The 131320-nt window shown below is 31.4% G+C and overlaps 9 protein-coding genes across 10 annotated transcripts; 2 read left to right on the forward strand and 7 right to left on the reverse strand.

Moving 5' to 3' along the window:
- Positions 1-1121: 1121 nt before the first annotated feature.
- On the reverse strand, positions 1122-8996 carry LOC148285655 (pancreatic lipase-related protein 2-like). The gene is made up of 6 exons (XM_088239400.1): positions 8878-8996; positions 7482-7638; positions 7114-7262; positions 6330-6575; positions 4249-4588; positions 1122-1213 (listed from the first exon to the last, which is right to left on the reverse strand). Exons 1-6 carry the CDS (start codon positions 8918-8920, stop codon positions 1147-1149), a joined length of 1002 nt encoding a protein of 333 aa, XP_088095526.1. The 5' UTR covers positions 8921-8996; the 3' UTR covers positions 1122-1146.
- A 4500-nt stretch (positions 8997-13496) lies between these two features.
- Positions 13497-26403, reverse strand: LOC148285656 (phospholipase A1 member A-like). 2 transcript variants are annotated; one of them, XM_088239513.1, is made up of 7 exons: positions 26227-26403; positions 24574-24697; positions 21380-21522; positions 19418-19663; positions 17935-18050; positions 16393-16610; positions 13497-13591 (listed from the first exon to the last, which is right to left on the reverse strand). In XM_088239513.1, exons 1-7 carry the CDS (start codon positions 26276-26278, stop codon positions 13537-13539), a joined length of 954 nt encoding a protein of 317 aa, XP_088095639.1. In that variant the 5' UTR covers positions 26279-26403; the 3' UTR covers positions 13497-13536. The 2 variants fall into 2 exon arrangements, with proteins under 2 accessions (XP_088095639.1, XP_088095699.1); XM_088239573.1 differs by having other exon boundaries at positions 24574-24693; positions 26227-26311.
- Positions 26404-27678: 1275 nt separating this feature from the next.
- LOC148285657 (pancreatic lipase-related protein 2-like) lies at positions 27679-34452 on the reverse strand. The gene is made up of 6 exons (XM_088239679.1): positions 34294-34452; positions 33574-33733; positions 31531-31679; positions 30408-30650; positions 29429-29765; positions 27679-28050 (listed from the first exon to the last, which is right to left on the reverse strand). Exons 1-6 carry the CDS (start codon positions 34346-34348, stop codon positions 27996-27998), a joined length of 999 nt encoding a protein of 332 aa, XP_088095805.1. The 5' UTR covers positions 34349-34452; the 3' UTR covers positions 27679-27995.
- A 6836-nt stretch (positions 34453-41288) lies between these two features.
- On the forward strand, positions 41289-49967 carry LOC148285658 (pancreatic lipase-related protein 2-like). The gene is made up of 6 exons (XM_088239790.1): positions 41289-41343; positions 43310-43463; positions 44212-44360; positions 44627-44872; positions 47032-47374; positions 49835-49967. Exons 1-6 carry the CDS (start codon positions 41298-41300, stop codon positions 49884-49886), a joined length of 990 nt encoding a protein of 329 aa, XP_088095916.1. The 5' UTR covers positions 41289-41297; the 3' UTR covers positions 49887-49967.
- A 3673-nt stretch (positions 49968-53640) lies between these two features.
- LOC148285659 (pancreatic triacylglycerol lipase-like) lies at positions 53641-58977 on the reverse strand. The gene is made up of 5 exons (XM_088242230.1): positions 58946-58977; positions 58439-58587; positions 55757-56002; positions 54219-54555; positions 53641-53789 (listed from the first exon to the last, which is right to left on the reverse strand). The coding sequence occupies exons 1-5, from the start codon at positions 58975-58977 to the stop codon at positions 53735-53737; spliced, it is 819 nt and encodes a 272-aa protein (XP_088098356.1). The 3' UTR covers positions 53641-53734.
- A 5554-nt stretch (positions 58978-64531) lies between these two features.
- Positions 64532-74473, forward strand: LOC148285660 (pancreatic lipase-related protein 2-like). Its single transcript, XM_088242314.1, has 6 exons — positions 64532-64619; positions 69447-69603; positions 70414-70562; positions 71923-72168; positions 72967-73309; positions 74238-74473. The coding sequence occupies exons 1-6, from the start codon at positions 64532-64534 to the stop codon at positions 74299-74301; spliced, it is 1047 nt and encodes a 348-aa protein (XP_088098440.1). The 3' UTR covers positions 74302-74473.
- A 1427-nt stretch (positions 74474-75900) lies between these two features.
- Positions 75901-79876, reverse strand: LOC148285661 (pancreatic triacylglycerol lipase-like). The gene is made up of 6 exons (XM_088239900.1): positions 79806-79876; positions 79572-79716; positions 78779-78927; positions 77849-78094; positions 76901-77237; positions 75901-76054 (listed from the first exon to the last, which is right to left on the reverse strand). Exons 1-6 carry the CDS (start codon positions 79858-79860, stop codon positions 76000-76002), a joined length of 987 nt encoding a protein of 328 aa, XP_088096026.1. The 5' UTR covers positions 79861-79876; the 3' UTR covers positions 75901-75999.
- Positions 79877-85343: 5467 nt separating this feature from the next.
- LOC148285662 (pancreatic lipase-related protein 2-like) lies at positions 85344-92077 on the reverse strand. Its single transcript, XM_088240008.1, has 6 exons — positions 92002-92077; positions 90602-90758; positions 89556-89704; positions 88216-88461; positions 87309-87645; positions 85344-85518 (listed from the first exon to the last, which is right to left on the reverse strand). Exons 1-6 carry the CDS (start codon positions 92054-92056, stop codon positions 85464-85466), a joined length of 999 nt encoding a protein of 332 aa, XP_088096134.1. The 5' UTR covers positions 92057-92077; the 3' UTR covers positions 85344-85463.
- A 14763-nt stretch (positions 92078-106840) lies between these two features.
- On the reverse strand, positions 106841-118007 carry LOC148285663 (apolipoprotein D-like). The gene is made up of 5 exons (XM_088240112.1): positions 117885-118007; positions 115696-115820; positions 113164-113297; positions 110696-110874; positions 106841-107054 (listed from the first exon to the last, which is right to left on the reverse strand). The coding sequence occupies exons 2-5, from the start codon at positions 115813-115815 to the stop codon at positions 106915-106917; spliced, it is 573 nt and encodes a 190-aa protein (XP_088096238.1). The 5' UTR covers positions 115816-115820; positions 117885-118007; the 3' UTR covers positions 106841-106914.
- Positions 118008-131320: the final 13313 nt, after the last annotated feature.

Raw genomic sequence — 131320 nt, forward strand, 5'->3', positions numbered from 1 at the left:
TTGAAGGCTTGTTGGGCTCAATATTATTTCAATACTCACATTTTTGCACGTTGATGCTAGATGTTTTGTTGGACTTAAAGATAAAAAAATACGTGCGAAATGCATTAAAAGATGCCGTATGAATATTTTATTTTGAGGTTAAGTTTCTTTAAAACAGTTGATGAAATACGATTTTAAAGACATTTTTTTAGTATAATATATTTTTTAAATTATTTATTTTTTTACAAACATTTTTCAAATCAAATAAAGAATATTTTAAAAAATATTCTTGATTTGAAGCATTTTTTTTATTTGTAGAAATATGAAGTATAAATTTATTAAAAAACCGGAGTATATCATTATAGCACTGTTTTTCTTCCAGTGACATCTTGAGGTTAAAACTAAAAACGAAGTGAGAAATAAAATCGGTTGAGTTTTTTTGGTGTGGACAGCGAAACGTCGATTTTGATGATTTAGTTAGGCATAATCAGTCCAACGTGCAGTTGTCTTTTTGGCACAGTATCGGGGAGGCATTTGCGAGAGAGTGACTGAAAAACAATGTTCAAATACATATTCATAAAAATTTCCAGACTCCGCATTCCCAGAGACATGCAGCTCCTTTGTCGAAGTTTAAATTACCCACATTAATTTTACAGATTCTTTTGACGAGAGTTCCACAAATATCGATCACTTTATTATATGGTACCCCTGAGAGTCTCCTATTTTTCTAGTCTCTCGTTTCTAGTCAAGTCTCAAAACGATCTCCATTTTTTTTCCACATCGTGATCAAATAGTCAGTGCATTTGCCTACTGTGCGAGGGATTCGGGTTCAATTCCTTACATGTTTGATATGAAATGTTTACTTAAAAATATGAATTTTACCTCAAACCTGCGAATGCAAAAACCGCTACAATACGAGACGGACATATTTCCACTAGATTTCCTTATAAAAAAAATAACCAGAGAGTAGGCGTCGAGCCTAAAATCCTCGTGGTGCAGAAGTCTGGTTCTCTTTCACACGCAAAACTATATTCTATATCCGCCCGGGCATAGAAAAATAACATTAGAATATTGATAAAAAGTTTTATTTTTTTAATATATACATATGATCGTTTATGATAGGAAAATATATTGCGTTTTAATTTGTTTTCATTTTTAGTAATATGATTAGTACGAATCTCCTCCTTGGTGATACGGTGGCTGTGCATTGGTTGTAAGTGCAAAAATTCCCAGTCTGAAATCATAAAAACATTATCTATAATACACAGCCTATAGTCAAATAGCTAGCGCGTTTGCCAATCATCCATGAGATAGCAGTATCCGGGAAGTATTGACAACTGAATCTAGCAACAGATTCCTTCACTGTCGTACAGGGAAACTATCAAGTGTTTACATAAGCCGTGTCCGTTTTTTCAAAATTTTAAAATACGATCAAATTGTAAAAGTCAAAATAAATAAATTAATTAATAAAAGTTTTACGTTATTCGAAAGAACGATTTCTGCTTGACAAGATATTGTATTTGCTTATGTAAATTCTTTGAAAGAGTGCATCGTCGACACCCCTACTGTTCAAAGCTGCTCGCAGTATTTGCGCAGTGTACGTTGAAGATTATCGTGATTATTTTATTATTATTCGTTATAGGCAGGCAGCCTTTGCTTATGCGCCTATATTTCGTGTACTGCTTTTAGTCTGCGTTCTTCCTCCTTAAAAAAAGCATTCAAATGGTTTTTGAACAGATTGACCGAAATGGAATGGACAACTAGGCTTCGCAATTTATTCCAGTCTGAAACTACCCTGCTGGAAAGGAAGTTTTTCTTGGGATTGAGATGGAATTGGGGACAAAAGAGCTTTTCCTATGACCCCATAAATTTGTGTTGGGATTTAATTGATACATTTCATGCAGGGGGCAGTCATATTAGTTATTGAGTATCTTATGGGTTTCTATCAAGTCCCCTCTCTTCCGTCATTCTTCCAATGATGCAAGTCCAAGCGGTATTAATTTACCGTGGTGAGGCATCCTTTTGAGTAATTTGGGGATTTTTGTAGCACATCTTTGAACTTTTTCCAGTAGCTCGATGTCTTTGTTAAATAAGAGAAAATGTATGAATTATTGACCTATATGTTGTAAAATAACGAAGGAGAATACTTTATTGACTAATTTATTTGATTTTTTGTGTCCTCTTATTCTCTTTATTTGAAAAAAAACGAACACAACTTATGTTTACACCTTTGAGTAATAACCCTGAATAATAAATAGAGTTGCCCATATGGAAGAAAATGATTTGATGATTATTGACCATGAAGTTAACTACAGATTACAGAAAAACAACGGGCTGTAGGAACTTGGGTTGAGAATAACAAGCGCTAACCGAAACCGTCTGTTGCACGTCTGTTGTTAAACTAAAAACCAAACTAAAACGAAACCTACAATTTGGAACGCTTTTTTTTCATGCATTAGAGCTTAAGGGCTTCTCTAGAGAATTATTCCTCTGATCTTTACACCCAATAAAATAAGATGGTGGTACCGACCATGTGTATTTGGTGACCATACTGCAAAAAGAAGTACCAGAAAACTTTGAATTTTTATACATTTTCTTTTTTATGCAGTTGGATTGTAAATAAATATTAAATTTGAGCTTTGTTAGTACTTTAAAAAATTAATAGTGAATATAGGGAACAGAAGAAAAAACACTAGACTTTATAAATAGTTTTGGAAAACTCTCAAATCTGCTAGGCAGACTTGTACGATTATTCTTAAGTAATCAAGCAAAACTAAATGATTCTGCATTTTTTTTAAGACAAAAAAAAAATCAAACAGATAATGGCCTATTTTAAATATATTGTACAAATCAACACAGTCCGGCAAAATAAACATTGGATGGACAACTTATAGTAATCTATATACACAATATAACAGAATATTTTCTTTTCTCTTTCTTATATTACACAAAAATATCAAACCTGTCTATTTATTAAAGAAGCAAAAATTCATAAGCATTTCTTGTTTACCCACAAACAGGCCATGCCTTTGTACGAATTTTTCGTTTACTATTTTTACTGTTAATATGTATTTCATTGCTATGTAATTATTCTTTGTTTTTTTTAATTCTCTGTTTTACCTCTAATGTGTATTGAAAAATATATATATATTAACTTTTAGCTCTAACGGCTCCTGCAATGGTAGCCGGAGCGTCAGAACGAATCCAACCTACAAAGAATCACCCATCAACTATTATATATGTTCGATGAGAGTAAACGTAAAAATGTACGCACCAATTTATCTAACTTGTTTATTTCTTAAGTACATACTTATGAAATAATTAAGTTTTTATTTAAAAATCAATCCACCCTGATTTTATCATGTCGTGTGGATTTGTATGATTGTTGTAAAATCGGCCATATAAATAACTGTGCCCCAGAGGCAGACGGATGCAAATCCTAATGTCAAATGTTTAAAAAAAGCCTAACGAATCTACTTTCTCTAAGCGATTTCTAATAATGTATAGCATTCATTTGTATTTTCAGTATCTAAATACATTGGTTCTTTCATTATAAGACTTAAATTTCGTCCAAATCAACGAACGATTTCATAAACTGGATACGAAAATTGATTCATCAAATTTTGGATTTGCATCCGTCTGCCTCTGAGGTACAAATAATATGTAGCCAGCAATATATTGAGTTTGTCCCAATTTTTGTGGACAAGGACTGGATTCAACTCCGTGGGGAGCTGTGAATATTTACATATTACAACAGAGATGAAGAACATTTTAGAGAAAGAAAAATAGAAGTCTAGGCATGTACAGGGCTTATGACCTGTAATTGGCTGGTTTAAGTGGCCACTTTACACACTGTGTAAAATTCACCATTCTGCTCATGTTTAAACATCCATATTTCTTTAATTCTTCCATCTGTTGATTTAAGTGAAGTACAAGAGCTGAAACCTTTTTTGTGCGGGTGAGATTTATCTCATTAAATTATTTCATACTAGGCAACGTATGCATAATTATTTTTTCAATTTCTATACTTCTTTATAGACCAGGTGGATTTATCAACAACATTTTGAGTTTGTCAATGACAAGTCATAAGCCTTGTAGATGTCTAGACTTTTATATCACGTTCTCTAAAATGTTCTTCATCTCTGTTGTAAAATTCTAATAATATGTAGTTTCAAGTCTGCAGTATCTAAATAATATTTTAGACACAAGCTTTAGAGATTTTTTGGAAAGTTTGTTTTACAGTAATTTGTATATTATAGTAATTATTACTCAGGTTTGATCGTTGATCCTCCAAGGTACAGTTTTTCAGTTCCAGTGCAGTTTGATACTCCTTCGAGAGCTTCAGCCGACGTCATGCACTGGACCCCCATGAAGCCTTTGTGGTCAATGGATGCTGCCATATAGTCTGTAGACCTGGTGTGGGAACACTGAATGTCTACTCCACATCCTGGCATGCTTTTACCACCATTCACGTAGAAGTCATTGTGGCCTGCCGGATCTATCATTCCGAGCAAGCCAGAGTTAGTGTGGATGACCTCCACATACTTGGCATCAGTTTTGCGGATGCGCTGGCTGGTAGATGACCAGGACGGGTGAGCTGGATCCATTGCTGAAAATAATACCATAATATCTTTTGTAAACCATGCATGTACCTTTAAGATATATATTTTTTTTAAATTCTAAAATCAGTTGCTCTGTAGAATAAATTTAAAAGACGTATTAACTCTATATCACTATTGCAAAAAAACATGTACTGTGTAATACTTCATGCTTTGATGCCGAAAATGCCCTGATTGTCAAACCAATCATCAAAAGGGTCGAGAGTTTCAATTACCTGGAAGTATATGTTACCGAAAATGTCAGCTTTTAAAAAGAACTGAGAGTGCGGCTAGGAATAACAGGCGCCACATTCATCAGTATGAAGGCTGTCTAGAGATCGGATATTAACTCAGTGAAAACCAAATGCCACTTGTATAACGCCTGTATAACACCTATTCTCCGCAATGGATGCGAACCGTGGTACCTCACCAGGGCCCAAAACAGCAAAATACTGAGTTTTGAAAATAGGTGTCTCAGAAGAATCTTAGGTGTGCGGTAATTTGAGTTTGTGCGAAACAAAGTAATAAGAGAACGGTCGCAGCAAACTCCGGTGACGATAGTCAGTAAGCGGAGGCGATGCCGTTGGCTTGGCCATGTACTGCGGACGTCTCCTGAGAGCCTTAAATTCGCATGCCTAATTATTTTACGGTTATCGACGTCCTGGACGTCAACTAATGACTATTCGTCGGTAATTCATGTCAGAACTACAGAACGCGAACCTGACCCGGAGGCGGACACGGAATGATGATGATGGTTTAGGGTATGAGGTTCTTTTTAATTTCTTTTTTCTTATTTTTATCAATAAATCTATTAAAACCAACAAAAAAAGTCTTTATTTGCATACACATGAACATCATCATCATTCCCTTTCCGCACCTAATGGTTCATAGGGCACTACATTGGTAAAACAATCGCAGCGTATCTTGATATTTTTTTGTTACATGAAGGTAAGATTATCAGTCTTACGCTTCGGGTCCTAGGACTTTGAAATACTTTAGTGTGAAAACGCCCTTTTAAATGAACTTTTCGTATCAACTATGTCGGGAATCGAACCCGAGACCTCTTGCATGGTTTGCAAACGCTTTGACCATTACACTACGAGGCACATGTACAGAGCGTTTAAATGTTTTACAAGGCTTATTAGCCAATGTTAATGTATAAGTGTAACGAAGTAATGGTTTATACAATTTTTTCTTGAGAAAACACGCACATTTAAATGATTTACATGATAAGGAATTGCTACGTTCACATAAGCAATTTTTTAAAAATATTTTCATCAACTCTTAAGTTCATTAGGTTTTTATTAATACGCAATGCTCTTATATTTTAAAATGAAACAAATAAATTTGCAGGTATTATAAAATAATAAATATTAAGTCTCAGAGTAATAATGCGCCAAGCTATAGAAGAGCCCAAACCATTGGCCACGGTTCTAATACGTCACGATTCATGTATATTTGTTCCCGTCCATTCAAATTTGTTTAGAACATTATCACAAATCTTGAAGTCACATCTGTCAAGGCCAAACATGTTGCGTTTTTCTAGCGATGTATTTTTTTAAAAAAAAAATTTTTATTTATGTGTGAAATCATTTCTCCAAAATATCCGCATTGATTTTGCAAACACAATTAATTAATCTAAATCCATTTAAAATATTTTTATCGTTATTCGTAGAACGTGATATTTCCCAATTATAGAGGATCATAAACGAACTAATTTCGTACAAAACTGTTTCAATATTATCTACCTACCAGTTACATATTCGACTAATCCTTTGGTGCAAGATCTTGCAGCTATCCCGACAAATTGTCCTCCGAGGCTATGACCGATAAGGTGGAGATCTGAAAAGCTGACTCCGAGAGTGTTCAACCAATCGATGAATCCTCCCAAACTTTTGGCACCAGCGATAACATTTTTAACAGCTTGGACGTATCCCACATTTGCTCCAATACCCCAGTCAACAGTTATCATGTTGACATCCATGACTTTGAGGAAAGCTGAAATACATTTCAATACATTTAATCAAAACCTTGGTATTATTTTTATCCCTAAATATGATTAGAAGAACTATTACAAATAAAAGAACAAATGTGTTTTAGTAATATCCTGTCAATTTTACTAGTAAACATAATATGTTTGCAAGAACAACGTTTTATCCCAATAAATGTAATTTTACAGGAAGCGACTTTTAAATATTGAAAAAATATATATTTTACCTAAACGCATATTTTTTTTACCATTGATTTTATTTGATGATAAAGGAATTAATTTAAAATCCATGGTAAAAACATCCGTTTAGGATTCAAACTTTTTTAAAAGTTCCTTCGCATAAAATAGCATTCGAGAAAAAACGTTGTTCTTGCAGAAGCCACATTGTGTTAATTTTTGGATTTCATCTACTTTCGTTAAAATATGGTACATTTTTTTTATGAATAAAAAAAAAAAAAAATTGTACACAACCAAGGAGAGTAAAATCATTTTTAAGATTTTCTAAATTTGGTAGTCATTTTTACATAAAAACAAATCACTCCGTACCATCTCGAATCTTTGTATTGGATCCAGATGTGCCGTCAGCAACCCATCCATGAACTGTGATCTTCACAGGTTTTGTAGAGTCAAAATTTGACCGTTCAATACTGTCAATATCTCCTTTTTTTATAATTTGTCCTTCAGTAGGATTTTTTCTAAAATTATTAAAAAAAACAAATGAACATACTTCTTTTTGAACTAGTATACTGCCAATCTTAGAAATTTGAGAATAAATTCCTTTAAAAAACGATAAATGGAGAAATCGATATATGTATGACAGGGTTAATTATGGTATGATAATTCAATCTTTAAAAACTCAAATAAGGCAGGTAAAGTGGTTTCAAATATTCAATTTTGGAAGCTTTCAAACATACCTTGTATGTAAAATATACACAATATCTTCCTCTGGTTCAAACCTAACGATTGGAAGAGAGTCATCTAAAAGGTCCACATAGTTCATAACACCGTTTTCATCTGGTATCCACACATATCTTGGTTCCATTGTACCAAGAGGCAGTATACTTGCAGACACTAAAGAAAAGGTCATGTTTATTATATTCTAACAAATATTTTTTTCATCATCATTGCCGAACGAGAAAAGCTGCCCGAAGGATTTCTCTGTTATGGTTTCTCTGTTGGCATCTTTGTGCTGAAAGAAAGTAATCTAGAAAATCATAATATGCACTTCATTTGATTGAAAAAAGAATGTGAATTCTTTACTGATGGATTAAACTGATTGGACATGATCTATTCGCCGAAACGATTATATGAAATATGAAGGCCTCCAAATTTTGTTTGGAAGCCACCAGATCCGTTTATCAGATATGACCTGTAACAGGGCCACGGATAGTAGCGAGAAGTACTATTCGCTAATCATAAGGAGAGGGAGAGTAACAATACCATTGGAAGTGTTCAGAAGACTGATTAAGATATCCGCAGCAGCACGAAGGGGAATCAACAATATTAAAAACAAATAAATTGTCATTAAATTTACCATGACTTGTTGAAAACTGCGAGTCGAGAGATTAGGGATTTAAAGAAGATTTAAAGCGCTGACGGATTGAAGTAAAAAAAGAAAAGTTACCCTCACTAAAAGGGAAGATTCCCATTGCGATTGCAAAGCATCAAGAAAACGCATTTAAAGTTTTAAAAAAATATATTCGATTGACACATTCCTTAAGTTGGGAGTAGAAGAACGCCACTTATACCAGAAGAACGCTTTTTCTTTGAGTAGAAATTTACGGATCATTGCTGGACCTCCAGATTCAACGGAAACAAGCCCCTTTAGAACCGGGAGTGCATCCGTCGAGCATTTCTTATATGCTCTAGTAAGAGCTAAAAGTGGTTGTCTTTGTCCGCTTTAAACAATTCGCCTAAAATACTGCAATTCATCTCGATTCCGTTCCGATTCTCATTCCGACTCGATTTTCCTTTTCAGGATTTTTAACTGAGAATAGCCATCGAGTTGAAAAGACTTGTCCAGGATTTTAGTATTTTCTATTTGTCCGGCCGTATTTAAGGACTTATTCAATTGATTTATTTGCAATACTCTACTTTAAACCATTTTTTCGTTGTACAAAGTGCGTTCCAAACGCCATCTGTTGATATTTTTTTGGGGTGAATAGACTTTTTGACCTTTTCAAATATTTAAAACATCAATCCTCATTAAAAGTATTGACACATTTTTCAAGTTTATATTGTCTTCCGTTTTATGGTAAAACTTTTTTTTATTGATTATAAATTCCAAAAAAGATTATCATATTTCCATACCTGTTAAAGCCATCAAAAGCGAAAGAAAAACGATACCCTTCATTTCGTTCCGTAAATAGTTATTAAAGGTGTTAATTTATATCCTGCACTGTTTGAATTATTGTTTTGAACTGTAGAAATAACAGTAAGTTTCAATAGATATTTTCTTATCAGTTAAATACTGAAGATCAATCATTTGAAAATTAATTACTGTGATAACAAAGTAAAAATATTTAATAAACAAATTAATTTGTTATATAAGTCAATGTATTGTGGAAAATATATTCACTCAGCTCATTCTTTGAACATTTCAGTGACGGGTAATCAACTTCGTAAATCATAGCACCATCCGTTATGGAAAATTATGAGGAACATATTTTATTAAATATTCAATTAAAGTACCTATCAATTAAAATATTTAATAACATATCAAAAAAGATTCCCCTTTCTTTTTTAATGATGCTTTTTAGATTATTTATTAACAGGAGTTAAACATGTATATCGTTGTTTTTATGCAAACTCTTCCTAAAATTGACTTTGTTTTCTAGGTTTTAATGTAATACCAAGTTTTAAGATATAAAAATACATCAATCCTGCTAGAAATTTAACCCAGACCTCGAGTGTTGGAAACAAACACGTTATATTTAATTAATGAAAAATTCATACAATTTACTAAATAATTTATATCAAATTAAAATACATTTTGCATGATATTGTTTTCATTTACTTATTAGCAATAGACACCATAATCTTAGATAATGTTTTCACTATTTGTGTTTTTTTAATTTTTTAATTTATTTGATTATTTTTAAAAAATTAAAAGAACTTTTTAAAATTTTTTTTTGTATTTTTATTAGGCTGCAAAAAATTGCTAGTGGCAATGAGTCCACTTTTTAACCATATATATCTTTGTTTTATTTGGTATTTATACTGTGGCAACAATACTTCGACTTCGAAGGGTAAAAATGCAGTCATAAAAAGCTTAACACTCTAGGCAATAAGTACTAAGACGTTGGTGACTTATTGCATGTGAAGTTTAGTACATACAAGGCGGGCCTTCTCCTGTGTTTCATAGGTAAGAGAAGCTAGTTTTAGATAAAATTTTTGTTATCATTTAGTATTATTCAAAATTGTTTCAATTTCTTTACTATTTACCTAAGTGGTAGTTTCAAATAATAATATTTGTATTTTTTTATGGTTTAGTGTAATTTGAAATCAATAAAGTGTCCTTATTAATATGTATTGTTTTATTTGTTTTTTTTACATGTTCAAAATATTTATAAAACCAATCTTTTTATCCGTATTTCAATAACTGAAAACACGATTTTTATATTGTTTATCTTTTATAAATTACTGTTTAGTGTTGTATTTATTTGTTTTAAATGTTTTATATTACCAATAATTCTACTTACGTGTGTATAAAATATTGTATTAGAAACTTATGGCACTAAGTGCCGTTTATTTATATTAAATAAAATAAAATAAAATTATCAGTCAGCAAAACAAAAAGTCTTAGAATATGAAGACAACTTTTAAGGAGTGAGTTGACTTTAAATAACGAGCCAGTGCATCATATCATTAGTTACAGATACCTGGAAGTAGATATCTAAAGTCATAGCGATTTGTACACTGAAGTCCGAGAGCATCAACTGTGTCGAGAAGAATGTAATCTGGATAAACAACACGAAAACCCGCTTTTATCAGACATGTAATACTGTTACGCCTGAAATATGTAATCTTAATAATACCTATACGGATGATACGTGTATCTTCAATGATTACTCGTGACGGCAAATGTTTTATCAAATATTTTTTTAAACCTGTGATTAAACAAAAGATAATGTGTAATTCCTTAATTTTCATCTTGAATTATGATAGGTACTCAAATCGTTTATATTTGGTTCGATGCAAAGTTGTTAACACATTAAAAGTTTATGGTCAATAAATTAAAAAGAATCCATATATACATGGTCTCGGTCGTCGTAGATAAAAGCCTACCTTTTTGCATACAAAAATATACATGTTCGTTTTTTTATTTATTATTTATTTATTGAAATCATCAGTCATGCACATAACTATACAGTTATAATATAAAAGATACTTAATACTAGACTAAAAATATTTCAAAGTAATAATCAACTTAAGGAATAGAAAAAAACTTGATTTACTTGTATTTCATTTTTTCAACTTTTATTTTTTTGATCTATTTTAGATGTTTTAAATTTTCATGTAAAAATTATTATATTGTGTTACCAAAATATGTAAAGAAAAAAATTCCTGCAAAAAAAACTGCTTTTCCAGTTTGGCGGGAATCAAATAATTGTTCAAAGGAATGCTTAAGTCAAATTTTCAATAAAATTTAAAAAAAAAACTATTTTAACGAAGCTGTCAACGTTATTTTAAATAGAAATGCTTTTTTGAGTACTTCATTTTCCTGTGCTTCTACAAATTAAATTGATTGACCATCAGGCAAATGAGCAGATAACAAAATAACTGAATGTTAATGGTCATAAATAGGATTATCTAAAACTTTTCACGCAGCTTCAGAAACATATTGACAATATAAGAACTGACTAATTCTATCGAATCCAACGACTCTGTTTTCTTCACCAGTATTACCGTCATGTTTCAATTCAATTCTAGCTTTATGTGTGCATTGTATTTTTTACTAAGGTTTGTATTTTATTTCACAACATATTCATTGTTAATATGTTATCCACGAACTGTGTGGTTTTTGTGATGAATTCTTCCTTCGTTTATACTCTGGATATTCTGTAGAATTACTATCTGTTTCATCTTTAAATGGTTTAGGAAAAATTTTCGAACACTTTCCATTCACCATGCATGAGATTTTGCATTCAAATTTCCACACGGACCATGGACGGGTTGTCAAATCCAAGTTGCGTCAAATGTTGCTATTAGTAGATAAAACATATTCTTTGTTGTGCGTAAATAACAGATTTGTCGCCTTACCAATCAATACTAGTATATCTTGCTGAAAATTTCATTAACCTTTCTGAACATGGTCGTTCGCTTCGCTCTTCTCAGGAGAAAACATTTTCCATTTCTTGACCTAGCACATCATTTTTCAGCTATTTTTTATTCCGTTTAAGCTACTTAACTTTGGAATGAGCTACCTCTTCCTATGAAAAACGCACTTTCTTTAACCACCTTCGAGAAATGCCTGAAACGTTACTTTATTTCCTCAGAATCCTGAACTGTGATAAAGCGTATTCTTTAAATATATATTTTGATCCCTTTTCTTTTCTTGGTTCCTTGTTATCTCTCCTTCCACACTCATTATCTGATTCCACATTCCGCATCCTTTCATATATATTACATAATGTACTTCTCAGCCTCATCTCTCAATAAAAAACAGCTGTTATTTTTAATTAATTAGGTTGATTTTTATGTTTATATTTTTGTTTTTTAATTTAAATATTTGCGTTCTTATGATTAACCCAAATATTTCATTTTGAGGGCCATTGTTCAATGAGTTGTAAATAATTCACTATAAGAAAATGGGAATAAATTTGGGGTAGAGTGGGATTCGAACCACAGAACTTTGAGCCATGAGTCCGAGACACTAGGCCACGATATCACAACCCGATTTAAGTTTGTTAGTACAAACTTTAGTTCTCTTTTTCTCTTTTTCTCTCTGTTTTCTGGTTGGCTAAAAGATATTGCTTTTAGCAATAAGTCCAATAAAGTATTTATGCTTTGTACTTGAAGTTTTAAAATAAAATAAATAAACAATAATATAAGTATTGATGTTTGTACCTGTGAGATGAATTAAAAAATTTATTTGGTAACATTTATCGACAGCTATTTTCGATAAACAAACATTTGAACTAATAAAATATGTATTTGGGAAAATAAGGATAAGAGTAGATTGAATGCTGTTAAAATGCGATATATCAAATGAATATGTAATTTATTTTATTTTATTGTAAATGTCTTAGTGGACTTTTACATTATGAAAAATATACTTGAGTAGGTTTTTAAACTGATGCTGGTACTTTAAACTATCTCGTATAAAAAAATGTACTAATGTATTTAATATACTTACTTTGATCAATCTATACGATCACTCGATATAGTATAAAAAACACATTCCTTACCATAATTTTAAAATTATTTATGTTTTATTAAACAATTTAACTAAACAATTTGCTGAACAACTGTCACGTCATTTAACACATTTTAAACAGTATTTTTATTACCAAATACCTCCTATGGTGCAAGAAGCACTGCATCCGTACAGCAATCGCAGCGTTTCTCGATCACGGAGTCAATCTTCAGATGCCAGTCATAAGATTTATTAACAAGTTTTTAATTCTTTTTTATTGAATTACCCTGCCTCGTGGTCTAGTTTTCAGTGCATTTGCCAGCCATCGTCCATTACGTTTCAATAAAAAATTCCAATAGAAAACGAATGACACTTTAGCATTTGCTAACCATTAAATGTATTTTATGTTTCGAGTTCAGATTTTTAAAAAAATGACACAATTCAATTAAAAACAAGGTTTTTTTATTACTGGATTAAATCTTAGTAAGTTTAGAATAAACAAGTAACAATTTGTAAAAATATACAAACAAATTATTATTAACGATCTAAATAGAAGTAATAGTAAAAATGACTGCAGTTTGCCTATCCAAATTTTGTTTCAAATTATTGTTTTATCCTTTCCAGTATGGAGACTTGCTGTTGGTTAGAAGGTGGAAAACTCCGACGCTGAAATAAAATTTGAAAAAAGTTTCAATCGTTGCTTTGTAAATAAATCAGAGATCACAATAAATGTTATAACTATGTCCACTGATAGCAAAAACTGTAAGCTTATACGTAAAAACTAAACTATTGTTGTATCATGTTCATACGAGGGATGTGTAAAAAATAAGGTTCTCAATTTTTTTCAGGTTTAAGGCATTTTTTTATTTGAACTGAAAAATACGTTATTGGAAAGATTTCTTAACTATTTTTCGACATAATAACCTGATTTTTCAACGCATTTTTGTTGACGACTTTATCCATTTTTGAAATCTAGCTTTAAAGAAGTCCGCCGCCAGTCCGTGGAGGAATTTGGTAACCGTCCTGTTTGTTGAGTTTATGACTCGAGGGACCACAATAAATTCGGAAAATTATTGCGAGACCTTGAAAAAACTCAGAAGAGCCGTCCAAAATCGCCGGAGAGGAAGACTGACGAAAGGCGTTAGACTGCACCACGACAATGCGCGCCCGCACGTCTCTCGCCAAACCAAGGATTTAATCAAAAAAATTGGCTTGGATCTCATTGAACAGGCTCTCTACAGCCCTGATCTTGCACCGAGTGACTTTTACTTGTTTCCAAAATTAAAACAACACTTGGGTGGACAACGTTTCGAGACTGATGAGGGAGTGCAGGAAGCGGTCATCAAATTCCTCCACGGACTGGCGGCGGACTTCTTTGAAGCTGGATTCCTAAAGTGGATTAGTCATCAACAAAAATACGTTTAAAAATCTGGTAGTTAAGTGAAAAAATAGTTAAGAAATTAAGCTTTTCAATGATGTATTTTTCAGTTCAAATAAAAAATGCCTTAAACCCGAAAAAAAATTGAGAACCTTATTTTTTATACAACTTTCGTACAATTATAATCAATATACACTATGCTTGAAAAAAAAACGGATTACGAGGACACATTTCTATTAGAGAAGGATATGAATAAGGAAGAACATAGTTGAGACAAATTATGTAGGTATTTTCAGTAGTATTAAACTGCATTTTAATTTCATCGCTGATAAGGGATTCTTACAGCCAAAATTATGCCATGTGTACGTTTAAGTGTGGCAAACAAAATAAAATAGACAGCGTAATAGCTGAAAGTTCAAGGTTATTAAAAATGGACTGCGACACAAAAGAACCGCGCATATTATGAATTACAGAACAACAAGTAAATGCTAATTTTTTTAACAAAACTCTTGTCAGCGGTGAGGCTCATTTTCATATTGATGGCTTCGTTAATCTTCAAATTGTCGCGTTTGGGGTTAAAAAAATTCACGAGTGACTATTGAGAAACAAATGCATCGACAAAGTGTCACTGTTGAGGGATTTTAGGCTGAAGGCATCATCGGACCATTATTTTACAAAAATCGGGCTAGTCAGGCAATAACAGTTAATGGTGTTCGCTATCGCGACATGATAATCCAGTTGTTGTGCCTAAATTGCAAAATATGGATGTGAATGACATGTGATTTCAACAAGACGGTACCAGATACCAAACAAACGGAGAATGAAGTCAATTACTGCATGATTTATTTCCTGGTCGTTTAATTTCCCGTTTTGGTGATCGGAATTGTGGGCTTAGATTACGCAATTTAACGCTGCACCGTTGGATTTTTTTTTTAGAATTTTTCGGGTTGTAAAATTTACGTCAACGAGCCCACGACCATGTCGTAAATTGAACGCTGTTTCAACAAAATTCAGCCACAATTATGAAAAATGGTCATGGAAAATTTCGACAAAAAAGTGCGTATGTCCCAGCAAGGACAAAGAGGCTATTTATTAGATATACTATTGCGCTAAACTGTATACTTTATGAATCAATAAGAGATTTTACAATTTTCAATTGAAAATCAGTGTTTTCTATCAAAATGACTTTTTGCGTGAATTTTAGATCACTTAAAAACAAGACCGACGAATCGCTAGTCCAAAACAAGAGTGAGATATCTCTGAAGAACATATTCTGAGCTAATTGAACTTTGAGGTGTTCGAAGAGTCTGCTGAATTAAATTATTTGAAGTAAATTATGAATACTATATTTTCACAAAGGTCAACTGTCTAATATCGATGTTTTATTATTCGAAAACATTCATTCATTTAATTTATTAACATATCTGCACGTGTATCTCTTTTGTAGACTAGCTAATACACGAAAAAATTGGTACTTCCTATACAGTCCAGCATAAAAAAATACGATTATTACACCTAGTTTCTCGGTGTAGTCAACTTTTTATTTATTAAATTTGTTGCAACAGAGAGGGAATACATTTTTGAGAAGGGTAATATGGCAGTCTAGGCATTTACAGGGCTTATGACCTGTCATTGGTTAGTTTAAGTGGCCACTTTACACACTGTGTAACATTCACCATTCTGCCTATGTTTGAACATCCACATTTCCTCAACCCTTTCATCTGTTTAATTTTGTGAAGTAAAAGAGCTAAAACCTTTAGCATGCGGGTGAGATTCATCCGGCTGAACCAATTCATACTAGGCAACGCCAATTTTTTATACTTCTTCTTTTACCAGATAGTTAATTCAACAATGTTTTAAATAGGTCCAAATGCTTGCAAAGAGGAAAGTGAATACATTGTTGAGAAGGGGAATATGGAAGTCTAAGCATTTACATGGCTTATGACCTCTCATTGGGTGGTTTAAGTGGCCACTTTACACTAGCCAGTCTGCGAGCATTTAGACATACTCAAAACATTGTTATTATTTATTCTTCGCGTCCACTGTTTCTATCGTTGTTGAACTCTTAAATATTAGCCCTGAAACTTACGCAGGCTTTGGCTTTGCTCCTCCCATGTGCAATTTGCTCAACTTGGAACACGTGTTTGACATTGCTTCACCCACAGACTTGCACTGGTTAGCCATAAATCCAGTGTGGTCAAGGGAATCTGCGAAGAACTTGTAGGAGCGAGAGTGAGAGCAAGCGAAGTTGATCAAGCATCCTGGTTGGTAGGTTCCTTCGTTGGGATAGAAGTCGTTGTGGCCAACCTAAAAACATAGGATTCATGCAACGTTTTACATCTCAGATCCTGTTTACTGCATAAAGCTGTTTACTACATAAAGCAGGGACGAGTTTGAGTTTGAGTATCGTCTATTGTCTTGTTAACCTTAATAATAAGTTAAGGAATGCTATCTTTGTTTTGTTTTTTTTTATTTTTTATATTTTACTTTTTGTGCTGTTACATGTTCACTTAATTGCCATACTTACTAGTTCTTTGCTTAATGTATTATTATTACGTTTTTTAAAATTATTTTTTTATTATTAACTTTTCAAAATCATTCTTGTTGTTGAAATTCCATTTGTCGATGCGTTTTGAAGCTGCAAGACTTTTTGTGATGTTAACTATAATATTATTTTTATCATATTATGTAAATGTTATCAACTATCAAATATCTTAATTTAGTAAATGGGGTCTAGAATTTCAACCGTCCATGCGCTCAGTAGCAGCAAGACTTGTTGTTATCTAACTTCCAATTTTATAAATTTGCTTTTTATTTCATTTTTAAAATATCACTTAAACTCTAAACTTCATTGTCAAATAAAAATTTTAAAAATAAAAATGTAAATAGGGGCTAGATTTCTTATTGTCCATGCGCTCTGTAGCTGCAAGACGTTCTGTTATCTAGCTCATATATATGATAATTGGAGACGAGGAACTAGAATCCCAACCGTCCATGCGCTCTGTAGCTGCAAGACGCGTTGGGATATTTATTTATTGTACAGCGCTCTTGAGGTGATTTTCACAAAAATGGCGCTATATAAATTATCGAAACATTTTTATTATTATTATTACATACTTCTATATCTTCTGTCAATTTTTTAAAAACTTGTCGTTTTTAAGATTCAAAATTAAATAAAATGTCGACATTATTGTGAATACTTCACGTATGCACGTAAAATGATTATTCAAACCAGCTCATTCCAGTTATAAACTCTTACTTTGTTATTTCTAAGATTCAGTGCACTAAAGTTTCATTCATTACATTACTTTTTTTTATTAAAATAAAGGTACTCTCAATTACATTACAGATATATTGTTAGTTACAAGATTTACCAAGACAATTTGGAGGTTAATAGCATTGGGTAACAAGGGTACGTTTAAAATAATAATTAAAGTATTTATTCATTATACGAATATGTTACGCGTTTTAGTAGCTAACATGCCGTTAGCTCTTTTTGTACCCTGTCCCATTAGAATTATGCTTTAAATATTACATCGATGTAATATTAAAAACCGAGAGTTATGAAGGAATATAAAGTTTCTCTGGGAAAATCAAAGATCTTAGAATAAATGTAGTAAAATTATCATACCGGATCAACTAATCCAAGTTCTCCAGAGTTAGAATGGATAATTTCTACGTATTCTGCATCGGAAGGTCTGATTCGGTTACTGTTGGCATCGAATAATGGGTTGGCGGGATCAAAACCTTTAAATTTAATTATAATTATTTTTAAAACTAATGTGAATTAATAAATAATTTTTAGGGTTTATTTTTTACACTTTTCCTTTTGAATGTATTTCAAGACCAGTTATCATACAAGCTCTTGGGATATTTACTCGACAAAGTCAGCTATTTTCAATGAAAATACAAGTAAGCAAATACGTTTTTAAATTTATATTTTCATATTTTATTAATTTTTTATCAGGAGTTCTTTACTTTGCATTAGAGAAATCGCAACGTTATAGAACAATTATTAAAAGTATTGTGAAATTTCATTTGTTTTTTAGTTTAATTTTAACCTTAAGGTTTAAACCCAGAAAAAAAAGTTTTTTAACAATCGCTAAAAAAATTTTTATGTACTTATACAAATTTAACAATTAGACCTATAAAGGTAAAAAAATATAGAAACACTCTAATTCTTAATTTTTGTAGCAGTGAAGAGTCACAGTGAAAGCACTTCTTTCGTGTACAGTGGCTAGTGACGTGAACTCACGAATCAAAGGTATAGGGCTCAAACCCCACTCTGCCCCAACTTAATTCCATTTTCTAAAAATGAGATATTTATTACTCTTTGTAAATGGTCCCCAAAATTAAAATATTTCTGATTATTATAAGGACGTAAATATTTATTTTTATTTAAAAAAAAAACTCTTCTTTTTTTTGGCCTTTTCACACGAGTTGAGAAAATTGAATGAAGGGTTGTTCTCACAAAGACGAACAAACTAGTTTTAAGGTTTATTTAACGAGCGGCAATTTTTTTTTTATCTTAAATTATTCCGACAAAAAATTAATACCGTCTCCAAATTGGACCATACTGATTGAGGGGAGATACGGAATCATCGTTTAACACTTTGAGGACCGGCGAATACACATAGAATTTACCCTGTGCCCGGTCCATTTTTGTGAAATTTCATGCTTTGTGAAGGGTTTCTTAAACGTGTCATAATTATGAAAATACTAGATTAAATCAATTCTTACTTCTCATATTTATTTGGGACATTTTAATAAGTCATTTTTGAATGATAGTTTTGCCAACATTGGCCTTTATGGAGAGCCACATTGCAATGTTCGCATACAGCGTCTCATTCCTTTTTTGTGCTTTGTACCCGGAGCTGTGTAAACACGTGATTATAATAACCACGCGTTGTGTCCCGGTCCCGTGTTTTCACGTAGTTTACCAGCAGCCAAAAATTACTAATAAAATTCACTAGATGTCAATAAAATGCACTTTTTTGAACAGCTGGTAAATCACGTGTTTACACGGCTCCGGGATACAAAGTGTTAATAAAGCTTTTTTGGATGGGTATGAAAATATTATAAATATAAATGGCTTTTTATAAAATCATAAATACCAGTAATGTAAGGAACTTTTCCATGCTTGATGCTTCTTCCCGCGATACCAGCTGCGTGGGCTCCCAGACTGTGGCCCATGACATGGAAGCTTGTGAGAGGAACTCCCAAATCCACAAGCCAGTCCACTAACTTGGCCACAAATCCCGCGGTCTTGGGAACATTCTCTACTGCAGTACCATATAAACCAGTTCCACCTACACTCCAGTCTACGAAGATCACGTTTACGTCGAGTGCCTTTAGGAAAGCTGGAAAAATAAATTTTATGATTGTCTCGAAATGTTAATAAAAAATTGGGTTAATAAAATTGAAAAATATTTCAATTAGATGCACTAGAGTTAATTTGTTTAGTTGATTATGAAAATAGTTTAGTAAAATTTCAATAGATATGAAAAACCGCTTTGAGAAAAGATTTTCAAAAAAAAGGTTTGGTAAAGAAAAAAACGTATTCGATTAAGTGAAGAAAAATAACTTTCATAATTATAAAAATAGAAATCTTTGACTTACAATATATTTTTTTTGTATCATCTTCTAATAAATTAATATTTTTAAAATTGAAAGTAAAGCCATAAAAAGAAAGTACTCTTAACATTTACGTCGTTTGGAGTTTAGTTCCATTATTTGGTCGCCACGTGAGACTCGATACTCTTTGATGGTAGAGAGAGTGCAGAAAAAAAATCTGCGCTATCTGTATCTAAAAGAGTGTGATCCTTGGCTCTTCCCAAACTTTTTACTGGGGATGCTAGGCTATCAGTCATTATGGAGGAGGAGGGACGTTCACTTGGGTGTTCACTTTTTCCAGGTGATCGGTGGTCACATACATAACTCAGAAATTCTGATGGATATAGGTCTGTTCGTACCTGATAACTATCCTCGACAAAGACAGCATCGATTGTTTTACCTACCACGATGCAGAACCAACCTGCCAATGGTTATGCCGGTTGGTAGAGCAATCTTGCTACTTAATCACATCGCCTCGGATGTCGACATATTTCACGACAGTGGGCCTTCCCTCAGGAAAGCATTTTCTTACTTTTTATTTTTCTTTTTACATTTTATTATATTATTTTAATAACATAACTATCTACTGTAATTTGTGATCTATTATTGTTTTTAGAATGAATTGGGTCTTTTTTCTGTAATTTTCTAAATATTTGAATAAATAAATAAAATGAAATGAAATCTAGGTATTTGTAGACTTTATAACTTATTAGCTCTGTAAATGCTTTGACAAATATATTTCACACTGACACTGTGGGTAATCATTCCACTTAAATCAGCCAATGGCAGATCATAGGCCTTTTAAATGCCCAGACTTTCATATTTCACTCTAATAATTGTTTTATCCCTCAGTTGCAATTAATTTTCACCCAAATATTTCGATTTTCTTACCATTTCCTAAAAGTAGTACATAACTTGAACTGGAAAAATGGGAATTGAGTTGTGGCAGAGTGAAGTTTGAACCTCGGATTTGTTAGTGAAACCCTTAATTGGTCTTGTTATTTGTTGTAATTCATTATGTATTGATTAAAACTAAGACTGTTTTGGTTTAAAAAATAAACAAATAAATAAATAAAAAATCTGGATCAGTTCTGACAGAAAGCAAACCGGAAATCTTCCGTTGCTCTCTTATAATTGATTGATTTATATGAACCAGTGACGTTGTTCGAAGTAAGTTTGTTTTTACTTAAATATTTTTTTTTTCGGATGTTTTCAGGAAATTTCGCAGTCCAATTTAATACTCCAATTATTACCGCACGCAGAGAATCATTCATCGTCTCGAATTTCCCGTAGAGCCAAAGTTTCTCATTGACTGTCTCAAGTGAACATTTTACATGGCAAATTATTAGCTCCAAAATATGTCCTTTGATTTACCTGGATAAACTCACAAGAGAATTAAATTCGATAATCGTGTTCAACTTTGAATTTAAAAAAAAAAAAAAATATTTGATATAATCCATTACCAGCTGTCACATCACCATTTATGTCATGATCCAAATTACTGTTCCATCCGTGCATAACGATTTTAACATCTTTTTGCTTATCGAAAGTTCCCAAACTGTTTTCATTTCCATTGACGATAATGTTGGGGTTGGTTGGATTTTTCCTGAAATTATTTAATTGCATTAAATTGGACCTTTGTAGGTTGTAAAAAAAATATTCTATTTTAAAAAGGTACAGCGCTTTCAAATGTTTAATACGGCATTTTAAAGTGATTCTAAATAAAATATGAAACTAATTATTCATAGATGGCTTTTTTGTATTTTTTTATTGAGAAATACAATTTTTACGTTTACTTTCAATGGAAATTTTACAAAACTTGGTTTGCGGAAACTTTACACTATACTGATTGTAACAAATACCATAACAATATAATTAAGGTCTTTTTCACAAAATGGTGTACAAAACAAAAAAGTAAGGTTAATTATTTTTGTTTTGTTCACCATTTTGTGAAGAAAACCGAAATTATATTGCTATGATATTTGTTACAATCAATAAAGTGTGAGGTTTCCACAAACCAAGTTTTGTAAAAATGTCATTTTTCAATAAAAAAATATAAAAGCGCCATCTCTGAATAATTCGTTTCATATTTTCGTTTAGAATCACCTCAAGGTGCCTGCTGGTGAAAAAAGCAAACATACTATTTTTGTTTGTGTACGCGCACTGTTATATTTTCATGATGATTTTCTGTCTCGCACAGATACATAAGGCTATTAAAGGTTTGAATGAACTGTACCTTCATATAAAATAAAGATAAATACGAGTATAAGAAAGTACTCGTACACACAGAACAATTTTATAAATTGCCATTGAGAGAGTTTAGAGATGACACTTCATATAAATCCGAGCTAAAAAGTCATCCTTAAAGAAAAAGGAATGACCAGCGGAGGGGACAAGTATCGTCACGTCATATCACATTGACTTTGACTAGCAAAACAAGTAGTAAAGTAAAAAGCACGGACTACACACATCGGTCTACTGTAAGTTCAATTCAGTATTTTTCCCCCTTCCGCAAACGCGTCACTTTTGTTTATTGTTTCACTATACGCCGGACTAACTGAGCAAGACAGAGACAGGAGATAGCTTACGAATAATAAATACTAGTAACATATTAATAAAACGTGTTTTCACACTAAAATAGCTATTTTAAACAAGTATTGACTAACTTACCGATAAAAGAGTATACTATCGCTTTTCCAGATTGATTTGTGCAGTATCTTAGCGTACATGTGGACATTTCAGTAATTAAGGGGAGAAAAGTATCCGGGAACTGCTCGGTACAGACTAAAGTCCGTGTTATCAGACATATGCAAATTGGCCGCAGGTTGTGGGACCATACTTTGAAAGCTCATGCTTATTCTAGTTATATACCTCAATGATTTTTAATACAATATTTTGAGTTTGTTCAAATTTTTGTAGACAAGGAATGGGTCCATTATTATAAACATATTACAACAAAGATGAAGACAATGACAGGTCGTAAGCCTTTTAGATGCCTAGATTTCCATATTACCTTCTCTAAAATATTCTTAATATTCAAATAAACCATCACGCCGTTTGCCGTCGTGCCACGCAGGCAGAGAGGACAGAACGCCATATCACTCTGTCTTTGCATACATACCTCGCTTCTTCTACATTCATACATCTTCTCATGCACGCACGCCGATTATTCTTCATCTCGGCATGTCTATCTTCAAGTATTTGATGGACTTGATCGTGCCATGAAAGGAGTGCTTCGTTAGACAGCAAAAGAACGGCTAAAAGGATCTACGATGCGAATGTTGATGGATGCAGAAAACGAAGAAGACCGAGAAAAACTATCCACTGTAAAATAATTAAATCTAACAAATTACAACAGGGACGGAGAACATTTAAGAGAAGGGAATATGGAGGTCTAGGTATTTACAGGGCTTATGACCTGTCATTTTGTCATCATTTTTGTGAATTTTAAGAGCTGGAGCTTTATTGTTTTAAAGGTATTTATCTGATAACAAAACAACTTTCCAATGTTCAACAAAAACATTATAGGACAAACAATGCAAACATCGACAATGAGGAATTTCACATTTGCTTTAAATTGGATGCATTTTTTTTTCTTAAACGCGGTAAAAATAAAAACATTTAATTTTATGGCGAAGTTTCTCTAAAAAGCATGAAAAATTTCCAAAAAGTTGCTTGAATTCAAATGAACAACATTAAGATCCTTCAGGTTTCAATACAAACCAAGCAATTATATCGCGGTTATGTGTATATATTACCAGTTTTCGGGTAGCCACTTTTTACAACGTTTTATGTATTTTGACAGCTTCGTGGATCTACTTTTCGATGTCAGAACAACTCACCGACGAAAATTTATGATTTCTAAATAACAAAACATTTAACTCTTAAAAGACTGTGTTAATTAATAACTTTGCGCGCGGTGATGTAACATCGTGTCACCACTAGTAAAAGACGGAATATTTTAAAGTTCAGACATTTGAATGAAAAAAACTGTTTAATAATTCATTTTACATAATTTCTGTGAATAAACATGTAATTTAGTCCTATTGTAGCAAAATAAATACGCCGCTAATGTTACGCGCGTGCATCCCCCATCACTGTCATCAACCGACTGAAGGCTGAATCTGTTTTTGACAACACCCGCCGCAAAACAGCGTTTTTTCTTTTTATGACTTCTATCTTCGTGCTCTCTCTTGTATAAGGTATCTGTATAGATGTGTTGCTGAATCAGCAGACATTCAATCTTATCGTAGCAAGGATAAATATTTTTTGTATTAACATTTAGCATAATTATACAAATTTTTCTTTTCGAATTGGGTGTGAAAATGCCCAATTGAAGATTACAAAAAATACGAATGCATCATTTAAAAAAATAAGAGAGATATATCAAGTCTTGTGTCCTACGTCGACTAGTGTTACATCACAGCCACACAAGAGTTAATAATAATTACGACCATAATGAGATACATTTTATTCTGTCTTAGTTTGATAATCCGTTAAAAAAAAACAGAACTTCCTCATATTTATAATTGCAATAAGTTTTAATTTTTGCACTTATCAGCTTGTCTACATTTACGTAAAATTAATTTTGAATAATGCCTTACAGGTTGGTGATAAATAAATATGTTACAAATATGTTTTTGAGATTTTAAATTACCTTGTGTATAAACAAAGTTTAATGTCCGTTGCCGGTTCGAATCGACTTTGCCTTATTATTTCTTCAGAAGAAACAGAGTGTTCATTGAATTCTCCAAATATCGGTTCTTCATTAAGCAATCTACCTAAAGTAAACATTCAACATGAGAGTTAAAAATCACACTCCTATTTTTAAAAAAAGGCGAAGTCACTAAATTCAATTTTATATAAGGCAGTAAAAAAATGTACATACAAAATGTGTACTTGAAGTACTAATTTTGCGGTTACTTATTATAATAAAATAAATAAAACAACTGAGTTTTTAACCACTTCCTTTTGTTTCGACCGGTCTCAAAGCTATACGGGCTTCTTTATCAAGGTATACTCAACTAATTCATTCTTTTCTATTTTATTCTATCAATATTGTGCTTCGTATGAAACAAATAAATAAAGTATCTTCGTCTTATTAAGATGGGAAGCGTAATTTTTAATTAGATACGCTCAAAACTACACAGGAGTGGACTGAAGAGTTATTTGTTTTTTTTTTTCTTAATATGAATCGCTTTTTCAATTTCTAAGATTTCCAAGTTGTCTAATTTTAATATTTTATTTTTAACATGAAGTACTTTCAATCCAGTGTTTTTATTGAAATTGTGATTATTCTATCAGATGGTTTGCGAATTCAGAAAAAATATTATTTGGATACCTTAAGTGTTTTTTTACTCTATTATTAAAGTTTCCTTTAGGTTTCCCAATGTAGATTAATAAGCAGTTAAAAACAAAGTTGTTTTGTTTATTTTATTATTTATAAAATAGACGAACATTGTTGTTATTAGAACACTCATAAAAGTATGTTCATGTGAGTCCTATTTCAAAATTGGAAACAAAATAAAAATATATAATTTTAAATATAAACGTATTGTTTATATTTCGTGTGTAGGTTCTCCTGCAAGTGTGTTTTTGTGCATTAGATACATATTTTAGTTATACCCATATATGCTATATTAGACAGTGAAATAGGCTTTCTTTCTCCTTTCTACCCTTACTTGTCTAGCTCCTGAAACAACAGTGGTTTTCAGTGGTCCCAATTTTTGCGGGTCTCTGCAGTACCAAAGACCTGAGTTCTTTCCAAAAATCTTCCAAAAATGAATCTATAGAGCTGCAACGTCTTTTATTGCCGTTCACAATTACGGTGATATAAAAAGGAACCTTTTCTTGTTTCAATTCACTGAAATCTATTTTACTACGTATTAGTCTATTTTATACTAACGAAAAATAAGAATTTTCTTTTAAAATAACAGTATTTAACAGATATTTCGTTATAACAGTTTATTATTTTTATTACATATTTAAAATTCTAAAAAATACTGATTTCACGTTTATTCATGATTTTACTGTTTCTCAGGCGGATAGCATCAGATTTTAACATTGACCCGGGACCAGATTTCTTCGAAACCAACACTATTGACTGGTACAGATATCTGTGACAATAAAATCTGGTGGTTGATCAATATACAAATTTAAAAAGTATTCGTTTTGATAACGTACAATAAAAGTAAAAATGCAATTGCTCCAAAAAATGGCAGAAGACAATTTCGTTTTGATAAAATTAGGTTTAAAAACCTCAACCTCTAACTGACAAAACAATTGTTGTAATTTTTAAAAAGTATTTTACCTGCTGTAGTTGCCACTACGAATAATAAAAAAAAACAGATTAGCCTTTCCATTTTAATGAGTAATGTAATTACATACACTACGCTTCAATTGTAATTAGTATCTAAATATTAAATATACTATTTTTATATATTATTGAATACCTTTTTTTATCTTATCATGAAATACAATTTTTAGCATTTCTTTTAGTCGTTATTTGGTTATTATCTCAATCTCGTCAAACATATTAATCCATCCAAAATATAAAAAATACAATCGAATTGAATTGTGATGGAATCATGATCGTTCGATTAAAAAATGATAAAAAAATGTATTAACAACTTAATTTATGGGATAACTAATGATACTACAATATTGACTAGTCATTCAAATATACTAGATAGCATTTTTACTATCCTTACAAATTGATGTGATAATTTTATTTTTTTTATATTAAGGCAATCCATTCTAAGAAGGAGTGATAATAATATTAATAAATAAATCTTTTATTTTAGTCGTAGATTCCGAAGCAGAAGGTCCGAGGTTCAAACCCCGCTCTACCGCAATTTTATTATGACATTATATGAAGCTTTATTTTATTTTTTCAAATTAGTTCATTTTATAATTTTTACCGTTTTTGTCGGCAACTTTGCCTAACTTGCAAGGGTATATACCCCGTTCGCATATTCATAAATACCTGACGGGTTATATATTCGGTATGCTTCGGTATCACTCGGAAATACGTTTCTCTTTAGGGATGTTTCGAAATCACTCGGGCGTTTGTTATAGGACTGTTAAATTTCGTAACGCCACAAAATCGTCCGTGAGTATCTACTGCTGAAGTCACTTAACATAAACATTATCGTATTCATTGCAGCATCTCTGCTACGCCATAAAATGCATTATAAAAGAATTTGGTTTGTTTTAGTTATTACCGGGGCAGATAATGCGTCAGGTATCTCTATTCGACACGTCTGGTATTTACAAGTCAAGTCAAGTCAAGTATTTACGAATACCGTTTAGGCGATAACTATAGACTTTTTTTTTATCCACGGCATGCATCGAACGAGTAAATGTCATGAATGAGAGAAGCATAAGCGATCTCTTCAAATTGACAACACTCTCACTTTTCCACAGTTCCAGCAAAAGGTTGTAAACATATGATGACGCCTTTGTACCAAAACAGTATTGACCACTTATTGGATTTCTATTGGAGATTCTTGTGAGCTCCAAGTAATATTTGTGGAATTTGTAATGACGCAAATTTTTCTTAAAATAGATGCACATCTCAAAATTCATGTTAATATTGTGTATGCAATCATTTCCTTTTTTTTTAAATGATTTCAACTGTTTTTGAAAAAATATATATATTTATAGTTTGTCTACTAAAATAAATGCAATAAAATACAAAAAAGCTATAGATTCATTTTTAATATTTTTTTATTAAGCTTATCAACAAAATATCAAAATAACAGATATTGTAATAAAATAAGTTAACGAAGCCTTAAGTAATAGTACGTACAAAAGCATAGTGAGAAAAACGTCTTTATTTAAAATTAAAATTGATAGGTGACTAAATTTGACCATAAAATACGTTAAACTGCTGCAGTATTTTATAGGCAAATTTTTAATTTAAATTTAAAACTGATGTAAAATAATTTTAATGAAAACTTTTATGATCTCAATAGGCATGAGACGATTTATTTGTTATAGTTTACAACTAAAACGCTAGCAGTAATCAACAATTTCGTAAAAACAAACTACGTGTTTTTAAGATTTTTATATTACTTCCTAGTCCAGGTAAAATGGTGGTTGATTTTTTGTTTCCAGATAGAATACGCCAAGACTGAAAAAGAAAAAAAAAATTATCTTAAGCCAAGCCATATCGAAAATTTTAGAATCCACACTGTATTTATGTGGAATATCATATGTTCACTTCAATGTGAGTGTTATGAACAAAGCCCGGAAAAGTAATATGATTGGTCTTATGCTTCTGATGCCAGTCCAGGAACTAAAAAATAGTAGAGTAAAAAAATATATATTAATTCAATGATATTTCGTTTTGATCTTGCTGGTAGTCTGGTAGCTGGGGTTTCTATCAAATCATTACAAATTAATGATTAACCCAAGCTTTTTTTTAAAAGACATCTTGCTTATTGCACAACGCATACCGCATTTTATGACTTACGTCTCATTGGCAGTGCCCATATGGATAAATTGAAAATTTGTTCGTTGATGATTGAAAAAAACTGCTTAGAGGAGTTCTTTGTCTGTGAGCTTGTGGCCTTGTCATCTAAGTGTAGAAAAATTATAACCTAGAATTACGTTATATGTATGTTCTTTGTTGATTGACACTTTGAACACCGGCCGAATACACATAAAATTTACCCTGTGCCCGGCCCATTTTTGTGAAAGGTGCTCTGTGGGGGGTTTTTTAAACGTGTCATAATTATGAAAATACTTGGTTAAATCAATTGTAACTTCTCATATTTATTTGAAACAATTTAATGAGTCATTTTCGTATGATAGTTTTTCTAATATTGGCCTTTATGGAGAGCCACATTTCAATGTTAGCACATATACTTCAGGGTCTTGCACCTTTTTTTGTGCTTTGTATCTCGGAGCCGTGTAAACACTAGATTATAATAACCACGCGTTGTGTCCCAGCCCCGTGTTTTCACGTAGTTTACCGGCAGCGAAAAAATACTAATAAAAGTCACTAGATATCAATAAAATGCACTTTTTTGAACGGCTTGTAAACCACGCGAAAACACGGGACCGGGACACAACGCGTGATTATATAATCACGTGTTTACACGTCTCTAGGATAAAAAGTGTTTAAAGAAAGAGGGGAGATAATTTCCCCCTAACTGGATAAGAATTGATTGGATTAAATCAGTTCACAAAAATGGTAATATATTTTTTTTTAATCCTTGATATAATTTATGGAGGCCTACAGAGCTGTATATGTGAAATGACCTTTTGAAAGAACACGCACAGTAGAATTGCATTCAGCTCTATTCGGAAAAGATTACAAAATGTATTCAGAAGATTTATTAGAATATTTGCAGCAGCAGAAAAGGGAATTAAAACGTTTTTAAAAAGATGTCCAATTATTTGACCATGACCTGATTAAAATTTTATCGTAAATTAGATTGAGGGGAAAAAAAAAGTCAAATATATTTTTAAGAGATTCATGTTATGAAAATGATCCATTTTCTTACTTTGGTTTCTGCTGACATCCTCCCATGTACATCTTAGTAATATTTGAGCATTTTCCCTCTGACAGCTCTTTGTAATCCTTGCACTGACGAGCCATGAACCCTGGATGGTCCAGGGAATCAGCGTAGTACTCGTAAGCTCTGGAATGGGCACATCCTATACTCAGCAGGCTGCATCCTGGCTGCGAATACCCACCGTTCGGGTAGAAGTCATTATCTCCGACAGGGTACTCCAGCCCCAGATAACCGGCGTTAGTGTGAATCACCTCCACGTAGTCGGCGTCTGTGGATCGAATCCTTTCGGAAGCTCCGCCCCAGAGAGGATTAGCAGGGTCAAAAGCTAAAAAATTACTTCGGGTGATCAAAATATTGAACTTTTAACTGCTTGTTTTGAAAATATATATTTTTTTAAATAAAGCAATTTTAATTATTCCCTGTATGATATTGAGAAGCTTACATCGTCTAATTCGAAGTCAAATCATTTGTCTTGACTATAATTGGATGCAGCTAAAAAAATACCTTATTGATAATTGGAATTTCAAATTATTTTTATATTATAGTCTTATTCTGACAAATCTGAAAATTTTTTTTTTTTACTAAATGGAAGAACGACGAACAAAATAACTTTTTCGGGATAAGATACATTTTAGGTGTTTTGAATTTTTTTCGATTGGAAAAACCATAGGATGGGTCGGCATCAACTTTAGTTCTGGAACTGTATTATAAAAGGGTATTTTAATATTTTGAAAACATAATTTTTAATACATTTTTTGCTGACATCGACACTTTAAAATGTTCAAATGTTCTCATATATTTTTTTTTATCTGTAAAATTATTTTGTGTAATTAAAATCCATATTTTCTAATATTTGATCGTTACAGGTGGTTTGCTTGTTTATTAAAAATACAGGCTTGTATTTCGTAAAGTTTTTTATCATCAAAACAGATTAAGTGGTATCAAATAACAACTTTCTTGTACCAACCTGTTAATATTGGAATTTGAAGAATCGTGTTTCTGGCAGCTATAGCAACAACGTGAGCACCGAGACTATGCCCCATGAGGTGGATGTCTTTAGCTGCAGCTCCCTGCTCAATCAACCAGTCAATTAATGTTGCAATATACTTTCCTACTTTTGGTACATTTCCAACTGCAGTAGTATACAGCCCATTTGATCCTCTTCCCCAGTCAACGCAGATTATATTTACATCTTGGGTGGAAAGAAAAGCTAAAAAAGTCATTTATAAAGCCGTTAAAGATATTTTAGTATTCAAAACTGATGAAATGTGGATTATCATACGCCAAATAGTGATTTGTTACAATAAGTAAAGTTATCACATTTTTTTAACTAAATATATATGTGTTATGTTATACTGTTATCAACTATTGTAATTGGGCATCCGAGTCACTATGATAGACTTTTTTTATTCTGTTTGATGAAAAAATATCAAACTTTGTCATTTGTTGCAACAAAAAGGGAAAACATTTTCAAGGAGGGACTGTAAATTTCTAGGCATTAACACCTCTGACGATCTGTCAATGTCTGGTTTAAGTTAACTTGAAAAATTGTAATATTTTTTAAAATATTTTATCTCCCTATTCCAATGTTGACAACTGACTCTCTAAGGGGTGGAATTCAGCCATGTTTTCAAAAAATATAGTACAAAAAAAATATTATAAATCTTTTTTGATATGTAATGTTCTAACACTTTTATGCACATTTAGTACCAACTTACAAATATTTGACATAATCAACATGTTGTTAGTTGTTCCTAGTTAGTTTTTTATACCGTATTTAGTGAGTTAAATTAAACACTATTCAACTTTATATCTTGCACGTATGCATGTTAATTAAATACACTTTTTTAGTCTAGACACATTCCACTCCATCTAATATCTCATTAATAGGAAACGGGGAATCAATTTTAGGAGTCTGTTTGATCGTATAATTCATCACAGAACTATTTTAGGGCATATTATCCGTCATAGGAAATGCCCGGTCTTCTATATCACCCTCTCTTAAATATTTTCCATATTCGTTGTTATATGTTAATATTTCATGTTTCTCTATGATCATGTTAAAATGCTGTTTACAAAGTATTTTTTACCTTTAACAAGAAGTGTATTTATGTCGCTGTATCCATCACTCCACCAACCGTGGGCTATTATTTTGATTGGTTTTCCAAGTTTAAAGGGGGAAATATCCATTAGTGTACTATCTCCATTTTCAATATAAAAGGGATTATTCGGATTAGACCTTTAGAAAATAAAATAAAATATATTATAATGTACTGTACTCTTATTTGGTCACCTTACTACAATAATAGTATATATAGACCAGAAAGGGTCCAAAGAAAATTCTTTTAATATGTCGACTACCGGTTTAAATTTAACTTTTCTAACTATGCAGTACAATAGAATTAACTCTCTTTAAAATCGAAGAATAATGTTAGACCAGTTATTTTTATACAAATCGATAAATAATAAAATTTATTCCCCTAATTTACTTGAAATACTATTTTTTTTTTTTTTTTATCTAATTTTTTTTCATCTCGACACTTGTAGAAGTGAAATGCATGTTTTACCAGACAGTTTCCTGAGAGATCGCATTTCGAACGCATTTAAAATAATTTCATCTTTGTTTTTCCAATTCACCTTAGTCCCATACAAAGTGTCGGCGCCAGGACTTCATTGTGAACTGCTAATTGTGCCTCCAGCGACTAATATTCACTCCCAAGGTTGATTTTAGTGCAACCTTTATCCTGTTTCCGGCACTCACCCTTCTTTCAGTACCTTTCTCAGTCTTTTCAGCATTAGCAAACATTGTTTCTGTATAATCTCATTCAAGTAATTTAAAATTCAGTCATACTTTCATCCCTTTTAAAAATCATCACGTTGGATTTATCGACATTCATTAACAAATCACACCCCCTGTTTTTTCTCACCAAGAACTGAACTTAGTTATGCAGAAGTCAGCCAGCCATAGAAAAGTGAAACTGAGATAAAAGCACTTTTGTGAAAAGAGTGAATACAATAGTTTTTGCAATGCTTTTTCACTTTGGCAAATTATTAACAATGCATACATCACTTTTTTCGTATAAAATGGTCTCATTAGGTATTTGACCAGTTTTAATGATTTTTAAAGTTTGGCTGACCACATGACCTGTGAAAGCGCTAATTGGTCAAATAAATAAGTGGAAGTGTACCAAGTATTTTTTAAATTAATAACTTATACGGATATATAAGTAATTACATCATTACAATGGAATTCCATCATTGTCAAAACATCAGAATTGTCAATAAATAATTTTAATTAAAAAAACTAATTTTGCAGAAAACAGCCAGCCTAGTTAATCTCTAATGTATGTTGTGTCATAATGAACTAAACATTTTTTTTAATGTTTATGTTTTGCTACTGAATTGTGAAAATCACTTAATTAATTTAGCATCTTGAAAAATAATTGAACTATGGGGCAAAGGAATTTTGGTGATAAAAAAAAATCTGCCTTACCACACGACCTCAAATATTCATTTTGCATAAAACAGCCAGATCTTAAATTCATTGATTCCTTATTCAAACATTGAATGTATCACTTGACATTCTGTATTAAAACATGTTTTTTTTTATTATAGGTATTTTTTAATTAATGGAATTATAAAATTAAAATTCAAATATATTTATCAATTTTTAATTCATTTTAGTGAACTTGATTTCTGGAGGCATTAATTTTCACATCAGAATCTACACCGTAAGATTTTTCTAGTGCTGAGGATATTTTCTGCTAATTGAGCAATGCCGTTTATGTAATGAATATTATTTTCCGAAGGTGATTTTTTCAGTTTTTTTTGTATTAAGTGGCCTGGCTGTTTTTAGCAGAACATAGAATTGACTTTACTGCAACCGATAACACCAATTTATCATATTTTGAAAATTGTCGACAAGCTGCATTTTGCATTACTATGTTCAATTGCAGGTCTTCTTTTTTAGAAGCAAGAAGCACTTATCTATTTTTTTTAATTTGTTCATGATGAAGAATTATTCTCTTTTTACTATGCACGCGTGGAACTAGTCAATAAATTTATTGAACAAATAAATATAAAGACATAAAATCGTGTTTTTTAAAATATTATTAAGTTTTTAATATACAAACCTGGTGAATAGTAAAAAATCAACGTCTTTGACAATGTTAAACCTTGGTTCAATTCTTCGTTCCTCGGTATCGACTAAGTGGATACCGCCTTTACCATCAGGGAAGTAAAAAAATCTCTGCCCTTCTTTATAACTTAAAAGGGGTGGTAAGCTTTCAACAGCTTAAAAGAATCAGACAAAAATGTATATTAAAGATATTTTCATAATATTGTACATCTTAAAAAAGATAGATGGAATTAATTTTCTTCCTAGGTATTTAATTGTCTTTAAAATATAAAGATATTTTAGTGTATGGTAAATGTAAACTAAAATAATTTAAATAGATCACTAAAGTTAAAAACTTTGAATTTAAAGTTCTATCAAAAAGATCAAGAAAAAACATCTAGAAATAAAAGTTAATCGGCAGAATCGATTACTTTGAAAAAATTATCTTTCTATGATGTATCGGTTGTATCTTGACAATATTTTTTTCAGGCCAATTAGTTAAATGTTGTATTTGTAGACATTTTTTACAGCATGTAATAAAAATATTTTTAATCAAATGAGAAGTCCAAAAATAATTTGATGTAATAAGATATTTTTAAATATATATCACAAGGAATATTGCGAAATCTTATCTCTATCGTTTTTAAGAGTTCATTATAAATTTAAACATTTAAATAATAGACGTCATTTGAAAATCAGGTTTAAATTAACTTGATAAAACTTATGATAATGTTACCTGCGATTGTAAAACTAATCGACGATAAAGCGGTAATTATTCCCAGAACCAACATTTTTATTTAATCACACGCAGATTGTTTTTTTTTTATTTTATTGATTTAAAAACACAACTTCCTGAACACTTCTGTCGAACAACTTTGATATGTTTGATGTTTACTAAAAACCTACTGTTTATATTATACCTTTATCTTTAAAACGTATCATAAAATCATTGTTTATCTTTAGTGGACAGTAAATAATGTCAGTAAAAAGCTTTGTTTTCTAAGAATTATTGCGAAATATGAAAAAAAAACCACGAGATAAAATTATTCTTTTAAATATTTTAAAGAAAAAAATACTTTTGCAATAAATTATCATTCTGATTAAAATCTCTAATCCGGTGAATAAACTTCATTATTTTATTTGTATTGTGTCAATCAACTTCTAAATTATTAAGCAAAGAAATTTGTTTTTCAAAATTCAGTCGCATTAAATAAAATTGTACACAAAGCTAATCTGAAATATTGTTTTTGATATATGTCATCTCGTGAAAATACAAAATGATATTATCAATAAAAATCTTATCGATAAAAATAGGTTAGTCGAATAATTTTCTGTGTTGATACTTACATTATACAATCGCATTTTATTATGTTTTTTTTACAAATAAATTCTTGGAATAACAATTTGCTAACTTAAAACTGCGTATCAACTCAGTGGAACCACTCTCTTCATGTAAAGATTCCCGAAACCTATGTAGGCTCCCGAAAACCATTTTAACTCTCGTGTGGCTGTGGTGTAACACGAGTCTACGTAGGATACAAGACTTGATATATCTCTCTTATTTTTCTGAATGTTCAAATGGACATTTTCACACAGGATTTGGAAATTAAAATTTTGTGTAAACATGCAGAATTTTAACATAAAAAATATTTATCCTTGCTATGCGAAGAATAATTGAATGAATGAAAGTGATGCCAATACAACAATAATCTATTTAACCGTATAAGAATGAGTTCGAGCTATTCTGTGGCCAGTGTCTGTGTCAAAGAGACAACAACATCCATACAGCACGATAGATACTTGTACCATGCATAAGACAAGAAAAACATCAGTCGTGTGTGTTTTCTCATTTGTTCAATTGGACGGGTTTTTGCAGTAAGCAGGAGTGCGCGCTAGTTAAATGAATTTGAAAAAATAACAGGTCTAAATTGTATTATTATTTTTATAAGTTATGGAAAAAAAAAAATAACAGTATTTCTCTATGTTATTTTTTTTTTCAAATGACTGAACTTCGGAATATTCTGCCTTTTGCTCGAAGTAACATGACGTTAAAGCACCGCGCCCAAGGCACAGTCATTGGTTTCGCTCATACTAATTTCTCATTATATTTCTTACTCATAAAAAATGGCTTTATAACCAGATTGAAATTACACGATCAGTAGCGAAAACCGTTTAAATTACTTGTATAATCTAGTTAAGATGCCAAAGTTATTACGCAATTCTAAAAAAACAAATTACTTTTAGCGTTCTATGAATAAAAGCCCCAGCCTGGTTACACAAAGTTTTTTATATTTTTTTGGGGTTACTTCTTCCAATATTCTTAAACTATGTATAAACTAACTTAGCCAATTCAGTCTTTCATTTGTTCTACAATCATTTTGCAATCTTACTATTATATAACTTTTAACCGGAATGTGTAAAATGAAAGTGGACACCTAACGAAAGTTTTAGTGTAAGTTAAACTTGGGTTTCATAGGACAGCGGTGCCCGTATTTTAACTAGAGATGCAAGGCGGTAAAATTGCCGCGGTATTTTACGGGAATTTTACCAGATTTTGGTAAAATACGGTATTTTTTGGTAAGAAACGAATTTGTCGTACTTATTTTTATTTTTTAAAGATATTACAAATACGAGTAGCTTTGTTTTAGGACACTTAACATGACTGCAAAAACCATGTTTAGATCCATCAGGTGGTTGTCGAGATTTATTAGAAGTATGGGACGTTCAAGGTCATTCGGTATGTACTTTTTTCACTTTTTTTTATAAAAAGGGTTATTATGTTTTGAAACTTAACAGGATCGGTGGACATAGGGTCCTTGGTAAAATCTTAAGTTTGTGACCTTGAACGACCATCGCTCGTTGCGATTTTGAAAAAATGGTGCTTGAAATCAGTTTTTTGTGTATAATTACGTCCCTGAAAGTTTTGTAGAAAAAAAATATACGAAAGTCTGAGAAAATAATATTTACTTAAAAATCTTACTATTTTTTTTTTGTAGGATCAATACTTTCCATTCACCTCTTCCTTGCCATATTTGAACATCTATATTCCTTCAATTCTTTCATCTGTTGATGTTTGTGAAGTTAAAGAGCTGAAACCTTAATTTATGTGGGTGAGATTCATCTAATTGAATTATTTCACTTACATACTAGGCAACGCCTAAATATTTTTTTTTTCAATTTCTATACTTTTTCATGGACCAGGTAGATTTATCAAAAATATTTTGAGTTTGTCTAAATTTTTGTAGACAAGGACTGAATTTAACTCCCCGGGAGCTGTTAACATTAACATATTACAACTGAGATGACGAACATTTAAGAGAAGGTAAAATAGAAGTCTAGGCATCTACAGGGCTTATGACCTGTCATTGGCTGGTTTAAGTGGCCACTTTACACACTGTGTATCATTCACCATTCTGCCCATATTTGAACATCTATATTTCTTCAATTCTTTCATCTGTTGATGTTTGTGAAGTTAAAGAGCTGAAACCTTCATTTATGCGGGCGAGATTCATCTAATTGAATTTTTTCACCTAATGTTCTTCATATCTGTTATTATATGTTAATGTTAACAGCTCCCCAGGGAGTTGAATCCAGTCCTTGTCTTAAAAAATTTGGACAAACTCAAAATATTGTTGATTAATTTGTTATTATGAGTGCATAAGTAGGTGCGTAGGTGTATTTAAAATTAATACCGTGTTCATTTTCACAAACGGCATTTTAAATCTCGGAAATATTATGTTTGTGCGACATCTGTGAATCACGGAGGAAAACATTTTCATTTGTTGTTTAGAATTTTCCCCAATATACAAAGTGCAATCACGATTTTGTAGCCTTATTTTTTTAAATTTATTATAATCTGGAAATTCAGTAGTTTAAAAAAAATATGTATTTGTTTATAGACTATCAAACTTAGCCAATATATTGTTTTAATTGTGTATCGTATTATCAGCGCTATGATTTTGAAAAGTTTTATAATTGAACGTAGTCACGCAGAAAGCAATCCAGCAGCCAGTCCACAATTTAAAAAAAATAAGAAATTGATAATATCGGATGCAGTAAGCTTAATTATACATTCTGCCTAAAACATCCAGGCTGCATTCATATAAAAAAACTGTAATCACCACCTTCTAAAAATCGTGTGTTGATCACTAAAACGGTATTTCTCAATTTGCGGAAAACACCCACAGCACTAAATAAATCTTGCGGTATAAATGCTAATGGGAAGATTAATGACTCTAAAAATATAGTTCTCTTAGATAAATCAAAGTGAATTTAATTTAATTCATCGTTCGTAGTAAAAAAATACGTTTTATTACAGAATGTCAACTCACACATTCAACGTTTAAATGATGAGTCATTTAATAGATCTGGCTGTTTTCTGCAAAATGTATATTTGAGGTTATGTGATCAGCCGGAATTAAAAAAATCACAAATATTCCTTAAACACATAATGAAATAACTTTAAAATTTTATATAACAAATAAATTCAGTGATTCATTAATAGTAAGTACCCAATTATTAAAAAAATATAATTTATTCAATACATAATGATACAACATACATAATAGCTTTACAAGGGGTGGCTGTCTCCTTAATGCACATCATTGGTTGTGTGGTCAGCCAGATTTAAAAATCATTAAAACTGGTTAAATACATGATATTATTTTTAAAATTTAAAAAAAAAAACGACCGTATGCCTTATTTATCATTTGTTAAAGTAAAAAACATTCCAACGGTTGTGTAGATTCGATTATTCACTCTTTTCAGAAAAGTGCTTTTATCTAAGTTTCTCTTTTCTATGGCTGACAGCTTTCTGCATAACTGCATTTAAATTGCTCCACAAGTGACGTCACGGGTTCTTGTTGCAGAGAAAACTCTCAGTAAAAGCTAATTGGTAGGTTAGTTTTCCGGAAACCGTTGCCGGTTTTTCTCTTTCACAACACTCTATCATTGGTTTATCGTAGTGAACTAAGGACATAACTGAGAGAAGTTCTTTTTTTTTCAAACCTTTTTTGAGAAACTTCGCCGAACAACTAAATGCTCTAAACTTTACCTTGCAAAAACATTTTTTGGATACAATTTACCAAATTGCTGAACTTCCTTATATATATTTTTGAGGATTACATGAGGCTGTTAAAATTTGCAATCCATTAAAAATAATATATAATGATTTGTGCCATCTAGGTTGTGGTATAGCGGGGTCCTAAATAATTTGCAAATTTTCCCGTTAGAGAATCTTTTAATTTTTGTTATTTTGACCTTTTTTTATTAGAGGCTTTTCAGCAGGTGGGGAAAAAAATATGGAAATAAGTTACGAAAAATACTCCATAACATCCAGATTAGTCGAGAAAAAATCTTTCTTGGATTTTTTTCTTGAAACAGCGGGGATCGAATCCGCGACGCCAGTTTCACAGTTGGCCGTTTAACTAGCTGCTCCACGGCGCCTATCGAAACACTCATAGCAACGCCCATTTTTTATTTGTCCCATGAACCTTCTATTTTAAATAAATATATAGATAAACACAATCAATCATATTTGAAACTAAGTGCAACTTGTAATCAGTTTGGTACATTAAGTTATTTTTTAAATATAAAAAATGTATTAATTTACTCCCACAGCAGTAATTACATCAACACTTATTTGACCGTTAAATATAATGTAAATTAATTCATTATTTTTAGTCCTAAGATCATTTTTTCTTTTCTTATGCAGGATGGCCGGAGTAGTGACGTCCTAAGTTAAAATGTAGGTGTTTCATATTGAGGAGTACCTGAATCACCCCCATGTATGTTCCGCGAATTTCCGTTGTTTTTGAGTTGTGAGTTTTTAAACATTTTTGGCTGGATTGGTTGTTATTTTTTTTTCTAATTTCTCGAAGGTTTTTGTCAATTTTTTTTAGTTACTTATTTTCAATGTGTACTTTCACACATTAAATAATCAGCTTCATAACATTAATGGACGCTACAAAAGTTTTGATCTAAAGTGCAGAAGTTAAGTTCGAACGAGTCAGACTTGAACTTTCAACTTAAAATTATAAATCTAAAAAGACCATTCCTTAATTTTACCTATTGTTTACTGCTACCCGTGTCGCCGTTTTATCTCTAACAGTTATTCTTTTCTTAGTTTACAATCTTTCGATCAAGATTATCGTTAGGAATTTTTCACCTTAGTATCTTTGAAAGCTTATATCAGCGAAAAATAGCGTTTTACGTGCAACTTTTTTGGTATTTTTACAAAAACTTACAGACTAGCGCAGTTTTTAAAGTTACTCGAAATTGAGAAAATACCTCTTTAGGTTTTTAATTTTAAGTTGAAAGTTCAAATCTGACTTGTTTGACATTAAATTCTGCATTTTAGGTCAAAACTTTAGTGGTTTCTACTAATATAATGAAGATGATTATTTTATACGTGAAAGTACACATTGAAAAATAAGCAATAAAAAACAAATTTGAAAAAACCTTCAAAAATAAAAATATAAATTAAAAACCAATCCAGTCGAACATTTTCAAAAACTCATTAAAAATCATAACTTGAAAACTAAAGAAAATCGCAGAACATACATGGGGGTGATTCTGATACTTCTCAATATAATCAATCACCTACATTTACCCTTTGGACGTCACTTATTCGGAGACCCTGTATATTCAACATAATATTTTATGTTTTCGATGACAATATAAATCTCAAAAACAATATTGACAGTAAAAATTTTTTTTTTATCTTATTGGTTAGTTTATAAAATTGAGTAGCGAAAGGGTGGGATAAAGAAGATACTGGGCATACGGAAAATCTAAAAACACATAAAACTAATGATAGATGAAATATTTATTTAAAAGGTGTTTTACACAAGTATATTTTAAACCCCATGCACTGGCACTTGAAGTGACTGATCATCTTTCCTTAATGAAATTAAAAAAAATATCAAGATACGCTGCAATTGACGTAACAGTAAAGTGCCTTATGCACCATTCGGTGCGAAAATTGAACGATTATGATGAAGCAAAATACAATAAGTTTTTGATTTTGACAAAGTAATTGATTCTTACAGAATACAATATTTATAAATTGTTTTGATTTTATATCGCCGTACGAGTTTTTAATTTAAAAATTGACGATGAAAAATAAAATATACCAATTTCTCCATACTTGTTTCCAAGCCGGTGTTGTTTGACGATTGGAGATTTTACAAAATAATTCAGTTTACCAGACGACGTGCGACAACAAAGATAGACTGCAATCTTTTACGTCGAAAATTATAGATCCGTGTTTTGTTTTTGTTTTCACAAAGAGAACTGTTTTTACAAAGAGAATAGTTTTGATTTAAGGTAATTTATAAACAAATACGTTTATTTCTATTTTTATATATTTTTAACTTTTTAATCTTTTTTTTTCTATTGAATATGTTCTGTAACTTGAATTATAAAAATAAAACTTTTATTTTATTGGTTGGTTGGAAGAAATTGCCATTTGGCAATAAGCCCGCCAATGTACAAATAACATTATGTACAAAAAGTTAAATAAATAAAAAAACTGTATTTTTTGCGGTAAAGGTAATGTAGTAGATAAATCAAAAACCCTTTTTTTAATAAGCATGTGCCTGCATAGTATAAATTATTTTATAAAAAATACAATATCTACAATTTTCTCGTGAAGGGTTGATCTCTATCGATTTTTAGATTATGATAAAAAACGATATAAAAGAAACTTGTAGCAAATATTTTGTTATTACCGAAGACACAATGAAAAACGTGATTGTTTTGTGTTTTCTTATCGCTGTAACTGTCGGTAAGGACCAATTTTCATTTTAAATACATAATCAATATTAATTAGGTGTGCAATCACGTAGACTGAAAAAAAAAATGCATGTAATATCAACAAAAATATACAGATATCGTTGCATTCTTGAATGGTACATAAAATAAATTTAGGATTTAAATCTCGTAAAAATAATACCCTGCAGGTGAATTGTAAATGTTTATAGACTTAGATTGAAAATCCTTCAAATCACAATGAAAGCAGAGAAAAGTGGACCGCGAAAATGAACGTGGTTACATGGCCAAACGTCAAACGTCAGTGTCAAAGTCAATCCGGGTGGAGTTTGTTTTGCACTTTCCAAGCTTTTCTTTAAATATATATTAGCGCCCATTGTGATTAAGCTACAAACTAAGTACAGTAAATGCAAATCCATTAGCGGGATTCTTGCTTTCATTCCTGTGTGGCTGTGATGTCACACTAGTCTTAATACAATACAAGACTTGATACACCTCTCTTAGTTTTTCTTAATGATGAAGTTGTATTTTTTGTAATATTCAAATGGTCATTTTCACACCGAATTTGGAAACTTTAATTTGTGTTCTGGATTTTAATATCAAAAATATTTATTCTTGCTACGCAAAAAATTAATACAGCAATTAATCTGTATAAAAGAGAGCGCAAAGATAGAATTCATAATAAAGTAGACAAAGACGCTGTTTTGTGGCCGGTGTTTTATGTGAAACATATATTTAGTCGGATATTGACAATGATGGGAACGTCATTATTTTTAATTTATTTTGCTTTAACACTGCTAAGTTATATGTTTTGTTTTATAAATTATGGAAAAGGAATTATGAAACAGAATGCTTCCATGTTTTTTTTTTCAAATGTCTAAACTTTAGAATATTCCGTATTTTTCTTGTGGTAACACTATGTTACATCACCGTGCGCAAATGAATTATTTACCACAGTCTTTTAAGAGTTAAGCATCTTCCGATCAGCCAAAAACAGACGTATAATGTAATTTATACAAATAATGGACGAGTGATCCTTAAACCCACTAATTTGGAATAACCACTTACCGGTTTCATCGCTCTCTTGATATTTGCGTGACCGGTATCATTATTATAAAATTAATTTTATTTATACAAAAAGAGTCGGTCCATATCATCCATGTCATCTATGTGAAAAATTCAAAATTACTCAATTTGTTTCAAATTAGTGATCAAAAACAACGCTTTTTTATTTTAATAAGAACAAAGGACTCATTGGGCGAAATATTTCAAATTTGTAGATTCAAGTATCACTCGTCTATTATTTGTATAATAAATTACCATAAACTGCCTTTCAAAACTTTTACTAAGAAACTTGAATGTTATAGACTAGTTGGACGAAGTTTTAAAGTTGTTTGTATAAGCGGTGATATGATTTTATCAAACCAAAAACACAGTTGAAGCCTACTCCATCAAAACAAACATAAAATAACTGTTTTCAAATCACATAAAAACTATCTTTCGTACGAATAGTTCAGTTTATTTTTTATTGTAAAGGTGTACCCAACCAGAAATTTTAATAATTTTTTTGAAACCAACCGGAAATAATTGATTAAAAAAAAAATGTTTTACAAATTTTATCTTTTAACCCAAGAACTAAGCTCAATTTAAGAGGTAAAAACGATCATAAATATAAACATGCAAAAAATACAAATTTTAAATATTTTTTTGATCGAATGAAACAGACATAAAAACAAACAAAAATATTTGTTTTAACATTGGTTGATTTTAAGACGAGTAAATAATATAATAAAGGTACCATCATAATGCATAACATACTGTTTGTAAAATATTTTTTTGTACATTGGTTTTTTTGTTGTGTTTTTTAACGATTGTAAACTCTCCTTACTAAGCCTTAATTTATATTTTCAATATTTTTAATGACCAACTTTTTCTTAAGCTTTTAGTGGAATATCTTTATATTTAACGTGTACTCTTTTCAGCCTTCTCCCCTCCAAATGGCGAAGAAGACCATCCAAGATATCATTGGATACCTGACGGCAAGGGAGAAATGCACTATGTAGATCTTCTTGCTGAACCTTCGGAGCCATCAAGGTTCAATCCTGATGCTGATATTGTGTATCTTTTGTTTACGAGGTAAAACACTAGTTCTGAACGTAACAACATATTTGAGAATGTATTTTTCTACCACTACGAGACTCCATTAGACGATTTATTAAAATTTAAATAACAATTGAGACATGAATTTAATTTATATTATACACAGTGTTTCAAGGCCAGACTGCGAAACTTCATCGTCATGGTAAAATTTAAAAAAAAGGTAAAAATGAAGGAAATCTTTTATTTCTGGGACAAGCATCCCTTTTACAAACCCTACCCTTCCCCTACAAAAAAATATGAGATTTAAAACGTATTTGACCAATGAAGCCATACGCACCAGACGCGGACACGAAAAGCGGTTGTGTAGGGGAGGGGTTGGGTTTATGGAAAGTATGCTTGTCCAACAAACTAAGAATTTTCTCGATTTTTAATTAAAAAAAAAAAAATGGAAAAACTTTATTTATATCGTGAGGAATGCTCCTTTGAAGTTTCGCGGTCTGGTCCTTAAACACCGTGTTTATCATTAAAATTAAACTGCCCATTAAAAGACTTGATTTTAATATTATTAACTGCATAATTTTCATATGGTTTCTTTTTTTATTTTATTAAAAAAAAATCTTTACAAAATAAGTATAAACAAAAAATAAAATAATTTTGTCCACCAAACTAAGCAATATTTAGTTTTATCTTTTAAATTCATTACCTTTATACTTTTAATAGAAGATATATTTTTAAAAAAAAGAATATGTTGCGGCGTTAAGTTATGCATGTGCATCATTTTTAGGAAAAATCCAACACAAGGGCAAATCATCAAGAGGGGAAATCTTCAAAGTCTCCAAGAATCTAACTTTGATGCTAAAAAACCAGTTAAGTTCACGATCCACGGGTGGACAGAAGACAAGGATTCTGGGACTAATATTGTTATTACTGATGGTAAGAATAAAACATACCAATGGCAAAATTATGGAACAATAATTAATTTCAATCGTAAATTACGTAGTGTGTTATTGATTTGTATCTTTGAAATAAAAAAACCCTTTAATCCAAATATAAAAATATTTTTCATGCACATGGCACATTTTGATGATTTCTAATCTTCAAAAGTTTTATTTTAAGTTTTTTTAAAAACAAGAATTTTAGTCATGTGAACTTGTCAAATGATTACATCTTACAAAACTTGATGTATTGACTGTTTTCAGCATTTTTGAAAGCTATGGATGTGAACATGATCACCGTGGACTGGTCTGCCGGATCTAAAACAGACTACTCAGAAGCAGCCAAGAATGTAGTTACTGCGGGAGCCAGCGTCGCAGGCTTCGTCGACTGGCTCAATACCCAAGGAGTTGCCTTCAGCAACGTCCATCTGGTAGGACACAGTCTCGGTGGGCAGATGGTGGGCGTCGTAGGCAGGTCTTGCAAGAACGGGAAAGCGGAATATATCACATGTGAGTAAATTTAAAATCGATCACACGACTGTGATAGCAACTTTTTTATCACCTTCCTTAATTTGGTGACAAACGCCGCCCTGGGTGGACGTGACGGGAACAGTTTGATCGTTTGTCATATATCCATCTCATCTCAGGCAACTGTTCCTGTGGGATGCTGATACAGTTGGGACTGTGTTTCTTTTCGTTCGGAAAGCACACTTTTGTCCTCCCCTTACAGGGGTGCTATTCGGATCCTCTGCCTCTGATCACTCAGGGAGTTTTTCTTTATACAAGGCCGTTCTCTCACTGTAAATATCCATGTTTTTAATCGTCTTTGTTTTGTAATCTTTTTTGTCGACTTTGTTTGTTTTAATCGTCTTTGTTTGTATTGGTTATGTATACTATTTTACTATGTTTTAAGAAATTATTTTTGTATGTGTTTATTTCTGTAAACTTTTTGTAAAAACATGTATTTTTTAATAAAAAACAACAAAGCATTGAGGGGATCCTGAGGGGTGGGGATGACGTATTGGCCTCTATCCACACATCTTTCTCCTCCCCTTTTAATCTGCATAGAGTTTATATTCCTAAGGAATATTTATAATAATTTTCCTGTATGCAAAGCTGACAAAGAGTCCTTGCTGACTATATAACAGCTGCGGGTGGATGGTGGGGTTAAGAATTCCCTTTAATATCCATCTCATTCTAACGCAATTAAAACCATATTTCACTCTCGTTCCTACTCATACGATACAAATGAATTCACGAAACGAATAAGTTACAGCATAAGGCTACAGATTAACGCAAGTCGATCTCGCTAAGCGAATCCCGTAACATTTCGTCGTGGTCGTATTCGTAAAGTAACGACGGGTGAGCGAAAAATGCGACATTGACTTTCTTTCTTTCTTTGATGAAAATCACATGCGTCGTTGTTCTACGATAATAACGATTTGTTATATATGTATCGGTACATTGAGATATTGGAAGGCCCCTTTCAGATCAAACGTTTTTTCCAGAGTTTCAGTGATGGAAAAGTTAAGGGGGTTATTTGCTTTCTTTTCTGTTTGTCTGTCTTGTGGCTTAGTTGTCAAAGCGTTACAAACGTTTACTTCATGAGATTTCGGGTTTATTTTTCATCGGTATTGACACAAGATATTGTTTTTTTATTGAAGTGTAGTTTTTAGTGACCGACCGAAGCTTCAGTTTCAGTTTCGGCCAATTTCAGCCGCAATTTTCGTTTCGGCCAAAAATTGGCAGACTTATGAATTCGCCTTTGTGTAAAAAAAGATATTAAAATTCACTCTGATATATCAATGCAATGGTCTTTGAATGCTTTATTAAGTTAGTTTCACCCTACAATGCTCAATGTAAATGATCTGCTACATGCCGATAATCGGTGTATAAAAATGATTTCAAACATGTTTATTACTCGGCGACTAGTCTATTATACTGTATTTATGCTATTTATGCTATTATTTATGCCATCATCATCATAATTGGTTTTAAGAAGTTGCTACCGGGGTAAAATTTTTGGAAAAAATTTGAAACAAAAAGCCGCACTTATTCTGTCAAAAGCTTCATTCAAGATTCAGCTAAAGTTCAAAAGGTGATTTATTAGCTTTTTTTAAAAAAGATTTTTTAAGACGGGTACGTCTTGAAACCGGTAGACATAGAAAAGTCGGTTAGTGGTTATATACTAATATTGAATAAAATTTACTTTATATTTTGATTTAATAAGTTTAAATATGTGGTTTAATAAACATTTTCTGTATAGATTCTGCAAAATATAACAAGGATCATTGTCAAAACATCTGCTTTTTTTTCATTGTCAATTTGCTACTGTGTTAGTTGTCGGCCTTGTGGTGTAATGGTCAGCACGTTTGCCTACCAAGTAAGAGGTTTCAGGTTCGATTCCCGACATGGTTGATATGAAATATTTATTTATAAAGGTGTTTTCACAACATAATATTTCATATTCCCTAGACTTGTACCTGAAGTCTAAGACTGATCATCCTATCTTCATGTAATAAAAAATGACCAAGATACGCTGTGATTGGTGTGCTAATCCAGTGCCCTATGCACCCTTTGGTGCGGGAAGGGAATGATAAAAGATAATGATGACCGTGTTAGGTGTCTCAGGGCAGCAGTATTAGTGGGTGATTTTTTTCTGTTTCTAGCATTGGATCCCGCTTTCCCCGGCTGGACATCATCTTCAGCAAGAGTCAGGAAAACTGATGGCAAATACGTCGAGGTTATCCACAGCTGCGTTGGTGTCATGGGAATGGTTGATGCTGTAGGGCACAACGACTTCTACCCCAATAGTGGAACGCCCCCGATGCCAGGGTGTGGTTCCGACGTGTTGTGTTCCCACGAGAGATCGAGGGAGTACTTCGCTAGCTCACTTGACAATCAGAAGTTTGTTGGAAAGCAATGTAAAACAGTGGCTGAAGCAACGGGGGGGGTAGAAAAATGCACAGGAGATAAAACATTATACATGGGAGGATCCAAAATTAAGGCCGAGTAAGTAAAACAATCGTCAGTTTTAATAACGACGGCCTGTGGTGTAGTGGTCAGCGCATAAGCTTACCATGCAAGAGGTATCGGATTCGATTCCCAGCATGGGCGACATGAAACATTCATTTATAAAGGTGTTTTTACACGAGCATATTTCATAGCTGGACTGGCACCTGAAGCGTAAGACTGATCATCTAACCTTAATTTAATAATAAACGAACAATATACGCTGCGATTAGTGTACCAATGCAGTGCCCTATGCACTGTTAGGTGCGGAATGAAAAAAATGTTGAATAATATAGATAATTACAGAGATTTGATAAAAATCTTCTTACTTTTTTAAAGGTATCTCGTGTTACGTAGGGACTATTTTTAAATACATTCATATAAAACAAAGTATAACACTTATTAAAAACATTTCCAGAAGTTACTACAACTCCATTTGGGACTTAAATAATATTTATTAATTTTTTTATACGCCCTATTGGCTTTAACGTTTATTTGTAATTCATTTATGTGCAGCAGTCTAACATAAGTATGAAAATGAGTTGAAAATTTAAAATATCGCAAGAAAGACTAAAAGAAACAATTATAAGTTAAAATAAGGAAATATACCCACACGGGTATATGGGTATATAGAAATATTGAATATATTAAATACATAAATACACGCACAAACATACAACCCTCTCTTATGCATACACACACACACAAACACACATATATATATATATATATATATATATACACATATACATATGAACGTAGTTATGCAAAAACCAGCCAGTCCACAATTTCGAAAAAACGATATATTGGTGTAATCAAGTGCAGTAAGATCAATTTTATGTTCTGCTAAAAACAGTCAGACAGCTTTCATACAAAAAAAAAACTATAAAAATCACCTTATGAAATTAGTGCCGATCACAAATCAGAATTTTTCAATTTGCAGAAAACAATCGCAGGACGAGAAAAATCTTACGGTACTTTAAAATTTATTTACACTGTTCAAATACATAATCAGATTAATAATCAGATTAAATACATAATCAGACATAAACAGATACCAAAAAAATCTAATGTATTAATTGTTAATGATTTGTCAAAGTCAAAAATATTCCAACGGTTGGGTATATATATATATATATAGTTGGATAATTTATATAGCGTCATTTTTGTGAAAATCACCTCAAGGGCGCTGTACAATTAATAAATATCCCAGTACGTCTTGCAGCTACAGAGCGCATGGACGGTTGGGATTCTAGTTCCTCGTTTTCAATTAAGATCTAGATTACAGGACGTCTTGCAGCTACAGAGCGCATAGACAGTTAGAAATTTAGCTCCCATTTACACATTTTAAAAATTGACAAATAAATTTAGTGTATTAATGATACTAAAAAAAAATAAAATAATATGAATAATAAAAAGGAGTAAGATTACAACACGTCTTGCAGCTACTAAGCGCATAGACGATTGGAATTCTAGACGCCATTTATAAAATTTAGGTATTTTTAAGGTATAAGGATAGGTAGATTTGATCATTCACTCTTCTCACGAAGGTGCTATTATCTCAGATTCAATTTCCTATGGCTGGCTGCTTTCTGCATAACTACGTTCATATATAAGTATTTAAGTATTTGACTATAGAGATACATTAAAAAAAAGAAACGTCCATCAGCAGCCTATGCACCCACCACGTGCGACTCTGTGGTGTGGATTTTCGACTGGCGGAATCATTGCCCGTATTTTATTTTGAGAATGCAACCAACAATGCAGTTACCGTCAACGGTCTTCTTTATCGCGAGATGCTAACTAACTTTTCGTGGCCTGCATTGGATGAAATTGATGTTTATGGCATTTGGTTTCAATGATATGGTGCAACCCGCCACACTGCTGCAGAATCAACGCAGTTATTGCAGGCGTAATTTCCACGACGAGTTTTCTGACGGGGGGGAGAAAAGTTTACAGGCGAACAAGATCGTGTGATCTGACACCGATGGACTTTTTTCATCGGGGATTTCTGAAGGAAAAAGTGCATGCAAATATTTCACAGACAATATCGCAGCTCAAAACGGAAATTCGACAATATTGCCGAAATTCGTCCACAATTATGTCAATATGTGGTCGAAAATTTTGTGAAAAGGATGAACGTTTGCCAACAAAGTAAAGGCGAGCAGTTTTCGGATGTTGTGTTCAACACGCAACCTCCGTGTTCATATTTTATATTGAAAAGAAAACACCCTCGAAATTCAACTGCAGTATGCATTTTGATAAAAAAATATAATACAAGCTTTGAGACACCTTTATTTATATTTTTTAAATGGCTGGTATCGCGTTTTGGTAACACCATTTTATAATAATTAATATGCCGTTGAAAACGAAAGTGCATTACGAACTTATATTTTCAAAAATTTGCCGTCTTTTAGAGTTGAATTCGAAGCCATATTTATTGATCTTTTTTTATTTCAGAATGGGCATATTTGCCTTCAAAACAAACGCCGACAAACCATACTATCAATAACCTGGAGCCGCTCAACATTTAAAGTAAAAAACAATAAAACGAAAAAATTTCATTAACAATAAACATTTTCTAACCCAAAAATACTGTTTGTATTGAATTTGTGAGAAACGAAACCCTAAATGCTACAATTATCAAATCCTTTTCTTTTCAAAAATATTATCAAGATTATTTTAATACATATATATTACAACACATATGAAGAACACTTAAAAAGGGAATATAAATGTCTAGGCATCTACATGGCTTATGACTTGTCATTGGTTGGATAAAGTGGCAACTATACACACTGTGTGACATTCACCATTCTGCTTATATTTGAACATATTTATTCCTTTAATTCTACTATATGTTGATGTTTGCGAAGTTAATGTAAGTAAAGTTAGTATTAACGACTTACAAATGAAATATGTGCACATTGTTATCATTAGAGCAGACATAATTATATATTTATATGTGCCTGGTTTCAAGATTCAAAATATTTAAAAAAAAAATAAGAGCTTCAGCTCAACTCAACAGTTTCAACTTATAATGATGTGAGTGATAACATTATCTGATTGAATTATTTTACCTACATATAAGACAACGCCTAAAAATATTTTTTAATTTTTATACTTCTTCTTTGACCACGTGGATTTACTATCAATGTTTTGAATTTGCGCAAATTTTTGTAGACACTTTTTCCCCCTTTAAAAGAGTTTTTTATCTTTGTTGTACAATGTTTATATAAACAACTTACTAGGGAGTTAAATCTATTTCTTATTCACAAAAATTTACACGAATTCAAAACATTGTTGATTTAAAATTAATATTAAAAAGAAATCTTTTGGAACTATTAATTTCAATTAAAAATTAGTCGAGATTGAATAATAAATTGAGAAAATATAGTATCTAATGTGTATGATTATTATTTTATTAGAATTTGACTTTAATTGGACCCTTTTTCACTGTTTTGCAAATCGAATATATTGTATGATTTATTTAAATAAACGCCAATTTTTGGCGCTGAACTCAACTAAAAATAACAAATATAACGTATGTTTTTTTAATGTACTAAAACTGTTTTTTTAATGTACAAATACGAATAAGATTTTGAAAAAGTTGTACGAAAATATTATTCGGTCCAAACAATAATGCAGAAAAATCACACATATTTTTTGCAATTTCTTTTCTAAGAGTGCAATAAAATAAAATAAAAATATCTTCAATATTGCAGTTTTATGTTAGTAATGAAGTCAAACTACCGTGTGTCTAATATTTATTGATTTAATTGTTAGTTTATGTTCAATTTACATATTTAAAAATACGATTTAAAACAAAAAAATATTTATATCTATTAGAAACAAATGAAAATACTACATACTCAATTATTACTTTTTATATAAAAGAATGAATCGTTCTTAAAGTTTGATAAAATTCCAGCAAATATATTTACTTTTTTGGTTATCGGTGTGTTTGTTCCCAAAAGAGTAAATTTTTGGGAATAGATAATAAATGTGCGAATTTGCCTCAGAAATATAAACAAATAAAAAATAAATAATATGCCTCATTGGCCTATTAGGCACATTGAAATAACCGTTGATACATTTGACCAAATCAGGAAAATCAAAAATATTATTTAACACTTTATTCAAAAAACCAGATCAGATTCACTAATTTTATGAAAGTTCTTTTTTTATTTTTTTATTTATTGGGATATCAACAGTTATACGTGTAAAAAAATAAAATATACAGAGAATAAAACCAATGACAGATATACACAGAAATACATTAAATACACGTACAATACATACTAGTGTGTTCGTGTGAGTGTAAGTGTGTGAGAGTGTGGGTGAGTGGGTGTTATATTGGAATGAGGGTGGACATGTGTGTAAATTTTATTGCAGAAGTGTCGAAAACATAAAAATATATACAAAATATTAAGAATTAGAGATAAAATAAAATAAGATAAGATAAAATAAAATAAGACTTTATTATTAAAACTAAGTATAAGACAAAAAAGTAGGTTTTAAGACGCGCATTTTAAATGTTATTTATTACAATCAAATGCATCAATAAGGGGAAAGTTCAAATTATATTCACGAGCAAAACGTATAAGTGGAGAGTTCTGGGCATAGTTCGTACAAACTGCTGGCACATGAAATAGAAAGCTCAACGTGTGACGGGTGCGGTAGCCAGGGACATTTAATGATAAATTCGATATAGGAGCCGGACTACAAAATACACAATAGAAGATTAAAAATACTTTATATTTTCTCTCGGTAAATGCAGTTTAACATTTATAAATCGAAAAAAAATAATGCTGGATTTTTCAATTTTGTTACAAGAGGTAGCAAAGAGAGAAGTTATTTTATTATTCTGCAATTACTTCCAAAACACAAAAATTGCCTGTTTTATGTTTTGGTAAGGTGCCAGAATTTGCACCCATGTGAGGAGGTACTGCCATTATCTTCCGTCTTACTGGCATCAGCTCCCGCCGTCCTGGAAGGCCGTCAATGCTGATCCTTCGGCTTTATTCGGCGGGACTTTGTGACGCGGAATTGACGTGGGAGGAGGCGAGAGCGCTGGCTAGCGATTGGGTATTCTAGAGTGGCATTTTTAAAGCAAAAACACGCGTAGAAAACGCATTTTCAAAGCGTAGTTACGTACTAAATACTCGCTAACAAAGCGATCACTTCGCGCGCACTTCCGTTCAGAATATCAGCCCTAGAGGCCCCTGGTGATGTCCAAATTCTCCACTTAGGAGCGTATGTGGTAAAAAAAAGAATTTTTTCGTTTGCAACATTTTTATAAATATAATTATGTTTGTTTTAGTAGATAAATTTTCTGTTCTCCTAAACTTTAAATAAAAAAACATTAATATCGAAAATTTATGAAAACTAGTATCGCGAACTCCCAGATCTGAGTTCCGAGGTTCAATACTCACACTTCATCTTAATTTGTTTTTTTTTTGTAGTTTTTTATAACTACTCGTATATTACCTATATTGATTCCAAAATTAAAATATTTGGGTAAATCATATGAATGCAAATATTTTTTTTTTTTCAATTTTTTTTTATTTATTTTATTTAATTTTAATGCCCTTGTGGGGTTTTACATTATAAAAAATACATGGGCTTTAAGCTATAAACTACATAGTGATAGCGAGTATAAAATAAATGAATACAAGAATACCAATTCAATGGAAATAAATTGAAATAACAAAAACCATAAAAACAATAAGGACTCGAACACAAAATGGCTAAATGACTCAATAAATTATTTTATTATTTATGAAAATCTTTCATGAAATTTTGATATTATTATTGAAAACATCCAGAGTATATTAGGAAGGGTGTCTCACAGTAAAAATGGCATTGAATTGATAAATATTAATGCACTAATTTGAGTGTATCATAAGCCATTAAATCAGTTTTACGTTTCAAATTAGCACTAGTATTATATTTTATTTAGTATTGTTATTTTCTTTAAATTTCGCATATATTTTTTTCTCATGTATATTTGAAATGATATAAATTCAAATTAGTAAATAAGTATAACAGTGTAAATCACTCTCCAAGCACAAGAGCTAGTCTCTTTTTTGGAAATCTTCAGTTTTAACATTAACTAAATACACAATAGTAGATTGTAATAAAAAAACAAATGTATGATTTTTTAACTTTATTATATAATAATAATTTTAAAAAATAGACCATAGAAATAATGTAAAATTTCATTTTAAAGAAGCAGGAGTGGAATAAATAAATTTCAAAAAGCATTTATTTTATTTATTTTTTTCCTTTCAGAAAACAAAGTCAGGACGTCAACATTAATTTAAGATAGTCATCTGTTGAAATTTAGGAAAGTATCGTTCAGCCTTGGTAATATGGCTTATCCTTATTAGTTTCCAGATAAAAAATGCCAACCCTGTAAAAAAAAACACATGAGTAACAAATGAATATGAAAATTATTGTTATTCTTTGCCTAAATCATAATACCATAATTTTAAATATTTTGATTTTATTTAAATAAAAATATCTTTTTTTTTGCACCACAACAGACCAGAAAGCCTAATGACAGTGGTGAACTACATTACAAAACACCCAGGCCCCGGAAGCCGCTATATTATAATATTATTATTAAATTGTGTGTGATAGACTTTGATGGGAACAATATAATATGTATGTACTTTTATTACCTACATCCACGCAAATGTTTTGCTAGCATGGGATTTTTTTCGGTAAAAGTTTTTATTTATTTTGTAAAAAATACAAAAGGTCCATGTCAAAAAAATTGTAAAAACGCGCCCACAGAAACATCGACACTAAAAATATTGTTTAAAAAATGATTACTTACGCCGGTTTGACCATAGAACCACCCATGTGGAGTGTACTCAAATTCGCACATTTTCCACTTGCCATCTCTTCAAAATCTTTGCATTGGATTGATCTGAATTTAGTATGGTCCATCGAGTCAGCAAAGTATTTCCACGATTTGGCGTGATGGCATCCCATGTCAATGCTAGAACACCCTGGCTGGCTTTCTCCACCATTCGGGTAGAAATCGTTGTGTCCAACTGGATCCTTTAGGCCAGAAAGTCCCCCGTGGGTGTGGATGATCTCCACATACGCTCCATCGGAGGGTCGAATCCTCTTACTGCCACTGGTCCAAAGAGGAAAAGCAGGATCCAAACCTTAAAAAAACTTTAGTTAAATCTTTCAACAACAGCTGACTTATTTTTTATTTAATAAATTATAATGCGTGATCATATTTCACGTCTATTTGCTAGTTAAAACTTAAAGTAACAGCAGACGTCTTCCAAGCCCCTGCCATGTTCTGTTAGTTATTTTAAGCCAGATTCACGTCCTATTGTCAACAGTATTACATTTTCAAGAGTGGACAGCTTTAGTACTGTTAAAACCGACGCATACTATTCCATTTTTCGTTATTTCTTTATCATACTGATTAATGTCTTACTTTCCATTGCTTCCATTACTAAGAGTTGGTTTGATCATGAGCACCTTATAGTTTAAAATCCAAAATACTAGCAGCTAATATTAAAAAAAATATATTTTAAATAAAAACACAGTTTCAAATATATTATTAAATAATTTTTCATTTAAAACTATTGCTAATAATCAAGCAACCGGGTTCAATTGAAGACCAAATGATGTAAAAATAAAACAAGTGATCTAAATACATAAGAGACTAAAAAAGACAAATAATTCAAGTTTGTATATGTAATATGTACTAGTTATATTTAACAAATAGAAATATTTTATTTTTTAATTTATTTCTTAATGATTCGAATAAAATTATCAATAAAACTTCTTGGTTTAGTTTGACTCTTATTTCATTTTAACCAACGAGCGCTTTCGCCTAAGAAGGCATCTACGATACGCATAAGAAGGAAGTAAGCGAAATTTACTTACTAATTACATGCTAGCAACTCTTTCGCTAACCCCAAGAGAGCATTTAGAATCGCACTGCTCTCAGTTTTTAATGTACTAGTAATTAAAGTATTTTATACAGTAATTAACGCATTACATTACCAGTATTCAGAGTATTACATACCCGTTACTAAAGCATGACTTATTTGTAATTAAAGCATAACATACCAGTAATCAAAGTATTACATACCAGGATAAATGTATGAAGTACCAGTAATTAGAGTTTTACGTATGTAAATTAAAGTTACACCAGTATTTAAAGTATTATAATATAACCTTAACTTAAACATTACCTACCAGTAATTAAAGCATTACGTACCGGTTATTAGAGTATTACATACCAGATTTAGTATATTATTAGGTACTAATAATTAGAGTTTTACATACTTTAATTAAAGAGTTACTAAAGTATTACATAGCAATAATAAAACAATAATTACATACCGGTTATATAAGCCACCTTTCCTTTGGTCACCGATCTTCCGGTAATCCCCGCTACGTGCGCACCCAAGCTGTGCCCCACGACATGGGTCTTACTGAGGAGAATTCCTTCAGAAACAAGCCAATCGATAACTTTGCCGAGGAATTCGCCGGTTGGGCCAACATTGGTCACAGCTAACCCATATACACCACTAGCACCTACGCCCCAGTCCACGACGATAACGTTTACATCCAAGACATTGAGGAAACCTAACAAATGAGGAGAATTAATCAATAACAGAAATTGGTAATTGGAAATAAATTTAGTTGTGTCGCAAAACTTTAATGTTTCACGAATGACTTACTTGTGATATGAGAATATTTTAACTAAAATTATTATGAAAATAATACTTTGTTATTAGTGTTACACAATTTTATTATTTTACAAGAACACAACTATAGTTTCGAGAGAGCGATCCTCCCATCGACGGGTGATATAAAACTAATATAGTAAACACAGAATATTGTTCACAATGTCATAGAATTTAAACAAAAAATAATCAAATTAATCAGTGTAACTTAGAGCAGGGGGTTTTTTTCCCCCCTTATCTAAAGTGTTAGCATATGAATGGATAGTTATCTAAAGTACAGATATGAAAACATGATCAACGAGGGACAGGTGGAATTTATTTCTTGAAATTTAGCACAAAAGTGGAAGTTGCAATAATTAAGTCTAAGATTTAATGTGTGGGAAGACATCGCTCGACTGAGAGAGTGTTAACAGACGCGGGTCTAAGAGGGTGAGTGAGGTGAAGGGGGTCGCAAAGGGAACATTGTCAATAAAGGCGAGGGGTGGTTAAATGTGTGATTATTAATTTGGTTGTTCTTAGAATTTAAATTTTTGTGAATTTATATTATTTCTAAATTATTCATATTACTGCCTTTCTTTTTTACTTGGTGCAGGAGTTTTAGGGTCTGATTATGAAATGAGTAGTTACTATATATTATATGATTCACGACAATATTCTGTGTTTACTATATTAGTTTTATATCACCCATCGATGGAAGGAGTGGTCTCCCGAAACTATAGTTGTGTTCTTGTAAAATAATAAAATTGTGTAACACTTATAACAAAGTTTTATTTTTATAATAATTTATAATGAAGTGTTACGAAGTGAATGCCGATTCAATTAAAAATATTATTTTTAACTTTAGTCATTTGTGAATTATTGTTGTAAAAACATGACTTTAATTATGTAGATAACTGCCTCTTAGTATAGCGGTTGCCCCATAAACCTACCATGCCTCAGGTTCTGGGTTCGATTCCTGACATAGTCAAGGTCAAATATTCATTATGAGGGCAGTTCACTGCAATATTTTACTGTCTCTGAACCGTCATCTAAATAGTTAGACTAATCACCTTTTTCATCATCATTATCATCATTCAGTTACCACCCGTATTTCTGACATTAACTGCCTACGAACAGACAGCAGCGGACGTTTAGAACGTCGAGAACCTGATGCCTTGTAAAGTAGGCAAGCGTGGTAAAGGCTCTCAATAGGCTTTCGCAGTATATGGCGCAGACAACGGAAAAGCATCCGCATAAATATATTTATCATCATGTTTGCCTCATAGTATAGTAGTAAGCGAATTTGCATTCCACTCATGAGGTTTTAGTTTTAGTTTCTGGTGCTAGAAGCGTTAAACTGTTAATTTAACCTTCACATTTAGATACGTTGTCATTGTTTAGTAAAAACAGCATTTATCGATATTATTTCTGGCGGATTACCTTTCTTTCCCATTATTCCTTTGACTCATCCTCATGGTACCTAACTCACATCAAGATATAAGAAATTCAAAAATAGAACATTTGGATTTGAAACATTATAAACAAAATGTTGACATTGCTTCACATTGCATAGGAATTTTTGGAACCGTCACGGGTAGTTGTAAAATTTACCACTAATCAATATAATAAATTATTCAAAACTGAAGAACATTCTGATTGCATCAAAGGTAGGTCCTTTTCCATGCTCCTTTCCTTCCTTGAAATATCCCAACCTTTTAAAAAACGGAATGAAACTCGTTTTCTCGCTGCAGTTCACTTTTTGTAAACAGTGATTAGAGCATAGAGGAAATATATAATATCACTTGATTGGAGCACTAAATTAGTACTTTTGTGAATGAATGAATGAATAAATGTGGATGAAATGTCAGATAAGGGAATGAAAATAATAAAGCTACTATTTAATGCTACTACTACTACCATCACGCCCTCTCCCATGAGAGTTGGTAGGGAGAATGGACCGCCACACACGTGTATCCCTGGGTGCATTCCTTTCTTCTTCCACATTAATACATTTGTTAGGTTTTATCAGCTTTTAACATGACCAAACTTTTGTTTACCTGATCATGCCACGTCTTTTTTGATCGTACTGGTCCTACGTTACCTTTCATCATCGCCGATTTTTTTTTTCAAAATACAAATGACACGACCCGCGCTGACGGAAAGTTTGATTAGACGATTTGAATTTTTAATAATTAATCATAAAATAGCATTAATTTTCATCTTCATTGGAAGTTATCTTGTTTCCACGATTTTTCGATGACTTTACACTAAAAAATCTCAATTATAAAAAGAATATTTAAATATCTTTACTTCGTAAATCTTTACCATCGTAAATCCTTATCAAAAAATATCTTACCATCTCTTGTTGTATTGCAGTAAATACCATTACCATTGTCTGTCCACCCATGGGCAATGAAAGCTACGGGTTTTGATTTGTCAAAGTTAGAAGACTGAAGAGATGACGAATCTCCGAATTTTATTATCTCCGATTTTGCAGGATTATTTCTAAAAAAATAAAAAATTCGTAAAATTAATTTCTTAACAATATTTTGAGTGTGTCCAAATTTGTATAGCTATAAACTGGATTCAACCCTCCTGGGAGTTATTTATATTTGTATGTCGTTGCTTTAGTTCGTTTTTGTCCCACAGACCTTTTTCAACGAAGTGAGCTGGAGTTCAAAAAGACCCTTAATTTATAAATATTTTTTTTTTTTTAAGGGTTTTTTTCTTAAGGCTCAACTTCTGCAGATTTGTGTTTTGATCTGTTGGATAAAAACGAACTGAAGCAAACATATAACAGCCCAGATGAAGAAAGTTTCATAGAAGGGAATATAGAAGTCAAGGCATTAACAGGGCTTATAACCTGTCATTGGCTGATTTTACTTCAAAGATCATAATTAAAAGCCCCCATTCACTTACCCCGATGCGTTTAAAAGATCTTGTGGACTCTTTTTAGATCTACCTATTGCAAAAACAATCTTTTTTTAGTAGTAATGAACGGAATTGTTTTTTTTAATCCTTTATTTACAAAAGGTTAGCGTTTTTTTTTTTAAATTTACATTTGCTACTTTTAATTCCCCTATTGCCAATTTGTCTGTCACTCTCAATTTAATGAACTTCACAAATATCGACATAGGCAGTATGGTAAAATAGAATATAAATGTTCAAACGTAAACAGAAAAGGTGAAGGTTACACGGTGTGTAAGATGGCCACTCAAACCAGCCAATGACAGACCATGAGCCATGTAAATCCCTTGACTTCTATATTCTCTTCTTTAAAATCTTCTTCGCATCTGTTGTTATATATTTAATTTATTTCTATTTAATAACAGCAAAACAAAAATATTTACATTGAAACATAAAAAACAATATGTTAACAAATAACAAGAGAGATGAAAAATATTTTAGAGAGGGAAATATAAAAGTCTAGATATACATATACAGGGCTTATGACCTGTCATTGGCTGGTTTAAGTGGTCACTTTACCCACTGTGTAAAATTCACTATTCTGCCTATGTTTGAACATCCACATTTACTCAACTCTTCCATCTGTTGACTTTTGTGAAGTAAAAGAGCTGAGACCTTTATCATGTGGGTCAGATTCATCTGGCTGAGCCAATTCACCTACTAGGCAACGCCTGAAAACATGTTTCCAATTTTTATACATCTTCTTCCTTTAAAATGTGGATGTTTAAACATTAGAAGAATGGTGAATGTTACAAAGGGTGCAATTATCATCATCATTATTTCCTTTCCGCACATTAAAATACATAAGGCGGTGCATTGGTACACCAATAGCGTATCTTGATAATTTTTGTCACTTGAAGGTAATATGAACAGTCTTACGCTTCAGGTACCAGTCCAGGGACCCGAGACCTCTGCAAATGCGCTGAATATTACACCACGAAGCTGACAGTTTGTTAAACAGTAGGCAGTGTGTAATGTGGCCACTTAAACCAGCCAACGACAGGTCATTAGCCCTGTAAATGCCTAGACTTTCATATCCCTTTTCAGAAGTGTTTCCCTCTCTGTTGACTTTCAACAAATTTGAATAAGTTTCGTTTTCGGCCGAAACTAGAACAGAATCCAAAACCCGTTTTCGGCTGAAAATCTACTTTCGGTAGTTACTACAAAACAGTGAATGTTCCGCAGTATAAAAATCTTGTGATATGCAATGCTACCAGTAAATTACAAAAACGTTGGAAAATATTCATATCTTTGTTTTTGCTATTGATTAACTGAGCCCATGGGAGGTGAGGTGAACCAATTGACAAAATGGTCAAAACGTTGTATTTGATGTTGTCGCTTTGTGAGCTTTTTGCCTATTCTTTTTTACTACCAAAGCGTTTCGATAATTTAGTTTACATGGATGTTTTGGAAAAAAGTAACCGAGAAAAAAAGGTTTTTTATTAATGATAAAAATAAATATAATCATAGTTTATTGACAAAAAAACCAACTACTTTATCTACTACATACACATTTAGGTAATAGATTTCTCAATCATGTCTAGTCTGTCTTACTAGGTACAACCTGTTTTAAGGCAGACATTTTTATGCAAAATTAACAACAAAATTACTACATACTAGTTAATTTACCATACAGTTATACAATATTCATTTATACTATTTATTAATTAAGAATGTTTTTGAGTAAATTTTCCGATTTTTCTTATTCATTAAATTGAATCCGGGTCATGGTTTTGCAATGTTTGGGTAACATATTGAATATTTTGGGGCTCAGAAACCTGAAATTTCTTTTCCCGAATTCAGAGTTTGTGGTAGACCCCATGACCCCTCCCCAAGTTTGACTTCTGCTAGTCTAGGAGTGTTCCTTTTAGGATTTGGTTATTATGTAGATATATTTGGTAAATTATATGGAAGTGTTATGTAACGTTAATCCATAGCTTACTTTTCCCACTAATAGTATGTAATTTTGATGCTAATTCTGAACTGCTTGATAAGTTGTAACGATTGCAGAATGTTTGTATGCGTTGTATCTTTAATCTTCACTTATTTGACCACATAATCGAATACCGCACGCAACTACACTGGCAAAGAAAGAAACGTTCACTTTCTATCATTTCTTCACAATATTTAGAATAATCCCACTTCACACATCTAAGAGAGCTCTTCTAACCTCTTTACAACATGAATTATCTCTTCGATGTAGTAACGATAAAACTCTTTTAATACTCTTTCTAATTTTTGTGCCTCCTCTTTTGTATTAGTTGCAGCTCTATTGTGGAATAATATTTCTTCAATTGTTACAGACGTCCCTTTCTTTATTTACATTCAAACCAAGATAAAAGTTCACTATTTAAACGTTTGAAATGTTCCTTTCTGCTTCTTATTTCCTTCCCATCCCCTCTCTGTATAATTAAGTATAAGGTTTTAGTAAATTCTTGTATAAAATTATGAGATTCTGCATATTTTACATGTCAATGTACTTGTTATTTTCTCAAATTGAACCGTTTTGGTAGATAGGAAAAAATTGCCTTAAAGCAATATGCCCGCCCTAATACTTGTATATAAAAAACTGTTAAATAAATAAATAAAAGCAAGTAGTGTACTTCACCTTTGAAATATTAAATATTTCACATCACCTTAAAAAATGGCGTTTTGAGTATTTATTTGGTAGAAAGAAAACACAGTTTTTTTTTTACAAAAACAGTTTTTTTATATATATTTATAATTTCGGCACTTGTGCAATAATACTTACACACATGTCCACCCTCATTTCAATATAACACCCACTTACCCACCCTCTCACGCACTTACACTCTTACAAACACACTAGTATGTATTGTACGTGTATTTAATGTATTTCTGTGGATATCTGTTATTGGTTTTATTCTCTGTATAAATATTTGTTATATTTTTGTTACATGTATTACTGTTGATATCCCCAATAAATAAGCATAAAAAAACGCGAAATACAGTAGATAAGTTATAAACAGTTTGCAATCAGTAATAAAAGTATAGTAAATATTATAAATTATCACTTACTTAGTGTACAAATTCAATACAACATCATTTTCAGGTTTATATCTTGATTCTGCGTATTTTTCAAGAGCATCAATGAGATGGAGTTTCCCTTTACCATCAGGAAAAATAAAAAACCTTTGCTCTTCTTTATAATTCAATGAAGATTCTTGATTCAAACCTTAATGAAATTTCAATATATTTATTTTACATAAAATACTTTTATTGCCGTTAACAGATCATAATGAACGAGAAAAGTATAGTTTAAAAAAATCAAAATTGCGAAACTATTACAATAGTAAACACAGCATAAAGTATTAAAAATATTCGTTTAACAGAGTTTATTTAAAGAAAAAAATGAATTCAGACTCTATTTATAACAAACAGTAATAAAAACGTAATTAAATGCTAAGAAAAACTGCCCTGTTTTGGTTATAAAATTAACATAAAAGTATATATTTTTTACCTAATAAAATAATGTACCAACAAGTTAGATAATTTTTTGAATGTGTATTTGCTTGCTGTTTAGAATTAATGTTACAAAAATACAAAAAAAAAATAGCTGTTCATTTGTCAAAGCTTAAAATAAACTTTGCATTCATTAAAAAATCATACACATTATTCAAAAACGATAAATGACAAAAAATATTGATGATACATGATTTTTTTTAAATTTGCACATGGTTTAGCCTGGCAAATCACATAAGAAGTGCTTAAAATATTAATTTTAAAAAGCATTACTAACCATTTGTCAACCCCAAAGCTAGTACCACACAAAATATTACAAACATCACTTTCATTTTGTTTTAAAAATGCTACACAGAACAATAAAAACACACAATCAATATGATTTATAAGCAAATTGCTTATCAAAATTAATCTGTTTTTGAGCAGACATTAAAAGGTTATGTCACGTTATCTTGTTGATTGTTTAGTAATATTTTTTGCGAGTTTTGTATAGTTGTGGAAAATGCTTAACTTCCTATTTTATCTATAGTATAAAAATTGTACAATATGTAATCAATCAAATGGATTATGTATTACCATTTATTTAAAATGAGGTAATTTGCTTTTCACTTAAGTTTTTGATCAAATCAATAATTTAAAGTTATTAGCAGTAAATCTTTTTTTTTAAAGATTCTTTATTTTAAAAGATGAAAATATAAATATGTACTTTTCTTCAAACGTTTAAAACATTTTGAGAAGGTAAAATGGAAGGATAGGCATTTACGGGGACTATGACCTGCCACTGTCTGGTATTTAAGTAATCCTTTTACACACTGCGTAACATTTACTATTTTGCCCATGTTTGATAAATGTCAATCTAAATAACTTACTAACAGCTTTGTTTACAGATGTTTGAGGTAATTAAAAAATTGTAGATAAAAACATTAGTTTAAAAAAATATTTTGAAAAAATCCATAAATTTAATACTTTTGATTGCTTATTGCGCTTCATTTATATCAGAACTCGGTTGTGGTTTTAATGGTGAATCCAATCATTCAGATTTCTCCATATATTTTAATGAGGATAATTTAAATTTTACTTCATTAACACTAAATAGATATTATATTGCATTTGTAGAATCTAAAAAAATATGTTTAATGTTCAATAGTCGGTAATTTAATGTTTTTATCTTGTTTGTTTTTAAATGATTTGAAAGCATGTCATAACCGGGAAAACATTGTTTTAGTAAACATAATACAATCAGTTATTCCTTTAGAAATGACGTTTCGTTTCCATACATAAAAGAGAACTTGAATAGTGTGAATCAAAAGGTACTCACCGGAAATCACAAGCCAAAAAAAGGCATATTTTAATATTCATTTTATATGCATGTAAATGAAGTTTATGACACTCTATTTAGTTTTATATCTATGGGAGTAAAATTATCTGTAGAAGAATGACAATGAAGTTTAAGGTTAGGTTATCAGACGAGTCTACCAAGGAAAACGCTACTTTATTAAAAAGAATTTTTGAAATAATAGCTTTAAATGTTGTTTAGAGAAACAACTTTTGAAGCTATTAAAAAAGAGTTTTAGAAAGACATGTAATTATTTCTAAACGTACTTGATGTATTAGTGAAATGTTTAAAAAAAAGTTATCATTTCAGAGAAACTTAATTTAGTGTTTGTTTCACAAAACCACAATATATGCACTTTAAATTAAATGACAAAATTCATAATTTAAGCAGTTTAACTCTTGTGTGGCTGTGATGTAACAGGAGTGTACATAGATTACAAGGCTTGATTCCTATTTGTTCACATGACAAAGTTATATATTTTTTGTAATCTTCAAATGGGCAATTTCACACTGGTTTTGGGAAGTAAAATTTGTAAATATGTTGGATTTATATACAAAAAACATTTATCTTTCCTATGGAAAGAATCATTCATGGAATGAAAAGTATGCCAATACCTTGTTTAACTGTATGAAATAAAGCACGAAAATATAATTTATAACAAGGATGACAGTGATTCTGTTCTGTGTCCGGTGTATGTATAAAATAGACAGAAATAAAATAAGAAGTTCATTCAAGCAGTCGGTTATTGGGAGTAAGCGAGAGTGCACGCTAGTTATATGACTTACGTTTTTAAATTTATTTTGCTATAACAGACTTAAACCATATTACAATTTTTATAAATTGTATAAAGGCACTTTTTCAAGTCAATATTTTTTTCCGCGTGTAAAAAAAAATTGAAACACAGCCTTTTATGTGTTAAAAACAAAGAAAATAATGTTAATATTTATGTACGTACCTAATTATTCTAAATTATATATCAATTACACAGGTAATTAATCATGTATCTGATTCAAGAGATAAAGAAGGTAATTAATTTATTGCCGGCCGTGTTCTGGTCGCGCGGTAGTATTATGAACTACGGGCAAAAAATCCGAGGCTCAAATCCCGTCAACAACAACTTGATTTCCATTTTTCCAACGCAAGTCATTTACCACCTTTAGGAAATGGTCTGAAAATTTAAATATTTTAGTGAATAATAAGAACTCTATTTTTTCTCTTTATCTTGATAAAATAAAAAAAATAGTCTAATAATAATAATAATAATAATAATAATAATAATAATAATAAACCTCCATTAAAATGTCTGATTTTTAATTCAATGTGTAAAACTGATACAATTTTTTGACAGCCGGCCCTTCATTTGAAAAATGACAGAAAATATCACTCACTATCGTGTTCACTCGATTTCTCCTCCCAGGCTACGTGCTTAGACCCCTGTGCACCTCAGACATCGTTTGCACATCCCTAGATTCTGAACGTTAGTTGAAACTTGTCAAAACAGATTTTTAAAAACAAATCGACTTTCCGAAGTATTTGGAGGACTTATTGCTGGTACAATCACATTTTCAGTAGAACAATATTGTTTCCCATGGGCTTTTAACTTTTTATTTTCACTTAACTTATTAAAACCACTTCTTTTCCGCATTGTTGTAAAAGGCGTATCCGGATCACAAGTCTCGCGTCCAGCCATTCTGTATGAAATGCTTAACGCTACGATTAATGACGTAGGCCCTTATATGCGTTAATAGGTATTGTACTAAGGCTCCATCCCATAAACATGACTTCAGATTGATATAAAATATTTTTTTCTGGTACATAAGTTCTGATTTGTGTTATTGGCGTAGGCATATAGAACATTTTCTCATACCCAACGTCATTTTTTATATTTTGGTATTTAAGCCCTATTTCATTACAGGTCTTCCTTATGAGACAAATTTACTTTGCTTTTTCCGAAGCAAACTATCATATTGCAATTTAGGTTGGGGAAATTGCTCTCGTTCAATCCTTGAACCAGTGAAAATAGCACGAAAATGGATCATGAAGATCATTCTTAAAAAACCCTTGAGATATCCAATGGAAGATCTATTTGCTGAGTTAAAGATATTGGATGCAAGACCATTGTTTGTGAGTTGCCTACTACTTAAATTTTATGATAAATTAAGTGAGGTCAAATGATCCCAACAAAATATTAGCACTCGTTTAGCAACACAAATCAACTATATTGTCCCATTTGTATCAACCGCCTTTGGTAAAAACCAATATAATGTAATTGCTTCAAAAATATTTATTCATTTATTGCCAAATATGAAAGACTCAAAATGTAAAACAAATTTTAAAATAAAAATGACTGCACATATAAAAAGTGTAGCAAAAGATTTTTTTGAAAAATATATGAAGATCAATAAACGTAGTACTTTATATTATTGGTCTTCATATTATTTATATTTTCATGTATTTCATTACTTTTTATTTATTTTTTATTACATACCATGCTATATTATTTATGTTTAAGTAACATTTATTCTTGGCACATATACATACTTTATATTTGAATAATAACAAATTTTTATTTCTTACATTTGATTAGCTAGGCATCTATAATTAAGTAGTCATAGTTTTTTTTTGTTATTGTTATATTTGTATAAAACTAATTATGCTATAAAATATAAAAAAATCACCATATTAGAACAGGCTGAGCTATGCTAGATAGAGAATATCCTAAACAGAGAACATTCCGTTCTCATTTTTTATTCACTAGTTTTAGATACTTTTATACAGATCCCTGTAATTAAATATGTAAACGTATTTTATGGAATAAATTTATAAAATAAAAATGAACATTGTACATACTATCTAATCAATCTGTTATACATTAGTTGCGTAACCGTTTACTTTATATATAAGAAATGTCGCAGAAAAAACAGGTGTCAAAATGAAACACTTTTTTATCTCAAGTTTAGTATTGGGTGGAATATTTTTTGGTGAGTTAATTATTTTGGTTCATTTTATTTTTCTGTATTAACACTTCACTACACACAACCGGTATCGAGGCATTAATTTATATTGTGCTCCTTGTTATGAGAGATGCCATCTAAATATTCTAAATAATATATGCATATATATACATACATATACATACGTATACATATTATACATAAATAGTATAAATATATAATGGTATTAATATAAGTACTAATGATTGTTGTGCAGATCCTGATTTTGATCAAAAATAATGTAACTTACATTTAAAAAGGCAGAGTTTTTTTAATTTGTTTTTTTTTTCAAAATAACCAAACATTTTTATGAACACAAAAAATTTAGACATCAATTAATAGTTTGAGTAATTTCAATCCATTTTATTACAGTTTATTAAAATATCTCAGATCTAAAATAAATCAATTCGCTAAATGTTATTTAATATTTGTATATAACCACTTACCGACTCTTCCATGTCTACCGGTTTCGAGAGGTACCCATCTCTTCGTCAGGACACTCATTAAACCAACATGCAAAATCCACTATACACCACAGTAGACATAGAAAAGTCGGTAAGTGGTTAAATACAAATATCAAATGACATTTAGTCAAATGATTGACGACAAAGTTAATGCTTTAAATATTAATAATATTAAACCAATTTGCATATTTTAAACCAGTAGAGATGGCCTAATATTTAAATATAAACTATTGCTGCTTGTGATAATACAATATGCTTCTTTTACTGGTTTAAATTTTTAAATATGATGCTATTTTCTGGCATAATATTGGTTTATTTATAGTTTACAACATTTTTTTCCTATTGTATCTTGTATATGTCAAAAAAATGAAATAAAAACTTTTATTTAGCTACATGTTAATAATAAAATCCAGTACCAAAATTACTGATCAAAAATTTATTTTCATTTCAAAATATGCTGATAAGTTTTTTTGAAAATACGACGATAAGCCAAAAATTATAATTTGACATTGGTCAATCTAATTTAATTTAGTACTAGTATATACGCATTTTTTATCGCTCTTTTCTTAACTCTTAAAACGCTGTAGTAAAAAATCCTTTGCGCACGGTGATGTAACATCGTGTTACCAAAAGATGGAATATTCTAAAGTTCAGACATTTATAAAAAAACAAAATATTGACATACTGTTTAATAATTCCTTTTCCATAATTTGTAAAAACGAAAGTACAATGTTACCCTGTTGCAGCGGATAAAAAAAATCTGGTACCCAACGGTTGTCTTAAATGCGTGTACCCCGGCTCACTGTCAATAACTGACTAAATTTCTTTCACACAAACATCGGCCGCAGAACAGTGTCTCAATCTTTCTTAAATAGGTTATTTTTTTGTGATCTATCCTATACAGATTTATTGCAGTATTGGCGTCACATTCATTCTTCGCATAGCAAGGACAAATACTTTTGTACTGAAATCCTGCATATTTATATAAATTTAATTTTCAAAATCCGGTGTGACAATGTCCATTTGAAAACAACAAAAAATGGAACTTCATAATTAAAAAAATAAGAGAGATATATCAAGTATTGTATCGTATGTAGACTAGATTGACACTAGAGTTAAATATGACACACTTTCCATGACTGCCTAGATCTTGCCATGACCAAGTCTACCGTTCTTTTAAATGGTTTCTTTGATAGTTTCTAAGATTCCAAGATTACAAAATTGTTTAGTTTAAGTTCAATTCAATATTGTTTTTGTCTATAATGCCAATTTAGTAGGACTATCGTAAATCTGTTGATTGGCTTACAAAAATACTTTTTTTATTATTTGCTTATTACAGCTTTGACCATCATGTAGAAATGTTAGGCAGAAACAATGAAATAGTTTTGATAAATGTTACATGAGAGCAAAACCACCAAACAAAATGTTTTGTAAATTGAAAATAATATAATTATAAATAAATTGTCTATGTTTTATGAATGTATGTATGTGTATTCACATGGGTGTATGTACGTGTGTGTGTATGTACATGTGTATATATGTGTGTGTATATATATATGTGTATGAGTGTATGTATATGTATCAAAATGTGTATACGAGTAAGTTTGTATTTTATTAGTCTGCGTTTTCTATTAATTTGTTAAATATTATCATATATTAGCATGTAATTGCCTAGCTTGGAATGAGGTATGTACCCTTGTTAGCTGGGCAAAGTGAACGTAAAATTGTATTTTATATAAAAGGTGTAAATAAATAAATAAAATAAAAAAATAAATACGTCTTCAAATAAAAATACCAAAATATTTACATAAAACAAAAATCACAGTATACAAATATTACATTGCCAAGAAAAACACGTTACTGGACCATAAATTTAACGAATAAATTACATCGTATTATTTTTGTAAATGAATATCATTTCGCTAAATCGAAAACACCATTCAGATAAAAAAAATGAATAATTGCCCACTTGAAACCACGGATTAATACGTGTTTCTCAATACGACTAATAGAAATATCTAAAGATAAAATTATTATTCAAAAAAATATATTCGAGAAACAAATTTAGAGACATTTTTTTTGATAAGTGTTACTGAAAACTAGAATTTAATTATTTTACAGCTTTCTCATCCGGCCAACCGGTGGATGCAGAGGAGAATCAATATGCCTGGATACCAGATAAAAATGGAATTTTTCATCACGTAAATTTACTAGAAGAAACACCTCTAACCACTAAATTTGATCCTGAAGAAGATATTGTTTATCTACTTTTCACAAGGTAAGTATTTACTTAGATTTAAGGCTTTGGATTGTGCCTTTCAGATACGTAATTCAATTAAAATTATTAATTCTTAAAAGACTGTGGTAAATAATTTCTTTGCGCGCGGTGATGAAACATTGTGTTACCGCTAGTAAAAGACGGAATATTCTAAAGTTCAGACGTAAAAAAAAAAGGAGACATCATCATCATAATCATTCCCTTTTCGTACCTAAAGGGGCATAAGGCACTGCATTGGTTCAACAATCGCAGCAAATCATCGAGCCACTCTCGAGTCTACTTTGCACCAAGGAGTTGTAAAGAGTTCTCAGTACGCAAGTATTTTCCAAAACTGACAGTACGCATAATGAATCCTAACATCTTTAATTCATTACCACTGATTATCTCTTTGCGTTCATGAAATATCAGGGTACTCACAAATCTAACGCCCAAATTTTTAACATTTGATGTTGGTATCAGATTCTGTTCATTCATTTTGTAGCAAAAAAATAGAGTTTTTTAATCCCTATTGAAAATCATGAGCAAACACAAATGAACATTAAACCTAAGTTTGTAACGCCTCCCCCATTCTCATATATTAGATATATTTGTTTAGAAAAGATTTTTTTTTTCAAAGTTGTCAGCTTTAATAAAAGTTTTAAATCACCCGCAAATAACAAAAAACGCCAGTTCAAAATTAAATTTCTAATGAAAACATGAAAAATGAAAATAGAGAACAACAATGGACCCAGGTTAGAGGCTTGTGGGACACCCGAGAAAATATAAAAGTTAGTTGTATCTCTACATAATATGTTTTCGGCATTTGCTTAGGGAAAACCCTACTGAAGGTCAAGTTATCAAAAAAGGGGATTTGGAAAGCCTCCAAAACTCCAACTTTGATCTGAAGAAACCAGTCAAGTTTACAATCCATGGCTGGACTGAAGACAAAACCTCAGGAACTAACATAGTTATAACTGAAGGTAAGTAAAATAATATTAAATTATATATGTATACTATGGACAAAATGCCACTTGTGCTGGCGACCTAGGATTTCTACCAGAAACCCTAGACAACAAAGCGAGGATGCAGATAGCCCAAGACTGTTTGGCATAGAGAAGGATAGAAGAGGCCTACGTTCAAGAGTGAACGAATACACGCTAAAGATGAAGACATTGGCGTTGGGTTTTTTGGTTATTTAAATGGAGTACCAGTAACAGTTACTGTTTCACAAACTTAACTATTTTCAACAATATTTTGAGTATGCTCAAATGTTTGCATACAGGCTGGATTTCTGGAGTAATTTAGATCTTAATTTGTTGCAACAGAGAGAAAAAACATTTAAGAGAAAGAAATATGGAAGTCTAGACATTTACAGGGCTTATGACCTGTCATTGGCTTGTTTAAGTGGCTACTTAACACACTGTGTAACATTCGCCATTCTGCCCACGTTTCAACGTCCACATTTTCTCAGCTCCTCCATCTGTTGACTTTTGTAAAGTAAAGGAGCTGAAACTTTAATCATGTTAGTGAGCTTCATCCGGCTGAACCAATACACCTACTAGGCAACGCCAGAAAACAATTTTTCTATTTTTTATAATTCTTCAAAAACCAGTTTGTTGATTCAACAATATTTTGAGTTTGTCCGAATGGACAAGCTGGATTTCCTTCCTCCTAGTGCAGTAAGGAGAGAACCCTTTCAATACAAAATAATAAAATAAAATAAAATAAATAAAATAAAATACCCATGCACCGCTCAATTTTTTTTCCGACTCTTTCTGTGCGGGAAGATTATTCCATAATCGAGTAGTAGCTGCTCTATGAAATAATCTTCCCACTTATGGTCAGAAACGCCCCTTCTTTATTCAAATTCAAATCACGGATGAAGTGTCAACTGCTGAGTATTTGGGTTTTTACATTTTCTTTCCTCTTTTCTTTTCTCTCTACCCCGTCCTCTCTTTATAGTGCAGTGTAGATATTTATTATATTTTTATTTCTTAAAAAAACTGCGTATATGTATGTATAAACCAATGTTTTGTTTTACAATGAACCTATTATAATTTACGTTTATATACCACTGATATTTTCAAATTAAACGGTTTGGAAAGGAAAAAAAATACCTTTTGACAATATCCCCGCTCGTATGCAGATGATTGTAATCTGTAAACGTATAAAAGTGTTTAAATAAATAAATGACAGGTCGTAAGCCTGCTAATGCCCAGACTTCTATATTTCCTTCTATAAAATGTTCTACATCTCTCTTGTTAATTTAAACAGCGTGTATCTTTCACCATTCTACCTCTTCTTCCAACGTATGTGTATTTAATCAAAATTCAATTTTAGCATTTCTAAAAGAAATGGATGTGAACATGATCACAGTGGATTGGGGAATTGGAGCTCAAGTTGGATATTTAGAGGCAGTGACGAACGTCCTTACTGCGGGAACCAGCGTTGCAGGATTCGTTGATTGGCTGAACACCTTGGGGGTAGAATTTAGCGACATCCACCTTATTGGCCACAGCTTAGGGGGGCAGATGGTGGGAATAGCGGCCAGGTCTTGCACCCGCGGACAAATTGAATACGTTACATGTAAGAAATACTTTTTTTTATACGCACCTGGGTAGCAATCACAAACGCTTTTCTTCCCGGTATATTTGGAGACGGTATGCTTAACGTTTTAGCAACTCTTCAGTATTTTTGATTCATTTGTGATCAGTAAGGCTCATGTGGTGTTATTGTTAATTCAAAATGATATAACTATGATACGATTTTTTTTTAAATTGGGCATTTTGTGTTTTGTAAAATAAGACTGTACCAGATGATGGAGAGCTCTTTCGAGTAGCTTTTCTCGATGCCAGGAGACTTATGTCTTCAGATGTACTGGACAATCTGTGCTTGGGTCTATTGGCATGTGAAACCGGTATCATTATATTTCACCCTTTTATTGGTCGCTTATAATTTTGACCATATCAAGTTTGACAATTGTACTTAAATAATGCATTTTTTAAGCAGTGAACAAAATTGTTGGTCAAAATAATAAAAATTAAAACTAAACCAAGAAGTTTCATTGATAAGTTTATTTATAATTTTATCATAATCTAATGATTGATGACGTATTTTTTTCTTTAAACATATTATCTTTTACCTACAGCTATAAAATATTTTATACTTAAAAAAAGGGCTCACTAAGCAGGTTTGAACTGTAAAGCCAAAGTTGATCTTTTAATAAGGGATGTTATACCCTGTCTGCGTAAGGACTCGAAGTTGACCGTACAGATTTTTTAGTAAAGTAGTAAACCTATTATACTTAGTAGACCTATTCAACTAAACATATTTTTCAATGGAATGATGTAAATTATATTATATTACAAATACCATTTATTCCAGCCTTGGATCCTGCCCACCCAGCATGGCATTCGAATAGTCCAAGAATCAGGAAGACGGACGCCAAGTATGTGGAAGTTATACACAGCTGTATTTCTCTTTTGGGAATGTTGGATGCAGTTGGACACAATGACTTCTATCCGAATAAGGGAGCACACCCGATGCCAGGGTGTGAAAACCAAGTGTTCTGCTCTCACGAAAGGTCGAGAGAATACTTTGCTAGCTCTATTGGGAATGAAAACTTTGTCGGGAAACAATGCAAAACAAAAGAAGAAGCCATAGCTGGGGTTGAAAATTGCACGGGAGATGCAACTTTGTATATGGGAGGATCAATAATAAAACCAGAGTAAGTCCCATTTTGAAATATGCATAAAATTGAACGACTCTTAAAATTTTAACAATTCAGATTTTCCTAAACTAATTAATCGTAGTGTTCAGTTTAAAAACCAAGTTCAGATAAGTAAATAATTTAGTTTTTAACGAGTTTCATCGATTTTCATTATTTGATTGCCTAAAAAAACTATCAAAGAATGTTTATAATTAGTTTCTTTTAAATAATGAATATAATGGCAGTAAACAAATTAAGTACTTTTCTGAAATGTAATCGTTAAGACGTTCAATTTACGCACGGAAGGAATTTAGCGGCTGATTCCCGGTGAGGCCACAAAAATTAAATGTGTTTTTTCTTAAGCCTGGCTGTAATTTATCCCTACAATTAGACTTCATGGTCCGTTGTGGTACAAAAAAATATAGTGAAAAATCTGTGTCATGAGGAGGAAATGAAATCCGTGGTATTTTTTAATTATTTTTTGGAGAACTCAATTTGTTCATCCAGGATATTGAACATTCTGGGGGGTCAAAAAAAAGAAGAAAAAAAGTCATACGTGTTTTTGGTATAAAATAATTCAAATTACAAGGAAACCTCGTACGAGCATTCTGCCGGGATCTTTTAAAAAACCAAATTGGATCAGTTCTAGGGTGTGGAAAACCGAAATACAAAACCTTGATTTGACCAATTTTAACTACTCAATAGCAGTCCGACATGCAGTTGTCTATTTTGCAAACTATTTGAGAAGGCATCTGCAAGAGAGTAACAGAAATTTTTTAATCAAATACCTATTTAGCAAACCGCTCTTCCGCGGCATATCTTAACATGTTCATGCATATTTTTACGTTTTTGTTTCATGAAAGAATTTAACCAATATCCAGAATTTTACTCCATATTATATATTTTAAAATTATGTACTTATACAATTAAACTTACGTTTTTTCAGAATGGGGATATTTGCTTTAAATACCAATGCAGAACGCCCTTATTACCAGGAAGGAAAAATCTAAAATCTTCAAAACCTCTAACACAGCTTTAAGTGAAAATCACGATTTAAAAAAAAAAGAATATGTAATAATTGTATGAAGAGATTTATGTTATCAATTTATTTACAATCGAGTTTCATTTTATAAGTAATGTTTTATTTTAATTACCTAGATTAAGCAACTCTATTGTATTTATTTGGACGAAAAATTTAAAGTATTTGATACAATTTAATAAATGTTTTTTTTAAAAATGAAATGGGATTATATAATAAAGTTCTTATAATATAAACACAACCTTCGCGTCTATAGAAATTTGGATATGTTTTTTTTGTCTACCTGTTTTCAATATAATGGCTATCAAATGTTTTGTAAAAAAGTATTAATGTTGATTCATGAAAAGTAAGAAAAATATAATCTAGGTATTAAAACAGTAATAAATCATGAAATTAAATTGCTATCTATCATCATCGCAAAAAGCTGTAGATAAAATCTTGTTTTTAATTTATATATAAATTGGTCAAATCTGAGCGGCGTTTTAAGGCATCCAAACATGCACGTTAGGGTGGGCCATAATTTTTTTTTCCGAATTTTAAAATAAAAGGTGTCTTAAAAGTTGCCTTTTGAATTACTTGGAATTCAAAAAATATAGAAAAAAAATAATTCAATACTACTTTTGGCCCTCAACCAGAGCTTGAAGTTTTTGGAAAAGTTAAGTTTTTGCTCTAAACCGGCTGTCATTTCGTATTAAATAAATAAAATTAATATTATCGATTTAATGAAAATCTGATTAATTTAGACGTAATATTTTGTGAAAATTAGTACAAGAATTATACACTAAAAAATGCTTTAAAATTAAGCATAACTTTTAAAGTGCCATTTTTATAAAAACCTCGTCAAAGGCGTTGCATAGTTAATTGATATCATATCCTGCAAGTGTGGAGCTAATGTTATCAAAAGTCTTGCATCTACAAAGCACATGGAAGAGTTCTTGAATTCTAATATTCAAAATTTTTTTTCAGCAACAAAAAAAAAACGTAAATTCGCTAAGTGTTCGGTAAGTCCCAAAAGCACATAAAATACTAAGAAAATTAACTCTTTTTTAAAACATTGTAGTTAAAAATGGGACAAAATTAATGATCGAGGACCAAAGGTAGCCATTGTGGGTTGTGTTCTACTTCTGGTATGTTCTACTCAGTTTTTATGTCTAAAGAGGCATTTATATGTATGTTACAAAAATATATTACTTACAGTTTTTATTTACATCTTGAAGTACCTCTTTAATAAATTAAAGGTGAGTAAAAGTATTTGCGCACCTACTCAATACTATGATCATGCGTAAAATGAGTTCCCTAGAATAAGCAATTTTACCTAAACCAACATTAACCACATTTGAGAATGAAATAAAAATTTACGTAAAAAACATGATTTTCCTAATCAAGCAAATAAGCAGGCTGATGTCAATAATGCAACAATTGGATTGTATTGAAAAACTGTATGTAGATAATAATACCAAATATTTATTCAAAACAACAACTTCGATCAAATCTAACTTAAATGAAACCTTTTTTTCATTTTTACAAACAACATTAAAAAATGCAAAAACATAAAATAAAAATACAGAAGCTTCCGCAATTATCTTTATTTTCAATAAAATATCACGGGTATAAAATCCTTATTAAAGTTCTGCGATCTGTTGTAAATTTATCAGAGTGATGTGTATTTTTAACCTTGATAGTAAGGCTTTGCAGCGTTGGTGTGAAGATAAAATATTCCTTTTCTGTAAAATAAAAACAAAGTTTTATAAGCCAATTGAAAAAATATACATATTATTTCATTGTTACGTAAAATGGTTTGCAACCAAGAACTAACTTGATGGACACTGTTAATAAAATAAATGAGAAAAATAAATTGTAAAAAATGTAGCTGAGGTAGATTTGACAAAGCAAAGTTTTTCACATCTCAAAATGAATCTTAGATAAGGTTAGTTAGAAATAAAAGCTCAAATTAAATTGTTGAATTCCAATGGTTGGAAGACTAGGGAATTTTTTTTTTGAGCCCTGCCTAGTTTACACAAATTTATCAAAATAATGTAGCAACACGTATTAATACATCTTATAATGTCGAATGTTAAATTTGACGAGAGTATTTTGAGAATATTATAATTTTTGTAGACAGTTGCTGGATTGAACTCTTCGAGGAGTTAATCAGTTTGCAGCACTAATAATTATGATTAGTTTTGACAATTTTTAAAGCGCCGTTTTCGTGAGTAATCACTTCAAGGGCGGTGTACATTACACTTAAATAAATATATATTTTTTAAATAAGATCTATCTACAGGCTAACTCTTAATTACTTCTTACTAACAGACAAATTTTACAAAAGTAAAATAGGTTTTCCACCTTATTAATTTTCTTTGTTTCGCGTTTTCATTATTTTCATATTTTTATTTTGCGGTTATTTTCTTTAAATCGTAAATAGCCGTGTTCAAAAATAAAAAAAAAGTGGTAAAGCAAAATGCGAACCTCTGATCTGATGATCTAGGGTCCTCGATACTAGCCACCGGACCACAACCTAAATAAAATTGCATCAGTCTTTTTTTTATAATTTCATAATTTGTACTCACGCGGCTTTTGGCTTGGACCCTCCCATGTGGAGTGAGCTAAGGTTAGAACACTTGCCGCTGGCCATTTCATTATAGTCTTTACATTGCATTGCCACGAACTTAGTGTGGTCCAATGAGTTGCCATAGTACTGCCAGGACTTCGCGTGGTTGCAACTTGTATCTGTGACAGTGCAACCAGGCATCAGTGAACCTCCATTTGGGTAGAAATCATTATGTCCTACCGGATCATTCAGACCCTTTAGCCCACCGTTGGTATGAATAATTTCAACGTACGCTCCATCGGAAGGTCTGATCCTTTGGCTGCTACTGGTCCATAAAGGGTAAGCTGGATCCAAACCTTGAAAACAAGTTTTTAATTTCATTTATTTTCTACATTACATGTCGTTGTCGACATTAGTGCAATTGGCAACGAGGCATGCGGTTACGTTTTCGATTTCTTACAAAGAAATTTCTTAGCTAATAGAACGATAATTAAATATCCATTCACGTTTTTATACTACTAAAGTCTGATTTCTGAAGCATAAGATAACATTCAACTTATATAGTAAAAAAATTTCTCCTATTCCAAACATTTCAAATATAGCTTACTAGATAATTGATGAGTAAAATCAGTTTGCGAAATATAAACAAGGGGTTTTATGAGCGAGAAGAATATAATACTGTGTCTCCAATGAAACCGCTTTTGAATACCTAAAACATGCCTTAACTAAGATTGCCTACTTTACAATCCACCGAGTTCACATCTTCATAAATTTCTACTGCTGCCAATTTTTTTAACAGTTTGTGTTAGCGTTATTTGTGCTTGAAAGGTCTCGGTTGGATTAATAGGAGTTACCAGCCTAAAGAGGGCCCTAGAGACTTTATTCTCGAATTACAAAGTGGACAAAAATTAAGATGATTATTTAAGTTTAGTTCATAATTTAAAAAAATATTTTATTACATATTTACCTGTGATATAAGGCACTTTTCCCTTGGTGACCGATCTTCCTGTATATCCCACGACGTGAGCTCCCAGACTGTGCCCAACAATGTGAACATTGCTTAGTGGAACCCCCTCGTTCACCAACCAATCTATTACCTTGCCCAGGAAGACGCCCGTTGGACCAACATTTTCCACCGCCACATTGTACAAGCCAGAAGCACCTACACCCCAGTCCACGATAATCAGATTGACATCCAAGGCATTGAGAAAAGCTGCAACAAATCAATTAATTTAATACCATATCATATTATTTATTGCCTTAAAGTTAGGCAAAGGGCTAAAGATGATCTGTTTTTGAAAAAATTGATGTAAAAAATATAACGAGCAAAGCAGCTACCCACAGGAGCCTCTCTTACTATTTAGATGTGTGAGAGACAGATACATATGGCTGACTTTCCTTGTTCCGTAAGACTCCATAATTACTGAAAGAGCTGTTTGTTTCGGCTGTCTTAAAATTAAGTAATAATTTACGTTTTTTAATGACAGATGGTTGTCAAAGTGGTACAAAAAAATCTATTGACTTAAAGAAAAAGTTTATAACATAAACTCTTGAATTTGAGTAAGTCAAATAGTCGTGGGCTAACATTCCACTAAACAGATCTTTCTTCCTCTGTATGTCTCTCGTTCTCTTTTTTTCCAATTGAGTCTTTTTCACATGACGTATTTTCCTCTTTGTTCTTATTAGGATATAGCACAGATTTTGTTTATTAATTATCAGTATTCTACATTTTGCTGACTTTATGATGACAATGACTTAGTGACTTTTCCTCTTGAAATATTTCTATATTTATCTTTATTTTTGCATCTTTTGGTAAAAAAGCACTGGAATAATAACATTTAAGTTTTTTTGTTGCTTTTTATTTTATCTTTACTTTAATTATCGATTTTTAACTTACTGTCTCTGAGCTCCTTACTGTAAACCCCATTTCCATTATCGGTCCATCCATGAACAACAAGTTTCACAGGCTTTGTTTTGTCAAAATTTGATGATGAAAGTGAGTTACTATTCTGATAAATGATTTTGTTGGGGCTTTGGAGGTTTTTTCTAAAAAACAACATTGTTTTTAAATTTAAGTAGAGCAATCAGTGGTATTTATTAAAATAAAAATATAAATCTCAAATGACTAAATTGATGACTGTTTTTTTTTTAACGGGAATACGTTTCATGAAATCGTGATAAAAACCTTAAAAAAAAAATGTTTCAATAATATTTGTGGTAAATGAATTCAATTATAATAAAATGAATAAAACAACTTTAATTATTTTTAAATGACATATTACAACAGATATGAAGAACATTTTACAGAAGGAAATATAGAACTCTAGGCATGACCTGTCACTGACTCGTTAAAGTGGCCACCTTACACACCGTGTAACATTTACCATTCTGCCTATATTTGAACATCTTTATTCCTTCGACTCTTCCATCTGTTGACGATTTTGAAGTTGATGAGCTGAAACTTTTTTTGCTGCGGGTGAGATTCATCTGATTGAATCACTTCACCTACATACTAGGCAACGCCGGAAAATATTTTTTTTTGATTTTAAACACTGTCAAGTAAAAAAAAACTTTTATTCTATGTTCAGAGCCTTATTGATTTTTTTAAATTGGAACGGGTTGATCACCGTTAAAAGTTGTTTTAGTTATCACGCATTAAAATTTTAAAAAATTAAAAAACAAAAGCCTACCTTGTATACAGATTTAAAATAACATCAGATTCAGGTGTGTATCGTGACTCCGGAATTGTTTCTAAGGCATCGACGAGGTGGGAACGTCCATTGATATCAGATATAATAAAGAACCGTTTGTCTTTTTCATTCTTAATATATAACCCTTAAATAAAACAATTGCAATAAGAAAAAAATATTTTTTTTTAAATAAAGCAAAAACAAAATCCACTGTGTTGCTTTTAAATTACAAACCGCTCGCAATTCCTAGCAAAAAAATGAACGCTATTGGAACCGGGAACCCGATCATGATTGAAATGGCCAAGAATAGTAATGTTATAATAACCAACGTATTTTTATAAGCAATATTATCAGAAACATACGTTGTTTTAGTTCTTCTTTTATCAAAATCATTGATAATGTAATGTTTTATCACTTTCTTTCGTATCTTAATTAATCAATCATTTAGTATATTTTCGTATTGGTTTGGGTCATAATTGCTGAAAATCTTAATCAATGTTAAAATCACCTAAATACAGTAGTAATCCAAAGTTCAAACTTATGAGAGTAAGTGTAAGATATGCATTTGTTAATAGTTCAATAAAAGATTTTGAAAAAACAAAAAATTAGTTAAAAAGTCTAAATCTAAACAATCAACATTGTTAGGAGTGGAAGTGACAGGTCGTAATCTAAAATGAATAGATCAATCAAATGTAGGTTATATTATTAAAATTCAGAGGTACCTTAAGATTTAAATAACTAAAGTTAGATAAATAATTAACATATTTTTCAATATACGGTTTATGTAAGTACCAAGATACCTAGATTTGTGAAGTGGGCACGGGGATCGTATTATGTCCAAATTGCGTAGTACGAAATTTGATCATACCGGGGCAGCATTGAAAGCATCCACCACAAACCCAAATCCATTTTTACTCTTAAAAGACTATAGTAAATAAACCCTTCGCACACGGTGATGTAACATCGTGTTACCACTAGTAAAAGACGGAATATTCTAAAGTTCAGGCATTTAAAAAAAATAAAAAACATGGAGACATAGGTACTAAGTAATAATTCTTTTATCATAATTTATGAAAATAAACATATAATTTAGCCCAGTTATGTCAAAAAAATTAAAAACCGTGCATCTCCCATTACTGTCATCAACAGACTGAAGACTGAATCTATTTTACACAACAACCGCCACAGAACAGCGTCTCTGTCTTCCTTGTTACGAGTTATATCTTCGTGTTCTCTTTTATACAGACGTGTTGCTGAATGAGCGGACATTCATTCTTCACGTAGCAAGGATAATTTTTTTTTGTACTATCATCCAGCATAGTTTTACAAATTTTACTTTTTAAATCCGGTGTCGAAATGTCTTTTCAAAGATTACAAAAAATACAATCTCATCATTAAAAAAAATACGAGAGACATATCAAGTCTTGTATCTTATGTCGACTAGTGTGACATCCCAGCCTCACAAGAGTTAAAGACTAAATGTTTTTCTTTGGATTAATTCATGCAAGCAAGCAATTTACGAATGATTGATATTTCTTCCTTTACTTACCAAACTCAAATTCAAAAATAAGGAAAAGCGCAAACAAATATTTACACTTACAACTCAATGTCCCTTTTACTGTTGCTCAAACCGGCGCAGCAATCGCTCCAAACTTGCGGTTGTGCGCAAAGCTCCCGTACTTTTTGAAAATGTCAAGTTATCGTTAAAAATGACAAAAATAGGGGCTGAAAAAAAAACTTCATGAAATTCGGCATCTGATAATAATAACGCTGCGTTATTGGATAAGTTTAATCTGTCAAAGGATGGCCGCCATTCAAACTGAAAATAAGTCGATTGATTGATACTGTTTTAGTTCCAATTGATTTGGTGTTTTGATAGTTGCTTCTGTTGTTGAAATATTGTTTGATCAAATTAAATGATAAAAGTATTTTAATCTATATATATATATATATAAATGAATCGCCATTATTAGTCTCGCGAAAACTCGAAAATTGCTTGCCAGATTTACGTGCGGTTTTTTGCAAAATTTCCTAATTTACATCCTCAAGGTTTGTGAATAATATCATTTTTAATATGTTGGGTCCATAAAAGAGGAGAAGCCTTAATGTGTTATTCATCGATTTTCCAGGGTTGCATTTAACTAAAATACACATATTGAAAAAATCGGAGAATATTGTGTTTTTGTATCATAAAAAAGTTTGTATTTAAACGTTTATAAGCAACAATTATTTATAACGGGTACTAAATTGATTAATTTCCTAACGATTTCTCAATTTATACACATTTACTTATTTTTAATGGATTTTTAGTAACGCCTGATATTTGACGCATTTAAAAAAAATATATTCTTACACAAAATGCACCACTGTTGGTAAGTAGAACAGAGTTTTTTTTGGTCCTTTTTAGGGCCTTCTACCAAAACATGATTTACGTTTACCATCTTTTTGCGTTTATTCGAACGGTTTTTACACGCTTTTACGACACAACCAAGTATTTTGGTTTCGAATTAAATATCACACTCACGTCAAAACCCGGCTGGTGGTTAATGAACGACTAAATACACCTAGGGCAGGACTGAGGTCATAATTTGAGAGGGTTTCGGGTGCGTCTTTGTGTATTAAAAGGTAGATGGTTTTATTTAAATTTATTTCATCAGAGAAGGAAAACATTTTTGAGAAGGGAATATGGAAGTCTAGCCATTTACAGGGCTTATGACCTGTCATTGGCTGCTTTAAGTGGCCATTTTACACACTGTGTAAAATTAACAGCCAGCACATTTACACAGGTTTAGCCAGATGGTTTTAATTAAAAACACCGAACCTGTGTCAATGGTTACATAAAAGCATTATAAAGTAAAGTTTTGTAAGTACGAGTATACCTAATAAAGTTTAATATGAACCGGAAACGTGGTGTGACCTTTCTTCATACAAATTTATTCCCATATTTTCTCTTTGGATTACGACTATAGATAAGTGATTTTTTGACGCACCACAGATATTTACTTTTGGCGTGTCGTTTTTTTGCCTGTTTTCTAAAAATGTTTCGTTTTTACAAAAAATGACTATTATGGAAACTAGACACAATTGTATAAAAAATATTTTTGAAAAACGCAAAACGTACCGATTCAGAAAATTTTATTCGATGCTCTATCTAAAAAAAAATAACAAAATGCGTTGACTTTTGAGGTGCGGAAAACGGGACACCCAAACGTTGGACTTTTCCTATAATAATTACGTATAAAAGGTCCGACATGCAGTCTTTTTTGCACAGTATCGGGAAGGCATCTGCAAGACAGTGACAGAAAAGCAATCTTCGAATACCTATTTATCAAAATTCCCTGGCACTGCATATCCTCACAGTTTATGAAATCCAAAACACAAAAATATTAATGTGTAGGTATAATATCTAATTTGGACTAAATGCAATGATTGATATCAAACTTTTGATTTTGTTCATTTAATAAATATACGAGTATGTACTCAAATCTAGCAATAGCAAAGCATTACCGGGTTCAGCTCGTAAACAATATTATTCCGTATTCGAAAAATTGTTGTAGGTCTAGTAAAAATTAATGTTCATCTAAGACCACTAGGCTAAGGAATTTAAATTACCCACAACGAACTTTTTTAATTTTCAAAAATAAGCAGACTTTAAAGAAAAATGGATTGTTGCAACAGAACGTAGCTTTTTCTGCTGATATGGAGTCAATGTTAAATAATTCTAGTCTACAAAAACATAGAACTGATATTGATTTTAAATATATGTATATGCATCAAGCTAGACTTTAATAAAAGGTCAAAAATAATAGAATCAAATAATATATACCTAAAATTAAGAATACTTCTAATCAAGACCTATGTATGAAAGAGATAAACGGAGACTAGAGGCTATTGAGATGTGGTCCTATAGAAGACTACTAGGGATTTCCTGGAAAGACCACACTACAAATGAGGAGGTTCTCCAAAGAATCGAAGGTGGAAGGCACCTGCTCAGGACCTTGTCCGGAAGGCGAGCGAGATGGATCGGCCATGTAATACGTCAAGAAGGCCTCCTGCGTGTCATAATGGAGGGGATGACCGAGGGGTCAAATTCTAGGGGACGTCAACGCCGAGAGTACCTGAAGGACCTATTAGAGGACGTGCGCTGCTCATCATATGTTGACTTTAAAAGAGCCGCACAAGACAGGGAGGAATGGAGGAGAAGAATGAAAGTAATTGCTGCCAGCCAATCCCAGGATTGAGACCAAAGAAGAGAAGATATATGTTCCGCATACTAAATGGTACAATCGATGTTCCATCATTACTGGGATAAGTTAAATACTATATTCTGACTCGTAGGTTGAGAACCAATAAAGTACTGTTCATCGATCAGCATGACAAAAACTATGGCCTTAATTCCATGTTCCGACTCGTAGGTTAAGAAACAATGAAGTACTGTTCATCGATCAGCATAGAACAAACTATGGCCTTGTCATATTGCTAACTCAAGACAAGATCTGGACTTGTTTGGTTTAAGTTTACAGCAATTTAAACGAGCACTAAAAAAATAGTCTTAATCTTGTCTTGATGTCCTTTATGTTTGTCAGTGCTTTTTTTTTTTATTTTATGTTTTTAACTATTCTTTTATTGTTTTATTAAAACCCTATAAATGGTTTAAATGGGCAATGTCCGTTTATAAATAAATAAATGTCCTCAGCAGTCACATTATTTTTATTATTAATCATTGTTTGTTTTGTGAAAAAAAAAACAAGTAAAATAAATCAATAAAATAAAATAAAAATGAAGCATTAAATCAACAACGTACTGAGTTTGTCAAAATTTTTGTAGACAACTCCCTTAGGAGCTGTTAATATTTACATATTATAACAGAGATTAAAAATACTTCAGAGAAGGTAATGTAAAAGTCTAGGCATCCCCACAGGGCTTTTGACCTGTCATTAGCTGGTTAAAGTGGCCACTTTACACACCGCGTAACATTCACCATTCTGCGTGTATTTGAACATCTATTTTCTTCACAAACGTCAACAGATGGGAGAGTCGAAGGAATGTAGATGTTTAAATATAGCCAGAACAGTGTGAAAAATGGCCATATAAACTCAATTTAGAAGCACATTTCTAGCGAATTTATAGTGAATTTCCCGGATCTACCTTGTAAATATCTTGATTTCTAGCTAGGCTAAATATCTAGGTTACTACGCTTGACGGGGACATTTTTTGGTTTGACTACACTGTTTGGCCCGCGCGCTCTTCGCTCTTCGCTTTTTCGACTATTTATGTTCGCACGCTTTTCGAATTATTGTTAAAAGTGTTATCCGCTTTTTCACCTTTTAAGTTTAACTTTGTTTAAACTCGCACAACGCCGCAAATTTATCATAAATCCATCGCCGTTCATAATTATCCGCCGCTTTTAGACACAATTGTGTGCCTGCAGTGTTCCTGATCACCAATTTCCCCGACAGCGTGAGCTGATCGCCGACAAGGAAGAAGGCTCAACACCAGGTTTGTCAGTGTTATTACATGTTGATTTCCTCTGGTCTGAGTACATTTCTAATAGACTGTTGGCGCATTCACTAGCATATACTATCAGTTTGGAGAGTCAATTTACTATCCGCTGTAATACATTTATATTTAAAACGCAAAGGTGGATCTATAAACGCGTTTCAAAATGAGAGAAAAACGTCGAATAAACATATTTTCAAATTTTATATATATATATTCATGAAAAAAATAAGTATAAACACCATTTTAAATATTGAAATAAGAAAAACAATGTTTAAGAAAGTATTATTTATTTAAAAGTTAAACAGTAAAACCTGAGAAACAAAAAACGATCGATTGGTTTTTGTGTAGTTCATTTGTATTCAAAGCAAGGTTGAGCAACCCTGAAGTTTCTCAACCGAGGTAGTAGGGCTTGTTGGCGGTGGTTTTCAGGTGGAACACTCCCTTACTGAAAAATAAAATACAACATTTAATAAATTAACATTGAAAAATAAATATCTTGCTAATCATTTTTTTTTAAAAAGAAAAACGTGGTATGGTGAGAAAATGTTTTTTTCTTGTTTAATAAAGAATAATGTTTTTAGTATAAAATCTTATAAACAGTAAAATACTTTTTTTTTTTTGTTTACCAACATCTTTTCTATCGAAAAGCAATCAAAATTGAACATCTCTTTAATATCAAAAATGAGAATAGGATATTGTCTCGTTGCCTCGCATTTATCGAGAATAGGTGTTTTCACTTCGGCAATGTGTCTTTGTGCAAATGACGATGAGACATTAGATCATCTGTTTTACTGTCCCCTCTACGAAAGAAGCGAATTCCTTCAAAATATTTGTGAAGAATATAATACGTTCCCTCTTAACGTAAAATTTTTACTCGCCCAGAATGATTTGGATACTTATTTAAGGACAAATAATAAAAATATTTGAATTTGTTAAATATTATTCGCCAAATTTAAATAATAAGTCTAATTGAATGTCCCCTTTTACTTTTGGCCCAAAATGTCATGTTATGTTTACGTTTAATTTAGACGGTAATAATATTTTACTGTCACATAACTCTTTCATACTGATTTGAACTACCTCACATTATATTTTTTCGTGGGTATGGGTTTTTTTTTGTCGTTCACTGAAGCGTATATTTTTAAATTTCTTATTCTTGTTTCTAAGAGCCAAAATCACTCGCAAACGAGTGGAGGCGTATTTAAAAAAAAATAAAAACTAAAAAAATAAAAAAAAACATTTTTTCTAAACTGGCAAGACAAGATGTCGGAGTTTTATTTTTAATAATTCTTCAATTTAATATAAAAGTATTTTCTTTAGTTTGAAGATAAAATAATAAAATCATTAGTTTGAGACTCCTGAAACATTATATACACAAGCAGTCATACTTGCTACCAAGATAGGTTCATGCTCATTCGGCTGTACATGGGAAGTAAATACTACGGACTTTGCAACAATAACCAATGAACCAGAGATACAGCCTGTTTGTATTAAATACTCATATAAAGGTCTATTTATTTTTATTTTTGCGGTTTCGTGTGTTAGATTTACACACCTACAATGCACCTCCTTTTTACTACTTTTCTTCTATACTACACTGTTTTACTATAAACGTTTTTTTTTTTTACTTTACATTACTTTTATTGGGTTTAACCATAGCAATTCACTTTGTTTTCTTTCTATTATATAACTTTGTATTTAATCTTAATTTGGCTACGGCCGTTACTTATAATAATTAACTTCGATGTCAGATTAACTTTAAAAATAATTTTCAAAAGTAAAAACTCGCTAAGTTTGTCAGCAGATGAGAAAGAGAGGACATGACAGGAAAAATACATAACTCTTAAACTTATTGAGAAAAAATCGTTTTTAGATTTTTTCTTGCAACTGGCGGGAATTAAACCGTCAATGCCAGTTCCGCAGTTGGCGGTTTAATTAACTGCACTACGGCGCCTGTCATTTATATTTTATGTATACTACAGGAAAAGAGAAAAGGGGTGGTGAGCATTGTATCGAATTAAGAAATACATATTTATTCAATTAAGTAAGCAAAAGATGCATCCGTAGGCGAAAGTATTTACTTGTTGGTCAATAAGTAAAACTTGATCAAAAAGTTTTATTAAAACTTTGTATCAAAATATTGAAGGTAGAATTTTATCTAGTAATATATCCACAAAACATCCTTTCAATCAAAAGGGTTTATCTACTACAATCAATCATCTTAAGAATACTTACGCAGCCTTGGTCCTTGATCCTCCCATATGCAGTTTGCCCAAGTTAGAGCACTTGTTGTTCAGAGCCTCATCCATGTTGGCGCATTGGTCGGCCATGAACTTGGTGTTGTCAATAGAGTTGGCAAAGTATTCGTAGGAACGTCCGTGAGAGCAGCCGACTTGGACTGGAAGGCATCCAGGCATACCGGCTCCTTCGTTGGGGTAGAAGTCATTGTGGCCAACGGGCTCCTTGATTCCTAAGTACCCAGCGTCTGAGTGGATGATCTCAACGTATCCAGCATCTGAAGGCCTGACGCGGTCAGTTCCAGGGCCCCAAGAAGGACCAGCGGGATCGAAAGCTGGAAAAATACAATAATGTATAAAAATTTATATTCTCGTGCTAAACTAAACATTTGTCACTAAAATCTTAATCTATTAGTAATTCGCTTTACCTACAATTCAATAGATCTGCTATCGGAAATAATGTTAATCCTTTATCCTTATTGAAATTAAAATCAATATTTACCAATTTCTTTTCCAAACTTAAGTTTATAATATTGTTATAATCTGTAGCTCCTACTTCAAACCTTTTTTTTTTTCTTTCGTTGTTTTTTCTTGTACGCTAAAGTTATAGATTTAAATGTTCGTGATTTTTTTTCTACGTTTCCTACTAACTTTTTTTTATTTCCTTTGAATAAAAAGTGTTTTGTATTTATTTTATGATTGCAATTTTTACGATTTGTCAAAGGCATATATGATTAATTCAATTATATATTTAATCTGGAATCAAAAAAAACCAAAAACATGCCTCATCAATATAACTTATACTTAACATGGTCATTCAGAGTACACGTACAAAGTTTCTAGTAGTTTATTTGAAAATAAAACTATTTTCAATACTTTGGTGGCTTTAGTATATCTAAACTTACCGGTAACGTATGTGATCTTTCCTTTTGAGACCTTTCTGGCAGATTGTCCAGCAATGTGTCCTCCAAGACTGTGTCCCATGATGTGGAAGTTGTTGATGTCTGATCCTTGACCGATGAGCCAGTCGACCAAGTTAGCTTCCCAAGCAGCGACAAGAGGAACATTGGTAACAGCAGTTCCATAGACACCATTAGCTCCCGCGCCCCAATCAACGCAGATAACGTTCACGTCCATAACTGCTAGGAACGCTGTGAAATAAATATTATAATAATTAATTATTAATACATAATGTTTCATCACAGTTGACTTCATGATTTTTACGAGCAAACAGATCATATAAAATTCATTGTCGTGAGAGGTTCCCATCAAAAGAAATCCATTTCCAATTTTTGGGTGCGTCTTCTGCGCGTTCTCTGTGCTTTCCAAGACCGGAGATTTTTGGTGCATCTAGATATCTAAAGCTAACAAATAACGATTCCATCAAAATTTGCAGAGTAGGAAGTATTCTATTACTTCTCTAAGAGCAAGCTTCTGGTATTTGAATTGCAAAAAATAAATCTTCACAATTTTTTGATGTATGAACTATACAGTATAACCAAATTATTGTTCATTTTACGATTTATATAAGATAATGTTCATTGTATCAATTTTATTAACAGTACGCTTATACGACTGTTCAAAACATAAATAGACAACTTTGTGTCTGTTACTTTGGGTTTAATAAAATAAGTATGCACATTTTTGTCATATTTTCAGTGGCAAAAATAGTACTACGAGATGGTCTCAGTAATATAAGTAGACTTATTTCTACTCCTCTTGGATTTTCTTCAGCGGAAGGTTTTTAAGTGGGAAACTCCTTGACGATCCTTGAACCAAAGTTTGAGTTAGCTATTTACTGTTTATTAATTTATTGAAATTAATCATTTGTTTTTCATCCCGTGATATACTCGTATAACTTTTTAAACTAATTATCGGTCCCAACTCAACACGGGACTTTTGGGCCCGTGGGTTGGGACTTATGTCTCAACAAATCACCAATAAACTTTTTTTAATTCATGTATAAACTGAGTAAGTTAGTTCTAGTAGACTCATTTCTGACCCTCTTTTGGTTCAAGTAGTATATGAATATGTTAAATAACAAAAATGAAATGATCAGATAATTATATTAAACACTTCGCAAAATATGAGCTTTGTAGCTTAATTATTGGGTATATAATGAGATTTTTTTGCTCTCCTGAAAAATTTCACTTTTGCAGTTTTACTCGTTTATCCGCCCATGAGAAAATTTCAGTCCATCGTACGTAATTAAAACTATTTTGTTTAAGTTATAATTGTTTCTTACAATCCCTGATCATAGTGTTGACATCACTGTTTCCATTGTTGTTCCATCCATGAGAAATAATCTTGGTGGCTTTGTTCTTGTCATAGTTGGATCCGCTCAAACTGGCAGCATCACCATTCTTTAGAACGTAAGCAGAAGTGGGGTTTTTCCTTGAATTTAGATTTTAAAAATTAGTCAAATACACGGATTCTTTAAAAAATGTATTATTTTTAACATGTTTATTGATTTATTTAATATTTAAATTATCCACACACTACACAACAGTTTATATCAATACTTCTTTATTCCGAATAAAATGAGTGATTATATCATATATTTATATATTAAAGAGTACAACCTACTTCTTTTACAAAAATAGTAAATTGCTGGAATGTGAGGAGACGCATAAGACAAAAAGGAATGTGTATTTGAAATCACATTTTATCGTTCGTTGCGCGGTATGATTGATATTCCTAAGATTATGAGGAGCATTGGTTGGTATGTTCCTGACAATTACCAAAGACAGCGTCAGCATAGATTATTTCATATTCCGATAAACAAGACCAACTTGTCGATGGTTATGCTTGTTGGAAAGGCTACACCTATGCTGAACAACATCGCTCTGGATGTTGATCTGGTCCATGTATCCGAAGGGGTTTTCCGGAGCAGAATTCTCCTACTATTCTATTATTCTAATTCTCCTGATTTTTGTTTTGTTATAATATGTACGCCTTGAATTTTAGTGTGTTATGTACATGTTATTTTCAAATAATATAATTTAATTGAAGTAAAAAATATGAAAAAAATGTGTGAAATGAGTGCCGTCTTTTTTAAAAATATATCTTTAAATAGACAACTGTATGTTTTAAAAAATATTTGAAATACTCTTTTTACCGAAAATATTTTTACAATTATTTAAAAATTCAAGAAAAGGAAGTTCATTTCCGTTTCCCTGTTAAACTGTGCTGTAGCTCAATTTTATTAAAACAATAATCAATTTATAAAAAGCTTTTCTTCGGATTCATAAAAAAACCAAGCAAGTTCAATTATTTTAATGATGTATCTACCTTGTGTACAAAAGGAATTTCACGTCAGAAGATGCGGTAAATCTTGCCTCGGGATCAGTAGCGAGCCTGTCCACGATTTGGATTTTTCCATTGGCATCTTCAGCAATGAAATATCTCATCCCCTCCCTGTATTCCGTGAAGAAGGGGTGGAGTTTGGCTGAAAATTAACATACCTATTTTATGGATACATGTGTTTTTATTTGTTGTTGTATTGTTCACTTGAACGGACCTATTGCATGGCAGCCCAGTAAAAAATGATTACTTCACACACAGAAGTTCCCAATCAAATTGCCAATGAGCTCACAGTAGTTAAAAAATCTGTTATCTGTTTTTCTAAAGACACAATGTTCAACGCTAGTCACTTGTTTAACAATTTGGATCCTGGCTGCTCGGGTGCAAAAATTAATACAAAACAATCGGTCAAAAACTCTAAAAATTCAAAAAACTTTTTACATTTATTTGTCATTCAGAATTTGTGTTTGCATGTTTTGAGAAACCTGTCTAGGTTCAAATTTGTTGCGAAATAGGAAAACCATTTTTCAGAAGAGAATATGGAAGCCAAGGCATTTACAAGGCTTATGACTTGTAATTAGCTGGTTTAAGTAGCCACTTTACATTCACCATTCACCAATCTGCCTATGTTCAAACATCTACATTTCCTCAACTCTTTCATCTGTCGACTTTTGTTAAAATAAAAGAGCTGAAACGTTTTTCACGTGGGTGAGATTCATCCGGCTTGATTTTTTTACCCACTAGACAGCACCTAAATTTTTATTTTTTTTATTTTCGATGGCTTGAAAAAATATGGATGTTTAAACACAGGCAGAATGGTGAATATTACACAGTGTGTAAAGTGGCCACTTAAAATAGCCAACAACAGATCGTAAGCCTTGTAAATGCCTAGACTTCCATATCCCTTCTCAAAAATATTTTCCCTCTCTGTTAAAATAAATTTTACTAAAATCGTCAAAAATGTTTTTCCTCTGCTGCAGCAAATTGAGATCTAAATAACTCCCTAGGGAGGAAATCCTGCCTGTCCACAAAAATTTGAACATACTCAAAGCATTCCTGTTCAGGTTTTTTAATCCTTATAGTACTATGATATACATATTGTTTATATATACTCTATATATTGCTTAATTTATCCTTTTGTTTTCAACAAATGTATATTGTTTATATTTGCTGGTATACCAACGGGTATATTTATTTATAAAACAATATTTAAATAATGATAAATAAAATTAAGGGTTTTACTTTTTTAATGATAGTGATTATCTTTATTTTCGAATATTTTATATTGCACATATACGAGTCGTGTCGTATTCATCAATCTCAATAATTGATATGCTTTTAAAGTATTTTTTAATTGTATAAACAATCAATTTATTTTTAATATTTACCCGAAATGGAGGCCACTCCGACCAAAAGTAAAAGTACACTGCAAAATACTTTCATTTTTAGGGTGTTGGTAAAACACGAACTAATAAGGCCGCTAACTATTTTTTTAATTTATAGAAATTAAAATGTTTAATCTTATCAAACACAACACAGCAAATATCCGATAAATTGTTGTTTTACGTCAACGAAATCTAGATATAAAAAAATATTATTTGATTGTGGCTATTTTTGATTTGCCAAAAAGTGTTATCTTGATAGTGTCATAATATTATTATGGATGCGGATAACATTATTTAAATCTAACTGTTTCTATGTTGACCTTTTTGTTGTTCAATTAAAATTGTTTCAATTATTATTTTTTATTTGTTTTATTAATCAATAATATTAAATTAAATACTTTAATTTTGAAACTTTAAAATAATCCTGGATCTTTTTAAAATAATAAATTATTAAGTGCGAATCGTTAATTCAAAATTTAAAGTTTTTTATTCAGATTGATCTTGCAGTATAACGGATATGTTTTTTTTACTTACGAACCTAATTTATATGAATATGATAGTAAAAATAGTCAAATAGTACTTGGTTTTTATTAAACTTTTATTTATAATTTTCACCTATGACCGAGTTCTTTCGTGACCAATATCGTCAACCTGGTCTCCATCATCAGAGAATTACCAGATCCGCAAAGAAATGTCAGTAGAAAAACTTTTATCAAATTTATTAATAAAAATATCCTGAAGACTTTTTTTTTCTGATTTAATTAAATTATTTTTTATTATTTGGTGTTAAAATTTAAATGATATTAATATTTTTGAATGTGTTTTTATTAGCTTATGTCTAATTAATATTTGACTGTTTACTAAATATTAACATGTTCTCTTGAATTTTACATTTCATAACAACACTAAAGTTATAACGAAAAAGATTATGACGAAAAGCAGAGTACAAAACGAAATAACCAGATTTGTTAATCAGAGTTTATGCAAAATCCCCTACGACACAATTGCACCACACATCAACCAGCAGTACATTATCCCAACAAACGACGACAAACTTCAAGAATAATCATGAGAAATAAAAAACAGACTCACCAGGGTAAAGTTGACGTTAAATTAATTAAAAGTACTTAAATATTGTAAACCAAGAAAACCCTTCAATACAATCATATTTGATCACAAACTCATTAAATCTTATAAAAAAACATAATTTTGAAAACGCAAAAAAAACTCCTTTAAAACCCAAATACGATTACTTTTAAGAAATAACTAATCTGCTAAACACATGTTTTTTTTAAATTTGGAGAAATAAAACTTATACTTTGTTTTTTGATACACTCACTTTATTTTTACCAACTAGTTTCGGTAACCAACTGTTACCTTCTTCAGGGTATAGTTCTTAGTTTTATTTCTCCAAGTTTAATTTAAAATGATACACAAAGTTATTGCAGAAAATATTACAAATCACATGTTTTTTTAACTAACATTTAAATTAAATTAAATTTTTGGTTCTCTTATTTCTAATAGTATTTCCTTATACAGATTTTGGATAGTTTTATCTAATGTATCACTTATCGCTCTTTCCATTAGTATCCTTTGAACATCTTTTAGCAGTACCCTATCAAAGGCCTTAAAGAGATCGACAAAACACACAAATGCATCTTTGTTTTATTAATTTTCTTTTCCTTTACTTGTCTTAGAATGAAGACCGCATTTGTAGTGGATCCTGTGAGTCATTTTTTTTTGAAACCCTGTTGTACTTCTCTGGTATTAATCTTTTATTCCAGTCTCGTTTAAATAATACTGTGAACATCTTAAGCACATTGTAAGCAATAAGAATAACCTTATTTAAACATTTTTGAGAAGGGAAGTTTTCCCTCTATGTTGCAACAAATTTAAATATGAACAACTCCCTAGGGAGAAAATCCAGCCAGTCGGCAAGCATTTGGACATCCTCAAAACATTCTAGAATATACCTTGATAGTTTTGTCGGCCTTGTGGTGTCGGCCACTGGGTCAGCGCGTTTGTCTAGCATGCAAGAGGTCTCAGGTTCGTTTTCCGATATGGTTGACATGAAGTATTTATTTAAAAAGGCATTTTTACACTAAGTATAATATTTCATGGACTGGCACCTGAAGCGTAGGACTGATCGTCTTACCTTCATGTAACAAAAATGATCAAGATACACTGCGATTGGTCTACCAATATATTTCCTTATGCACCAATAGGTGTGGAAAGGGAATGATGATGATGAATAGTATTTCCTTGTAATATAAATGTACAGCTCGGTGCATCAACGAGTTCTGCGTCTTTGTCTTCTTGCGAAATGGTAGCTTTACTTTATTTTTATTTCTAGTTTAATATTTATTAATGTTATTTTTGAAGAAAAATGTTTTTCTTGTGTAGTCTATTTCTGATAAAGTTTATGCAATATTTAAATTATGTATTTCACACTAATATAATATTTTTCATTCCCATTCCCTTATTTTCTAATTTTTATGTGGGTATTTGAATAAAATTTTGTTTTCTGATGTATTATACCAGTAAAGTTTTATAACTCCTTTTACTCAAATAATTCTAATAAACCAATTTTTCATTTGTTTTTTTTTCATGTACCTTCATAATTTGTTCCGTACATTTCCTTTAAACAAATTAATAGTATGTGCTTAGGACATTTATGTGATGGATCCACGCCAACGGTTCTTTTCTCTATTTTTGTATAGTTTACTTTATTGTAAACAACGAACTAGAATCTCAGAGTTCATAAGTGGCTATTCTGGCTCTGCACTCTATAAGTGTTTGAATTATCGTTGTTCAGTGCCCTTGAGGTGAGTTTTGACGAAAATTAGGCATACGTATTTCACATAAAATGAATAAATATAATACACATAATTATAAATATGCGTATAATAATAACAAACAAAATTAACAAGCGGATAGATTCCTTGGTACTTACACTCTACACTACGCACACAGATGCGTTTCTACTATCATCTCCCAGGGAACAGCCAAATGTGAACCAAGTGTTTTTACAGTTATTTACTAGGAAAACACAATAGATCCTGTTTACTGCATACCAAAATAAAGCAGAGACGAGTTTGAGTTTGAGTATCGTCTATTGTCTTGTTAACCTTAATAATAAGTTAAGGAATGCTATCTTTGTTTAGTTTTTTATATCTTTTTGTGCTGTTACATGTTCACTTAATTGCCATACTTACTAGTTCTTTGCTCAATGTATTATTATTGCGTTTTTAAAATTATTTTTTATTATTAACTTTTTAAAATCATTCTTATGTTGTTGAAATTCCATTTGTCGATGCGTTTTGAAGCTGCAAAGACTTTTTGTGATGTTAACTATCATATTATTTTTATCATATTATGTAAATGTTATCAACTATCAAATATCTTAATTTAGTAAATGGGGTCTAGAATTTCAACCGTCCATGCGCTCAGTAGCTGCAAGACTTGTTGCTATCTAACTTCCAATTTTATAAATTTGCTTTTTATTTCGTTTTTAAAATATCACTTAAACTCTAAACTTCATCGTCAAATAAAAAAAATATAAATAAAAATGTAAATAGGGGCTAGATTTCTTTTTATCCATACGCTCTGTAGCTGCAAGACATTCTGTTATCTAGCTCATATACATCATAATTGTAATATATCATAATTGGAGACGAGGAACTAGAATCCCAACCGTCCATGCGCTCTGTAGCTGCATAACGTGTTGAGATATTTATTTGTTGTACAGCGCCCTTGAGGGGATTTTCACAAAAATGGCGCTATTTAAATTATTCAAACATTATTATTATTATTATTATTATTATAAACGCTTCTGCGTCACGCCTTTAAGTTATGTTTTTTGAGTCTGACAGAAAAGCAAATAATAAACAAGAGAAGAAGTGTTAAAGAGTTTAGTCAGTAAATCCACACTCAACATATTTATTTCTTCAGTGTTTTCATATTTTGTTGTTTTTTTAAGTTAAAGTGACAATTTTGTTTATTTAACCGGGTTAAATTAAGAAGATCATTATTCAAATTTAGACATGTTCGAGTGGTTGAACCGGGTTGTAGTCCCATGGCTAATGTCGCATAAAAAGGCATGATCCTCGCTTCGCCTTAACTTGTTTCCCGTTTTCTAATAGTGATTTGATTCACATCATTAAAAAAAGTCAGGAAAATGGAAATATTTGGGTACATTAGAAGAATGAGAATATTTATTTATAACAAAATATAACTTTCCTGAAATTCGATCACATTTGAAAACAGTACAACGTTAGCAAACATAACACGTGTTATTTTTTAAGTTATATTTTTATGTTGATGATCATAAAACTTCAATCTCAGATCAAAAAAGATTAATCATATAGCTCTTAAAATAATACTTCTACTAGTTTTATTCAATTGAAGATTAAAACAGTCTGATTAAAATGGTGTAAAATCTATCACATAATTCTCATTGTAATCGATAAATATAATATCTCACGTAAGTACAATAAATGGTACTTTTTTAATATCTATTGATAATCAAAAAACCAATCTGTCAAATTACGTTTTGTTTTGACAAATAAATCTTGTTTGCAATTGTTTACCTTACATTCACTTAAAATAAAAAATGATAATATAAAATCTATAGAACATGGGTTGGAAAAAAAAGATCGACTAATTTTTTATTTGTTTATTTTTCCATATAAATATTTACATAGAATTAAAATAACAAAAATACACTTTAAAAAAATTCATTTTAAAATTAAGCTATAACATAAATTGGAAAAAATGCCCACAATGACTTCACCGTCTGAGCGTGGGCCACTCTTTTTTTTAATTATTAATACGTTTATAGCATATAAATATGGTATGACATGAATTTTTATTATTATTACTTATGTGTTTTCTAATTTATATTTATATTGATTTTTTTTTATTTTTATTATTATTCTTTGAATTTATTAAGCATCATTTAGTGAAATAATAAAAAATGAAAAAAAAAACACATGTAAAAAAAAGGTCCTTCCTAAACACAGGAATTTCCTAGCTAGTCAGGACCTGAAACAAAGAAACTCTCTACATAAAAAAATATATAAAATTAAATTAAATTTAAAAAATTTAAAAAAATAATAAATTTAAAAAAATACATAAACCTTATATATTATTTTTTTATTAAGTTTTATTAAAGTCCTGCTGAATTTCAAGCATGCCATTCGTCTCCAGGCTCTTACGTATTTTTTCAATGTTATATTTTTATTGTACATTTATAAAATAAAGATTTGAAAACACTACATATTTTATTATATCACCACATTTTATTTAAAATTAGGACTATCATTAGTAAAAAAAGTTTTTTAAATCATACATAATTTGAACATACGTCTTACTCCTGAATTTATCTCACTTTTCTTAACCTTAATATATATATATATATACACATGAATTTGTTTTTTTTTCTTATGCATCGGTTTACAGTACACGTGAATAACATTAGAACATCAAGATAAGAAAAAAAACACACATAGGCATAGCCTGTGGATATACTGATTTAATCAGTTTTACGTCACAGTAAGATTTTCTCAACAAATCAAATTATAATTTAAAAAATACGTACATTTAATAATTAATTATATTAATTTTAGTTTAATTTCACTCTCATTTATAAATTTGTACCAGTGACCGGGTTTCGTCGATACCGACATCGTCAGACTGGTGGGAGACTAAACAAATTTCTATGTCATATACAAGGGCAAGCAGAGTTTCTATGTTATAAACAAAATTTAACATACATGCAGGTACATACATTCACATACACAGATGTACATATATTCTTTCACAACATACATGTGTACACACACATATTTTGGTAACATTTTACATGTTTTAGACAGACTGTATTGCTGTGTCCTTTGGCCATTTTTATTACACTATTTAGGAACAACTAGCCCTTCCATATTATTTTACTATTTATTATAACACCTGCTGTTGTGTCCGAAATGTGTGTTCATACTCAAGAGTGCGACGCACGCTGATAAATTAAACTAAACTAAAGTAGAATACAGGTAACCCCCGTTGATCGCGACCCCGGCAAGTGCGGATTCGTTATAATGCGATATTTTTCGCAATGTAGTGACGTTCTTATTCTTCTCATTCTTAAAAGTGGGGGTCAGTACTTTGAAAGCTCCTCACGTCACTTCGAGATGTGAAGACTTATTGTGACGAAAATATACTCAAAATGAATGAAACGATACAAAATAGTGGTAAAATTGCAGTTGTTGGTAGGGATTTTAAATTGCGCATGTCTACAATGCACCTAATTAAAAAATTTAAAAAAAGAAGCTAGAAGAAATTATTTTTAAAGAAAGCAATCTTGTTTGATCTGTTTAAATAACGATCAAATTTGCATTACCAAAAATTAAATTGAAAATCAGCTGAAAAATATCCGAAAGAGTTCCGTGAAAAATCCCCCGTTTAATGTAAAAAAAAAGCATCATAGTAAAAGAACAAATAAAACAAAAAAAGTATGTATGGGAAATTGCCTATTTATTAGGAACCGTGTTTTAGGTATCCTTGAACTGAAGAAAATTGTCGATTTTCCTAATAAGTGTGCTAATGCATAATTGTACCCAGTGTTTATCATGTCTGTACAATTAAAATACTTTAGAGACTTTGCTTAAAGCTTTATAAGGATAGTATATAAGAAAAGAGATATGCTGCCTTAGAAAAAAATATATTCCCGGTAATAGACGTACTATTTTGATAGGGTACTAAAAAATAACATAATAAATTAAGTGTTAAAAATGATTATTATTATTGTAAATAATAATCGTCATGTTTTAGGGTCGTCGTGTAATCGAATCAACTGTTAAAGCAACATCAAAAATAAAATCAAAGCTATCATGGAGGATTCCATTTCTTGGGATGAGTCGATTGAGATGAAGTTTCCATGCAAAACAAATATTTTTTAGTTTTATATTTTATACTTCCAAACTGAAGCGGGTAGCCAAAATTATGAACTGCGTGTCATTTATCGGGTAGCCGGTATTGGGCATAAGACAAATCTTCTTACAAATCGCAACAGAAACATAACCGATCAAAGGCATGTCAAAATAATGCTTGTTATGTATGTAATGTATGTTGAATACACGGATTGTAATTAAAATTATAATTAACCTAAATACGCTTACCCTCAGTAGAGGCGTTAGGGTAGGGCGCGGTTGGGTGACCGCCCAGGGCGCCAGATATAAAGGGGCGCTGCAGGCGCCCAATTTTATCCACTCACTCATCGAGCGAATCCAACTTACTCGTAAATTTCCTAAATCTAGCGACAAACTCGTTATAGTGGCCCACTATGAGACTATAACTACTCCGAAAAAGTCATTTGAAGTTGAATTTTTCGACAGCCTTTTGGACACTACCTTAATTTCACTCCGTAAAGATTTAAAAAGTTAAATGAGCACTCAAAATCTTGGTTTAGTATAAAAAAGATTCCGGAAAAACCAGACCTTCTCAAACTCTGTGGTAATTTCCAATAGAAATTAACAGCAGATTCTAAATCCGATATAGATGGTTGTATGTTGTGTGATGAACTCATAAGTCTTAAATCATTTTTGCCCAATCAGAATGTGGTTAATCCTGTCGTTGTTTTGAATTTTATCAAAGATCGTAACTTGCAAGAACTGTACCCAAATTTATGGATAGCGTTGCGAATATTGATCACTTTACCTACCTGTAACGATTACTAGTGGGGAAAGGAGTTTTTTTAAGCTTAAACTGATAAAAACGTATCTACGATCGACAATATTTAAATCTAGATTCACAAACCTGGCATCTTTGTCAATCGATAATGAAATTGTGAAAGACATAAACTTAAGTACGTATAAAAGAGTTCATTGAAATAAAGGCTAGAAAAGTAAAATTTTATTAGCATTTTTTTAATTAATGGTTATTTCATTATAAACCTTGCCTTTTTTCGTATGGGTCTGAAAGGGTGGAAGATAGGGGGCGCCGTAAAAATTCCGCCCAGGGCGTTGGTAGTGCTAAAACCGGCCCTGCTCACCCTTATTTACAAAATGTTATTTTGAAATTTGAAAAATATTTACGTAAATGTCTCAAACTTCACGATCGAGCGGGTGACGGCTGTCAATCTTTGCACCGTAATGGGCAATGGTAAGATCCTTGTTTTACCAGTCGATATCTTTCCGCAGTTATCTTCAGTTAAGAAAATTTGGGGTATCTGGAATTAGATTACAACCCGATAAATGGGTACGAGTTTCTCCAGGGTATGCTTGGCTACAACAGTTTAGAGACTAGAAGGAATGTGTATTTGACTACACATTTTTATCGATTGTTGCACGGTATGATCGATAATTCTGAGATTATGATGAGCATTGGTTTGTATGTTCCTGATAATAACCTAAGACAGCGTCAGCATAGATTGTTTCATATTCCGATATTCAGGAACAAACCTGCCTATGGTTATGCCTGTTGGAATGGCTACCGCTATGCTGAACAACATCGCTCTGGATATTGATCTGTTCCATGTATCCGAAGGGGTTTTCCGAAGCAGGATTCTTCTACTACTTTGACATGAGTCTCTTTCGTGTATTTTTTTTTTCTTTTTTATAATATGTACGCATTGAATATATTTTTGTAATGTATATGTTATTTATAAAATAAATGAATTGAATAAGGGTGTTTTTTTCTTTTTACTTTCCTTTACCAATATTCTATTATGTATTTTACTAAGTGTAGTTTTCTTTACAAATAAAGTGTCTTTTTTTGTTTACGTGAAGGTAGTGTTTAAAACAAATATTAAAAAAATATATATTTAGATGTCACCATTTCTGGTTTACTTTATCAAGTACGTATTTTCGATAATTCAGAAAAAAATCAATCGACTTTTTTATTTTTTATTTATTTTACACTAACTCAATTTACATACGTATAAGGGCAGGCATACTGCCTAAAGGCGATTTCTTCCTACCTACCTTAACCGTTCCGTTCGATAAAATTACAAGTACCTACATGGATATATTGAATCTTACAATTTTATACAAAAATTAAAAACAAGGATTAAGAAAATACAAAAAAAAAATTAACACTGTACTATGAAGAGAGGAGAGGGGATGGGAAGGAAAGAAGAAGGTCAAAGGAACAACTTAAATAGTGACATTTCAATATTGATTTAAATGTAAATAAAGAAGGGATGTCTCTTACATAAGTGGGTAGATTATTCCACAATCGAGCAGCTACTACTGTGAAAGAGGAGGCAAGAAAATTAGAGCGATGAAAATGTATTAAAAGGGTTATCTCGTCACTAGAACGGAGAGATAGTCTGTGTTGTGATAGAGGTTGGAAGAGCTCTCTCAGATAAACAGGCAAAGTGGGATAATTTAAAATATTGCGAAGAAGTGAGAGAATGTGAATGTTTATTCTATGCCTGAGCTAGTGGAGTTGCGTGCGATATTCGGTTATGTGGTCGAATTTGCGAAGATCGAAGATTTTTGTACTCAAATAAAAATGACCCGGGTGAACATAAAATACTCTCTCCGTCATTTTAATTTTGTAAAAATTAAAATATTTGAATACGTACTGACCTTGATAAATAAAATAAACCAATCCGCCTTCTTTTTTATTCGGTTATCACATCTTTATCACAATCAATTACTTGTTTTTATCAATAGTATTTAAGATAGCCTAACGCAATTATAAATGCATGTTCTAATTATGTTTTTTTAGTGGTCTTCGAATGATAATGCATAAAAAAAGTCAATTATATAACTAAATGATGAATTGCATTTCTCCAATAAGTTTTATTTATAAACTTGCTATCGCTGGATGTTACATGCTGTAAAATTTCCCCTCCTTATGTAATCTGTCAACTGAATAGAACAGGTTCATTAAGTACCGTGTGGCCAATGAAATGAAGGCTAAAGAGCTGAATAAACTAGCACGTAACAGTCGGCGACAGCTGACTTTTATTTTTTTAAATAACATATTTTTTATTCTCTTCATTAAATTTTGATCGTTTACTAACCGAACGTCTTGCATTGAAATTTAATAAATGTATATTTTTGTGGTTTTGATGACATTACTTTGAGTGAAAAATACGATAATATTACATTTCGATTACTCCGAAAAACAAAAAATAAATTGTGATGCCAAAGGAGCGATATTTTTAGGTGCCCGAGATTATAATCAACCGTGGCCCTAAGAGCCGATCATCTGAGGCTCGTAGGGCCGATTTAACAAAACCATAAGGTCACATTCATTAAAATCCGCAAGGCTGGTTTAACTTTGGATACCTAACATTCGTACGAACCCCACTAAACCTAACCATTCTTCGTCGATTCGACGAATAATTTTAGAGATATTTTTTTATTAAAAGAGTTTTTGGTATGTTTATTATTTACATAATATTATATGAAACAAAGGTTATATTATATAATATTTTTTATATGAAAAATATAAATCCTTTATTGACATGGGTAGACTTATTGTATTTATTTAGTAACACATATTGAGTATATCCAAATGTGTAAATCAGTGTAGGTAAGAACTAAGTTATATCTATAGGTTTCCGTTTACCTTTTTTTAAAAAGCTCTTAGTCTCTTTTTAAATATCAAAAAAGTATCACTTAGTTTGAAGATAGTAAAATATATTTTTGAATTTTGTCCATTTTTTGCATACATATTAGTTATAATTATTATAGTGAGATAACCCTGGGGAGCTGTGTTAACATTAACATATTACAACAAAGATGAAGAACATCAAGGATAAGGTAATATAGAAATCTAGGCATCTACAGGGCTTATGACCTGTCAATAGCTGGTTTAAGTGGCCAATTTACTCACTGTGTAACATTCACCATTCTGCCTATATTTGAACATCTATATTCCTTCAATTCTTTCATCTGTTGATGTTTGTGAAGTTAAAAAGCTGAAACTTTTATTTATGGGGGTGAGATTCATCTAGCTAAATTATTTCACGTACATACTAGGCTACGCCTGAAAATGTTGTTTTTTCAAGTTTTAAACTTCTTCATGAACCAGGTGGATTTATCAACAATATTTTCTCCAAATTTTTGTAGACAAGGACTTGATTCAACTCCCTGGGTAGCTGTTTATATTTACATACATACTAAATGTCTCCCGATAAGAGCTTAGGGGTTCACAACCGTTTTAAAATAAAATAGCAAAAGAAATAAAATATAAAACTTTTTAAAAAATTTAATATTTAGAATTAAAAAAAATAATGCTTAATAAATTTTAAAAACTATAAAAAAACTAATATCTAGTCATACGTTTAAAAATATATGTGACGTGTGTTTATTTTAATATTTCTTTTTTATTTTTACAAATTAACATAAATACTTAAATAGCAGTCAGAATCCTAAACTATTTTTTTAATAGTATGTTTGAACTTTATTTTGCTAATGTGAAAAATGACAATAAAACTGATCAGGTTCCCTAGACTGTGCAATCTTGGAATAGGTGAATTAATGGCATAATTAGTAGCAACAATATCTTTATGACATGGGACATAATGTCTAGTAGTCCTAACAGGTATTCGGAATTGAATCACGTTTTGCATATTAGGAGAGTCCAACATGCCATTTATTATCTTAAAGAGAAACATAAAATCACTCAGTTTCCGTCTTCTGGATAAACTTTCCAAATCAAGTGTATTCATTAATAAGTCATAGTTTCAAGATTCAATAGGAATAGATAGCTTGTAATTGATAAAACGTAAAATTTTTAACTGCACTCTCTTAAGTTTTAACGGCCAATGCCAAAATGGCAAACAAATCTATAAGCCGAAAGCTTGCAAACCATTTGTGCAATGCGTCATTTAAACCTAAAAAATAATGTTCAAGTGTAAATTTATTGGAGACCTATAATTCAAAGCTATAGAAAATCCGTGTTTATGTTATCAACTTAATTGCTTTGTATCTTTTAATTTAAAAAGCCAATAGAAGGAATTTTATAGTTTTTAATATCAAATTAGTTCCAAGATAGGAATGTTATCCGGCCTAGTGGATTTATTAATGTTCAGAAAGGTGTTTTTTTTGCAAGATGCATATACTTTTCAGCAGTTGAATAATGTAGTGTTTTAATATAACTTGGAATTCTTCGGGATAGATCTTCCGGCTTTTCGTAGATTTTTCGCCACTAAAACAGTGTAGGATGAAGATGGATTGGCATGGTTTAGCTTGAAGTTTTATATGTTTATCGTGTTGATGAATATATTGTATGCCATAATTGTATTTCCCTTGTTTGTTTTTGTTACATAGTGTTATGTTCTTTTTGTTCAGTTTCTTGTATATTATGTTTCTTCATGTAACTATTGAATTGGTTTAGGCCGTATAAATAATAAATAACTAGTAGAGAGGTATGTTTATCTTAAGAATGTTATGGCAGTAAACATTTCTAAAAATAACTGAATAAAGATGATTTGTATGGTGAATAGGGTAATATCCCTTTTTTACACTTTTAAAGAAATAAAGGTGTATGAAATACTGCCCAGTTTTTTTCTAAATTTTTTTGCTAATTTTTGGTAGCATTATAAATATTTTTAAAGTTGTAATTATTGTGAATTCCCGCAAAAACGGACATTCCATTGGCCAAGCCCCTAATACGTCATGATTCATGTCTATTTGTTCTTGGTCATTGAAATTTATTCAACACAGTATCAAGAATCTTGACGTCACAACAACCAAGAACAAACACGTCGCATTTTTTGAGTGACATATTTTAATTAAATGTATTTTTTACATTTATGTATGAAAGCATTTTTCCACAATATGCATCAATATGATAAATCAAATCAAATCAATATTTGAAATATACAATTTATTATTCTTAATCTAGTTGATTTAATCTAATAATTCTTTTTTTTTCCGCTGAGCCAATAACCTTAACATAGTAATAATTATTATTTTTATGACGGATGTGTCCGAATTGTACGATTATTGCTTCTTATCCTCTCCGTCTCCTCTCACATATGCCTAGAACATCCCATTTTATGTTATTCGGTACGTGTTATAATCTTATTTGATCCTCTTCTGGCCTTGAAGATCTTTTGTTGTATGTCGCTATGTAGGTAGATGTTAGTTGTTTTCCATTCCGAAATTTTAAACGTCAGGTCATGTTCTACTCACCTGGGGTATTATTGTTTTGAATATCGGATTCATGTAATTTGGAAGGAGTTTGGGATAAAAACACGACGCTCGCGAGACACGTTGGTGAGTTTTGAGAACATGCGCTATTTGTAGTCGCTTATATGTGTCAGACGCTTCTGCCTGTTGGTCTGCGGGAGGCATTTTTCCCCTCCTGCCCTCTTATCTGTCGAGCTGTAAATGCCTAACATTCCATATTTCCTTCTCGAAAATGTTCCTTATCCCTTTTTAAATAATAAAGTACTTGGGATTTGGTGTAAGCTTGGATAATACATTTAATATTTAGTACAGTTAATTACTAAGCCTTAAAAAAATACGTGTAATGGTCAGCGCGTTTGACCGCCATACGTTAGGTCTCGGGTTTGATTTTTTTTTTTTTTTTAAAGAAATATTTGCGTTCTTATGATTTACCCAAATAATTAATTTTGAGGGCCATTTTCAACGAGTTGTAAATAACTCACTATTAGAAAATGGATTCGAACCACAGACCTTTGGTCTGTGAGTCCGAGACACTAGCCACAGGACCACAACCCGATTCGCGACATGATTAAAATGAAATATTTATTTAAAAGGGTTTTTCACACCAGAATATTTCATAGTCCCTGGACTAGTACCTGAAGCGTAAGACTGATCATCTTACCTCTAAATAACAAAAAAAATCAAGATGTGCTACGATTTGTGTATTAATGCAGTGCCCCATGCACCATTAGGCGCGAAAAGAAAATGATGACAATGAGGAAAAAAATACGTTTTTTTTTTTTAAATTAATTAATTAGAATTTAGAAAATATATCAATATGGTTAAAAGTCAATAAATTAGAATTAAATATATCAAAAACAAAATATATGAATATTAGGAAAAAAATAATACCCCGGGGTTACAATATTAATATTAATAATTTGAATATTAATTCTGTTGACGAAATAAAGAATCTCGGGGTTTACTTGGATAGATATTATAATTTCAAAACACCTTCTCAATATGTAACAAAAAAAAATCATTTATAGGAAGATTATGAAATGTAAAATATATGAAAAGTAGTATTCTTATTTATAAAACAATAATATGTCCACACATAAATTACTTTTCGTCCATTATTTTTTTATGTAATGAAGGAAAAATTTAAAATATACAAATTCTTCAAAATAAGGCGATGAGAATTATACTCAAAAGAAATATCTATTCTAATGTAGAAAGAATGTACAAAAAAATAACTTGCTCACAGTAAAGCAACAAATTAAATATATGTAGCAATTTTTAAGCATAAAATAATTAAGGGGATGACCAACAATGTCATACATACGAAACAATGGGTATGGAAAAGATAAGATTACCAATAAGGAGAGAAACAGAATCTCAAAAATCATTGTTCAAAGGAATGAAGGTTTACAATGAGTTACCTGAAGAAATAAAGGCAATAGAAAAAATGGAAATATTTAAAATTAATTTGAAAAAATATTTTTTGAGAAATTATGATAGAAAATTGTAGGATTACTAAAAGTTTACATAAGTTCTTAAGATGTTATGAACTAACTTAATAAAGCAGAAATAAAGAGTAAATAGAAAATTATGACTCGCTTCATCGGTCGTCGCTCTATTTTAGGTAAAATGAATGCACTTCTGTGTATCAATGATCAATGGACTATGAACCCCACATATGTGTAATGCAATAAAAAAACAAAATATTTCTTATTTTGTTTGACATTTTATTATTTTGTAGTCATACATATTTGGACTGATTTTGTGTTTTTTAGTGTAAAAATGGACACAATATCTGCTCTGTACGTATAAGTGGTTTTTGATCAAGTCCAAATTTATCAAGAACAGCTGTTGTAGTCGTATTGAATTCCTTTAACACAAGACGAGACCTCGATAGTATCCAGAGGTATTCTAAAAAGAAAACAAAAAGCTCATTTAATAAAAGAGGATTTAACACTAACCGGATGGAGAGAAACAGAAATATTGGAAATAATCAAAAGAACGACATGTAAATAGAGAGAGACTATCACTCCCTCTCACTTCTGCTCAATGTACTTCATAGTCCTAACGCTCCTATAAACCTACGTGAAAATTTTCAACGCTTATTAGTTCATGGTTTACATCTTCGTTCTAATACTCAAGGCACTGTCTGAATACCCCTCCACAATTCCTCTTTCTTCTCTAACTCATATAGTGTCCATGCGGCTCGACTGTGGAATCATCTCCCATCCACCATCAAAGGTGTTACTACATTATCGCTGTTTAAATCACATCTGAAGAAATATCTAATTTCTCTTCCTTTATCTCTCTTCCTTTCCTTTTTCCTCTTTTTTTCCTTTTTCCCATTGAGTAATAGTTTTAATTTAAGTTAATTTATAAACAAATACGTTTATTTTTATTTTTATATGTCTTAAGCTTTTTAATCTTTATTTTTTTAAATTTATTTATTCACAGTTTTTATCAAAATACAATTACATGTTCACTTTGCCCAGCTAACAAGGGTACATACCCCGTTCCAAGCTAGGCAATTACATTTTAATATATTATAATAGTTAACAAATTAATATAGAGCACAGACAAACAAAATATAAACTTATTCGGATACACATTTTGATTCATATACATACTGACATACACATATATACACATGTACATACACACACACGTACATACACCCATGCGCATACACATACATACATTCATAAAAACATAGACAATTTATTTATGCGAAACTTCATGGTTGTCATCTATAAATATATATTTTTAAAATTATTCCTTATTATTTATATTTTATTTTTGACATCCAGTAAGAATCTCCAATCCGTGGCATGCATCAACTTTTCTGACTCCCTACGACCAATGTCATGAAAGAGCGTAATATGTTCTGTTAATTAAATTAGAAATATAAAACTTTTATTTAATTGGTTGGTTGGAAGAAATTGCCATTTGCAATAAGCCCGCCAATGAACAAATAACATTATGTAAAAAAAGTTAAATATTTTTTTTTCTTAAAAGTTATTTTATTTAGATTATTTTTTTTATATTTGTACATACATTGCAAATGTTGACGAAAATTCATAGATTTCTTTTTTTTTAAATATACTCGTATTTTATAAATGGTACAAGTTTTTTTTTTATTCTACATAAATCTACTTTTTTACATCTAGTAAATGTTATAACTGTAACTCTCTAAAAAAAAACTAACCTTTGTGCTTGGGAAGTGACTTGATATTGTTATTTGTTTATTAGAATTTACATCATTTTGAATATACATTTTGAGTACATGAGAAAACAAAAAAAAGGAAATCAATAGAAAAACAGAAAATATTAATACATTCATACTATTTAAAATTGAATGCAGTTTTCACACATGTTCAAAAAATTTCTTTTAATTTACTATATTTATTTATTGATATATTAGTTTGAACGTGGTTTGAACAGTTTTTAGTTCATAAGGGAGATAATTGTAATTTTTGATACCTTTGCAGACAAAGCTATTTTGATCATGAGTTGTGTGGAATTTAGGTATTTTAATATGATTTTGGTATCTGTGTGAGTAATTCATCTCAAATTCTTTTTTTTTTCATTTTAAATTTGCATAATGGAATTTATTTTATAAATAGTGTCCACTGTATGAACTTTAAAAAATATATATGGAATTTCCGTATTGTAGAGATGCAGAGAGTTTCTTTAAAATTACTTTAATAATTAATCTTTCTACAATTTTAACAGTGCTTTATTTATTTCGTTTTAATTTTAAACTTTTTACCATGAACCCTTGATAATTTATCTACTATCTTCATTCCATGTCCACTCTCTAGTTGGAGCATATAGTCTCCACAAAGAGCCTTCATGCTTCCAACTCCGTTGCGTCCTCCTAAGTCAGGTTTTCGTCCCAAAGTTTTGACATAAACTGCCGACGAAACAGTCAGCAGTGGACGTCTAGGACATCGAGATACTGATGCCTTGTAAAGTAGACAAGCGTGGTGAAAGCTCTCAGGAGGCATACACATGTATGTGACCAAGCCAACCGCATGGCCTCCGCTTGATGACAGTTGTCACTGGAGTTTGCTGCCTCCGTTTTCTTATTACTTGATTGCTTACAAAGTCAAACCACCGCAAACCCAAATTTCTTCTGAGACACATGTTCCCAAAACTCAGTATTCGGCTGTTTTGGGCTTTGGTGAGGTGCCTCGATTCGCAGCCATAGAGGAGAATAGGTCTTATGCAGGCGTTATATAGGCGGCATTTGGTTTTCACCAAGTACATTTTTGGCCTCCAGACTACCTTTATACTCCTGAATGTATCACCTGCCACTTCTAGTCGCACTCCCAGAAAGTGTACGTATACGTTTGATGAGTACATGTACATAAATTTACTATTTATTATATAGTCTTCCCTGGCCAACCCCATTTTCGATATTCGGATTCATCACCATCTTTCCCCTTCCCGCTCCCAATGGTGCATAGGGTACTGCATTGGTTCACCAATCGCAGATTACCTTGTTTATTTTTAGTTATATGATGGCAAGATGATCAGCTAAGGTGTCAGTCCAGGGACTATGAAATTAAAATCGTAGTGTAAAAACACAATTTTTAAATAAATATTTTATGTCAACCATCCCAGGAATCGAAGGCACAGAAACCCGTTTTGTGAGATTTTCGTCATCATCATTATTCCCATTCCACACCTAATATTGCGTAGGGCACTGTATTGGTACACCAATCGCAGCGTAACTTGATTATTTTTTGTTACATGAAGGTAATATGATCAGTCTTACACTTTAGATACCAGTCCAGATACTGTAAATTATTCTAGTGTAAAAACACCCTTTTAAATAAATATTACATATTGGTCATGTTGGGAATCGAACTCGAGACCTCTTGCATGGTAGGCTCACGCACTGACCATTACACGTCATAGTATTGATTAACTCTTGTGTGGATGTGATGTCACACCAGTTGACATAGGATACAAGACTTGATATGTCTCTCGTATTTTTTTAAATTACGAGCTCGTATTTGTTTTGTAATCTTCAAATAGACATTTCTACAACGGATTTAAAAAGTAAAATTTGCTATGTTAATTAACTATGCTGGATGTTAGTACAAAAAATATTTATCCTTGTTACGCAAAGAACGAATGTCCGCTAATTCAGCAACACATCTACACAGATACCTTTTACAAACAGAGAGCACGAGATATAAGTCAAAACAAAGAAGACAGAGACACTGTTCTGCGGCGGGTGTTGTCTAAAATAGATTCAGTCTTCAGTCGGTTGATGACAGTGATGAGGGACGCTCGCGTTACGTAAGCGGCGTATTTGTGATTTATAATTTATTTTGGTAAACATGGCTAAATTTTATGTTTATTTGCATAAATTGTGGAAAAAAATAAAATTAAACAGTATTTCTCTATGTTTTTTTTTTCAAATGTCTGAACTTTAGAATATTCAGTCTTTTACTAGCGGTAACTCGATGTTACATCACCGCGCGCAAATTGATTATTTACCACAGTCTTTTACGAGTTAACAAAAGGATTCATAATCTTACCGTAATGAAAAAAAACCAAATTGACACAGGAGTAAACAACTGCAAAGGATTTGTAGTCAGTGTCTAGAACCCAATAAGGAGCAGGGAATGGGGCAGATGGGAAGGATACTTTAAATCGACCATCACCAGAAGTTCCGTCTGGAACAGCTACTCCATCTATTTTGGTTTCTGACCCATTTCTGTAACCAAAAAACAAATCATAAACAAATAAAGAAACCATCATGACGTTACGTGGTAGGACTAAGCAGATGCATAAATCAACCAGAGGAAACGCAGTTTGGCTTTTCATACAATAGTATTTCTTTATATTCTCCCTGGATTATGGCGCTAGACCATCGTTATTTTGTAAACTTTACAGATATTAACTCAAAACGTGTGTATGCTGTTTTGTTTTTTCGGTAAGTGATTTTTTTATGGAAGCTAGGATCATCCAAAAAACATTAAAAAAGCCTAGTTTTATCTACCGTTTTTAGACTACGGTATACATATTTTTTGCAAAAAATCATTTCAATACTATTTTTAAGAAAAACTACAAAATCGGATCCATATGTTTATTTTTTGGGTGATATTGTGTGTGTTGGATTTATTCCGACGTTTCGGCTACCATTGCAGGTGGCATCTTCCAGGTAAACTGTGTGTTTTGGAGAAAAAAGTATGTGATCATGTACTAGTAATTTGTACCGTGTCGCAGTCAGCAGTAGGCACATTTTTATTCGTTTTTGTAGCATGCAGTGCTAGGAACCATGAGGAGTTTAATGTCTGAGTATTTTGATTGGCTCTTTAACTTTGTATTTTTGTGGAACATTATTCTCATTCAAATTATTCTACCGTCACTGTGTAAATTTTATTTTATATTGGTTTGCGATAAAACCTAAAAAAACAAAGTATTTTGCCGAAACTAGCTGGTTATTTTATTTTTTTAAATAAAGTGGTGCGTACAAAAAACAAAATGCAACACAAATTTGTACGTTTACTTGGTTTATCAACAGACACCAACGCATTAAATAATGTCATTAAACATTTGAACTCAATGTAAGCACATAGTTTTACCATATATTCACCATTAAGATGGACAGCATTTAACCTATTCTCATTTTAGTTTTTTTAATTCTATAGTAACAATTCGCTTCTATCCATAAAGGTTGGCACTTCGGCTCCATTATAAAATTCTAATAGTATAGGGTATTTTCACAAGTCGGGAATAACGTTATAATTACAATATATTTATTATAATATTTAGAATTCATCTTCTTTATTTAGTTCAGTTGATCTGTTATCGGCTAGATAGTGATTTCTGGGACGCTGAGTTCCAGCTGCCCTTCCATCTCTTTGGTGGTCCTCTAGACAGACGGCGACCAGCTTAGATTTCATGGGCCACGGTAAAGGGGATTCTAGAGCTGTCCATTCTATCGACGTGATCTTTCCAGAATTTTTTCCTCGTTCTGCTCCACCGTACCATGTGTTGGGTATCGCAAGTTGGTCTAATTTCTTGATTATGGATGTTGTCCCTTCAGGTTTTATCTGCCATTGCCCTTAGTCCTTTCATTCCTGATGTTCTGAGTAGATTTTTTAGACTCACTGTATCTGCCCTCGCCTCAACTGCATACGTCATGATTGGATTGACACACGTTTTGTATATACGGACCTTGTTTTTAATCCGCGTGTGTTTATAGTGCCATGCGATGTTCAAATAATTGTCAATGTCTTTAAAGCAAGTTTTCATTTACAATTTTAGTATTTAATAATAAGTTCATACAAAAAAGCTCGCAGTTGGCATCACGCCATTTTCACGTCATGCGCTATGGCTGCCAACTGCGCTTCTTATAAGCATTGCGTACTTTGGCGCCAAAACGTCATACGTGCCGTTCATTTCGTAGGGCGCAAAACGTCTCGTTTTCGGGTTGTTCAAAATAAATATGAGTATATTTTAAATCTTTGAAGAAAATTCATCAAACGTCGCACGAAAAAAATATTAATTCCGTTACAATCGTATTTTTTACTTATTTGAAAATAAAAATAAAGGAATAACGTGAAAAGACTCTAGAAGCGTGATGAAAACATTACTTTTATTTTTATTCTTTAGGTTAGGGTCAGTGCTATTCAAGCTCCTGACGTCACTGCGACCTGTGAAAATCTATTGTTACGGGTCTCCGTGAATAGTTCTCGCACTCTTAGCCCAAGTCTATAAAGAATGGTCACTGTATGGAAGGCGAGAGTTTAAATTTTGCCAAATCTCCGCCCAGGTCTCTAAAGAGCTTGGCTACTGTCTGGAAGGCGATAGTTTACATTTTGCTAAATCTCTCCCGTCAAATCCAGGTCTACAAAGAGCCTGGCTACTGTCTGGAAGGCTTAAATTTACATTTTGCTAAATCTCCCCCCCTTAAGCCCAGATCCGCAAAGTATCGGGCTATCAGGTAGGGGAGAAAAACATACATAAATATAAAAATAAAAAATTCAATGTCCCTTACATGATGCTTAGTTGAGAATTGGTGACGTTAACTCCACCTTTGCCATTTGCAGTGTAAATAGCTTTGACGCATTTACTGTCTATCCCTTGAAAAGAGTTAGGGTATCTTGAAATTTCGTACCATTTACCAGTATACTGAAAAAAAAATATTTTTATATTTTATTATATTACCAAAAGATTAAATGCGAAGGAGCGAATTAAGTTCCGGTTACCTTACAAATTAATTATTATCTATAATATTTATAGTCTTAAAATGCTTTATTGAGTTTGTCGTGTACGGGCCCCGTACCGGAGGACTTCAAAGTTGTAATCATTAATAGAATCCAAATATATGAACAAAAAAACATTCATAACTCAATTTCGCAAAAAATGTCTTCCAGCGTTTCAGCCATAGAATTAAGAGTAGTCCAGAAAAAGCGAAGAATCATATTTGAATACATCGGACTGTGTCCAATAATTCCTCCACTTAGACACACTTTCGCCGCGCGCATACGTTAAGTCGCCGGGTAATGTTGCTTGATGGGAAAAAAAAATATAACACAAATGTAAGGTAAAAATAAAGCAATGTGTTAATTTCTATAAAATGTTATGGTGCACGCAGAAACATTGATTGACACAACAGATTAGATAAACAAACAGTCATTTAATAATAGAAATTGAATTTATGAACTTTGAACTCAAAACGGATATTTTTTTATCATGCTTTTGATAATGTTTTAAAGATAATGTCGTTCAAATGTCTCCCACGGCGATGTTTAATCCAAGGTCTTATTTTCATTAGTTCTTTTATTAAATGAGCAAAGTAAGGTAAAAAATTCTACCCTGGCAACACTAACAAAATTCCCATTTTGTTTCTTCGACAATCTGACAGATGGAAAAATAATTCAAAGTTTTTAATTAATTCATTTGCTATTTAAACATTCGTTTGTAATTTAAACATGAAATGTGATGCCATCCTGTTTCTTTAAGATCATTGCAGTATTTTTACACTTTAAAAGGACACAACACGGCATAGTTGAATTCAAATCAGGAGCTGCGTACTGAGCGACGTCTACAAAGAAACTAATGGGGCAAAACGTAAACCTATTCATTTATGAGTAGTTGAGTCGCCTTCTGTTTGATGTGCGCATGCGGTTTCTGGACTATTCTTAATTCTATGGTTTCAGCTTTAAGGTATAGATATATATAAGCGACTGTTGCCTGCTAGTTATCATTATTATGTAAAATTCGGAACACAAATTGATATTTGATATTTAAAATTTAATATTTATCAAATCTTCCAAGAGCAACTTTGGTTTTTATGCCCCAACGTGTAGAATAGTCAGTTCGTCACACAACTTGGATTGGTATTAAAATAGTAATTAATAATGATATTTACATAACATGTATACGAAAGAATCATCTTCGTGCCCGTATCCACAATCGATGGTGCATAGGGCACTCCATTGAAACATCAAATGCCGCGTACCTCGAATTTTAGTTGCGTGAAGTTAAGGTTCGAAAACATAATACTAGTGTTTTCATACTTTTGATGCCGTTTCCTGTACAATCGATAATTTCGTAAAATCTGTTTATTTTTTTTCAACAATATTTTTTATCACTCATTGTTTCCGTATCCACATCCAGTGATGAATTAGGTACTGCAATAGCACTCCAATCTTAGCGTATCTGGATATTTTTTGTCACATGAAAGATAAGAATAAATAAAATAACTCGCCTACAGCCTGTATTGAATGCCGCAGCGAGATTTTTTTATTTTCGAAGTCTCTAAGTTCAGTCATATCACTCTACTACTTTGGGTATTGCACTGGCTATGTTTTCCACAGAGGGTGAAATACAAACTCTGCTGGCTTATGTATAAGTTACTGCACAACTCTGCTCCAGAATATCTAACGGAACTCTGCATTCCAGATGAACTAGCTGACAGATATCATACGGTTAGATCAGCTACAAGTACGTCGAAAGGAAATTTTATTATACCTCTACGTAAACAGCGCGCTAAATTCAGTGAACGCGCATTTGCGGTCGCAGGCCCTACGTCATGGAGGCCCCCAGCAGAGGTGCGAAACTGTGAGACTGAAGTGATGTTTCGGAAGAAACTTAAAACCCACTTATTCTCTAAATCATTTGAATAAATTCTTAGCATGTGGTGACAAAGTACATTGTTTTTATTAAATTAAAAAAGGTAAATTAAATTTATATCTTTATATAATCACTTTGTAAAACGCCCTTGAGGTATTATATTACAAAAATTGTGCTATATAAGTTATCCATAATAAAAAGGTGATCAGACTCGTGATACACATGCCAGTCCAGGGACAGTGAAATATTGCAGTGGTGCACCAACTTGCAAATAAATATTCTAAGTCCACCCTGCTAGAAATCGAACTTGGACCTCTCGCACCGAGGACTTTTAACGGATCTTTAAATTTAAGAAGCCATCTGGTCAAAAATACTTGTTCATGTTTCATATAAATGTATCTTTCATCCTTCCGGAGACAGAATTTTTTAAATTATATAATCAATCAGTTACCCCATCCAGTGTAAAGTTTTGCTTTGGTATAATCTTATTTGAACATCCCCCAAACTTGAATATCTGAGCGTGGCAAGTCACCACTAACATGAGGAAATAATATAATCTTGTTTCAATCATGTTATCTGCAAAAAAAGAGTTTTGCACAATCATTAAATTTTTAACTTTAAATAATTACGTATATTATTTTAACTACATGCATTGAGTATATAATAATTGAATATGTAACATAGTTGGAGAAGGAGGCCTTTATTTTGAAAGTAAAAATTTCACTTTTTTATTTATTTATTGATTAATTTTATTTGTTCATACAAAGATACGTATTTAAAAAAACAAGTAACAACGTATTCCTAACTCTATGAAGTCAAGAACCCTGTGTTCAGTTGGGATACAACATCATTGAAAGTGAAAACATGCATAATATTAAAAAAATACTGAAAACAAATATTATTACATAAATACAGTGTGTTTTTTATACCCTGTCACATCCGAAACCACGATGATCAGTATGAGCAAGAAGACATATTGGCACATCAAAATATTTTTTAGAACAAATAAAAATTAAAAAATAAAATGTAAAAAAAAGCAAATGGTTTCTTACTTCTGCAGGGGTGAAACGAGGTGGGGGAAGGGGGGAGTCGGACACTGCGCCGCGCTCCCCTCACTTCTCCCCTGCAGAAGTAAGCAACCATTTGTTTTTTTTAAATATTAAAAAAAAAATGTTCTAAATATTTTTTTAAATATGCTAATATGTCTTCTTGCCCATACTGATCATTGTGGTTTCGGATGTGACAAGGTTTAAAAAACACCATGTATAAATGTTAAACACGCTTAACAGTATATAAATCTATGCAATGTCTCGCAGCAGTCTTCTGCAATGGTCTCTTCCCTTGAACAAAATCCAAAATTGTACACTTTTTCTGAAAACGGCTTTTGTTTTCGTTTATTATCGTATTTTACTAAAGATATTTTTGTAACGTTTAGATATGCAAATAAAAATGACTATCATCTTATGGTGGAAGGGAGCTATTAAAAATTCCTGATTTATTTAATTAATCTATTTACTTTCATTCAAAATTATTCTTTGACATATAATTTTGGATGAAACGCGGAAAAAATCACATTGTGTTTTTCTCACATTTAATTTTTATTTCGTTTAAGGCACTTTTAACATAAAATTCATTTACTTGTAAACCTTATTGTGTTTTCAAATCATACAGCATTAACTAATTTTATTTGGAAAATATGAAAATGCGTATTTTTTTCATAACTTAAAGCTCTTAAACTAGCCTTCTGTAGACCTTAAAGAGTGGAACTGTATTTTTCAATGTTTCATAGACCTTAAAGTTATAAATATGACTAATTATTATTATTTATTTGTACATAACCACCTACCGACTTTTCTATCTTTACCGGTTTTAAGACGCACCCATCTCTTCGTCATGATAATTAAACCAACATGCAAACCAACATGCAAAACCCACTATACACCTTCACCATAGTTGTTGCACAAAAATATAAAACCAGCACGATATGCATTTTAATAAGCACATTCACTGATTAGGACATACATGCACTGATTAAATTATGAAAATATTCTATGTTGTTTGCGAAATAGTTGAAAAAGGGGATTTCACTGCAATTTGTTTGCCAAAGTAGATTTCAGTGCACCGTTGCTCTGTTCCCGGCACTCACCCTCCTTTCAATATCTTTCTCGGTCTTTCCAGCCCTAGTAAACATACTTTCCTGGTACACAAGTTCTTCTACCTGATTCAGAATATCTCCGTTCACACTGATCTCACATTTAGTTATATTTTCATCCCTTTCAAAAACCATCACTTTCGATTTATCAACATTCATAAGCAAATCGCTTTTCTTGCATGTATCGTAGACTGGACATTATAATGTTAATATACATTAAATTACGGGTATTAATATTTTTTATTAAAGTTTACATTTACCACATACCACAGTGTTCTTTTTGGGGTGCGACCCGCTTAACGTACATTGTTTTGGGATTAATTCAATACAAAAATGTTATTATGCTCTTTAGAAATCACTTTATGGCGTATCAGTTAGTCATTGAACCTTTTGAGAGTCAAAATTAAAAATAATTGTTTATAGATAGATTTAATTAGAATTGTTTTTTAAGGAAAATGTAAATAAAATATTTTTACTTAAAGTCTCACCTTTTCGTAAAGATCGATCACAATCACTGCAATAACTGTTCAGACTGGCACTTCACCACTAAAGAATTAAATTAATGTACCGGAATATATAGCTGTTAATTATATTTTTTACCTTAATTTTTTCAAACATTAAGTCTTCTGATATTGTGTAACACATGTGATTTTAATAATCATACCATAAAAAAATACTTGTAAAGCAAAAAATTTATTAGTGGTTTTATTAGCGGAAAGTGATTAAATATGAAATAAAGTTTTGTTTTCTCACCAAATTGTTAATAAATATTAAAGACTCTTATTAGTAATAGTGATAAGTCATACATTTTTGTCGAATTCAGTAACAGTCTTACAGTTTTAGTACTAATTAAAAATTATTTGAAAAACAAAATAACGAAATGGTAGCCATTTATGGATCAAACCAGTCACCAAATATGGAACATTATAAGGCAAATGCTTTAAAAAAAATTAATAACCAAAAAAGTCATTGTGTTTTAACTCTTCAAATACTGTGGTAAATAATTCCTTTGCGCGCGGTGATGTAACATCGTGTTACCGCTAGTAAAAGACGGTATATTCTAAAGTTCAGATATTTGAAGAAAAAAAAGCATGGAAACATACTGTTTAATAATTAATTTTCCATTATTTATGCAAATAAACATATAATTTATCTCTGTTATAGTAAAATAAATTAAAAAACACGAAAACACCGCTCATATTACGCGCGTGTGTCCGCAAATTTAGCGGAAATTCATTTTTTGTGTGGAGGATAAATATTTTTGTATTAACATCCAACAAACTTATACAAAATTTACTTTCCAAATCCGGTGTGAAAATGTCCATTTGAAGATTACGAAAAATACGACGTCATCATTTAAGAAAATAAGAGAGATATATCAAGTCTTGTATATTTTGTCAACTAGTGTGATATCAGAGCTACACAAGAGTTAAACGATCAAAGAAACTTGCTTAACCTAGCCGGACCGAAGGAAAGGATTCAAATTCCCCGGTGGCGTGCGTTTCGTAAAGGCACATTAGCAGTGCCTACTCTACTAGAATTTCATTCAAATAATAGCAAAAAATAATATCAAAAATATTAGTAGATATTTTTAAAATTTGAAAAACGCGCCAGAGATAATTTGGTTAAGTAGTGTATTGTACCGATCAGCGCGCCACTATCGGCCTGGGTCAGGAGAAGCATGAACTACAAATGCCCTTTTCTTCCATCACATAACGCGTATGCGGGAACGAAATGTGTATGTGCGGGTTTTATTTCAGTTGTAATTGCGCGTGTATGTGTAAGCTAGTAGACAGTGCTTTTCGAAGGTTTGTAGGTACTTTGTTTTTAAAAGAACAAACGAATGCGTTACTGACATCTAGCCTTTTTTTCGATTATTATTTAAGAAAAAACAGTCATGTCGAATAAATAACCTCAAATTGGTTTCTATTATAATTATATAATCCAAAATATTTATGTTCCGCTTTTATTTAAAAAAATAAATAATAAAGGTAATTTTTCGGAACTTATTTATTTGCTAGCTAAATGTGTTGGTATCTTGGAAAATCACTTGCAATAATCTAGTAGTGCATTTACGGGAATATCAAATAGAGCCCAAAATGATTCAATTTCGAGTGTAGCAACTGTAATAAATAAAAATATAAAAAAATATTTAAAAGAAGGATTTTGTAGGATTTTGTAGCTTAGGTAATTTCAATATTAACTACCTACAGCATAGTAATTCAAACTAATGTGACTAGTGAAGGAAAATGTTTAGTAAGATTGATTAGGTACTTATAATATATAAAACGTACTTTTTTTGCATTCGTCAAACCAACAAAATTAATAAAATACATGAATAAGTAAAATACGTGTACTTGAAAACGTGAATAAATTATTGTATGATCAACTTCCAACTTTTTATTCTCGTGACGTCATATACAAGTAGGCGGATCATGTGTATTTTTTAGATGCTTTGTGAGGAAAAGGTTATAAATAAGATCGAACTTAATTTAATTTTAAAAAAACACAAATCCAAGTACCCCAGCAGCCCAGTGAAATCATAACGTACCCAGAGCCTACACAGTTGACGTTTTAGCTACAAATTTCGTTAAGTGTCTTTTCGTTTGAAAATATGATGACTATTCCAAAAATAAATATAGTAAGAAATATTAACCCTCTTAATTTTTAGAAAGCAAATATGGAATATTCTTTATTGTCTTAAGTTTTAACATTTTTTCGGTGTGTGCATGAGTGTTTCACACTAATATACAAAGAAATTGTAATTTTTATGTACATGCTGTTTGTTTACCCAATAAATATAATAAATAATGTAGACTTCACTGACTGTCTAAATTCGGAATAACAGACGTTTAAACTTATCTGTATATTTTACAAATTACAACACACAAAGAATAAAACGCGTTGAAAGTATTAGGTCAAACATATATACAGCTTACTTAATATAATATAGGAGTTCTATTATTTTAAACAAATCAATGAACATTTTTAGCTTTTACGAACCTTGAAACATTTTGTATCACATCCAAAACGAAAAAACTTCCGCCACTTAAACAGCATTTATCGAAATGACAAAATAAAATGAGTTCAAAACTAAAGTGAGAGAATGATAAATAAGATAACTAAAGTGAGGTAGTCAATTGTTTGTTTAAAAGAAATTTTGGCATTCGATATTAGGGATAGTATTCCATATTTAGTCACTTTCCTCTATTATTTTTTGTTTGAATTATTGGCGTACCCACACTGAAACATTTTTTTTTTGTATTCCTTATCTCATTAAAATGTTTTTTGAAAAAAAACCGCAGTTATAAAATATCATGATGGTGCATATGGTACTCCATTAGAAATCCAAGTGCAGCGTGTCTCGATTATTTTTTACTTGAAAATAAGACATCAGTCCAGGTACTATGAAATATTTAAGTAAAAAACAAATTTATTAAGTAATATTTCATTTCAAACATGCCGGGAATCGAACCCGAGACCTCTTGCATGGTAGGCAAATATGCTAACTACTACACCACGAGGCCGACATATGAATACTTACATATTACTTATTAGATGCGCGTTAAAAGTTTTAGGGTGGGAGAAATGATAATTTTATAACTTCTTTTAATTAATAACAACTTTTTTAAGACGGCCGAGAGTATTTATTACATACTAGCGGATCTGACAGACGTTGTCCTGCCCAAACGTTGGCTTGCCTGCTATTTACTTGAAAAAATACTTTTCATTGATATGTAGATACCTAGGTACTTGTTTATGATTGAATTACAAAATTAAAAATTATTAATATTCGAATACTGAATTTAATTAGGTACTTGTTTTTGGTTCAATTCGAAAACATAAAATAATTTATTTTTAAATAAAAACTATTTTTGCAAATGTCAAACTCGGCTCTTTTCGTCAACAGGAGTTTACTTTATTTATGAATGCGATTTTCAAAACTGTATTGAATTTCAGTTAATATTATTTAAGTTTTACCAAAAATCGTGTAAAAATAAATAAACTGAAAGAAATTATAAGGAATTTAAGGAAATAATCTGATTGGGATCTGTAAAAATTGAATGTGGTTTGTAAACATTAAAAAACAAGTTTTTTTGTTCCATTTTTTTTTTGCATTATCATTCTCCTCGAATACAACCCTGGTAGATAGATGGAAAAGACATTTATGCTTCTAACTTTTTTTTTACAAATTCGATTGTAAATTTGAATATTTACGAATAGCGCAAAAATCTACATTTCACAGAAAACCGCACGTAAATCGGTTTAGCCGTTTGGGAGGAGTTCAGTGACATCACACATCAGTGACATCACGAAGGATTATACATATAAAGATATATTCTATTTTTAATTTTTTTCTCATTTATATTCGAAATCATAAAACTTCAAATTACTAAATAAATAGAACAGTGTAAGTCACTCTCCAAGTACAATCTAGTCTTTTTTTTATAATTACAGTCATAACTTTTAACTTTTGTTATAACATTAAAAAAATACAAAAAGAGATTGTACAGAAAAAAGACATGTATCAATTGTGTAAACTTTAAATAATTAAAAAATTTAATTATATAAATCAATATTCATGTTGTTTTTTTTTAAGTATTACACGAGTTTCTTTTTTTTACATTTTCGTCATTCGAAAATTATGTTTTTCCTCATTTTATTTTATTGACTTGCGTCATATGAATGAATAATAAGTTATTTTATTGTACGTAGATATTTAATTTTAAATATTTCAGTTTCCAATCAAACAAAATACGTATTTTTTGTTTGTTTTTAATAATTATCCATACAAATTATAAGTATTTCACTGATAAAATAAACCTGCCTAAATTTGTGTGATTGCTGGCTATCTCACATAAAAAAATAATTCTACATGTTTTTGAATAGCTAGCTTAATATCCTACCATTCTCAAGGTCTCCGATTCGATTCCTTTTTTTGCTAGACTTAAACTCGTCATGATATGTATATTTTTTTATTATAACTATTTTCAGTGAACAGATAAATCTTATACGTATAAATGTACCACTAATAATGGAATGCAAAAGATAAAAAAACGAGGTAAAAGTTTTAAGAGGGCAGAAAAGGGATCCAGGAAAAAGCAATTGGGTTATAATAATGATATAGTAACTTATATGTCAGATTTTTTCATTAATTATTTATTTGTTCTTTTACAATGTATGTGTTAACAAAAAGGCGGACTGTAAATGAAAATCGAATTTCATTCAATTTTGTTATTCGGAAATATTTGAGAAAGGATAGGAACATGGAATGAATACCTACCTTTAATATAATCTGAATGTTCTTCAATTTCTGGCATTGGATCATAAAATGAACTATAGACTATAACAAACGACGCGCGACGATTCCAACCACTTTTTATACGATTTTTTGTGAAGTCAAAAATGTGGTTTGATTTTTGTTCTAAATCCGAATCTTCTAATTTTGAATATCTTCCATCTTGAGGTTAGGTAGGTACCATAAGGATGGGTCAAAGGAAGGATGGGAACGAAAGGTAATCGGCCAGGAATAGTATCGATAAATGCTGTTATTTACTTAACAGTATGTATTACTTTTTTTACATTAGTGAGAATGTTCCCTCCTAGTGGTATCCCGTGCCTAGGAAGTCATTTTAAATATTTTTGAAACATGCCTCGAAAGCACATACAACTTACAAAAAAACACTTTAAATGAAATTAATATTTCTATCTACTTGTCTTAATCCACTCATCAATCCATGTGCATCCCACCCCCACTAACGATGTTCAGTGAGAGTATTTACTAATTGTACGATGGAAGTAGGTTTTGCTCTTGAATGGAGAGGTGGACCAATCTTCTTTGACGAAAACTGTGTTAAGTTTAGATTGCTTTTGAGGGTAGTGTGTCTAGTAACTCTAGTGATTGTTAACATAATACAACTAAAATGAAGAATATTTTAGAGAAGGTAATATAAAACTCTAGATATCGACATCTACAGGGCTTATGACCTGTCATTGGTTAGTTTATGTGGCCACTTTAGACACTGTGTAACATTCACCATTCTGCAAATATTTTAACATCCATATGTCTTCAATTCTTACATCTGTTGATTTTTGTGAAGTTAAAGAGCTGAAACCTTTATTTATGCGGGTGAGATTCTTCTAATTGAATTATTCCACCTTCATACTAGGCAAAGCCTGAATAAATAAAAAAAATCAATTTCTACTCTTTATGGACCAGGTGGATTTATCTTTTCTTTTTTTGTTTGTCCAAATTTTTGTAGACAAGGGCTGGATTCAACTTCCTAGGGAGCTACAGCTCCACTAGATTTACAAATCGTGGGTATACTGGCAAAAAACTTTAAGCCTCAAATTCCTGTTTTGAGAATTCAAGAATTTAAGTTTTGTTCAATTTTAATCTTTAATACAGTAAGATGTTAAGTGCTCTTTAAAGAACATGTTTTAATTTTTCTGTTTTGGGTTCGATTCCCAACAAGGTTGATTTGAAATATTTATTTAAAAGGCTGCTTTCTCACTAGAATATTTTCATAGTCCCTGAACTGGTACCTTAAGCGTAAGACTGATCATCTTACCTTCATGATACGCTGCAATTGATGTACCAATTTAGTGCCCTATGCACCATTAGGTGCGGAAATGGAATGATGATGATGAAACATTTTGTTATTTGCCTGAATATAATACCGGATATTCGACTAAAATTTAATTTTTCAATTACAGATATATGAAATTCAATATGACTTTGTGTGTTTTGCCAGTTAGTAGAGCGTTAAAAACTTTACAAAACTTTAAGTCAAATCCGCACATTTTCGAGTTAACGTTTTTTGCCAGTGTACCCACGAAATATTAACATAGTACAATAGAGATGAAGAATATTTTAAAGAAGGTGATATAGAAGTCGAGGCATTTACATAATTTATGACCTGTGATTGACTGGTATAAGTGGCTAGACTTCTATATTATCTACTCTAAAATATTATTCATCTCTGTTGTACTATGTTAATATTTTCAGCTCCCCGGGGACTGAATCCGGTCCTTGGTCTAATAATTGTGTTTAATGTCATGGTAGGTATACAATAATTTTTGTATGCATTTATTAGTTAAATTTTTGCATATTTTTTTTTATAATCATAACATTAAAGATAAAAGTAAAAAGCCACCTGTCATCAAGGAAAATTTTAGTGACAGTATTCGGTTACAGCTCGTATCAGTTAAAAGCATCTAGTGGAGTACTTCAAGGCTTCCACTTGGGACCAGTACTGTTTTCTTTGTGTCGATATTTGATAAAGTAGACCTTCTTCTCTTTGTCATGGTCCTAAAGTTTAAAAAAAAAAATCATACCGATTGTGGAGTTCCACTTTAATTTGGTAAGACTTTAGGTGCTAGAAAGGTGCCAGAACAATGAACTTTATTTTAATGTCTATAAGTGTTTTGTACTATTATATTATTTACTAGTATAAAGCGTAATATGCATTGTGCCTTAATATCATGTTACATGGAACAACATACTATGTTACATGTAACAACTATAGGTAACAATATACCAAATTATTCTTTTTTTAATTTTTATATGACACAGTTTGAAAGTCCAAATAGGTTCATTGTTCTAGGTTCCGACAAGCTAGGAAATGTCTGTGTTTAGGCAGAACCTTCATCCTTCTTTTTTTTTTCAATAATTTTTTTTTTAGTTGCATCTATAGGAATATTTCTCCGCACGGATTTGATATGTCGGAGATGGAAAACATATATACATATATGAGTAAATTTGCGTATACATATTCGTATTATTATTTATACATGCATTTTATGTTTATACATATCTTCAATACTTTATACATAATACCACTTATTACATTTTTCTTACATTTTACATTTATAAATACATACACCAGTTATTCCATATTCTCAGTAATTCATTCCCGTTCGAGCAAACAAATGACTTAAACCAGGTTTGAGCTTGAAATATTATAAATGTAAAATAACAATAAAGAGATATAATGACGCATGACGTTTTAATGCAGTTATTCTTAATTGTACAATCATGAACTTCTGTATTTGATATACAAATTAATAAATGTTTACATCATTGGTGTGGAATCAACATTTTTTAATAGGTTAATTTATTCATAATTGTTTATAAACATTTTATAAGGTTAAGTTATGTTATGTCCTACGGGATATAACATAACTTAACCATACGTGGTTAGTATAGTCATCAAGCTCTTTAAATTCAATGTATCTTTTTAAGTCACGTACGCGACGTTGATAATTTATGTGTTTTCATAATGTTTTTTGGTAATAATGATGTCAAACATGTAAAATTTAGTAGCACATTGAACAATATCTAAATAATATGTTATAAGTTTTTTTTTATGGCACGACTAATTCGAATTTTTCCTTTAAAAGTTTTGAAAACAACGACGCTATCACATATAATGTGGCGAACTATTATTATTGACTTATACACATACTTGAAACATAAAAATATCTCACAAAGTATTATTTTTATACATTTTTTTAGTAGGTGCAAGACCACCTCATTTTTACTTTACGATTGTCAAACTTTTTAAGACATAAAAATGTCTTAGAGCCATTGCCGATGTATTTTTCAATGCCTTATGAACGCTAAAGAAGGTGTCGCAAGCCGGTGAGCAAATGTCTTTGGCACTTTATCAAGCTCGCGGAGGTGAACTGAACAGCCATGGATAGGAATACGCGCAGGCGTTCGGTAAACTCTGTTAACGAGGAAGAACGTGATCTTCCGTCACTGCCACCTACGAAAGGCTCTGCCCAACAGCATGTTTTTAGAGTATTTTTGCAAGTACAGCAGTGGTTACCAACTGGCACCTCAAAGTGGGGGTGGATACAACGTAACGATGGAACACTGGAGCCCCTATCAATTAGAGTCTGTGCGGCACCAGACTCTATCTAGTACACCGTTGTTTGTGTGTGTGCGTCTAGTTATGGATGTTGAAAAACCTGGGTGAAATGCACTTTAGTCTGCTGCAAATGTCAGAGAACTTGTACAGACGAAATTCCGCCAGAGACGAGGAACTCCGTGAGAATTTTATGCCTTCAGACGCTAATTTTTAACTTAAAATTCCATTTTTTTTTAAAAAGGTGAGATTATTTTTGTAATGTTTATAAAAATCTACTATTTAATTTAAAAAGTATTATTTAGCCATACACTAAGACGAAAAATTTTCAATATTATATTTTTCTTAAAATTTTTGTATTTTGTCTGCCATGTATCTCCGAAAATATTGCTCCTATGAAAAACATTAAAATCTTTTTTATGCACACAATATTTTTCTCTAGAACTGATAGTTTCTGAGATATTAGTAAAAAACCGTGAAAAGAAACCTTTAAACCTCCCCTCTACCCTTAATGGACCCCCCATCCCCGAGGACTTAAAGTGTGTTATGCAGTAGACAATAACAATCAATCATGCCAAGATTTAAAACCTCGGGATTTTTTCCCTCGAAAATTCTAATTTGCCTTGGCTTATATTAGGGATAAGATTCAGAGATCAGAAAAAAAGTGTCAGTTCAACTACCTTCCTTCACATACCCGAAACCATTTTAAAGACCGAGGGTCTTCCTATCGGTTTCATTTATATAAAAAATCAATGTTTTTTTCACGATGTGAATCAGCGTGTAGGTATCGGTTCATACGGATTGGTTTCCTATGCACACAAGGTCAGCTTTTTTTCCCTTTTTTATTATAAACGGCACTGTGTTTTTAAAAAATATAGGCTATCAAATATACATAAAGAGTCAAGTTATTTGTCAAATATGACATTGACATACGTGAAAAATTGGGGCGTAAATATTGTAAATCTTGAAAAAAATAAATCTGTATTTTTAAACAAAAATATTTGTAGCAATTATTTGTTCAGTGGATACTCGTAAATACCTTATTGCCAATTTGATTTGAAAAACAGAACCAGTGACTAGTAATATTTTTAATCAAGCTTAACTGGTGGGCCAACTATTTAGGCTGCTTTTTATAGGCACAAAAACGGTTATTTCTGTCAATTCTTAAGTCCAATGTTCTTTATTCGTTAATGAAAAATATTATAATCAGCTTTTACTGTTTGAAAAAGTTGTTTTTATTTAAGTAGGTATACTTGCTTCAAAATTATAATTTATTTAAAACATAACATTAAAAAATAAAATTTGTTATTTCTTGTGGCACAGAATATCCACGAAATTCACAAAATTTAGAAATAAACCAGTTGACATTAAAAAGCAGAGAAAACAATGTGCTTTCTTGAGACCGATTAATTTTTACGCTTCAGTTTTTTGTAGCATTAATAATAAGTTGAAGGCATTTTAATATATTTAATTTTTTTGTACTTTAAACTTCTGGAAATGTAATTTATATGTAGTATGTAGTAGGCTATGTTCCCCCTCCTGCTTATTGGGTTGGAAGAGGGGGGGGGGTTAAAAACCTATCCACCGCACCTCAGTCTGAGCTTTAAAACATTGTCAGTTTAGTATCGTTTACGTTCAAACCAATGACGAATAATTAATTTTGTAACCATTTTTTAACCTGTTACAGTAAAAAACCAAAACATAAAACGTTTTGTTATCCACCTGAATAATTCAAAAACCATATAACATTTCTTTTTTTTTATATTTATAAAACTAAAAATAGCAACAAGTAGTTCTACTATTGTCAATCACATTACCTCTTCGTTCTTATTCTCAAGGCACTCTCTTAATACCCATCCACAATTCCTCTTTCTTCTCTAACTCATATAGTGTCCATGCGGCTCGACTGTGGAATCATCTCCCATCCACCATCAAAGATGTTACTACATTATCTCTGTTTAAATCACGTCTGAAGAAACATCTCATTTCTCTTCCTTAATCTTTCCTCTTTTCTTCCTTTTCTCTTTCCTTTTTCCTCTTTTTTTCCTTTTTTTCCGATTGTGTAATAGTTTTGATTAAAGGTTATTTATGACGATTATTTCTATTTTAATATGTCTTTAGTTTTTTTATATTTTTTTCTATTGAATATGTTCTGTAACTTGAATTATAAAAATAAAACTTTTATTTTATTGGTTGGTTGGAAGAAATTGCCATTTGGCAATAAGCCCGCCAATGTACATATAATATTATGTATAAAAAATTAAATAAATAAATAAAATAAAAACAAAATTTATCACTTTTTTTAAACAAAAAAAAAGCCGCCCGGCGCTGGTGTAGCGACGCGCCGCGGCTGTAGCGGTTATTAGGGCGTGCATTGGGACCAGAGTATGATATTAACTTTAATGCTCCAATGAAATGGTAGAGGAGTTAAAGTGTATTATTCTATCCTTTATTTAAATAAGAAGAGAGAAAAAAAAAAAAACAAGGAAACATCTTGTCGTTTCATTTTTCACGGCATATGCTTGATTCGGTGATAAAATAGCGCTTATTGCTGTTGCATCTCACTCCACAGTTTACCTTGCACCTGCAGTGAATTAATTCTAAGAATGAATGAGCAGCAACCGAAGTATTGGTCTTGTTGAGGGTCCAGCAACTTACCTCTTCCATATTCAGCCTGGGGGGACAAGAATTATTTTATCGGTTTAATTGCTCAACCCCAAACATGGGCGGCACCCTTAACTCTGCCCTCATTCTGTGCAGATGCAATGCCCTTTGAAGGAATGGTTTCTGTCTATCTTTTTCGGTAAAAACATACTTTCTGCTTTTGTTTATCATCATGTTAGGACGAGATTTGAAACAAATGATATTTTTGTATTGTTTATACTAATCAAAATTATTGTACAAGTTAAATGAAAGGCAATTGCAATTTTCCATCCTTTCATTCGGGGGGTGATTGATATGCTCTCCCTTGACCTATTCCGAATTAGATAAGAAAAAGTTTTCTTAATTTATTTTTCGACGCAATAGGAAAATTTTAAAAAATAAAACTAGTAAAAGTTTATAAAAAACCGTCCAGTAAAATAAAAATTTCTTAATTATTAGTAGCACAAAAATATTTTTGAATTTGTAATTTTGAATTCCCGCAAAAACGGTCATTCCATTGGCCACGTCCCTCATACGTCACGAGTCATGTTTATTTGTTCCTGGCCATTGAAATTAGTTTAAAACATAATAACAAATCTTGACGTCACAACAACCAAGGCCAAATACGACGCGTTTTTCTGGCAACGTATTTTTTTTATTATTTCTTGTGCACATTTATGAATGAAAACATTTATTCCCAAGATCCATATTGATTTTGAAAATACAATTAATTATTCTTAATCCATTTCTTGTATTTTATCTTGGACTTATAAGTACAATTTTTTTTTTTTTTTTTTTACTTTACAATATTTCAAAGCCATTATTGTTGTGATTTAATACTGGCACAGCCTAAAAAGCCTTAATAAGTTCATGAATCTGTAAACGAGTGTAATTTTGAAAGAATAAACGAATAGTCTTTTCGCTTCTGGTTTTGTTAGTCTTCCCAAAACAGTGATCACCGACGTTGGTGTTTTAAAATAGGTGCGTCGGCTTTAACTAATAATTGTCTTCTTATTCATCTCCATTCCGCACCTAATGGTGCATAGGGCACAGCATTGGTACACCAATCGCAGTACATTTCGATCATTTTTATTTTGCAACGTGAGGGCTGGTCTAATCAGCCCTGCTGTATTCGGCACTATGATTTCTGAGTTATGATGCCCTTACGTTCCATACCTGGCCTGCCCTCTATCTTACCTTCCACAGTAAGTTGGAGAAGGGGGCACACTTTTCATCGCAAAATATGTGACACATGTATGAGGCTTTACTTCTTTGGACTAATCAAATTTTATACCCGGAACCCGCTTTATTCGGGTTTTTACGCAGTTTTGAAATAACACAATCAAAAAATTAAATTAAAATACTTTTATCATTAATTTAACAATGCGTAAAAGTAATATAATCATACTCTTTTTATTAGAATGCCCTACATTGCTCTTTTACTTACTTGTCGTAAATGTATATTATAATAGTGATGGTAAATCATCTTTGTTAGGATTTTTATTTTATTTTATTTTATTTGGGAAACCAACAGTTAAACACACATATTTAAAGTAAACAACCAGATATAGTGTATAAACTCAGAACCAATAACAGATTTCCACAAAGTATTCAAAGCTAGTATAGAAAATATATTACATATTATATAAATACATATAAGTTTATGCATATATAATGTTATTTTCATGCTTATATTTTTTAATAATCAACGAATTTACTTTTTTTTTTAAAGAACAGTAAGTAATTGTAAATTGGGCGGGATTAGGACAAAAATGCATGAAGAGGAGATAAGGAGGGGAAGGGAGATGTACATATATCTTATTACAATTGTCTACTAAGTCACATAATGCATTTTAAGTGTAAATTTTAAATCTGACAGAGGGATATTTGTGTAGTCTATTTCTTTAATTTTTTTATTGTACACTGAAAAAGGCTTACGAAAAAATCATTTTTAACATACGATGTTTTACTTATTGCTACATGAAACAGGTAGTACCGTCTAAAAATTCTGGCTGGCACATGTATTGTTATTAAACTAAGTAATTATGTACAATCAACTATTCCTGTCATAATTTTGTGGAGCAGTAGTTGGTCCGCACACACTCTGCGGTATTATAGAGAAGTGATTCCATGGTAGGTGGAGGCAGCAAGAGTTGATACATAAGAAACACTGGTTTTGTATTTTAGGAACGTTATAAATTTATTCAGAATATTTTCTATTCTTGTTATATACATGGCATATTGGGGATTCATATTTGAGATACGTATTCCAAATGGCTCCTAACAAACGTATAATATAATAAAATTAGCGCTAGATAATCAAAGTGTTTCCTCATTCGAATTGTGAAACCTAACATGCTCAATGCTTTGCAGGAAATTTTATTGATATGCGATTCAAAAAGTAGTTT

The sequence above is a fragment of the Micrasema longulum genome, unplaced genomic scaffold (assembly GCF_059751315.1).
Source record: "Micrasema longulum isolate JH-2025_06_02 unplaced genomic scaffold, ASM5975131v1 h1tg000015l, whole genome shotgun sequence".
Classification (NCBI taxonomy): Eukaryota; Metazoa; Arthropoda; class Insecta; order Trichoptera; family Brachycentridae; genus Micrasema; species Micrasema longulum.

Bases quoted from the DNA above. Each gene is read 5' to 3' on its own strand.
- LOC148285662 (XM_088240008.1), bottom strand. From the start codon at position 92,056: ATGAAAGTATTTTGCAGTGTACTTTTACTTTTGGTCGGAGTGGCCTCC. The intron at 88,462-89,555 runs GTAAGAAACAAT...TTTATTTCACAG, and splicing joins CAACACTATGATCAGGGATT to CGTTCCTAGCAGTTATGGAC. The intron at 87,646-88,215 runs GTAAGTTTAGAT...GTATTTTTCCAG, and splicing joins AAAGATCACATACGTTACCG to CTTTCGATCCCGCTGGTCCT.
- LOC148285659 (XM_088242230.1), bottom strand. From the start codon at position 58,977: ATGATCTTTGAAGTAAAATCAGCCAATGACAG. The intron at 58,588-58,945 runs GTTATAAGCCCT...TTATTTTTTTAG, and splicing joins GTAAAATCAGCCAATGACAG to AAATAATCCTGCAAAATCGG. The intron at 56,003-58,438 runs GTAAGATATTTT...CTCATTTGTTAG, and splicing joins CTGCAATACAACAAGAGATG to GTTTCCTCAATGTCTTGGAT.
- LOC148285658 (XM_088239790.1), top strand. From the start codon at position 41,298: ATGAAAAACGTGATTGTTTTGTGTTTTCTTATCGCTGTAACTGTCG. The intron at 44,873-47,031 runs GTGAGTAAATTT...TTCTGTTTCTAG, and splicing joins GAAAGCGGAATATATCACAT to CATTGGATCCCGCTTTCCCC. The intron at 47,375-49,834 runs GTAAGTAAAACA...TTTTTATTTCAG, and splicing joins GGATCCAAAATTAAGGCCGA to AATGGGCATATTTGCCTTCA.
- LOC148285657 (XM_088239679.1), bottom strand. From the start codon at position 34,348: ATGTTGGTTCTGGGAATAATTACCGCTTTATCGTCGATTAGTTTTACA. The intron at 31,680-33,573 runs GTTTGTATATTA...TATTTTCTAAAG, and splicing joins GATTTTTTACTATTCACCAG to GTCTAATCCGAATAATCCCT. The intron at 29,766-30,407 runs GTTGGTACAAGA...GTAATTTTTTAG, and splicing joins TCAAATTCCAATATTAACAG to CTTTTGACCCTGCTAATCCT.
- LOC148285661 (XM_088239900.1), bottom strand. From the start codon at position 79,860: ATGATCGGGTTCCCGGTTCCAATAGCGTTCATTTTTTTGCTAGGAATT. The intron at 79,717-79,805 runs GTTTGTAATTTA...GTTTTATTTAAG, and splicing joins TTTGCTAGGAATTGCGAGCG to GGTTATATATTAAGAATGAA. The intron at 76,055-76,900 runs GTGAGTACAAAT...TTTATTTTACAG, and splicing joins GGGTCCAAGCCAAAAGCCGC to AAAAGGAATATTTTATCTTC.
- LOC148285656 (XM_088239513.1), bottom strand. From the start codon at position 26,278: ATGGAAAGGCTAATCTGTTTTTTTTTATTATTCGTAGTGGCAACTACA. The intron at 24,698-26,226 runs GTAAAATACTTT...TGTTTACTTTAG, and splicing joins CGTAGTGGCAACTACAGCAG to GTAGATTGCTTAATGAAGAA. The intron at 13,592-16,392 runs GTAAGTTTCAGG...ATTTTATTTCAG, and splicing joins GGAGCAAAGCCAAAGCCTGC to CGTCGGAGTTTTCCACCTTC.
- LOC148285655 (XM_088239400.1), bottom strand. From the start codon at position 8,920: ATGAAGGGTATCGTTTTTCTTTCGCTTTTGATGGCTTTAACAG. The intron at 7,639-8,877 runs GTATGGAAATAT...CCTTTTCTTTAG, and splicing joins GCTTTTGATGGCTTTAACAG to TGTCTGCAAGTATACTGCCT. The intron at 4,589-6,329 runs GTAGGTAGATAA...TATTATTTTCAG, and splicing joins ATTAGTCGAATATGTAACTG to CAATGGATCCAGCTCACCCG.
- LOC148285663 (XM_088240112.1), bottom strand. From the start codon at position 115,815: ATGATTGAAACAAGATTATATTATTTCCTCATGTTAGTGGTGACTTGC. The intron at 110,875-113,163 runs GTAAGGGACATT...TTTTGGTTACAG, and splicing joins AATTCTCAACTAAGCATCAT to AAATGGGTCAGAAACCAAAA. The intron at 107,055-110,695 runs GTAAGATTATGA...TTTTCTTTTTAG, and splicing joins TTTGGTTTTTTTTCATTACG to AATACCTCTGGATACTATCG.
- LOC148285660 (XM_088242314.1), top strand. From the start codon at position 64,532: ATGACAGTGATTCTGTTCTGTGTCCGGTGTATGTATAAAATAGACAGA. The intron at 69,604-70,413 runs GTAAGTATTTAC...GCATTTGCTTAG, and splicing joins GTTTATCTACTTTTCACAAG to GGAAAACCCTACTGAAGGTC. The intron at 72,169-72,966 runs GTAAGAAATACT...CATTTATTCCAG, and splicing joins ACAAATTGAATACGTTACAT to CCTTGGATCCTGCCCACCCA.